We start from the raw sequence: 124,023 nt of genomic DNA, 5'->3' as shown, positions 1-124,023 counted from the left end.
TTGGGAGCTCCTTGACCGACAGGTTTTAGGTGTCATACGATTGACCCTAACAAAGAACGTGGCGCATAACGTGGCGGAGGCCAAAACCACGGAGGAGATGATGACCATTCTGTCAGACATGTACGAGAAGCCATCAGCAAACAACAAAGTACATCTCATGAAGAAGTTATTCAACTTGAAGTTNTTTTTTTTTTTTTTTTTTAATAAAAATATAATTAATTGTCAAATTAATATTTTGCATGATGATATATATTTATATACACTCAAAAGTTAGCTCTGTTGTGTAATCAACATGGTCTGGGATTACATTTGTTCAAGGTTTATGCTTTGAATTTTTTTTATTTTTTATGGCTTTTTTTTTCCTTCTCAAGTTTCTTTGTATGGTTGATTTTGGCAAGATGACAATTTCACTTTCTTGAAAGAATTTATTTATTCTGATATTTTTTTCCTGCTCTTTTGCCTCTTGCTGGCATTTTGTCCCCAAGTCTTGGATTTTCTCATTTATTTACAGTGGGAATCTTCTAAAATATTTGTTTTTTTTCTTTTATGAGATTTCCAATTATTGTTGGTTCTCTTGTTTTCTCATCTAAAGTTAATAAACATGCTTAGCATGTTAGGTAAAAGCGGGCCCCACGTATTAAATAAAAAATTCAGAATTTTGATATCCCACATCGGAAGTTTACAGAAATTGCTGGAGGGAATTAGTTATAAATAGAGCTCAATTCCTTCAGTTATTGTATCCCAAAATCAAAAGCTTTTTAGCTTTGATAAATAGAGAGTGCATAGAAAAAAAAGAGTGTATTTTTTTCTTGAGTGCGGGAATTCTCTTGTGTGAGTTGGAGAAATTATTTTCTCGGTATACTCGGGTTAGGAATGTGAGAAATATTGAGTGTATTGGTGTATACACTTGTTGTAATATTTCTTCCAGTTATAAAAGTTGCAGTGCTCCGTGGACGTAGCCTATATTGGGTGAACCACGTAAATCTTTGTGTTCTTGTTGGTTATTTTATTCCGCAAGTTTTGGGGTACATTATCATCTTGGTCGGCATCGCTTCGGTGTAATTCCCCAACAACTGGTATCAGAGCCTTGTTGTGAAAATTCTTAAGAATTCTGAGTATGCTCTGTGGTTGCAGCTTTGTCTGATCTTCCACATCAGAAAAGATTTTTTAGATTTTTTGCTAAGGCTAGAGAAGTGATGGCCGGAGATGATGGATCGGGACCAGGAATCAACAAGTTCGATGGAACAGATTTTTCGTTCTGGCGGTTACAGATAAGAGATTATCTGTACAGTAAGAAGCTCCATCAACCTCTATCAGGAAAGAAACCGGAAAAGATGGAGGATGATGATTGGGAGCTCCTTGACCGACAGGTTTTAGGTGTCATACGATTGACCCTAACTAAGAACGTGGCGCATAACGTGGCGGAGGCCAAAACCACGGAGGAGATGATGACCATTCTGTCAGACATGTACGAGAAGCCATCAGCAAACAACAAAGTACATCTCATGAAGAAGTTATTCAACTTGAAGATGGGAGAAGGTGCTTCGGTGGCAAAACACATAAATGAATTCAACACGATTGTCTCCCAGCTGACATCGGTGGACATCAAATTTGATGATGAGATTCGTGCACTTATTCTTCTGGCGTCTTTACCAGAAACTTGGGAACCGATGCGGGCAGCGGTTAGCAACTCTGTTGGAAAAGGAAAACTACAACTCAATGATGTTAGAGATCAAATCCTAGCTGAAGAAGTTCGCAGGAAAGACTCGGGTGAAGCAACATCATCGAGATCTGCTCTAAATCTTGATAACAGAGGAAGAGGCAGGAGTGGTGAAAGGAGTTCCAACCGATGGCGCGGTAGATCCAAGTCAAGAAATGGAAAAGACAAAAACATCTCTGAAAAGAATATGAAGTGCTGGAGCTGTGGTGAGACTGGTCACCTGAAAAAGAACTGCAGATCAATGAAAAATAATGCCAATGCTGTCACTGATGAAGTACATGATGCTCTGCTATTATCCATGGAAAGCCCTGTTGATTCTTGGGTTATGGACTCGGGAGCTTCGTTTCATACCACTGGTGATCGCGATGTATTTGATAATTACATCGCTGGCGATTACGGAAAAGTTTTCCTGGCTGATGGAAAACCCTTGGAAATTGTTGGTATGGGTGATGTACGGATGAAGATGTCAAATGGATCTGTCTGGAAAATCAACAAAGTCAGACATGTACCAAATTTGACACGCAATCTGATCTCGGTGGGACAGCTCGATGATGAAGGCCACAATGTGACCTTCGGTGATGGTTCCTGGAAAGTGAACAAAGGAGCCATGATTGTTGCTCGAGGAAAGAAAACTGGAACATTGTATATGACTTCCAGTTGCAGAGACACATTAGCAGCTGTGGATGCTGGAGCCAATTCAAGTCTATGGCATTATAGACTTGGACACATGAGTGAGAAGGGAATGAAGATGTTGGTGTCAAAAGGAAAGCTACCAGAATTAAAGACTGTTGAACACCAACTATGTGAAAGCTGTATCTTTGGAAAGCAGAAGAAGGTGAGCTTTTCAAAAGGCGGTAGAGAACCGAAAGCAGCAAAGTTGGAGCTGGTTCATACTGATGTATGGGGACCATCTCCTGTGACATCCCTTGGAGGCTCGAGATACTATGTCACATTCATTGACGATTCGAGTAGAAAAGTTTGGGTTTATTTTCTGAAAAATAAATCTGATGTTTACGAGACCTTTAAAAGGTGGAAAGCCATGGTGGAAAATGAGACCAACTTGAAGGTGAAGTGCTTACGGTCTGACAATGGTGGAGAATATGAAGATGATGAGTTCAAGAAATATTGTGCACAGAACGGGATCAAGATGGAGAAAACCATTCCTGGTACACCTCAACAGAATGGTGTAGCTGAAAGGATGAACAGGACCTTGAATGAACGCGCAAGGAGCATGAGATTGCATTCTGGATTGCCAAAATCATTCTGGGCTGATGCTGTTAACACTGCAGCATATCTGATCAACAGAGGACCTTCGGTACCACTGGACTACAAAATACCCGAAGAGGTTTGGAGCGGCAAAGAAGTAAACCTTTCTTTCTTGAAAGTGTTTGGATGTCTATCCTATGTTCATATTGATTCAGCAAGCAGAACAAAACTTGATCCGAAATCAAAGAAGTGCTTCTTTATTGGTTATGGAGATAATGAGTTTGGTTATCGTTTCTGGGATGACCAAAATCGGAAGATCATTCGGAGCAGGGATGTAATCTTTAATGAGAAACTTCTGTACAAGGACAAGTCAGACATTGGAGCTGGAGATGAATGTCCTGAAGTCGAGAAGACTGATGAAGTGCCATTGACAAACATTCCTGTGAATGAATCGAAAACCAGTAACCAGGAAGATGAAGAAGAAACTGCACAAGATGATGACCCACAAACTCCGGTGATTGAACTCAGGAGATCTTTGAGAACCATTAGACCACCTGATAGATACTCCCCTGCACTTCACTATATTTTGCTGACAGACAAAGGTGAACCGGAGACTTATGAAGAGGCAATGCAAAATGATGATTCAACCAAGTGGGAGTTGGCCATGGAAGATGAGATGGATTCACTGTCATCCAATCAGACGTGGGAGTTGACAGAACTTCCGCAAGGCAAAAAGGCGTTACATAACAAGTGGGTGTACCGGTTAAAAGAAGAGCATGATGGTAGCAAGCGGTACAAGGCAAGACTTGTTGTAAAAGGCTTCCAACAACGGGAAGGAATTGATTACACCGAGATTTTCTCTCCGGTGGTTAAATTAACCACTATCAGGACTGTACTTGGACTAGTGGCGAAGGAAGACTTACATTTGGAGCAGTTGGATGTAAAGACTGCGTTTCTTCACGGTGACCTAGATGAAGAAATTTATATGAAGCAGCCACAGGGCTTTGAAGTACGGGGAAAAGAGAGAATGGTGTGCAAACTTCAGAAGAGCTTGTACGGTCTCAAACAAGCTCCAAGACAGTGGTACAAGAAGTTTGATGGATTCATGAGTGAAAATGGATTCCTAAGGTGTCAAGCTGATCACTGCTGTTATGTGAAAAAGTTTGACGGTTCTTATATCATACTACTGCTATATGTAGATGATATGCTGATAGCTGGAGCTTGTCTGGAAGAAATTGATAAACTCAAGAAAGATTTATCAAAGGAATTTGCCATGAAGGATTTGGGTGCTGCAAAGCAAATCCTTGGAATGAGGATCTTTAGAGACCGGGTGAATGGATTCTTGAAGTTATCTCAAGAAGAGTACGTGAAAAAGGTGGTTAGCAGATTTAATATGGATGAAGCTAAATCTGTGAGTACTCCTTTGGCTAGTCATTTCAAACTAACCAAAGCACAATCACCATCGACGGAGCAGGAGCAGGCTTATATGAATAAGGTTCCTTATGCTTCTGCTGTCGGAAGCCTCATGTATGCAATGGTGTGCACAAGACCAGACATAGCACATGCAGTGGGAGTTGTGAGCAGGTTTATGAGTAATCCAGGAAAGCAACACTGGGAAGCAGTTAAGTGGATTCTCAGGTATTTGAAAGGTACTGCTAGTTGTTCTTTATGCTTCAGAAGATCAAAATTTGGCTTACAGGGTTTTGTCGATGCCGATATGGGTGGTGACCTGGATGGCAGGAAAAGTACTACTGGATATGTGTTCACATTAGGTGGTACAGTTGTAAGCTGGGTGTCTAAGCTGCAAAAGATTGTTGCGCTTTCGACTACTGAGGCTGAGTATGTTGCAGTTACAGAAGCTAGCAAGGAGATGATATGGTTGAAATCCTTTCTGGAGGAATTGGGTCAGAAGCTTGAAGATAGCACATTATACTGCGACAGTCAGAGTGCTATTCATTTATCAAAAAATCCTGTTTATCATGCTAGGACAAAGCATATACAGGTTAGGTACCATTTCATCAGATCAGTGCTGGAAGATGGAGTCTTGATGCTGGAGAAGATTCCTGGAAGTAAAAATCCAGCCGATATGCTCACGAAGACGGTAACCATTGACAAACTGAAGTTGTCAAGTCTTCAAGTGGGAGAAATGTTAGGTAAAAGCGGGCCCCACGTATTAAATAAAAAATTCAGAATTTTGATATCCCACATCGGAAGTTTACAGAAATTGCTGGAGGGAATTAGTTATAAATAGAGCTCAATTCCTTCAGTTATTGTATCCCAAAATCAAAAGCTTTTTAGCTTTGATAAATAGAGAGTGCATAGAAAAAAAAGAGTGTATTTTTTTCTTGAGTGCGGGAATTCTCTTGTGTGAGTTAGAGAAATTATTTTCTCGGTATACTCGGGTTGGGAGTGTGAGAAATATTGAGTGTATTGGTGTATACACTTGTTGTAATATTTCTTCCAGTTATAAAAGTTGCAGTGCTCCGTGGACGTAGCCTATATTGGGTGAACCACGTAAATCTTTGTGTTCTTGTTGGTTATTTTATTCCGCAAGTTTTGGGGTACATTATCATCTTGGTCGGCATCGCTTCGGTGTAATTCCCCAACATAGCACTGGTACGACTAGAATTTAAATTGAACAAAAAGAAAAAGCCAAGTAAATGAAGAAAGAAGCCAGCTGTAACTGGAAGTTTTAGTTGCCGTATCTAATCTAAAACAATAATCTTTCACATAGAATGTAATTTTACTTTGAGTAATAAAAATATTTTTTCACTTCTTGGATCAAGTCTTATTCCCAAAAGGTTTCGATAAATATTTACCATTTATCTCCGAGAGTAATGATAAGCCAACGAAGGTAAATATATTCTGAAGGCATTCAAATTAATCTTTTAATAATTGGATTTTATTGTCAAGAAAGTGTTGGCCTATGAAAAATGATGCTTTGTGAGAGTTTATCCTGGCTATGTCTTGTGTGCTTGTGTCAACTTTTACAAACCAACCATTCAAAGACAAAATTTGAAATTTATGACATGAAGAACCGATGCTCTATCCGCTGCGAGTTTCATTCATAACTGTGTTAATTATTTTAGAGTAGAATGATCGTTTTTATTTTGGCTAAATTTTCTTTATGTATAGAAAAGGAAAAGTTAATGAATATCCATATTTTGGTTGTTTGTTTAGGGATGTCGAGGGGGTGTGCATTTTAGTGATGTCCTCGTGTGCAGTCTCGAGACGATGACATGGAAGATACTTGAGACTTCAGGATCAGGGCCCGGGCCTAGAGACAGTCATAGGGCTGTCCTTGTTGGGAGAAAAATTATAGTATTCGGAGGTACTAACGGTTCTAAGAAAGTAAATGATCTCCACATATTGAATCTCTTGTCCAGGGTGTGGACTCATCCCGAATGCCGAGGAAATCCTCCATGTGCTCGAGAAAGCCACACTTCTAATGTTGTTGGTGATGAGAAAATGATCGTTTTTGGGGGTAGCGGGGAAGGTGAAACAAACTACTTAAGTGACTTGTATATTTTGGACTTGAAGAATATGGCATGGACTTCACCTGAAGTAAGAGGGCACATACCTGCTCCTCGGGATAGCCATAGTTCTGTAGTTGTGGGTGACAGGTTATTTGTGTGTGGCGGAGATTCTGGTGATCGATACCAATGTGATGTGTGTGTTTTAGACTTGAATAGAAGTATTTGGTCCACGGTAAGAAATTTGAGTCTGTTTTGCATCGTGGCATACGTTATTTGCATTCGAAATCTTCTTTCTAGGTATCACAGTTTTTTGAGAAACTGATTTGTTGTTTGTAACGTGTCTGATAACATAAAACGGCCTGTTGGAAATTTGTAGTTAGCATTAGGCTTGTGGCAAACATCCAATCAGCACAGAATAATCGTGAATACCAACTTGATATGTCTGTTAAGCTCAATTGATGAGGACACTATTAAATTTTTTTATGTGACATGATCAGAAGTTCTGTTAATTTTCTTGTCAGATGGACGGTCGGGGACCTTTGCCTAGTGCTCGTGCTGGCCATGCTTCCGTCAGTATAGGTACCAAGGCAAGTCTTTTTGTCTCAAAACCAAGACTTTGGTTTTCTAAGTTTTGTTAGTTTGTCGAACGACAATGCAAGTGCCCTTTGCAGATGTATGTACTAGGTGGAGTTGGGGACAAACATTACTACAGTGATATATGGGTTCTAGATGTGATCACATCTTCATGGCATCAGCTTGACACAAGCTTTCAAAAGTCTCAAGGACGATTTTCTCACACAGCGACGGTCACAAACCTCGGCATAGCTCTCTTTGGAGGGTTAGACTTTTCTAAGTTAACATGCATAAAAACTTTGTTCTCTTTGTTTTTGTCGATGACTTACATTGACACAATTTTACTTGCTTCTTCAACTTTCTAGGTGTGGAGAGGATGAACGGCCTCTTAGCGAGCTACTCATCTTGCAGATCGATTCCCTCTCGTGTTATACTTTTGGAAACATGGACAACAAAGAAACGAAAATATTTTTAAGACAAGCTCCACATGATTTGGTAAATCATGTACTGAATTGAACAATTAAGCTTTTTTTTAGATCTATGTTATGGTAGATCCCTGAAGTGATTGTTTTTTATACCTATGTTGTACTAAGCCGATACACGGTATGTACCTGAGCTAGTCTAATACAGAATTGCTTTTCCGAGGACTGACATTGATTCATAGCATCATTTGCAGCAGAAAACAACATTTGTGGGCGACAGTGAAGATTTAGAAAAGAAGGATGTCCCCGATGCCGAGCTCGTCTCTTAACAGACTTTTCGTTTTGGTTCAGGTTTGCTGCCATGATCCCTCATTGATTCCACCCACTTAAAATAATGTAATAGTTTTTCGTGTTCGAGCATCTTATAATTGAACACACCTATGAATTCATAAAATGAAAATTTTGTTGTTTGATGAAGATATGTTGCATCCTAAGCGGAGAAGAACAAGCAACTCAAAGACTGTTGATACACATCCGGAGTCCGTGGATCAATCTTTTCCACTTCCGCAGCATTCGTCCCCATCCAAATCTGATTGTGAGAAGATGATTAGGACCAAAATCCACCGCTCTTCCTCGTCTCCTAGAGTTCATCCATTGTTCAGGCAGAAAATTTCATCTCGCAATCATGCTCTTCTAAACCTGAGCAGCAACACTTTCAGGACCTGTGGGGATATTCGGTTATCCCCGGGTCATTCAAATCAAAGAAAACCAGAACTCGCGAATGTTGTTTGTAATGATCATGCATGTGAAGTACAATGCAAAGCAGTGGAATCGTCATCCAGTGAGACATCGAAAACCCGAAATATGGTAAGATATACATTTTACTATCCCCAACTTACTTTTAGTCTTCAATTCATCATCTGTAATTCTCAGATTGGAGCCGAGGTTCGAGGCCAAGTTGACGGAGCATTTGATTCTGGCTACTTAATGACTGCCATTGTCAATGGGACGGTTTATAGAGGAGTTCTGTTTCCTCCTGTAAGCTATCGATTCTGTTCATTTTTTAAGTATATCCCCCCTTAATATTTAAGTATCTAAACGGAACTTTTTTATGAAAATTTTCGTCAAGGGCCCTGATCTTGTATCAAGAGGTGCAGTTCTTGGCCGATGTCACTCATCTTTCGTGCACCATACGACCGATAATCATGGCGTTCCTGGGAAAAACCTTTCTAGTTTTTCCCTCCCGAGGCATTCCCAGCAGCATGCGAAAGCGGTTGACCCAAGGTCTGGTCCCGGCTTCGAAGGAGCCCTGTCAAGGAGATCGTCCCCCAAAAATCGAGCATCTGCATCTGCAGGACAAGGTCCTAGGATGAATAATGAACTTCAAGGTGTTGTCTTAACCCTGGGGGGTCCAGGGACTGATAATTGTAGGCTTTAAAACTAGCTATAACATGGTCTCTTTTTGTGATTTGTCCCCCCTTTGTGCCAATGGTTTCTGAAAGTTTATTATATGAAAAATGATTGTGATCGATAAATTTTAAACGTTACATTTTTTTTATTTATTGAAACTAGACTTAAGACAAAGCAAATTTTCTTTGTCACATGTTGATTTGTAATATATCTAATACTTTGAAATAATGTATTAATTTAGTTTATTGTTGATTTGATCAAAATGTACAATATTATAAAGTATATATATATATACATCCTCCAATCTATAACTGAAAATTACTAGTAATGAAATCATAATATTTCCATCTACAAGCTTTTCATAAAAAATTGTGGAAACTTGAGCAAGTACAGTTTTAAATCTTGTATTTTATTTTGTGTTATTCACAAATCACAAACGAAAATCGAATCCAAGAAAGAAATGAAATGAATGGGATAGTATCTCAGTACTAGGATTCTGTTATCATTTCTTCCATTGGAAAAGACAGCTCAACAATCCTGTTACCTCACACCTTCTAACCAATTCATTTACCATTATTTTTTTTTATCTAAAAAAGTAATATATATAAATTTATCTTTCTATATGTTAATTCAGCAAAATGCTACAATCAATAATCTATAATCTAAAAAAAAGCTTCCATATTGTATATATATTATACAAATTAATGATCTTGTGTACTCATCGTGTACTTGTAGATTCTTTTTTATAATTAATTTGTTTTGTATTCAAATAAAGATAATATCATAATGATTAAAAAAAGTGAAGATCGTATTATAATTTGAAATGATTTTACTTAAATGAAGCCATGTCATGATTGTAAAAATTAATAAAAGCACCAAATTGCAATTTAGTCCTTCTAGTTTTTTTATTTTTAAAATTCTATTATTTCACACATTGTACAACTGATTCTAAATAATTTAAAGCTATCTAATGTTTGTCAATAATGAAAGGGTAAGTTGCTCACAAGTAGAGCAAAATTGTTTTTCAGGTTCTGATTCCAGCAGCACATTAGTGAAAACTCTCAGCTATCAATGGCCCTATTGGATGCTCTGATCTTCGAATGCAAGGAATCGCATACCGAAGACTGGAGGCCATCGATCTTCCTCATGCTGTCAATAAACTTCTCAGCTCCATCTTCATCACGATTCTCCTCGAAATAATTCAGAATAAGTTTAATCGTTTCCTCTGATATAAGAAATTCCCTCTTCTTCAGTTTCGCTTTATCAACACCCGTCGCCAAATATTTCAGGGCCGAATCAACTTGACCCTTTTTTATGAATAGATTGGCAAGTAAGGTAAATGTGCTTAAATTAGGATTCATCCCTTTGTTAACCAATTTTTCATAGAGTGCCGTGGCCTCTTCAATCATGTCCCGTCTAAGGTAAAACTTTAGTAACACATTCGGTAACCGGAAATCATAAGCAGAACAACCTGTTTCCCACTCCTTAAAAAGTTTCTCGAGGGTTTCTTGATCCCCGAGTTTGGAAAGAGCTACAAGCATGAAAAGGTAGCCAGTGTTATTGGGGGTCCGATAAGTAGACTTCAAAGACTCCCATGCCCGTCTAACTCCTGATAAATCGTTCATATCAGAATACAACTTCAGACGGGTTCGTAAAGATCCAAATCCAAACTCATCCCGCCTATTCTCCATTTTCTCCATCATTTCGAGAAAATGATTGGCCTTTTCGAACAACCCACGGTTGACATATATGGTAGCTAGGTTTCCACATGTAAACAAACTACATTCCACATTATTACTTTTCATTTTCTCTAAAACTTCTTCAGCAGCATCAAAATTTTCTAGAGCAGCATAACTGTTGATCAATAAATTATAAGTATAGATGTTAAGAGCGATATGTTTCACCTCCATCTCTTGTACTAATGAGACTACCTTCTCTGGCCGGTCCATCTTATGGTAGAGCGTAAGCATATTGTTGTAATTCAGGGTGACCGCATAATTTGACTTTTTCATCATCTCAAAGGTTTCCAAAGCCTTATCAAAAGCTTTGGCATTGCAATAACTGTTAAGAATCGCTCCAAAGGTTTTATGAGTTTTTTCCGAGTCTTGGAGGCTATTGAAGTATTTTTCTGCTGAAGCTAAACCCTTTGTCTTGTAGAGGATGTCTATACATACCGCTTGATCAGAATTCTTTATTTCAAGTTTGCTTTTTTCCATCCAATCAAACAACTGACATGATAATACATATGTCAAACAGAGAAACCATCACCAGCAAGGAAATAAACCAACCAAATCAACGTTATCTTAAAAGCACAAATGTTAAGCAAAAGGAAGGAGTCTGCTCATAAAGCACAAATTCAACCCCCTCCGAGCCAGGAAAAACTGAGTTCTCAAGAAGGAATGGGATCATACGAGCTCCAAATTATCATAAGCTCGGTCAGAATGGCTTGTTATGATTTATGAGCTTGCAATCCTAGAAGCTCAGCAAATGGAACGAAATACTACAAACACTTGGTTGAGTCTACAGAAGTGAAAACCCATTTATAATCCATATTTCCAACCAGATCAACAAAAACATTGCAGTTTCAGTAAATGAAAAAAAATAAGAGAGAAAAAATACCTGGAGAGCGAGGTGATACTTGTTGCGATTTCGGTAATAACTAACGAGACTGGTCAAATCGGAGCGCGCGAGGGAATTTCCTTCACTAACCCAGCTGTCAAGAAAGTCTACAATGGCGGTTTTGGAGGATTGAGGGAGCCTCGAAACTTTGTGGAACACGAGGCTCCTCTTCTTCGCCGTTTGCACTGGCTTTGCTGTTGTGCACAACCAACGAGCAAATGCTGAAGACGATTTACGGAGGATTAAACCGCTGCCAGTCGCCATTTTCTTCCCAAGGTTTGGACTTTCAAGTGGGCGAAGGGTTGAATTTTTAATTTTTAATGCCCTTCCAATACCCGGGCTCACCAACCACGGTTCTTCTCCATTTTAAAAAAAAAAACAAAAATACACCCAATATGTTATATGTTATACGAGTCGACTTTACACATATCAAAAGTAAAAAATAATATTTTTACATGATAAGTAATATTTTTTTATGGAATACGTCTTACGAAAATTATGGAGTTTTATAAGAATTTTTGTGTAATCTAATATCTTGTTCCAAATTTGGGGTTAGCTATGAGTAGTCGGCAGAACAACGGTTCAAAAATATTTCTCCTTGTTAATGAAAGTTAAAACTTAAAACATTAATCTAAAATATATATATATATATATATTTTGTCATTAAATATACGAGTTTTTTAGGAATTATTCTTATCTAAAAAAATGTTTGTTTTTTTAATTACACTGGGAAATATACGAATTTTTTTTATATATATAATTACATGGGGAACGATAAGGAACTTCCTCAAAATCAAATGAAATCTGGAACGAACAAATGTGCCGAAGGGTTTAGGGTTTTGTAGGTATGAGGGAAAATGTAACTTTTAGCTTTATATTTATATTTCAGTATGTTTTTGTTTTCTTTGTTTTGTTGGGTGAATGTCATTTTGGAGCTGATAGTTTTTGTCATCTATTTTAACATGTTGGAAAGTAATTTTTGTTCTTATTTCAATATTGTGTCAACCATGTGTGGAAATTTTCCTTTTTTTCAATTTAAATTTCTTTACTCCAATAGATTTTCATGATTACTACCACCGACATTTATGTAATAGACTTCTTCGGAACCATTAAAGAAAACAATACAGTTAATTCTAAATAATTTGAAGCTTTCTAGTATTTCGAATAACGAAAGAGCAAGTTGCTTACAAGTAGAGCAAGTGGTTTTCCAGGTCCTGGTTCAAGTAGTACATAAGTGCATGTGTCAAATAAACTCCAAAAACTCTTAGATATCTATGGACCTAATGGACGCTCTGATCTTCGAAAGCAAGGAATCGCTTACAGAAGATTCGAGGCGATCGATCTTCCTCATACAGTCGATGAACTTCTCAGCTCTGTCTTCATCACAATTCTCCTCAAAATAATCCAGAAAAAGTTTAATTGTTTCCTCTGATATAAGAAATTCCTTCTCCTTCTGCTTCGCTTTATCCACACCTGTCTCCAAATACTTCAGAGCCAAATCTATCTGACACTTTTTTATGCATAGAGTAGCAAACAAGATCAATGTGCTTGAATAACGTTCCATCCCTTTGCTAAGCAATTTTTCGTAGAGCGTTGTGGCCTCTTCAATCACGTCCCGTCTAAGGTAAAACTTTAGCAACACATTTGGTAACCTGAAATCATAATGGGAACAACCCATTTCCCACTCCCTAAAAAGATTCTCTAGGCTTTCTTGATCCCCGAGTTTGGAAAGAGCTACAAGCATGGAAAGGTAGCTAGTATTACTTGGGCGCCCCCCATAAGTTGCCTTCAAAGACTCCCATGCCCGTTTAACTCCTGATAAATTATTCATCTCAGAATACAACTTCATACGTGTTCGTGAAGCTCCAACTCCAAACTCGTTCACCTGATTATCCATTTTCTCCATCATTTCAAGAAAATGGTTGGCCTTTTCGAACAACCCACGATTGACATATATGGTAGCTAGGTTTCCACATGTAAACAAACTTAATTCCACATTATTACTTTTCATTTTCTCTACTACTTCTTCAACTGCGTCAAAATTTTTCATAGCAGCATAACTGTTAATCAATAAATTATAAGTATAAACATCAACAGCAATATGTTTCTCTTCCATTTCTTCTACTAATGAGATGACTTTCTCTGACTGGTCCATGTTATGGTAGAGTGCAAGCATATTATTGTAATTTAGAGTGGTCGCATAATTTGACTCCTTCATCTTCTTAAAGGTCTCGGAAGCCTTGTCAATTGCTTTCTCATTGCAAAAACTACTAAGAATCGCTCCAAGGGTTTTCTCAGTTTTTTCCGAGTCTTGGAGGCTATCGAAGTATTTTTCTGCAGAAGCTAAATCTTTTGTCTTGTAGAGGAGGTCGATACGCACAGCTTGATCAGCATTGTTTCTTTCGAAATTCATTTTTTCCATCCAATCAGACAACTGACATGAGCATAATAAAGAAGAAAATGCAAGTCAGAGCACATCTAGAAATTACAAGTAAAATAGTGAAATTGACCCCACTAAGGCAATAAAATTCACTTCAAAAGGCACAAACATTAGGAACAAAGAACCTGCTGCATATCTGCATACGGATAAGCTATGGTGAGTAGTAACAGGGCTAACCGACTAAGTTGTGAACCAGGTCAGCTCGTTGATCCATCAGTGAGACTGACTTTAGAAGAACTAGAGATTGAATAGAAGCAAATAAACTCAACTCCCACCGAGTCAGCAAAAATTGAGTTCTCCAGAGTCCAGAAGGAAGGGGGTACACGCTCAAATTTATTAAAAGCTCAGTTAGTGTGGCCTGTTAGGTTTAATGAGCCTAAAATACTAGAATCTCAGCCCACAACGAAAGCAAAGTTTTTAGGAGCTATAGTGAGTTTGGAACGACACGAGCCCAACCAGTAGGAGCAAGCATAATCTTCTGAGGTAACAACATTACCCATACTTTAATGAAATCAGCTACAAACACTTGGTTCATAAATTTTTTCACAGAAGTGAAACAAAAAGCGAAATAAATAGGCTATTTTCTATCCGCGTCTTTTTTCTTCAAGAAAAATCACGACGTATGTCTTAATTCACACTCACAAACTGATACAAGAACTTGTCGACACTCACACATACATGAAGTTGGAAAACTTGAGGAATTCGACATCAACCCTTACTGATAAGCCCATATATCAGCCCCGTACATATGCAAATGCCATCGATTTTTCTAATAAGATCAACACAAAACATTGCATTCTCGTCGACTGGAAACGAGAAAAATTACCTGAAGAGCGAGGTGAAACTTTTTACGATTCCGGCAATAACCGATGAGGTTTACCAAATCGAACCGCTTGACGGGATTTCCTTCCTCCACCCATTTGTCAAGAACGTCATTCGCGCTGGTTTTGGAGAATGGAGTGAGCCTCGAAACTCTGTTGAACAGAAGGTTTTTCTTCTCCTTTACAGTCTTCGTAGTTTCCTTTACTGTACACAACCAACGCGCAGATAACAACGATTTCTGGAGGATCAAACCGCTTATTCTACGAGTCGCCATTTTCCGGACGAACAGATGCTAACACTTTCCAGCGGGCGAGGCGAAGGGTTTTGACTTTTTGACCGGCCCGAGATTGATCACCCCGCCCTCTCTTTAAATAAACCGCGGCCGGTGCCTTGTATAAATCAAAGAGCCGATATTGTTAAACCCACACTTTTTCTAAAAAATTAACATATCCAGGTTTGATTTAAATTTTATGATAATAAAAAAAATGTCATTTAATTATTAAATTTTTAAATAGTAATAATAATAATAATAATCTCAACTCCTTCAATTTTTTTGAAGACCGGTTTTGTTGGCCCCCATAGTTTTAGAGTGGGTCTCATGTGAGACCGTCTCACGGATCTTAATATGTGAGACGGGTCAACCCTACCCATATTCACAATAAAAAATAATAATCGTAGCATAAAAAGTAATACTTTTTCATGGATGACCCAAATAAAAGATCCGTATCACAAATACGACCCGTGAGACCGTCTCACACAAGTTTTTGTCATAGTTTTATATTGAGGCCGAGATTAGCAACCACGACTCTTTTAAGATATTAATGCATCAACGCACGTGTTGTTTGTTTGTATAAAAAAATTTATAATTCATTTGGTTTATATTTAAATAAAGATCAAAATATAATTATTAGAAATATCGAGGAACTACACTGTAATTTTGATATATGAATTAAAAAATTAAATAAAAAAAAGAAAGAGAGAAAAAAGCTCAAAGTATGACTTGAGAACCAACAACTTGATGTTTAAGAAAGCAAGTTCTATCCACTAAGCGATATGTGACTTACATTAAAGTTTTAACACTTTATGAATATATATAATTATTACAACAGACCATGATACTGAAAGTTAGTTACTGTATGAGTATCAAACTTAATAATATATTATAGATTAGTGTCACAAACCATATTTTAATGTTTAAAAAATAAAACTTTATTTTATAACATCTTTTGATATATATAATTTTCATATATTTCATTACATTCAATAGGTGAACGTCACTTCATTAATATATATAAATGTAAGCATGGTTGAAAGACAACATAGTATATATTGTAGACAGAGATGTCAAAATGTGTTAGATTCGTCCCGCTACATTAAACGGATGGATTGGATTGAAAATTTATCCATCCACCAAAACGATGGATCAAGAACCAAATAGATACAAACTTGGTAAAGCTCACCAAGCCGGTCTATCCTGCTATATAAAATGGATGGGTGGTCTAAATTATTTTTTACAAATTTTGAATTTCAAACTTCCATAAATATTTTTCCATCAATTATGAACTACGTAAAAAACTAAAACTAAAATATAAATTGAAGACAATTTGATTGGAAATATAATATACTCGCGTTTACAATCACACAAAGCTTTTTTTTTTTTTTAAAGACATATTTTAGGATACCATATATTAATTTATTTAATAAAAGCCATCGTTGCGCCTGCTTGAAGCAATCCATACATAGGACTTATGGATAATGGCAACTACCATTAGCTGCACATAAACACACAAGACAAGTCATTAGTGATCGATACCTAATAAAATTGAGATTTGTATCTAACTCAATCTCAAATGCTTGTTTAAGGATTATGATTATTCAAGTCCATATATATAACTATCAAGAACTTAATTCAGTCGACGTTAGATATTTAACATACCTTTTACCTCCAAGAATAAACAACTTGAGCGTGGAGTTTACAATAAATTATCAAATATCTATATGACAATCCATTTACTCGAGAGCATGTTTTAGATATTATAAAATATATGAAGATAAGTTGGTCTTAAAAAACATTCAAATAAGATCTTAAAAAATAAGTTGTGGGTACACAAATTTTTTTAAATAACTTATAAGTTTTCAAACAACTTATTTTACAGTTTATAGGTTATTTTTAAAATGTTTCACCAACCAAAATTTGAGAGCTTATAAGCTCTGTCAACACACTCGTAGTGACAAATTTGTAAAATGCGTATTATTTAATTAAGGGAAACTGCATTTTTTTTTGTTATCATTGTGCTATTTTGGTCTTGTGTCTTATAAAATTTCAGTTTTAACAATATATTTTCTTATTTTTTGCATTTTTAATCATTTTTCATCAGTAGTGACTATACACGTCAGTGGCTCATCGGCACTCTATCAATGTCACATCAGCACTCCATCAATAAAATTATTAAAACTATATTAAAAAAATGAAGATAGCAGACTTAAACGAAAATTTGACAATATAGATAACCAAAATCGTAAAGAAAAAAAACATAAAGAATCAAAAAAGTAAATTTCAACCTCTACATTTCTATTTTAAAAACTGTTTTTTGACAAAAATAATATGATATGAAATTCCATTTATAATCCATATTTATTTTTGTTTCGAAATTTAACATCAAATAATGTCTCAAATTTGTTTCATATTATGTCTTAGATTTCTTATTATATCAACAAATTGTTCTTCTTTTGATCTTTCTTTGATAATATTTTTCGAAATGTTTTCGTAACTGAACCGGTTACCAAACTGATCTACCTTAAAAACATGTCTAATCAGTCAATCCGATTTAAAAAAAATAAACTCAAGAATATTTGGATTAGAAATATAAATTATCCATATGTTTATAATAACACAAAGCTACTTATTTAATAGAAAACAGTATATTATTATTTATTACAATATAGCAGCAGTTGTGTCAACTTGAAGGGTCTTTCTGCACTTCATGGATATTGGCAAGCATCATGAGCTGCGGCACATATACAACACACAAAAAAGCAAGTTCGTTTTAGATGATCAATGAAATAAATTCAAACAGAGAAATGGGGAAGAAGAGATACATGGATCGATTGTAGTTATAGTGCCAACTTCGTTGTTGCACAAGCCGGTGCGTCGATACTCTTGGTTCAGAGCAAAGGACGCATGGCTAACCAAGTTGTTGGGTTCGAAACATGGTGCACTCGGTTGGATAGCAAGACAATCGTTAATCCCACAAGAATAGTCTATGAATCCTTGCAGCTTATCAACAGGAGCACATATTTGTGCCACACACCAATCTTTCGTCAACTGCATTTGAATTGTGTAAGGGCGATCATTTCGATTTTTAAGTTAGAATGTATAAATTTCTGGTGAAAAAAAAATATAATTTTATCGTAATTTTAGAGATATATGAAGTTGACTCACTTGGTTGGCATTTAATTTAGCGTTTTGAGGACGAGAAGATAGCGCAACTCCAACCAAACAACTAGCAAGAAACAAAACTAGCACATTCTTGGCCATGGCTACTTTAGTTTAATTTTCAAGAACAATAAGCTTATATTTTGAGAATATTTTTTCTTATTTTTAGATATAAAAAGATTGAAATTTGTGGAGTATATATATATAAAAAAAATTGGCTAGACGACATATTTAATTTCTACAATTCAACATTTTAATAAAATGTTTAGCAAAATATTTTATAGATATGATGCGAAATCATTTTGTTTTAATTTTGAAATTGCTATATATTNATTGTCATATAATTTCTTGAACAGGCTGCGAATCGATAAAAAAAAAACCGATAACTGGCTGTGAATCGAAAAACCAATTTTTTTATTTTTAAATTTTTTTTTGAAAAATTAATTTAATAAATCTTAAATATAATATTTTATTAAATATATACAATATTTTTTAAATTTGGATTTCGTTTAAAATATTATTTTAATGATAATATAATTTATTTAATTGATTGTTTTGTTTTTTTAAAAAATATATAAGTATAATTGAAATTTTCAATATATGTATATAGTTATTTATATTTTTAAATTTTCAAAAAGTATATGTGATAAAATAACCGACAAAAAACTCTTGTTCAAAGTCGTAATCGAATTATGTTATGATTTCAATTTGATATGAATTTTCAAAGTTTCAAAAGATTTTTTTTGAACTTGAATTATTGATTTTAAATGAATTCATTGATTGGAATGAAATTATCGATCGAAATGAATATGTTATTGATGTAGATAGAGTTTCGATATTGAATTCTTAAAGCTACATCGACTGGCAACGAATAATTAAGGTATGGTGCGATCAAATAACATACAACATGTATATGTGTCATATGATATATGTTTGATTGATTTGACTGAGATTATGTGTCTATATGTCATAATTGTTGTGTTGATATGGCATACATGACATTGATTATTAGATATCGTTGTATAAAATAAATATTTCGTTAACACACATCATTTTATTCATACAGCGATACATGACATGCACATTGAGCTATGATCCTTGGATACCTTGATATAATTGGATTTGATTCTGGGGTTGTGAACAAAATGTTATGTCAACTTCAAGGGTCCAACTGCACTTCATGGATATTGGCAAGCATCATGAGCTGCGGCACATATACAACACACAAAAAAGCAAGTTCGTTTTAGATGATCAATGAAATGTATTCAAACAGAGAAAAAGAGAAGAAGAGATACATGGATCGATTGTAGTTATAGTGCCAAATTCGTTGTTGCACAAGCCGGTGCGTCGATACTCTTGGTTCAGAGCAAAGGACGCATGGCTAACCAAGTTGTTGGGTTCGAAACATGGTGCACCCGGTTGGATAGCAAGACAATCGTTAACCCCACAAGAATAGTCTATGAATCCTTGCAGCTTATCAGCATGAGCACTTATTTGTGCCACATACCAATCTTTCCCCATCTGTATTTCAATTGTGTAAAGATGATGATCATTCCGATGTTTAAGTTGAATATATAAATTTCTGGTGAAAAAAATATAATTTTATCGTAATTTTAGATATATAGGAAGTTGACTCACTTGATTGGCATTGAATTTGGCGTTTTGAGGACGAGAAGATATCGCAACTCCGACCAAACAACTAGCAAGAAACAAAACTAGCACATTCTTGGCCATGGTTACTTTAGTTTAGTTTTCAAGAACGATAAGCTTATATTTTGAAAATATTTTTGCTTATTTTTAGATATAAAAAGATTGAAATTTGTGGAGTATATATATATAAAAAAAATTGGCTAGACGACATATTTAATTTCTACAATTCAACATTTTAATAAAATGTTTAGCAAAATATTTTATAGATATGATGCGAAATCATTTTGTTTTAATTTTGAAATTGCTATATATTCAAGTAGTTAATTCGACTAATTATAAGAATTTTCAATGTCAATCTTGAAATCTATGGTGGACACACGAAATTGACTTGGATTTTTATAGTTGGACTACGTGAAATATCTAATTTGTTAATTATCAGGATTATGTGAGAATTGGGAGATAGATGGTGATGCGATCCTGGTGAAATGGATGAGCCGGATCGAGTGCTCCACCGGATCTGCTATCAAGATAATGAAGGGAATAAGAGCAAGGAGATATATATCTGTAATATGGCTTCAGCTGTAACCTGCACACAATGAAATGAACTTGTGAATGGCCGTCGGAGGGGTGTCCGGCGTGGCTAGTCCGATGCTTAAGTCAGCAGGTGTAAAAAAGGAAGCTCTTTAGAGAAAATATTGCTACTGGTATGAATAGGTGTGTGCACCTGTGTTTAATGTAGAATGAACCTGATATTTATAGTATGAGATGTGATGATGACCTCGTTCTGCGTGCTACCTACTAATTATAGTAGGGCGGCTATATTCTGAAATGTCAAATCTCATACTGGTCACATCCAGTCCATCTGATTTTGTCAACCACTTGGATCGGTGTCAGAGATAGGACGGCCGCCCACACCCTACCCTATTAGTGTACTCGAGTGTGGTACTTATATCGAGGTGGCCCGGTTAGAATGCCTACCGGGGGCTTATATAAGAGCCCAGGCGTCTAGTTGCCCGGGGAGTAGAGCCCGGACTTGCACCTGCCCCGCTTCAGAAGAATCCACCCCGCAGATTCACCCTGATTTGGGAATCCATCTGATATCCCAGGTCATCCATGACCCGGGCTCTTACAGGGGTATCATCACACAACCCTTAAATAGTCGGGCTAGAGTCATACTCGCTGTCCCGATTAGTCATGCTTGGATTCCCAAAGAGATGATCAATCTGGTTTTATAAAAGCATCGGGGGCTTCATATCTCCCAGAGATGGGATGAGGAGCCGGAGTCTCGTGTCTCATGGACTTGAGATAAGATGTCGGGGCCTCGTGTCTCCCGAGCGCGAAATGGTCGAGGTATGGAGCCCCGAGCCAGGGTACGGATCCCTGGACTTATAAATAACTAAGGTGCGGAGACTTGGGCCGGAGAACATGTCCCGGGACTTGGGAATGGTCGAGGTGTGGTGCCCCGAGCCAGGGTATAGTGCCCTGGGCTTTTTAGAACCAAGGTACGAAGCCTTGGGCCTGGGAACATGTCCCGAGACTTGGGAATGGTCGAGGTGTGGTGCCCCGAGCCAGGGTATAGTGCCCTGGGCTTTTTAGAACCAAGGTACGAAGCCGTGGGCCGGGGAACATGTCCCGAGACTTGGGAATGGTCGAGGTGTTGTGCCCCGAGCCAGGGTGTAGCGCCCTGGGCTTATAAAGAACCAAGGTGCGGAGCCTTGGGCCGGGGATCATGGCCCGGGACTTGTTAATGGTCGAGGTGTGGTGCCCCGAGCCAGGGTGTAGTGCCCTGGGCTTTTTAGAACCGAGTTACGAAGCCTTGGGCCGGGGAACATGTCCCGGGAGTTGGGAATGGTCGAGGTGCGGAGCCCCGAGCCAGGGTGTAGTGTCCTGGATCTTAGACAATATGCCGGGGCCTGATACCTCCTGACTTTAAATAATGTGCCGGGGCCTTATATCTCTCGGACTTTGAAGAATGTACTAGGGCCTCATACCTCCCGGGCTTAAGACAATATGTCGGGGCCTCGTGTCTCCCGGACTTTAAATAATATGCCGGGACCTTAAATCTCCCGGTCTTTCAATATATGGTGCCGGGGCCTCAAATCTCTCGGGCTTAAGATAATGTGTCGGGGCCTCAAATCTCTCGGACTTAAAATATGGTGCCGGGGCCTCATGTCTCCCGGACTTTCAAGATTTTGCTTTTCCTGCTGTATTAGTTTTATTAAAAACCAAATAACTAACCTCGAAATACTGAATCTGAATTCATTTTTGATAGAGTGAAACTTCTCTGGTTGAGCTAAATTAGGTGACTAATATAGCTGTATACTGCTGAGTGCATAGCAAATACTCTTCCACGTCAATCCTGGATAGCCGCTGAGCTTTGAGCCCGTATAAAATCCACATATAAGATCTGAGTGCCGAGCTGGTCGGACTTATTTTTGAATGGAAACCATATCTACGTCTTGAGCTCAAATTCTCACAGACGGTGCCAATGATGCGATCCTGGTGAAATGGATGAGCGGGGTCGAGTGCTCCACCGGATCTGCTATCAAGATAATGAAGGGAATAAGAGCAAGGAGATATATATCTGTAATATGGCTTCAGCTGTAACCTGCACACAATGAAATGAACTTGTGAATGGCCGTCGGAGGGGTGTCCGGCGTGGCTAGTCCGATGCTTAAGTCAGCAGGTGTAAAAAAGGAAGCTCTTTAGAGAAAATATTGCTACTGGTATGAATAGGTGTGTGCACCTGTGTTTAATGTAGAATGAACCTGATATTTATAGTATGAGATGTCATGATGACCTCGTTCTGCGTGCTACCTACTAATTATAGTAGGGCGGCTATATTCTGAAATGTCAAATCTCATACTGGTCACATCCAGTCCATCTGATTTTGTCAACCACTTGGATCGGTGTCAGAGATAGGACGGCCGCCCACACCCTACCCTATTAGTGTACTCGAGTGTGGTACTTATATCGAGGTGGCCCGGTTAGAATGCCTACCGGGGGCTTATATAAGAGCCCAGGCGTCTAGTTGCCCGGGGAGTAGAGCCCGGACTTGCACCTGCCCCGCTTCAGAAGAATCCACCCCGCAGATTGACCCTGATTTGGGAATCCATCTGATATCCCAAGTCATCCATGACCCGGGCTCTTACAGGAGTATCATCAGATGGAATGAAATCAAAACTATTATATGCCAAGATATCAAAAATATTTAATTATGATTTTATTAGATTATTTATTTCATTACCAAAATTTGGAATTAATTGTCATATAATTTCTTGAACAGGCTGCGAATCGATAAAAAAAAAACCGATAACTGGCTGTGAATCGAAAAACCAATTTTTTTATTTTTAAATTTTTTTTTGAAAAATTAATTTAATAAATCTTAAATATAATATTTTATTACATATATACAATATTTTTTAAATTTGGATTTCGTTTAAAATATTATTTTAATGATAATATAATTTATTTAATCGATTGTTTTGTTTTTTAAAAAATATATAAGTATAATTGAAATTTTCAATATATGTATATAGTTATTTATATTTTTAAATTTTCAAAAAGTATATGTGATAGAATAACCGACAAAAAACTCCTGTTCAAAGTCGTAATCGAATTATGTTATGATTTCAATTTGATATAAATTTTCAAAATTTCAAAAGATTTTTTTTGAACTTGAATTATTGATTTTAAATGAATTCATTGATTGGAATGAAATTATCGATCGAAATGAATATGTTATTGATGTAGATAAAGTTTCGATATTGAATTCTTAAAGCTACATCGACTGACAACGAATAATTAAGGTATGGTGCGACCAAATAACATACGACATGTATATGTGTCATATGATATATGTTTGATTGATTTGACTGAGATTATGTGTCTATATGTCATAGTTGTTGTGTTGATGTGGCATACATGACATTGATGATTAGATATCGATGTATAAAATAAATATTTTGTTAACACACATCATTTTATTCATACATCGATACATGACATGCACGTTGAGCTATGATCCTTGGATACCTTGATATAATTGGATTTGATTCTGGGGTTGTGAACACACTGTTATGTTTGGCATTATGTGTCCCGTAAAAACACAGTTATTTGTGACCCCGATGATTGATTGATTGAGATTTGAGATTTGATGATACGAGTATCCCTTATACTTGATTGAGCCCAGTGTACCAGTTCGAGCATTGATTTGAAAACGATTCGATTGGTTCTGATACATGCTCAGTGGATGTCATTTGACCTGATATCTACACGACATACATGCATTGCATATCATATATCATTGTGTAGATACATGTTGTATATATTATGGTTGTTCCATACAAGCTTTTGCTCATCCTCAAGAGGGGCTGTTGTTGTCTTTGTGAGTGGACAATGGCAGGTACTCCATGTTATCAGGAGACCGGAGATGGTGCTTCTGGAGGGAGTCACAGTTGATGTTTGAGGTTTTATTGTCTATCCCAATGTATATACGTATTTATATACCGGAGCATGTCCAGAGGATATGAGTTGTTGTATGTACTTGATGTTGATTATTTGTGGGCGTATTTTATGTTGTGTTTAGACGAGACTATGTTATATATTATTTTGAGTATAAATTATAGTTGAAACGTTTTAGGCTCATTGTAAAGTAAAATTTTACCCGTTTTTTGCGGTAATTAATTAACTCTAATCAAATTGTATTGCAATCACGATTAAGAGTTAAGGACCCCATAAGATATGTTTGAGATATTATAAAATATAAATATAATATGGTCTTTAAAAAACATTCAAATAAGATCTTAAAAAATAAGTTGTGGATACACAAATTTTTTTAAATAACTTATAAGTTTTCAAACAACTTATTTTACAGTTTATAGGTTATTTTAAAAATGTTTCACCAACCAAAATTTGAGAGCTTATAAGCTCTGCCAACACACTCGTAGTGACAAATTTGTAAAATGTGTATGATTTAATTAAGGGAAAACTGCATTTTTTGTTTTGTAATTTTATCATTTTGCTATTTTGGTCTTGTGTCTTATAAAATTTCAGTTTTAATCACGTATTTTTTTTTTTTTGTAATTTTAATCATTTTTCATTAGTAGTGACAAATACACGTCAGTGGCTCATCAGCACTCCATCAATGTCACATCAGCCCCAAGTCGATAAAATGACTAAAACTATATTTAAAAAAAATGAAGATAACATACTTAAACTAAAATTTGACAACATAAATAACAAAAATTGTAAAAAGACAAACATAAAGAATCAAAAAAGTAATTTTCCACCTCTACATTTCTATTTTAAAAACTGTTTTTTTTTGACAAAAATAATATGATCTCAAATTCCCTTTATAATCCGTATTTATTTTTGTTTCGAAATTTAACATCAAATAATGTCTCAAATTTGTTTCATATTATGTCTTAGATTTCTTATTATATCAACAAATTGTTCTTCTTTTGATCTTTCTTTGATAATATTTTTCGAAATGTTTTCATAACTGAACCGGTACCAAACCGATCTACCTTAAAAACATGTCAAATCAGTCAAGCCGATTTAACCAGATGGTCGGATCAGAATAATGTCATATTATATAAAACATTAATTTAATTTAATGAAAATATATTTTAAATCTTAAAGAAAAAAATGCACATAAATAGAAGAAAAAAATATTTAGAAAGTTTTAAAACTAAATAACTATATACATATATTCAAAATATCATTTATAATTATATTTTTTAAACAAATTTTTTTTAATACAGTCTAATTTTAGTAAAATTATATTTTTTATAACAAAGTTCAAATATCAAATAATCATATATATATATATATATATATATTTTTAAAACCTTGAATTTAATATATATACATCGATTCACATGTTTTGACCGATTTTTACAGTCAAACTGTTTTTTTTTGTTTATCCAGATCGGATCCATTGTCGCTTCCTGGTCGGATCGGTTGGTCCATTTTCCATTTGAAATTCTAAACATTTGTTCGGTTTCTAATTAAGAAGAATAACCCGAATTCCTCTTGTATTATTTATAATATGCAGTATATATGTATCTGAAAAAATAAAAAATTAAAAAAACGCGAGAATATTTGGATTAGAAATATAAATTATCCATATGTTTATAATAACACAAAGCTACTTATTTAATAGAAAAATTATATTATTACAATATAGCAGCAGTTGTGTCAACTTCAAGGGTCCAACTGCATTTCATGGATATTGGCAAGCATCATGAGCTGCGGCACATATACAACACACAAAAAAGCAAGTTCGTTTTAGATGATCAATGAAATGTATTCAAACAGAGAAATAGGGAAGAAGAGATACATGGATCGATTGTAGTTATAGTGCCAACTTCGTTGTTGCACAAGCCGGTGCGTCGATACTCTTGGTTCAGAGCAAAGGACGCATGGCTAACCAAGTTGTTGGGTTCGAAACATGGTGCACCCGGTTGGATAGCAAGACAATCGTTAACCCCACAAGAATAGTCTATGAATCCTTGCAGCTTATCAGCAGGAGCACTTATTTGTGCCACACACCAATCTTTCCCCATCTGTATTTCAATTATGTAAAGATGATGATCATTCCGATGTTTAAGTTGAACGTATAAATTTCTGGTGAAAAAAATATAATTTTATCGTAATTTTAGATATATAGGAAGTTGACTCACTTGGTTGGCATTGAATTTGGCGTTTTGAGGACGAGAAGATAGCGCAACTCCGACCAAACAACTAGCAAGAAACAAAACTAGCACATTCTTGGCCATGGCTACTTTAGTTTAATTTTCAAGAACAATATGCTTATATTTTGAAAATATTTTTGCTTATTTTTAGATATAAAAAGATTGAAATTTGTGGGGTATATATATAAAAAAAATTGGCTAGACGACATATTTAATTTCTACAATTCAACATTTTAATAAAATGTTTAGCGAAATATTTTATAGATATGATGCGAAATCATTTTGTTTTAATTTTTAAATTGCTATATATTCAAGTAGTTAATTCGACTAATTATAAGAATTTTCAATGTCAATCTTGAAATCTATGGTGGAAACACAAAATTGACTTGGATTTTATAGTTGGACTACGTGAAATATCTAATTTGTTAATTATCAGGATTATGTGAGAATTGGGAGATAGATCGAATGAAATCAAAACTATTATATGCCAAGATATCAAAAATATTTAATTATGATTTTATTAGATTATTTATTTCATTACCAAAATTTGGAATTAATTGTCATATTATTTCTTGAACAGGCTGTGAATCGATAGAAAAAACCGATAACTGGCTGTGAATCGAAAAACCAATTTTTTGATTTTTAATTTTTTTATTGAAAAATTAATTTTTTAAATCTTAAATATAATATTTTATTAAATATATACAATTTTTTTTAAATTTGGATTTCGTTTAAAATATTATTTTAATGATAATACAATTTATTTAATTGATTGTTTTGTTTTTTAAAAATATATAAGTATAATTGAAATTTTCAATATATGTATATAGTTATTTAGATTTTAAATTTTGATAAATATATATTTTTATATATTTATGTACATCTTATGTTTATATTTTAAACTTAGATAATTGTATATTTTTTATTATTTAAAATATTTAAAATATATTATTTATGATATTATATTTTTCTTTTATAAAATATTGAACCGTTTTTCGAATTAATTTAGTTTGATCATCTGGTTCTATGAAAATTAATTAATTAATTTTTTGAATGATTTAATTATTTTTGAAAAGTGAGGAATTGGTGGAACGTTGGGACAATGGTGAGATTTCCAAGTTTCTCTGACAGCAAGAAAAAAGCAAGAGACTCTTTTACACACACTGCGAAGCTCTGACGACCACGTGATCTCTCCTTTTACATTATTTTACCTTTTGCCTATCCCATTTCCCTCGTTCTTGGTTCAATTTCGAGTTCCGAGTTTCATCAAGTACACTTGTTCTGTGCCTGTGATATGAAACCCAGTGTTTTCTTGAAATTCCTGTGAAACTTTAAAGAAATTATCTTGCGGGGGGGTCTCTCTCTGCTGACGCCGGTATGTGATTTGTCTAAATCTTTTTTGATTTTGAAATCTGTAGTGTATTTTTAGTTATTTCCTTTCTGGGCTTGTCCAAATTTTACGCCTTTTTTTGGGTTGTTTTCTGGTGTTCTGTTTCATTTCAAACAAAAGGCGTTGTTCCGTGTTCAATATTTAAGTTCCTAGTCTCCGTGTTTGTCACATTGTGGCGTTAAACTTGGTTTATCTGCATGTTCTTCCTCTATATGTGAAAATAGGAGGTGTATGATGGGTATCTGGTGTTCAAAGCATGTGAAATAGATCCGTACTCTTCATTCTTGGCCGTACTCTTCATTCTTGGCACCTTTTCAAAATTGCAGGAATATGGGTGTCATGTCCCGCAAGTTATTCCCGGCCTGTGAGAGCATGTGTGTGTGCTGCCCTGCTCTAAGGTCAAGGTCTCGGCAGCCTGTTAAGCGGTACAAGAAATTGCTTGCTGAGATATTTCCTAAATCACCCGTGAGTATTGTTAAACAAATCCAGATTTCAACATTTGGTGTTAATATTTGGTTTCTTTATCTGTAGATTAGTCTGTTTTTGGGATAATTTTATATCACTGTCAGTATACGTGAACAATCAATGACGTAGCAATGCATATTTTTGTTTTCCTGGTACTGTTTACTTGGTATTTTTGATTCGGACGTTTCGTCTCACTTTATCGGTTCTCACATTTGCCAAATACAATGTGATGACCTTAATTAGAAAGTGTGCCAAAGATCTTTAGTTAGTTCAATAAATTTCATTCATATAATTTAGAACACTTGTCTTTCTGGGATAAAAATGAAGCGAAACAATTCCAAAAATAAAAATTGTGCTATTCCTTAGATTCAAGTGTTAAAGGGTATGCAAACCATCAGTTGAACACGTGATTGTATGACACAGATCTAAAACAATCAAAATCGGCTACACTAGAAGATTAGAATGCATAACCGTTGCAGAAACTTATTGCCCTGTTGCATGTTTCAGCGAAAGTTTTAGTGACTTAGGGATTATATATCTCTATATTACATCAATAATTCATTTTCTTATTTTCTTTCTTTTTCATTTCTTGCTTCATGCTTGGTTCTCTTACGGAAATCTCTCTGCATTCATAAAGATTTGAAAATTTGTTTAAGAATTTCAGCTTTTCAGTTTAGGCTAGAATTATGCGGGGAAAGAGGGAAAACTCTTTAATGTTTACTTGATTGTCCCGTGTCATTGAGTTATTTCACATTCCCTCGATTTCCCATTATATTAGAACCTTGAAAAACTAACATAGCTGGACATTCATAAAAATGTGGTCTTGGGATTGATATTGCACGGTTGAATTTATCATGAAGCCTATGTAATTTTTTTGTTGTTCATTGTTGTTGACTTCAGAAAATGGGCTAGGTAAAAATAATTGCCTAAGAATTTTGGGTTTAATGTGAAATTCCTTAAAGTTAGAAGCCTTCTGCATTCCACCATGACTCTCTCATCCAATCCCTGGGATTTTAACTCAAAAAATATAGACAGCAACAAGGTGACCTTTGTAGGCTTTTCTTTATTGCAAAATCTTCGAGAATTCTGGTATGAATTGGGTAGAAATTTTGTGTGGACAATATGATTTGAAGGTTGATGTTATAAACACAAGTGCTGCTGATTTGGAAAAGTACAGAAAAATGAATTATTGTGTTTAAGATGCAAAAGTTTGGTGAGTCCAAACCATTTTTAAAAAATGATTCTTTTTGAAATGAAAAAAGCTCATATCAAGAAAGTAAATAGACACAACTTAGTTTTGCATTTTTCTTTGTGTAGGCTGGTCGTCCAAATGACCGGAAAATTGGAAAGCTATGTGAATATGCTGTCAAAAATCCATTCCGAATTCCAAAGGTGAATTATGAGCTTTCATGTTTTGGCTGATGATCCCATTTTTCTTGGGAGGAACAATCCTATTTTCTTGACAGTTCCTGTTCTTTAGATTGCCAAACATCTCGAAGAAAGGTGTTACAAAGAACTGCGAAATAGTAACCTTATATTTGTCAGTGTCGTTGCGGAAACCTACAACAAATTACTTCAAGTGTGTACCGAGCAAGTGTAATAATTCTCTCGTGCTATTATTTTTCATTGTACATTGGTTTATTTTCTCTTGTTCATGGATTCACTTCTTTATGTTTCAGAGCATATTTCGCTGTTAATTTGTTGAATGTTATAAATGAACTGCTGGATGAAGCCAAACAAGATGATGCCATAATAATTGGATGCCAAACACTGTCTACTTTTATATACCGTCAGGTGATTTATGAACTTTAATTATATATATTTTTACTCGGTTAAAAGGTGATTTTTGGCTATCATAGATCTTACAAGGCATTGATTCATTATGCCTCAATCGTATTATGGAGATTTATTTTTCATGCCTTATTCATGTATTACCACAACAGGTAGATGGAACTTACGCTCGTAATATTGAAAATTTGGTGGAAAAAGTATGCTTGTTGGCTTGTAAGAGTGATGATGTGTATCAAAAGCATAAGTTAAGGGCAGCAAGCTTGCAGTGCCTCTCTGCCATGGTAATTTGAAAGCAAGGTTTCACCATGATACTTACATCTATCATTAAGATTTCAATTTTTTTAGCTTTTGTTGGCTCTTTGCAGATAATAATTAGCTAGGTTAATATTGTGTTTCACAAGTTTTTATGATTCACCATGACTAATCATACCATAACAGTCTGCCTTGCTTCTTCTATCTGCAGGTCTGGTTTATGGCAGAGTTCTCTCAGATATTTGTTGATCTTGACAAGGTTAGTTTTCTGATATCTGTTGATCTCACCTTATTTATTGCTTTAAAGTTGGTTGTAATTACTTGTTCGGGGATACATGATTTTTAATCGTTTTCATTTCCTATAACCGACCTTTGTTTTGTCCATGAAGTCCTAAGTTTTTTCTTAATAATGATGGGACTTATACCCTCCTTTCTCGGTTCTCCCGCTTTTTTATGATTTTTTTGGTCATGATTTCTTTTTTTCTTGGCATTTCCTATTCTGCTTAAGTTAGGAAAAACATGTTCATTCATCTGTTTGTTTATAGAACATGTTAATACGTCTTAGCGTGAAAGTGTTTCAGATCTTAATATTTTTTTACATATTACGAGGATCTATTGTAGATTGTGCTTGTTGTTCTTGATAACTTTGAGATGGAACAAAATGAAGAAGATGACGAGGGAAGGAATGCGCATCATTATTGGGTGGATGAGGTGTCAAGATGTGAGGGAAGAGTTGCTCCTGGAGTTGGTGGTGACTTGAGTCCTAGTCACACGATCATAAGATCACGACCGGAGAAGAAAGATCCTTCTCTCCTAACGAGGTTTGGATCTCTCTTTTTATAAATGACAAAATTGGTTGGTATTAGTTCTCTGCTCACATGTTCTTTATTCTCGGATCTTCATTGACTTTAGAGAAGAGGCTGAGATGCCAAAAATATGGGCGCAAATATGTATTCAGAGGTTGGTTGATCTGGCGAAGGAGAGTATGACAATGCGACTAGTATTGGATCCAATGTTAATTTATTTTGACAATGGGAGGCACTGGGGTCCGAATAATGGTTTGGCACTCAATGTTCTTTCCGATATGTCTTACTTCATGGAAAGTCCAGGTGATTTTGTCTTTTCCCTCTTTTCTTCTCATTTTCACGATCCTTTCTTTTGATTGGTCTGATGGTTTTATAGTTGAAGGTTTTGCAACTCCTGTATATTTATCATTGTCTGGACTCTGGAACTTGTTGAAAATTTTGGTTTCAGTTTACAGCTTCTGGTGATGTTTATTTATTCTGATGGTTTTGGAATTGTAGAACGATCGTGCAAAATTTCTGAGTTTTCACCGAACTCATGGCGACTTTGTTTGTCTTTGTTTGGCTTTAACTTGAAAAAGTATATACTTCTGTCACCATTACTTCTGGCTTTCAGTGCAACTTGGGAAATTAATGTAATCAATTTCCAGTTCTGGTGGGGAGGTGACTTGAAAAGATATGATGTTAGACTACTTTTAATGTAACTAAGGAAAAAGATCATGATCAATACTGTCATGATTTTTTTTAATTGTGGGAAGACAACATGAAAAAAGTAATAGACTACCTCGCATAAGTAACAACATATACCATCTAAATTAATAACATGCACATGCATGTCTGTGTTTGAATGACTATTTTATAGTGGGCTGCTTAAAGCAAAGCTGCTGAATTCTGATTTAATATCATTCACAAAGTTCAGTTTCATATTTTTTTTAGAGAATCAACAATCTATTTTAGCTGGTGTGGTTCGACATTTAGACCACAAGAACATAGCACATGATCCCCCTACTAAGTGCCACGTTATCATAACTGCTACCTGTTTGGCTCGTCAAATAAGATCGGAGTTTTTGATTTCTGATACGGGGTTTGTTAGCGACCTCTGCCGACACCTGCGCAAAAGCTGTCAAGCAACAACTGAATCAGTTGGAGAGCAAGAGCTGAAATTAAATACTGCTCTTCAAACTTCCATAGAAAATTGCTTGTGGGAAATCGTGAGAGGGGTAATGACATTTAGCAGAAAATAAGAATTATTTTTTACTTTTCTGTCTCTTTGATTCGCCTGATCATTGGTGGTAATTGTTAGATCGTTGATGTGCGGCCTTTATTTGATATCATGTCAATCACACTGGAGAAGCTTCCACCAGTAAAGGCTGTTGCACATGCAGCTCTTTCATCACTGATAATCCTTGCTCATGTGATTTCCTTGGCATCTATAACTGTTCACTCACAGAAGGTTAGAAACTTCATTTAATAACCTCACAAAGATGTTTCACAGATTTGACAGTTTCAAGATAGTTATTAAATGACACCTCCATTTTACTGATTTATTTTCATGCTCCAAACTTGTCATTCGTCATAGTCCTATTTTCAGGCATTTCCTGAGGCACTTCTTGTTCAACTTTTGAAAGTCATGTCGCATTCGGACGTGGAAATACGTGTTGGAGGGCATCAAATATTTTGTATTCTTCTCACTCCGAGTTTTACCCACACAAGAAATGGTAACTTTAGTCATCCTAGGAGATGGCAGTCCAAAAATGCATCGACATTTGCCTCAATTACTAGCCTTCTGAAGAGGCTCCGTGGAGAAAACTATGGTACTAAAGTGAATCAAGGAAGTGAAAAGGATGATTCTAAGAATTTGGATGAAATCGATGAGGAGTGGAAGCATGCGTGGTCGCACAAGTATTCTTCCAATATTCATATTTTTAGCTGTCTTTTCGACCAGGCCAATAGACCAGCTAGCTTGCCTGAGACTGTAAGAATTTAATTTTTTCTGGTCAAATCATAATCTGTGAAAATTATTATGTTACACTTCACTTGCACATGAAATTTGAAGTTTTATTTTTTACATCGAAAGTTTATTTAAATCGAGACCAAAATATTCGATGGCCATTTATTTTTACCACTCTCTTTTAAGCCAATCTTTTTACCTAACTTTAAAATAATCATAGTTTTCTCGAATAAATGAAGTAACAAACTTTTTCTGTCCTGTACGTGTCAAATATTTAGCTCTGGGGAGTGTTGACCATCAGCTGCATGACAAGTTTTTGAATCAATGCAGGAACAATCTTTTTTGCAATGCAACGAGGACCAAATAGCACAATTGCTATCTGCTTTATGGATACAGCTTAATCTTCTGAATAATCTACCAGCAAATGTTGAAGCCATTGCTCATTCCTTCTATTTAATACTTGTTTCTTCGTATCTCAAGGTTAAAATTCAACTAACTACATTTCCATTTTCTGGTGCTTAGCGTTTAAATTTAAGGAACATAATGAAAGTGCTACATATGAATAAAGAAAATAAATATGCGACAACAATGTCAGATAAAAACTTCTAAGAGTTGCTTAATATCTTTTCCTTGTCTTTGATGCACATTTATTTTTTGTCTAAATCTTTATGTTTTTGTTCTAATCTAACAATTATTTCTTGGATATTTCTTTCGGAGATTTTTATAATTTTACTTCATGTGTTTGATCTGATGGCCTCTCTCTATTTTCATTTTTCAGAACTCCAATAATACGATTGTACTCCGATTCTTTCAGCTTCCCATGTCACTCAGAAAGTTGGCCTTCAACTCCAATAATGGTACGGAGCTCGCTTAAATATTGAGTTTTTTTAGTTCAAAAGAAGTAATTTATAATTAAATTATTTCTGTCAATAGGTTCTTTATCTCCTGCATACCAGCGATTGCTTCTTGTATTGTCAACTGCAATGTTGATGTTTGCTGCAAAGTTGTATCACGTTGCTGACTCCCACGATTTATTTAATATGTTGCTTGAGAATGATGTAAGTATTAATGATTTATGCTTTTGCTCCAATCTCCATGCACAAATTAATCATCTTTCCTTTTTTTATATTAAATGAAATATATACAGGTTAGCCATTTTATTTGCAAAGCTACCATCTATCTCTTGGCCATACCATAGTGAAGATTATGTTTATTTAGATTGATGTGGTGATGTACAATTCTGTCAGTAGTTTCTCTGGTATTAGTGGATACATGTAGCTATATACTTTCACTCTGTTGATCCAATTACGAATAACTTACAAGCAGATATTGCTTTGCATTACATTAACTCAAACATACTTTTTAGATAACTGATAGTTATTGATTCACCTAATTTTTTTCCCATTATTGCTCCATTTTGTCTATCTTGGAAACTTATTCTAATTTTCTACATTTTAGGTTGATCCATTTATTGGCATCAGTGATGACTGTCAAATTTATCTGAAGCCGCAAGTCGAAGTAAAAGATTATGGTTCTGCTTCAGACAATGAGGAAGCTTTATCTTTTCTCACTAAACTGCGGGACAAAGCCTACGAGTCCGACAAAATTGTTTATGGCCTGTTATTTGAAAGTTTATCCAGCATTACAAAGGTATTCTTTCAATCATGTGGAGTAAACTTTCTTATGCAAATTCCCAGCGACAGTCTGAAGTGTTTAAAATGTAGAGACTCACTTGAGTGTTTTGTGTCTATAAGTTTGGGGCCGAGGATATAGCCAAACAACTATCTGAAGAATTTGTACCTGAAGAAGCTTTTATGTTTGGCCACAATTCAATACTCGACATAGATTACACCCAAACAGCTGCACACTCCAAGGGATCACCATCCTATGACGGGGTAAACTATCTTCCAAGTTTTTGGTGGATAATAACTGCTTGGTCCATGGCTTTTCAAGTCTATGTTCCTATGACTAAGCATGAGCTTTGACTTGTATTTTCCTCTCAGGAATTTTCTGCAAATTCATTGGTCGATGATGACGCTGTTAGCATGTCATCGGTTGCTGATATATCTCGTTTTGTCCCCAAGGCACCACCATCTGCATCTCCATCGATGTCTCGTATTGTCAGCATCGGAAAGTTACTTGAATCGGTAATTACCTATTAATTCTGTGAGAATGTGATGAATGCTTGCTCGTAGAAACCCCACAAATGGACAAGGGGATGATCACTTGTTTTCTTGTTTCTCGCAAACTGAAGCTCCTCTGTTGATTTAACTCTGGAAAGATGTAAAAAAAATTTAAGATCATCTTCAAGACCTTGTTTTTTAGTTTGTCTCATTGGACACGTTGCCAGTTTTCCAAACTATTTTACTAGTTATGCGGACGATATTCAAACAATTATTTGCTAAATTTTTTGCAAAAATCATGTATTAGCAGAATGCCATTTTTCTCCAAAAAAAAAAAAAAAAAAAAAAAAAAAAGAATGCCACCCTAGGTTCATAGGTGGTACCTTGAGCAAATATTTCGATTCAATTGGGAGACTGAATCATGGGAATTGGGCTTTCGTGGTTTCAGGGAGTCTTAGAGCTCTCGAATCAATGTCGGTAAACCCACTAGTCTTATCTTCTGTTTTTGGATCAGGCTCCGTTTCATTAGTTTTTTCCTTTATATTATTTGATTTGAACCATTTAAGATGTAAGGGCTTGATCCCCTCCATCTGTTCAGATTTATGCATACGGGTCGAGACCTGCTTTAACTAGTCTGGTGGCGATTTTTCACAAAAGAATATTTATTGTAATATTTTCTTGTTTTCAGACAACTGACACCTCATTGGAACAAATGTATTTCGTCTCAATGAAAAAATTATTTGTGCTTATTGCACGAGCGTTTTGGTTTCAGGCACTCAAGGTTGCAGGTCAAGTAGCTGGAGCATCTGTCTCCACCTCGCCACTTCCATACAGCGCTATGACCAATCAATGTGAGGCCTTTGGTACTGACACACGAAAGAAGCTTTCTAATTGGTTGCTCCATGATGATCAGTATGCTAAGGCCCATGTTCCATTTTTTCCTGCAAATGGATTGTCAGCAGTTGACAAGGTGACCTTGTAATTATCGCCACTAATTTTTAATGCTGCACGTATTTGCATCGATTATCATTGGACTCGATTTGAGCTCTTTGTTGCTATTTGGTGATTCATGACGGCTTCCAGATTTACCTCTCAGAAGCATTAATCTCAGTTATGTTTTGATCAGCAATCCACATTTTCGTGCAGATATCGAGCTATGAACACGATCGAGGTGCTGCACAACCGATGAACCCATGGTTGGCTCTCAAGTTACCTCCTGCCAGCCCATTCGACAATTTCCTCAAAGCTGCTCGTGGTTAAGAACGTGGAACACACGTCCATGTGGCTAGACATTCATTAGTCCAGTGAGTGGGGAAAACTTCAATGGTGTCAACTGTCAAGTTTTTCTGCAAAGACCTACTTCTGTATTTCTAACAGTTACTTCTTCTGCCATTACTGTTTGAGATGGTGTGCTATTTTCTGTGTTCCTTCATACTTTTTGTCTGTAACCTCGGAGTATATTCGTTACATTTCCTAAAGATATAACCCAGTGGTCCGAATGGCAAGGATTTCGTTGGTACGTCTCATGTTCGAATCTTATGAATCGAGAACGAAATATACTGGCTAGGATTTCGTCAGTATAATTCTTAGTTCTTTTAAGTCTTGTGAATAGAGAATGATATATGTTTGAAGCTGAGATGTGACACAACTCTGAGTCTGGATTGAATATATTGAATTTTACTGAAATGAATTATTCATTGTTAATTGATTCAATATTTTCACAGATAAACAAGTAATAACTTTTAGCTAATTTATTTAAAAACCAATAAAATCTGAACAACTTGAAATAAAGTAACATGAATTTGAAATTGACAAAAATTTGTGTGAGACGGTCTCACGGGTCGTATTTTGTGAGACAGATCTCTTATTTGGATCATCTATGAAAAATTATTAATTTTTATGTTAAGAGTATTATTTTTTACTGTGAATATCGGTATGGTTGATCCGTCTCAAAAATAAAGATCCGTGATATCGTCTATAAAGAGACCTACTCTTTCAAATTATAATTGAATTACTTTACCAAACTAAAGTTTAAATAAAATGAAAAGTGTCATAGGGATAACTGCTCACATTATTTTTTGAAATCTCGAGTTTATTGAAATTTTTTATGAAAAACTCACACATTAATATTCGGTATTTTCAACAAGCAAAAACCCAAGGTTTTTATGCTGGAGTTAAAACCTTAAACCCCCGACTGAAGTCGTCAGTCTCCTGCGTCTTCTTCCCCAAGCTTTCTTCAATCGGTCATCAATGGCGGTTCAATTTCACTCCCTCATGTAACCCTAGCTTTCCATAGCCTTCAAATCCCGGAATTATCTCCCAAGACTCTTGCTTTTTTTTTCTTAACCATTCCCCATGCTGAAGGTCCTCGCCTCTTGCCGATTCGGGGCGTACATCGGGCGTCAGGTTCCTTTTGGAGATATCGTGCCCCCATTGCTCTGGGCGCTGAATTCTCAGAGAGGGCAAAATGGGCATTTTTATCCAAGGTTTTTCTGCTCTGATGCATCCGACCCGGTGGAGTCAGCAGTGGCAGAGACTACACGGTTGGAATCGGCAGCTGGAGAAGAGGCGGAGGGGAATTCCTCGTCAGCTATTGTGCCTACTGTGTTCAGACCCGAAGATTGTTTAACTGTTAGTTTTTTCATGATCGTGAACCGCTAAAAAAAATATTGTTTCTTTTGTTTGAAAACTATGGATTGCTGTCCATGATTTTATAATCTTTGAGGAAAGAACGTTTTGTGCTATTCATGGGTTGTGCACTCGATGTAGTAAACCAAAATCAATATTGCACTAATTTAATTAGTGATGTATGTAATTATTTGGCCAAAATTGAGTATTGGCTTCCTTTGTTCTTTGTGGTTTGACTATTGAATGAGTGGAATAAGTAACTTCCAATGCAAGTGATGCAATTTAAGAATAATATTTTTGTTCAATTGCGTGGAACCAACAAGACTGACATGTTTGTGTACTTTTCTTAGAGTTATAAGTTAGTAGAGTTGGTCTGATTGTGGTTTGACAATTTTTCATCCATGTCAATAGTTTCCATTTCCTTGTCTTATGTTGCTACCTGATTCTGACTGCACTACTCTGAAAAGAACGCCGTGGCACCTTCTTAATGCAAGCATTTTAGTTTTAAATGTTGGCTTGAATTCCCTATTTCTTCGGAAAGAGTTTCTTCTGTTAGAACATGAATTTAAGGAGAAGAGGATATTTACAGCTCTGTCTGTGTGCTCACGAGGATTCAGATCTCAATTTCTTTTAAGGAAAAAGTCGAGCTTCTAAAATTTATTCAACTCGGTCTCAGGATTCTATTGTCGAGCTCAAGCTCTAGATAACTCATTTTATTGATCTATTTAAGGAACTAATTGTGATTTGAGTTTACATAAATATTATGCTTCAAAGTACAAGAAAAATTAGTTCAGTTTTCAATTAGGAAAACGATAATATTTACGAGTAAATTTAATCGAGATTTTAATATGGTGTTTATTTAATTTAAAAAGTAACGGTTGTAATAAAAACCTCACGAGCCAGCTGACAAGCTTTTGAGCAATAATAATAATAATAAGCTCAAGCTTAGGAAAATTCGAGCTTCAGTCAAGTGGCTTACTGGCTTACAAGAAGGCTTGATTCATTTTGCTCCTCCGGTGAAGGAAGGCTATCTCCTATTTATTTGGTAATTGTTAGGGGGTCTGTTGCAACATTAGGTTCCAACCTGATGTCGATATCTTGAACGAGTTGTCACTGTGATGATTTTTCAAAGTGGAGACAGACCAATTGTCCAAAAAAACTCTATACTATTCCAATGAAATGCTGAAAAAACTTTCCTGTTTGAATATTAAGTGGCTGTGCGGAAGTTTCCCTTCATGGCTGCTTGAAGGAAATAGAACTTCTTTGCAAACATGAGTAAAAAGTTGTAGTGATGGTAATGTCTGAATTCTGAGGAAATTTAGTAAATTTTGTTGTGGTTTCTAGCACTGCATTTATCTGTAAATACATGATACCACGTGACATTAGAGGAGCTATTTCCAGGTGAAATTTTATTTAAACACCGCCGATGAGTCTATAAAACTAATGGAATCTAAGGTGTGATTGCTACTTGGTGTGAAGGCGCATTACAGCAGTACTGTTTCCTTGTTATGTCAGTGATTTATCATTCCGTTATCCCTTGGTGCTGCTTCACTTAAATGGCGTTTGTTTTGTTCGCTTTTTTATAACTTTGGGAAGGTTTATCAATCAAGGTTCCTGTTACATTAGTTAGCAATTGGAAAAGAGGTAATTGGATTGTGGAAAAACCAATGCTGTTAATTCCATTTTTCCATTCTGTGTTACTCTCAGAGTTGGTCACCGATGAAGGTTTTTGTTTCTTGCGCAGGTAATAGCATTACCACTGCCACATAGACCATTATTTCCTGGATTTTATATGCCAATTTATGTCAAGGTATGGCAGCTTGTACCTTGCTCTTTGTAATGTAACTAATAGTATCAAAATTATATTTTTCAGTCTCTTCTCTTGAGTGCAATGATATATGCCCATATTTAGGTTGAAGCTGAACTTATAAGCATACAGACATTTTTTGGAAGTTTAGCACATTCAGGTCGTGGAGTTGTTATGAGTGCTGGCTTGTGCCTATCTTCTTTCTGATTTATCATCTCTTCTTTCTTGAGCTGTAAGAGAAACTGTTTGCACTTTCAATTGGTGATTTCCCTGTGTCAGAATCTTATTTTTTGTAAAACTGTGGAAAAAGTTGAAAGTTTTTCTTTTCATTTTATTCATTTTTTCTTTTTAATTGTTAAATGAGCAACGGAGTCTGAAATTACACAAGGGTGTAATCATCATGTTCCTGTTCATCTTGATTAGGAAAGACTTCATTCCTTATTCTCCTTCACAGGATCCAAAATTGTTAGCAGCTTTAGTAGAGAGTAGAAAACGCCAAGCCCCTTATGCTGGTGCTTGCCTCCTAAAAGATGAGCCAGGAACCGAGGGTTCAGATTCAGAAAGAATATACACAATCTCAAAGGAAAAGATTTATTTGATCGCCTTCATGAAGTTGGCACATTAGCTCAGGTTATTTCTACCATCCAGTTTGCTAATTATTGAAAACCATTTATCCACTCATAAATTCTCTGGATTTGATCAAACTGATTTACGTACTAGATAACAAGCATTCAAGGGGATCAGATAGTTCTTATTGGTCACAGGCGACTTAAAATAACAGAAATGGTGAGTTGGAGTCCTTTATTCTCTGTAGATAGTTCGTTCTCTATTTCTGTCTTAATTCATCTATTTTTGTTTGGGCCTACTAAAACTATATCCATTTATTTAAAGATGGGCTTTTCTTAGTTATTGTTATATGCTTACATACACACCGGCACACAGTAGATCATCCACGTTTACATGTACAGGTACATTTGCATATCTATTGTGCAGAATCAGGACAACTGAAATAATTGTCTTCTGCAGGTCAGTGAAGATCCTCTAACAGTCAAAATCGATCATCTCAAGGTCTGCGAACTCTTTATATGCCTTATCCTGCTTTTTCTTATATAAGTTGAAACACGGTTTATTTGGGAAACTTTCTTTGCTCAAGTGTGACGTGTTTATTAGGAAAAACCATATGATAAGGATGATGACATTCTGAAGGCCACTTCATTTGAAGTCATATCTACTTTGAGAGATGTTTTGAAGACAAGTTCTCTTTGGCGTGATCACGTCCAAACTTACACCCAAGTTTGAGTTTTGTTTCATGGATTTTGCGACAGTGACGTGCACATGAGAATGTTTTCAAATGTTCTATTTGTTTGTATGTCTGTATCTAAGTGGTTGTAATTTTTTTGATAATACAAGCTCCCCGACACTATTTAGGAACCAATTCAATCTAGTTCATAAATTCTTGACAAATGGAAGTTCTGGGGCAAAATTTCTTTTGTAACTTGCATGCCTGAAACTGTATTAAGTGGTTGGTAACTACTTGTTTGCATTCTTTGCTTTACAAGGTTAAAAAAATTTGATATGCTGACCAGTTGATCTGTGGATGTGACAATGTTGCCATGATCAAGAAGAATTTTCACCAAAAGATTTGAAATAATTTCTAGACTTCGATAGAACCTTTGCTTTGTGTACTAGGGATTGTGAACACCAGCACAACCCTAGAATTTTTATTGGACGCAAATAAAATAAGTGGCATATGCCACCTTTGTTAAAGAAAAAGAAAATTCTGAAGAAAAACAAAATTTTCATTTTTTTATCGCAAGTGTGTTAATATGCTGCTGGATACTATGGGTGGAGCAATATTCATTTCAGAAAATTGCTTTTGAGTTACTGGAAGAATACTAACTGTGAAGAATACTTGATTAAGATAATCTTGACACTTGGTATTATGGATGAATCAATTGCCTCAATCTAGTACAGTGTCACATTTTCAAGTTTGAAATATTGCCAATTCTTATTTAAAAGTAGGCGATGCCTTGATTGTTTGTGTGCATCTATCTCTATACTAGCTCCTAAATTTCAACATCTGCAGCACATTGGCGAGTTTACATGTCCAAGATTGGCTGATTTTGGAGCAGCAATATCAGGTGCAAATAAGTTACAGTGCCAACAGGTGCTTGAAGAACTCGATGTAAGTAATTTATAATTCAATGTTTATGCCTACATGCTACCCTTTGGGAGAATGAACATTGAATTTCTATCTTCCTATGTATTATCTGCTGCTTTTACCAGTGCTACTTCTCATCTTAGTCTGATTTTATTGGTTCTCATTTCTCAATCCTAATAAGGTATTTATACAAGCTGCTTGGACACCATAATGTCCGATTTTCCTGACTCGTATTAATCATTTTGAAAAAAGAGGTTTTCAATCTTATTATTCTCCTTCAACGTCCTGAGCATCGGGAACTTCTATATGATTTCAAAGCTGCTGTAGGACGAAAATGGAGGAGGGTGAAAATTCAAGTCGTGTGTGCCACATTTTAGTCTCATGATAGATGTCCTACAAAGGGAAACATGCTTGGAAGAACTTCGAAGTTCAAAGCATTTTTGTTCCTCCGAGAACATGCTACTTTTAAACTGCCCTTGCGCAAGGTGCTTTGACATAAAAAAAGAAAAAAGAAAAACACGGGGATAAATGTTGATAAACGTTTACCGTTCACAGCCTCATGGCTTGTGCTCTTATTTTGGTTATTGGTTTTCGAAACTAATTGATTGACTTGATAACTTGTTAAATTTCGCACATTTCATTTTTTTGTTGCTCATTGTGCCTCCTTATGCAGGTACATAAACGATTAAAACTTACCCTGGAATTGGTGAAGAAAGAGATGGAGATTAGCAAGATCCAGGTATGAAGAAATTGATTAGATATCTCTTGTTTCTTACATTTGTCCATTCGGTAATCTACCCTTTTTTGTTGTATTAAGGAATCCATAGCTAAGGCTATTGAAGAAAAGATAAGTGGGGAGCAGCGTCGGTACTTGTTGAATGAACAGCTCAAGGCCATAAAGAAGGCATGCTTCTTAGTCTTTTGTTAAACTTGCATATTTTTCTGTGTCATATGGACACAAAAATTTGTCACCACGACAATTTTTTGAGCTGTTCTAAGTGAGATGTCTTGAGTCAGGAAAGCACTGATCATGATTTTAATGCACAGGAATTGGGATTGGAGACTGATGACAAAACTGCCCTTTCTGGTTTGCTCTCTTTTATCTAATTACTTTTCATTGTACTTATTCTTGTCAAACTCTGTAATGGTTGATATTTATGGTTCATCTTGCCAAACTTCATGGCTCGCATATAAGAAGTGGGACAGAAATATAGAATATCAGATACTTGTATTTGCTTTCATCATTTGATTTGTGTCTGTTTCTGAATTACTGTGAGCCTATTTATTGGGTTTAATGGATTTGTTCATATTGATAAAATAATTTCACAAATGTCACTTGATTGTTGCATCATGAAAGGTCAGCATCGTATTGCCATTATTTTGTATCATTCTTTGGCTTTATGAATACTTATCTGATTCAAAGTTGGCTGCAGTTGATTTTGCTTCATAGTTCATATGGCATCTCAGTCCGTTGCCCTGAGATGTGAGTTTACTGGTTTAGTACATCTTGATCTCTGAGTTCAGTTCATGTAATCTGCTCTGAGCATCAAGAGTGCCTGAAGTTTGATAATTGATATAGGAGATGCCTTTGAGTTCATATTTGCTCTAGCATCAGGCATCTACTACAAAGATTGCTCAGTTTTTATCAGCTTTCAATTGCTTGCTAGTGTTTATTTTTGACATCCTGCATTTATTGCAGCAAAGTTTAGGGAAAGGCTTGAGCCAAAGAAGGAGAAAATCCCATCTCATGTTTTTCAAGTCATAGAAGAAGAATTGACTAAATTACAACTCTTGGAAGCTAGTTCTAGTGAATTTAATGTGACACGCAATTATCTTGATTGGTTGACTGCATTGCCTTGGGGAGAATACAGGTGTGTAGTATATCATCCTAGCGCACTATTTATTACTTGGTGTTGTTTCCTTCTTACTCCATGCTATACTAGTGTTTAAGACATATATTTGCCATTGTTTACAAATTAGTGTGTCAGTATGGGGATTAAATGTTTTGAATTTTTGTGATGGATATATAGTGGAGAGAGAGCACGGTACAATACATAATTTAGATAGTTGGGCCTTTATTCATGACAGAGTGGTTAGATGTCTAAATCATATCAATCTCTTTTAGACAACTACTTTACTGCAATTCAAGCACAAATTGTGGATGAATCCCGATTTATTATTTATATTTTGAAAATTTGCAGTGATGAGAACTTTGTTGTAATGGAAGCACAAAAAATCCTGGATGAAGATCATTATGGATTGACAGATGTTAAAGAAAGAATATTGGAATTCATAGCAGTGGGAAAATTGAGAGGAACCTCGCAAGGTTGGGCAGTTCCTCAGCATTTTGTTCTCTTTCTTGATTTCTTGAATTAAGTCGACACTCCCGAAAAATGTAATTTCTGTCCGCTGATGGATTCCTCTGATGTGAAAAACCTTTTCCTTTTACAGTTATTTCACCACTGAATTTGTATATGTAGATGTGTGTGCTCGCATGTCTTGATCTGAAGAAAATGCTCAGCAGACTAGACAATTGTATTATGGTTTTTGATTGTACATATTATCTTCGTGTTTTTTCGTCAGATATCCATGCATAAAAGTCAAACCATGTGTAGTTTTGGAGGTTTGTGTTGTTGGTTTGAGTATTGGGTTTGGACCAGATGGGGAACATTAAATATGGCTTCTTTTTCTTGACCTATTTAGATTTGGAAAGAAATGCCATTTTTAGCAAACTTGTGTAGCTTTGGCGATGCATGTATTTAAACTTTCATTGATTAGAACCTTCGTTATTATTTTTCCTGTGTGGACCCATTTTCTCATTTCAAGCCTCTTTGGAATAATATTGACGCGCTTTTGTTTATTTCTTGTATGACTCATTTTCTCGTTTAAAACATCTTTTAAAAAAAATCCTATGTAGCAATCGCTGCTGTTGAGTTGTGGACTTGTGGTGCATTCATAAAGCTGCTTGTCTTATTTGTTTACAGGGAAAATCATATGCCTGTCTGGTCCTCCTGGAGTTGGGAAAACAAGCATTGGCCGTTCAATTGCTCGGGCATTAAACCGTAAATTTTACCGGTTCTCTGTTGGAGGTTTATCTGATGTTGCTGAAATCAAGGTGTGTAATGAACCTTGAAACATTTGAGAATTGAGATGGTGATAAAAATATGCTTAGTTTGAACTTTGAAGTAACAAAATAATTTGTGTTTGACTCTGGAATTTACAATAAGGGGCATCGCCGAACCTATATTGGTGCCATGCCAGGGAAGACGGTGCAATGTCTTAAGAGTGTGGGAACAGCCAATCCTCTTGTTCTGATTGATGAGATAGACAAGGTATTTATCTGCCCCTTCTATTGGGAACATAGCTTTACACTTTCTGTTCATGATTTTATCATCTGTAATTTGGTTTCTTTGAGGTAATATTCATTCTATCAATTGAATTTGCATCCTTGATGCAATTGTCTATTGGCAGTTGGGTAGAGGACATGCAGGTGATCCGGCAAGTGCAATGTTGGAACTTCTTGATCCAGAGCAGAATGCAAATTTTCTGGACCACTATCTTGATGTTCCCATTGATTTATCGAAGGTTAGTGGGTCTTGAACTAGATGAAGTGGGCGATGTGGACAATTTGTGATTTTGACATTGTTTATGTTCCCTTACGGTGGTTGGTGGACTTGGTGATAATGGACATGCATGAACATAATTTATAATTTTCAGTATTAAAGGAATATGGACCTTTGGACCAATTAAATTTCTTATGTTGGGATAAATAAGTGGGGAACTTCAAGGTTCCTCTATGGTTCTTGATTATTGTTGCTCAGTCAGCTGTTTTTTGTCTTCAAAAAGCCTTACCTATGATGCGTTTGGCGCTCAAACCCAGGAACCTAGATTGCGTTGTATGTGAACTTGACCTTGTTCTTTTTTCAATTTATGTTAATATGAATTGAAGAGGTTTCAGGATTAGTATCCCTCGGGACAGTCTGATTGCATGTCTGGGACGGCAGTGTCTAATTCTGGAAATATTTTTCTAGTTAGCCTTTCATGATTCCTGTTTGAGGACCAGTTGGCTTAAAGATATTTTGGTTTTATTTCTCCAACAAAATACTTGACTGAATTAGAACTGCCTTTTAGTCTGATTCATGTTCTAGTTAGACTCCTCACAAACTATTACTCAACTTCATGTTCTTTCTGGAGTTTCTTTATCTTTCATTAATCTCTTTTTTCCACAAATCAATACAAGTTGGAAGCAATAGTAAACATGTGTCTTTCCAAAATTTCAACGGGGAAACAGAATACTGTATATTGCGAAAAATATTACGTCCTACGGAGGATGTCTGGTTTGACTCCTCAAAATCAAGCCACGTCGATTCAACGCCCTAATTTGTGTAAACTTTTCTTAAATTATTTCACGATCTGAAATGCTAGTATGCCATTTTCAATCTTGAAACTGATACTGTTAGATCGAGTAAAAATATAAACAGTATTTCACCACCTAACATAAAAATGACTTTTTAGGTCAAACAGGGGATCATTTGTGGAAGTTAGATAAATTTTTGGGTTTTGATTCTGAAATATGGATAACTTTGTGCAATTTTTGTTTATCGAATTACATGCATAGTAATCTATAGCTCTCAATGGACATCCTCATAAGTTTGCTTTTGACTATAGAATAGCTCAAACTTAATACGGTTTATATGCTGCTGAAACTTGATATGTACACTAGTTGCACTTGCACACTTAAATTATGGAAACAGTCTCTTTGTGATTGATAAAATCAAAATGAAGATTTCTCATTGAGGCCTTTCAGGTTATTTTACTTGTGCAAGCTCTCAAGAGTTTAAATGTTGTCGTGAATAATCTCATGATGTAATTTTGAAATTTTGTTTCGGTGGATTATTTTTCTAACCTGCTTTTTACTCTCGGTGCAGGTTTTGTTTGTATGCACAGCAAATGTTGTGGAAATGATACCCAATCCCCTTTTGGATAGAATGGAAGTGATCTCCATTGCCGGTTATATCACCGATGAGAAAATGCACATTGCAAGAGATTATTTGGAGAAAGCCACTCGAGAAGCTTGTGGCATCAAGCCTGAGCAGGTATTTCCACTCCCTGTCTTTTGCCTGCTCTTCTTGCAGATGGTCAACAGGGAATGAGACTTACCATTATCCATGCATTATGCGTAAAGGATGTTATTGTTGTTACTATTCAGTTGTAAAGGTGTATGATGGAAAATCAGTTCTGGTGTTAATATAGCACACAAAGGTGAAAAGGACATTCTGGTAACTGTTTCCACATTAAATAAATTAAAAAATAGGTGATTTGGGTGTTGGGATACTGTTATTAGAGGGTAATTTAAATTGCGGCAGAATTAGTGAAAAAGAATAGTAAATATTGACTGCCGTTGGTTCTTCTGACAGTCCAAATGGTTATAGTGTGGAACTGAAACCACAAATTTTTAAACATAGGTGCCCTTTATAATTTTTTTATATGCCTTTTCTCTTTGAAAAACAAAATCAATAATTTTGGATTAAATTTCCACTTCCTTTTTGGGTAAACAAGTTTTGCTTGTAGATAATGTTTCTGCAATAAACTCGCACATCTCCATATTTGTTGGTTGCTCTCAAACCACTTGAATAGATTACTTTCTGGACTGTGATTTATGGTGATCTAGATTGGAATAATAAATGTCATGATTTATATGTACTATTTTTTTTTAAAATTTCTTTAGCAATGTTAATTACCCTTTCTTTGTCCATGTCTTAGAACCTTGACATGTTCCTGAATGAGGGTTATCTTTTCTAAAAATTATAAGTTTTTCCATCCAAAGTACGTGGCTCCCCATGACCACCTCGTCTATATTCATGGGCCCGTCCATGATTGATTTGTGTCTCATCAAATGTTCGTTGATCTGTGTTCATCAGCTTTAATTCTAATCTAGCGCTATCTTCTTTTTGACTGATATTTTGCTTAACCTCTAGGGGTTAGCTCGTTTCGATAAATGATGAATAATCATCATCTTGTGGTCCTTCTCTATTGCACAAATGTCAACATTTTTTTCCTTGTGAATCAGGTTGAGGTCACAGATTCTGCACTTCTTGCCTTAATTGAAAATTACTGCAGAGAGGCAGGAGTTCGAAATCTTCAAAAGCAAATCGAGAAGATATATAGAAAGGTTTTCCTGTAGCTTCTGATTTTATTGCAAGTTTGAAGTGTTTCATATGGTTCAATTGTGTTTAGCCCAAATTGTTTTTATGACTAGAACTATTCTTTTTTTGTTTTTTTATCATGTTGATTATTTTCTTTGTTTGCTGACAGATTGCTCTGCAACTTGTAAGGCAAGGAGAGAACATTGAATCTGTGGTTGCGCAAGTTGTCCAACCTGACGAGGAAAAGGCAGAATCTGGTACTGTGTCAAATGAAACTGTAGAAGCTGAAATTGTAACCACAGATTCCCACTCCCCAGATGATCAAAATCCAACTTCTTTTGATCGATCTCGTACTCCGGAGGTATCATAAATACTCTGTCCCTATTGTGCTCAATGATGGAAAGTTTACCTGTTTTTAACTTCTTTATGATGATGTAGATTAACTTCACGAGGCTGTGGACTCATGAACAAACTTGATATGTTGATATATGTTTTTTTAAAGTGCAGTGAATATTCACTTATAATCACTTTTTATCTGTAATCTGAAGCTTTTGTTTCCATGTGCTGACCTGCGTCGTTTCAATGTTATATCCACTTGATTGTTGCCGACGCTGACTCTTGATTATACTCTGGGAATTATCCTCCTAGGATACTTTGGAAGCAGAAAAAGTTCAAGAAAGCGAATCGAATAGAACAGTAGAAAAGGTTTCAGTTGACACATCTAACCTTGTTGACTATGTCGGAAAGCCAGTTTTCCACGCCGAGCGCATATATGATCAAACTCCAGTTGGAGTTGTTATGGGTCTCGCATGGACCTCAATGGGTGGCTCGACACTATATGTAGAGACCAGTCTGGTTGTGCAAGGCGAAGGTAAAGGGGAAATCAATCTCACCGGGCAGCTAGGAGAAGTCATGAAAGAAAGCGCTCAGATTGCGAATACTGTTGCAAGGGCCATATTGCTTGAGAAGGATCCGGAGAATCAGTTCTTTGCAAATTCGAAGGTTCATCTTCATGTTCCTGCCGGAGCTACTCCTAAGGATGGCCCTAGTGCTGGTTGCACCATGATCACGTCTTTGCTGTCTCTGTCCATGAATAAACTTGTTAAAAAGGACCTTGCTATGACTGGTGAAGTCACATTAACGAGAAAAATACTTCCTATAGGCGGGGTATGTGAATCAAGCTTTAATTTGTGACAGTTTGGCTTCTGCATATATATTACCATGACCATTTTATGTTCATTTCCTCAATTTCATGGAAGAATTTGTTCACTCGCTTTATGGAGTCGTTGGATGGAAAATTCTTATGTATTCATGATCTGACAGATTCACTAGATTATGTCATTCAGATTAAAACATATCAACGTTTCAATTAAAAAAAAAATCGGACTGCAAATCTGGCTTAATATAGATCACCTGCCTCACCACCAGCACTCCACTAGGTTGTCTGTCAATTTTCTTATTCATATCTCTTTTCTGTGTCCCTTAATCTAACTTTAGTTTCTTGCCGTAAAACCAGGTGAAGGAAAAAACGATCGCAGCAAGGCGTAGTGATGTGAAAACCATCATATTTCCTTCGGCAAACAGGAGAGATTTCGATGAACTAGCACCAAACGTGAAAGAGGGCCTTGAGGTACATTTTGTTGATGACTACAGTCAGATATATGATTTGGCTTTCGAGGAGAACCAGAAGTCACAATAATGCGTCTTGGTGGGAGGGCTTGAGTTCAAACTGTCTGACGTTGCAAATGTCATTTCCTGTATACATCATAGTTACGAACGATCCAAGGGGGTACTGCCCATTCATTTTTCTGTCTTATTAATATATAGAGCCTTGCAGCTACTAATTGTTGGAACAAAGTTTTGGTAGTGATGCTGATGTATGATTCCAGTTATTTTTTTTGTAGTGATGCTGATATATATATCATTCAAATGATTTTTTGGCTGCTCAAACTTGAGTGTAGCGATCAAAAAGTACCAAGAAGAAATGAGGCTTGTTCTGAGTTTTCTTTCTTCCGAATGAAATTATGATTTTACATATTTAGTCATTAAAGTTGCTACAATCATTAAATTGCTAGACTAAAACGAAGAAAACAGAAAATTCTCGATTTGTTTGAATCTGACTGAAATTTATGTCCTTGTGATGGTTCAGATAACCTTAATAATGTTTAATAGATTTTGTCAAGTTAACTTTGACTTTCTCTCCCAATTTTCTTGGAGTTTAATGTCTGTGGTTTCCCAACCAGAAGGACAAAATTTAACAAATTTACTCAAATATAAAAACATATTTAAATAAATTTTGTATATTCTAATTTAACAGAGCCAATAAATTTTAATAGAAATATAACTTATTGAATTTGGTTAATTTTTAAATATATATACAAACACTTGGAAGGATCCAGGAATTAGACTTGGGGTGAATTTGAACTTAATGTGACAAAATATATATTATAAAAGATAATTTTAGAGTAGCAAAAAATATTGGCTAAAGTAAGAATGTTCAGATGAATTTTCATTTATTTACAAAAAAGCCAAAATCATCTTGAAGAATCAAAGTTAACATGAAACCAACTTCTGAATTTGAATCAAATTGAGAAAAGCAAATGCAGAACGAAAATTTGAGGCTAAGAACACAATTTTTTTTTTTTTAATGAAAGTGAATAATCGATTTTATTGATAGATTACAATACTCCTTAAATTTTATAAAATCACACACATATGTATAGTATCAAAAAATTTAAAAACCTGACATCGACTTTTGATCGTGTTACATCTGCGTTCCAAAGTTAAGGATGATGTTTAAGTCCAAGACTTCTGATTGTAGTCGCCTCCTCAAAATATGAAAAAAAGAAAAATAGTACTCATGTTGTATATAGAATCATGTAGTGAAATTTGACCATTGATTGAGACTGACAACTTGCAAGAAATAAGTGGATTAAGATAGACAGACCATTTACAATAAATATGGGGCCACAAATAATATGCGTGTAAAACTATGAAGTAAATTAATCAAAACTTTGAAAAACAACTTCACTAATCCGTCTCTCTCTGCAAACACAAAAACAAAATTTGATTAATAGTTTATGTCCATAAATGAACAAAAATAAAAAAAAAACACGTTAAGAGGGGGAAAAAAGCCAATATAAAGTAAATATATAGAATATGGTATAACAACTTAAACAGAGAGGGGCTAGCTTGAAACTTAAACAGCCTGCACTTTTTTTTGTAGATTTTGATTGACATAATGGAAATTACCTTGTGTATGTATATATATGATGCATTATCCTGATTGGCGCAGTTGGAATGAAGAAATTTTCTAAATATGCCGAGCAGGTTTGAATAAATTTTATGTTCATGTTTAGAAAATTAACTATACAAGAAACGACGACAACACAGGAAATACATTAAATGCTTTGGTTGGATGTCATGAACGGATACATTCATAATTTACTGTATGTGAAAAGTAAGAAACCGAAGATTATATATAATCTCCACCACGATTCCAACTTCAATTTCTTCCTACCAGCAACGAATCGGGATGCTGCGAGATTTGTGTTCGTCTAGGAATTACTACGATGAAATCGGAGAGTAAATGGAGAATTGGAAAATGTCTAGAAAGGACAATTAGAATATTATTATAATATTTTGTGGATATATGTTTATTGGGCCGACTTTAGGACCCAGAGGCCCGAGTTGCCCAAAGACGAAAACCCCTTTCTCCCCAAATTCAGCCGCAGTCGACACGGGGAAAAGAGAACCAAGAGATCTTCGATTTCACCTCTCTAATGGCGGGAGGCAAGATCAAGAGAGAGAGGCCGTCCCAAAAGGGCGGAGCCACGGCGGCGTCGAAAGGTTTCCAGGGCGGAATCCCGTTTTACAAGTCGAAGGGACAACATATACTTAAAAACCCACTGTTGGTCGACTCAATTGTTCAAAAAGCCGGAATTAAGTCTACTGACGTCATCCTTGAGATTGGTCCTGGTACGGGTAATCTCACGAAGAAGCTTCTTGAAGCTGGGAAATCGGTCGTGGCTATAGAGCTCGATCCTCGTATGGTTCTCGAGTTGCAGCGTCGTTTTCAAGGAACTCCTTTTTCTAATCAATTGAAGGTTAATATTTTGCAGCCCTTTTGCGTTTTGAGAGAACCTTTATTTCAAGAATTTTGTGGCGTGCAAGTGTTTTTTTTTTTTTTGCTCTTGGTTTCTAGTTCTTATGTTGTTTGCCTGGAGGTTCGAGAAATTTGCTGAAGATTTCAATTGAATTAGCTGGTAAACAAATTATCGAGGTATTATTATATTAAAAGTTATTTACTTCTTCAGTTGTACTAGAATTGAACGCTTCCATGTTCATAATCCACTAATTTGACAAAGGCAGTGTTTTTACTGTGGGAAAAAATATGAGTCCAGAATTGTCTATGCAATCATCTTGGCGTTATCCTTTCTACTAGTGTTTAGCGTTGGAAATCCAATTTTCGTCGACTATTTTTTTTTTGGTGGTGGAATCCCCCATAGATGCCGTGCTTGTTCGAACTTGGAGGGCAGGTCTCAAGTGAATTGATACTATAATATCTGAATGTCACTGCATGAATTTAGAGCTTACTTTTTTGTCCGAGACTCTGATTGTACTCAATTCTTTCTTTGATTCAATGTTTTAGCCTCACTTCTTTCTCTTTTATTTGAAAAAAGATCTCTCAACCTGAAATAATAATCAAGGCAGTGGAAGTTATTCGGTCTTACCTGATTTAGTTGGCTTTTATTGTTGTTTCATCTCATTGTGTCCGGACACTTTGTGACATGTAGAGTAATTCTGAAGAAATGATCAAAACTTATTATTTCAATATTCTTCGTTCAGGTTATACAAGGAGATGTTTTAAAGTGTGATCTTCCATACTTTGACATTTGCGTGGCAAACATCCCATATCAAATTTCCTCTCCTCTTACCTTCAAGTTATTGTCTCACCGTCCATTGTTCAGGTGTGCAGTAATTATGTTCCAAAGGGAATTTGCCATGAGGCTTGTTGCTCAACCAGGTGATACCCTCTATTGTCGTCTTTCTGTGAACACTCAACTTTTGGCCCGGGTTAACCACTTGCTGAAGGTCGGAAGAAACAACTTTAGGCCACCACCCAAGGTTGACTCTTCCGTAGTTAGAATTGAACCAAGGAAACCACTTCTTTCTGTGAATTTCAAGGAGTGGGATGGTTTAGTCCGAATCTGTTTCAATCGAAAGAACAAAACTTTAGGTTCTTTGTTTAGGCAAAAGACTGTCCTTTCGATACTGGAAAAGAACTACAAGACTTTACAGGCACTGCAGCTTACACCAGAAGGATTTTCGGATGATGCAGAAATGTCCTCGTGTGTATCTGCTTTAGGAGACACTCTTGGTGATTTGAACATGGACAGCGAAGATGGAATAAATGACGATGAGATTGAGACTGAAATGGACGATGGTGATACTAAGACCTCGGGTGTTAAGGACAAAGTTTTGGGCATCTTGAAGCAAGGAGGTCTTGAAGAAAAACGATCCTCCAAGCTCTCACAAGGCGATTTCATGCATCTGCTTTCATTATTTAACCAGGCCGGTATTCATTTTTCTTAGTGTTGGTACCAGTTTTGCCCATCTCAACAAGAAGTGTTCTTTTTGTAGCTCTCTTTCTTTCGTATGATTACCGTTTTTGTTTTTCTTCAAGTCTATGAATTCATCGTAGATTTTTAAGGTCCCAATTATACGTGGAAAGTATAATCTATGTATTTTGAATTACTTGTTCTCCGTTTAGACAAGCATTTTAAAAATGTTTTACGTATTTTACAGTGGAAAAAACTTGAAGTACGCCTTTCGACAAGATTTTGTTAAACATTTTTGTAGAATAAACAATTAACAGATCAACTCTAAAAATATTTTTATATAATAGTTGTTTAAACACATTTTGTAATATTCTTAAAACGACTTTATGTAATATTTTTTTTAAAACAACACGTTTATTGGGGCCTTGAATTTTGTAAATTATATTCAAATACTACTTTTATTTCTTTTAAAATTTTATACTATTTTTGATATAATTGTTGAATAATTTAAAAATCTCATTATAATTTTTTTTTATTCAATTCATTAATGCTACCCAAAGTAAAACCGTTAGCATTACATCATCCAATATTAACCAATAGTGAATAGACAGTGTCTTAAAACGTTGAAACGAATCCCCATGTGGAGTATTTTAAAAAAAAAATTTGTGTGATACGGTTTCACACGTCGTATTTTGTGATACAGATCTCTTATTTGAGTCATTCGTGAAAGATTATTACTGTTTATTGTAAATATTGGTAGGGTTGATCAGTCTCACATATAAAGATTCGTGAGATCGTCTCACAAAAGACCTACTCATTTTCAATTATCAAATTAAATATAATTATAATACTTATCAAAGTTTTTTTTTTATATATAACTTGATAAATGTTCCACACACGTTGTTGTGTGCAAAAAAGATGAATTTCACGGCGTGTCTGACTCGATGTATTAGATGAACATTGATAATGGTTATAAATTTGATTCTCTCTCTCATTGTTTTTTTGGACGAGCATGTTGCACATGATTTGTCTAGTGTGTTTTATTTATACAACGTGGATACATGTACTATGTTAGTTTGATGTTCATCCAGTGCATACCGAAAAAAGCGACTGAGACTTCCATCGTCATATAAAAAAATGAGTTTGATAATTTGAAATATAGATGCAAATGAATCAAGCCACCCATGAGCTATTTAAAACTCGATTCGATAAAAGCTGTTTGAGCTCGTTTAATGAAGCTCGTTCAGATAAATAAACCAAGTTCAAGTTTTCAATATTCATCTTTTTAGCCCGTGAACAAGTTCTTTGATAGACTTACAAGTTACCTGTTAGATAAAAAAAATAATAGGTTTTTTTGGAAACACGATTACTATATTTTCATCGCATCCAATAAAAACGTGACACCAAATTGATTTCTACATAAGCGAACACCAAATATATACAATATTACAAAATTATTTATATATATTTTATAGCACTCTCTCTTGTGTAAAAGAAGAATATAGAAAATAAAAGTATTTTCAACAAAATAATCCAAACTCTTAACCCAAGTATTTATTTATTTCATCATCAATATCAATAGTGTTAAACGTGCATTAAATTTTAATGTGCATAAAGTAACACCACTTAAGATCATTAGCAGGTGGTCAACGATCCAGCCCTATAAATATCAAGCCGCATTTGAATCTCACTTCAGAAATCAGCTATGGCGATTTCACGAAGAATATTCCAGTTAATGAACCCTAATATTCTCTCTCTGCCAATTGCTATTTCTCTGCTCCTAGCGGTTTCTTCTGCTACAGTGTTCTTCGAAGAGCGTTTCGATGGTACCGGATTTACTTTGTCTGAATTTTGCGTCGTTATTTTAATTTTCGGTTGTTTATATGTGTCGTTCGATTGGATTTGGTTTGTGTTTTTTGCCGCGATCTTATTGCTGTGATGTCAGTTAATATCAATGAGCTAATCACTGCTATGGTTGACGTAGATCTGATATAGTTGTTCTCACTTTATGTATATTTCAGTGTGGAGTCAGATCATTTTGTCGCCTATATGTTGAATTGATTTAGAAGCATAAGCGATGAACTTTGTCCGTGGACATGAGGATCTAATGAAGTGCTAACCTCTTTACCCTCACCATTACGTCTGCATCAAAGATTCTATGTATAGTTTAGTTTGGGGCTGCCCATTTCACTGGACAGAATTTGGCTGTAGACTTAATGCATTTATTGTGATCAAATACTTTTAAAATCTGTTGAGTGGTGCCAAAATTGGAACTTACTGGAGTTTTTTAAGGGGTTTGATAATTTTCAGTTATATTGATGCTTCATGTGTAGAAGATAAAAGGTTATTCTTGTTTCTGAGTGAGGAAAGGGTGAAAGATCGATTATGTCTGGTTATGGTTTACAAATGGAAGTATTTACTTGCTTGAACTTTTTCCCTTGATTGTGTTGCATTCTCATTATTTATTTGGCTGCATTATTAAGATGGATGGGAGAGTAGATGGGTCAAATCTGACTGGAAGAAAGATGATAACATGGCTGGAGAGTGGAATTACACCTCAGGAAAATGGAATGGAGACCCCAACGACAAAGGTAATTATCTCATTGTGCAAAGTGCACATGGCAGAGCTTGGATTTGTAGATTTGTGTGAATAGCGAAACACCCAACATCTAGTGCTGCTGATGTTTTCCTTGACTTATTTCAGGTATTCAGACCAGTGAAGACTATAGATTTTATGCCATCTCAGCTGAGTACCCTGAACTCAGCAATAAAGGCAAGACCTTAGTTTTCCAGTTCTCTGTTAAGCATGAACAGAAACTTGACTGTGGTGGCGGATACATGAAATTGCTTAGCGGTGAAGTTGATCAGAAGAAATTTGGTGGTGACACTCCTTACAGGTTATGTCTCTTACTGTCCGTTTATATACCAGCGTTTTCCCTTCTTTAATTTCTGTACCAGTTCTTGCTGATTGATTGCGCTACATGGTTGATTGCAGCATCATGTTTGGACCAGACATCTGTGGCTACAGCACTAAGAAAGTCCATGCTATTCTGACTTACAATGGGGTAAACCACTTGATCAAGAAGGATGTTCCATGTGAAACTGACCAACTGACTCATGTTTATACTTTCATACTCCGCCCTGATGCTACATACAGCATCCTCATTGACAACATAGAGAAACAATCTGGTAGCTTGTATTCGGACTGGGATCTTCTCCCTCCAAAGAAGATTAAGGATCCTGAGGCCAAGAAGGTTGGTGGTTGTAGTCATACATCAAAATTATATTTGTTCTGGTACCAAAAATTTTGATATTACCATTCTTTGAATTTTGAGACAGCCTGAAGACTGGGATGACAAAGAATATATTGCTGACCCTGAAGACAAAAAGCCTGAGGTATGTTAACTTCCTGAGTTTCATATCAGTTGGTAGTAGTCCATGATGGCTTGTGGCCTAAGGGAAGCTCCTTTTGTTAAATGCCTACAACATATCTAATCCAAAGTTTATCTATACAGGGTTATGATGACATTCTGAAGGAGATCCAAGACCCTGATGCCAAAAAGGTAAATTATATTCAAATTCCAGTCCTGTTTCTGCATTCCTTGTAACTACCGAACGCTGTATACTGCTTGTTAATTGCAGCCAGAGGATTGGGATGAGGAGGAGGATGGTGAGTGGACAGCACCAACCATTCCCAATCCTGAATACAAGGGTCCATGGGAGCCAAAGGTTTATGGAATTTTTTTGGTGCAAGTTTGTTGGTATATTAAATTAAACAGACTAATCAAAGCCATCATTTTCTATTGCCAGAAAATTAAGAACCCCAACTACAGTGGGAAGTGGAAGACACCATTGATTGATAATCCAGGTTCCTTACATCTCTTGATCATTTGGTTGCCCGTTGCATGTCAAAGAATTTGTATAATCCCATTGTAACTTGGTTTCAGACTTTAAGGATGATCCAGATCTCTATGTTTTCTCGAATCTGAAGTATGTTGGGATTGAGTTGTGGCAGGTACAGGAATTTTGTTGTTTCCTTCGTGTTCACTTTCTGTATAATTACTCTGATTATATTATTACTCATGTTCATTGGGAAACTATATACTTCTGCAGGTGAAATCTGGAACCATGTTTGACAATGTCTTGGTATGTGATGATCCCGAGTATGCTAAGCAGCTAGCTGAAGATACATGGGGAAAGCAAAAGGAGGTATGTAAATTTGTCTTCCTGATATTTCTCTTCCAGTTTTTCAAAAGTACATTTTCCCCATTAAACAAGGGAAACTAATGCCTAACGATGCCGATATTCCAGGCTGAGAAGGCCGCTTTTGATGAGGTAGAAAAGAAGAGAGAAGAGCAGGTACTTTTTCGCTTATTTATTTGGAATTTATCCTGTCACGGCCCATAATGTTCCTTATTGAATCACTTTCAAATTATATCTGATTTATGATTCTCTCCACTGTTTATTTATTTTCTGTTCAATTCAGGAGTCAAAGTCGGATCCAATTGATTCTGATGTAAGCCCCGAATGCTTTCTTGTGACTATATAAATAAACTTCTCTCTCTCTCTCTCTTTTTTTTTTTTTTTTTTTTTCTCATTTAGTGTATTTATCTCAATGGTCTTCGAATAACAGGTTGAGGATGGGGATAATGATTCTGATGCAGAAGACAATGAAGCTAGTGACGATGCCAAGCCAGTTTCTAAGGAAGACGACCCTGCAGCTGATGTGGATGATGACGTTCATGTATAAACTCTAATCTTTTTCCTCCTTGTATGGAAGTCGTTTTAATACCATCTTGTTTTTCACTTCATCTCAATTTGCATGTGTATCCTCTTTGTTCATGCAGGATGAACTGTAGGATGCTCCGATACTGTCTTGTTCTCGTGAAAGTTCGCTCTCGAGACCAGAAGCTGAGCCGGTGAAGGCGCTTCACAATTTTTCTTTTTCTAAATTTACTTGTTTTAGACCTCTGTTTTTGTAGAAAAATGCTGAACAGTTTGAGGCCACATTAAAAAAAATGAGGCAGATTGCATTGATTTCTTACAACTAAGGGGAGCCATTAGAGAACTTATAGAATCATGTATTGTTCTAGATTATGAGACAGTACCCAAGTTGCCTGATTTCATCGTCATTTTGCCACCCTTTACTTGCTTATACTTCAAGTATTCGTTTTTGCTAAAATGGTGTTTTACTTCATATTCTATATAATCTTAATTATCTATTATTAAAATAATAGAAGCAATTTTTGTGTTAAGATGTAATATTATATATTTCTATTCGTACATCCTTTGATTCAATTGGCTGCCTCTTTTGGTGGTTTTAAAAATGGTGGTGTTAAGATGTAATATTATATATTTCTATTCGTACATCCTTTGATTCAATTGGCTGCCTCTTTTGGTGGTTTTAAAAATGGTGGGCAAAACTTTAATAATATAATACTTAATATATATTTTGAGATCGATTTTATCCATAACTTTCTTGCACCTTACATTGATATTTTCTTTCACAATTCTTACTTCTTTGTTTAGTCTACGTCGTGCACTCGGTATGACACTACAAATGGATTGAGAAACCACTTCTTATTTTATGTTTACTTAAAAGACCAAATCATAATTCCTGCCACTAAATAATATTTTTTTCGTCTTAATTTGTTTTTTCTACACGCATTAAAATATCATTAAAAAAAATCAAATTTTACAAACAAAATTTCCTATTTTAGTCTTATTTAATTGATTTAAAAGACGACTCCACATCCTTTCAAAACTTAATTAATAGGACTATGTAAACTATATAAATAATGAATTTAGATATGAAGCTATGCTCCTCACATAATCCAACGATTTTATACTATACTGTATAACACCGAGGTGTTGTGCTAAATATCCAATTTCATAAATAATTTTGTTTTCATATTCCATTTTATTTTATATTTTCGTGACGTAATATTAAAATTTACCAGTCGTAATTTCCATCTTAATATTAGTAGTTAAATTTATATCGATTAAATCAAAGGAAAAAAAGTTCGATATTAAATCAAACCGAACATGATATTAATAACAATCCACTCATTCTATTCTGGAGGCTCCGAATTAGGGGCGCTTGGTTTGGTTTTCGAACCGCTCATACGTCGGCCCGTTCGTTTGGTTCTTCAGATCGGAGGTCTCGATCGATCAGTTAATCGGGGAATAGATACAGAATCGATCGAAGAATTCGAAATGTTTCTGGTGGATTGGTTCTATGGAGTGCTGGCATCGCTAGGGTTGTGGCAGAAGGAGGCGAAAATCCTCTTCTTAGGTCTTGACAACGCTGGAAAAACTACTCTCCTTCATATGCTCAAAGACGAGGTTCTTTTTCCTTTGATGTTTGATTTTTGCGCACCTTTTTCGATTATATGTATTCATCAGTTGCGAATCGGATTGAGTTTTATTGATTGCGTTTGTCTTGTATGAGATAATTATTATTCGAAGAGATTGATGGATGAGGAACCGTATTGAGATCAGGGTGAGGTGGGGCAATAGTGGTGATTTGACGTACTTGCGATATTAGAAATTTTAATCGGAAGTTGAGGCCCCTGGATTGATTTTCTCTAATGATAAAAATAAATTCAATGCTTTTCGCCTTGGTTTTCGCTGTGGAAAACAATTCCGAGAACATCTTCCAATGGAGAAAGGATTATGAATTTTGGGTTCATTTGTTAAGTTGATCTGTCAATACGAAATCTGTTTTGTATATGTTGTATGATTTACCGAATATTTGCTTGTAAGTGTTGTCTAATTTGATGCTTATTTCGTGTAAAGAAAATTAAGGGAAGTTGGTTCTTGTCCCCTAATCTATTTGACAAGACCAAAAAAAAGGAATGAACATATTATTAACTGAAATTTCTCATAAACATGTTTATTTGTGCTAGCATTTCATCTGTGATTTTCTTTCCGAAAAATAAAGCTCAAGTGTTTTGTGTATTTTTTCCTCAAGGATTAGAAACATAACCTTGATGATTAACCTACTTTGAATATTTAATCCAATTCGATGCTGTGATGCTTTGTGCTTGGATTAGAAATGAATATGATATTGTCAATGTGTTGGAAATAAGCAGAGATTGGTACAACACCAGCCGACTCAGTATCCAACATCAGAGGAGCTGAGTATTGGAAAAATCAAGTTCAAGGCTTTTGATTTGGGTGGTCATCAAATAGCCCGCAGAGTTTGGAAAGATTATTATGCCAAAGTATTATTTCTTTCTCTCGTGGATTTAATTTTTGAACGACCTTTAGTTATTAGTCTGCGTTGTAGTATTGCTTGACTTTGTTGCAGTGTCCTTTGTTGGCCTTTTTAGGCTTTATTATTGATGGTATTCCAAATTTACCACTATAAGATTCTCTATTTTACTCCAAGCCTTGCGGTGAGAGATTGAACAGAGAAAAAAAATTTAGTGAAATCATTCATGTTTCCATAAATTCTTCTCGATTTTTAAGATTTTTCTTCATCGATATTAAAGGAAAAATAAAGAGCATGTGAAACCAAGTTCTGTGCTCTACTAGGACACTACTATCAACGATTCTCTACCATGGAGATTAAAGATAGGCTAAGCTACTAACCCTTTCAGAATACTCTCTACAAAGTTATTTATTTGATGATTTTGTTTATTATTGGATTCTTTGTAATTGTATTCCTCATTGGTTGCAAATATGGTTGTTCCATTTTGGCCAATCACTTTGTTGATACCATTTGGCTGTTAGCAGTTGCATAGAATGGAGCTTCTTAGTATTAAAGATTACATTAACGCAGATTTACCTGTGAATTTTTTTATGGATAATAAGATAATTTTTTTGGTGGAAAGGTGGATGCAGTTGTTTACTTAGTTGATGCTTATGACAAGGAGAGGTTTGCAGAGTCAAAGAAAGAGCTTGATGCTCTCCTATATGATGAGTCCTTGGCTAACGTCCCATTCTTGATTTTGGGCAACAAGATTGACATCCCTTATGCTGCTTCGGAAGAGGAGTTGCGGTATCACATGGGCTTGATGGGACTCACCACTGGCAAGGGCAAAGTAAACTTAACCGACTCCAATGTACGCCCTCTTGAGGTATTCATGTGCAGCATTGTCCGTAAAATGGGTTATGGAGATGGCTTCAAATGGGTGTCTCAGTACATTAAGTAATGGGTGACGAAGGTGATACATTTTCGTGTTTCATGTAGAGATAATATATTTCACTGTACTTGAGTTGATAGTGTTTGCTTTAAAACATTGTCGCATAGATTTCTGTTGTTTTCATCTTCTGTTAACATGCACCGTGCCTTGAATTTTTTAATACGTCAATTGCCATTTTTATAATTGCAAACAAACCTGAAATCAAACTGATCTCACGTGAATTTTGATACAATCACCTTCTCCCCGAAGTGATTTGTTTTTCTTTTAATTGAACATTGTTCTGATCAGTAAGTAAGATGGACTATGATCCTCAACAATGTCTCAGCACCATCAGTGACATGTTGACCTGTTGGAATGAGTGATCGCACCTCTGCAAATCCACATGCGTTCTTAAACTTACCCGAGCCACCGGTAACTGAAAGTCGTGACATGGTGCCACCAATCTTGAATACACCGAAAAAGTTGATGCTATCCCCATATTCCCCTCCTTCAAGCATAGCTGTAAAAGCCATCATCTGTATGGATCCATCTGCAGAGCTCGCGACATAAATCCCTTGTGCTTTACCCAATTGTTGGGAGCCAAACTCTGGAGCTGAGGTCAAGAAATCATCGATAACTGTGATTGTTCCAAACCCAAGTCCCAATCCGTCGGGTCCTAACTGTGCGGTGACAATGGAGTTGCCACTGTTGCCAGTATTTGGTATTCCGGCAAAAGTTGTGCCGGCTAGGCCGGTACCTAGTGGAACCCCATTAGGATTTATTGTTGGGATCGCACCATTGGCATTAGGAATGGCTACAGCCCCATCCGGTGGCAAGAAACCCAGAGGCCGGGCAAAAGGTACTTGGCCGCTGTAGATACTACCTAACAAGCCGGTGATGGGCCTGGCCGTAGGGTTGCTGCCACCTAGAATATCATGCATGTACATCTCGAACACTGGTTCACCTGTTGCTGCAGCCGGAGTATCAACTGCAGCTACAATTGTTGCAAGATTGATGGCTGCAAATAGCATTGAAAAGTATGCGATTTGCTTCAACATTTTCATTCTGTCTGTTTGGTTTTGGATGGTGCGTCAATGGTATTAGAAGTGGGTTTTATATAGAAACTTTGCTTAGGTCGTTCAAGAAAATGGAGTAGTTGTAGCCATGGTGAAGTTGTTACGAGCATTTGACCTAGTATCCGGGGCTGGGATGGAAAAGATAACGTGATGGAAAAGATAATATCAAGTTATTTTAACTCAATTTTAGAGGTTAACTAAACAAGCATAAATATTCAAACAGAAAATCCTTTATAAGACTGTTTTATGGTCTGATTCATTTTAATTATGAAGCAAAATCGTGGGAAATATTAATGTTTAACATAAATTCAAGTAGAGACATTACATTATCTTATCTTAGATGTACTTCTCAAAATTCTATTTTTTCAAAAAAAAAATTGATTTCTTGATATATTTTCATTACTCAAAATATGCATGGGATAAACAAAAATTTATTCGATTTTTTTATCTTTCAAAATATTAAAATAAGATTTTCAAATTACCCACATTTGAAATAAGAGTTTAATTGTTATATATCTAAATCAAAGAAACTGTTGCAAGAACATTAATTGTTCGTATCATTTGGATACATAATTAGGCAAATCTGCATATCCAATTCCTCTACGTGTAGATGGGAAAATCATGAACATAAAGCTCGAGAATGCCCCAGCAGCCAGAGGCAAATTCATCGCCAGTTCATCCGCGTTTGCTCCTCCGAATCCAACCAACAAACAATTCTGCACATCACTCTCACTAAATGCGAACACCAAGAACACCAATAGGGACACGAAAGCATGAACAAAATCTATCAAACTGATCTTAAACTTGGATAAATCCACTGTATTATCCTTCTTTTCTTCAGTCTCCAATACGGGCTGATCTCCTTCGTCTTCTTGATCTTTGTCGTCCCGGTTGAATACATAAAACCCTTTGAAGGTGGCGATGCCGTAGTACAACTTGCCCTGATCAGCACCGTCTATGAAACTATCTGTGAATGATGAAAGAAAGCATGCAGTTGCGCAGAAGAGGATCAAGCTGGCTGTGAGGCATTTGTTCGATGTTTCGCAAACACCCTTGTTCGAAAATGAAGGCATTAAGGTACGGAAGGCGAGGACTGTGCCAGTTGGCAGGAGGTTGGCTAGGTTAGCTGCGCTGGCTAAGGTTTTGTGTACAGGATGGGTGGAGGGAGTGGTTGAGCCGAGTCTTTTTGGCCTCGGGAGGGGCGGTGGACATGGTGGTGACCGTGTCGTCGCCGTGATTTGAGCCATGTTGATTAGTTTTTGTTGTTTGACGTTATATATGATTCACACTTGCATATATATGTACACACACACACAAACATGTGTGTATGTGTGTATCTATGGATTGACAATACAAATAGTTTTGTAAGTTTTGGTATACATAAATATATATTATACATGTGCAAGCTTACATTGCTAATTTTAAGATTTTATGAGACGTGGAAAAATGATTAAAATTATAAGCGAGATAAGATCGTTGACGAAAGTAATACAACTTATATGACCAATTTTGTCATTTTCGCTTTCAATTTAACAAAATTACGATGATTTTTGAGAAAATATAAATTAAGTCATCTCACATCAAGAATTTGGATTGATTTGTTGTGGTCGTTGGAAGAAGTTAGAAAACATTTCGTAAGGTTTATAGGTTACGTTTTAGTTTCTTCGGTTACTACTTTCAATCCCGTGGAACAATTGGTCAGTTAGTATATGTTTCTTGTTAGAAAATACAAATTGCGAAAGCATAACATAGTTTGTTAATTACTTGAATTTGGGTAAATATCTTCTTATAAAATTAGAATGAGTAAGTCTCTTGTGAGACGGTCTCACGAATTTTTATCTGTGAGACGAGTCAACCCTACAGATATTCATAATAAAAAGCAATATTCTTAGCATAAAAAATAATACTTTTTCATGGATGACCCAAACAAGATATTTGACCCACGAAATTGATCTGTGAGACCGTCTCACAAGAGTTTTTGTGAATTAGAATATATGTTGGACTTTTTCTTGGAGAAATTAAAATTATTACTCTCATAATTATCAAATCTGATTAGTTAATCCAACAAAATGAGACAAAATGTTTTTCCATAACTTTGGAAAAAAAACGGAATTGTCTCCACATTAACATGTCCAATTCGCGATGTTTGATTACCAACGTCACACTGTCATTTTCCGATATCACGTCAATAATCCGTCGAAATATGACTGAAAACAAAAAATAATAATCTAAATTACATATTTGGAGAACTAAAATCCAAAATATGATAAATTATACGAGATTCATGGGGCTGCGGGTTATCGCATTGGACCGGGTTCACCCGGTTTACATCATCAAAATTAAATGCAGGTGGTAAGTTGCCCAAATCACTTAATTACAAAAGGCCCAATTTGGGCCCAAAATTGTGAAATCTAAGTAAATGTTCCTTTCGAAGGTACCTTAATTGCATTGATCTCACCGGCCTACCATCGTTCTTAGATCTATTTTGAATTCAATATTGTATCGCTTTTTCATATAATTTTTGTCAAAAAACTGTGAGAAATATTGAATTATTGGTGAATGGCGACGAGGAATCGGACCATTTTGTATAGAAAGTACAGGGACGCATTAAAGAGTGTCAGAGTTCCGGCGGGATTGTCTCCGTCTAGTTCGGGCGGCGTAGGTCCGGTGATCGAGCTGTCAACTGCGTCTTTACTTAACCATGGTCGATCTTATGCTCCTTTAAGTACTGAAGATCCCGGAACCTCCAGGTATTATCTTAATTTTGTGATTTGACTTATGAGTTTCTACCTTTTCTGTTCACTTTTCAGTGAATTGGGATTTTTTAAGTGATTGAAATTCGATGTTTGAGAGTAAAGTCTACAAAATTTTGTGAAATGATTTGATTTCGTTGATTGAGAGGTTCTTATATATTTAATAACAACTGACGAAAATTTTAATGTGATGTGATTAATTTACCGGTTGATTTTATATGATGTACGAATAGGCATGGAATTACTCATTTTATGATTGATTCTTCGGATGCTCTTAAGTTTACTATACCTTGGTAGCTAAGGCGACTAATATGTTTGAGTCCTGCTGAAGATGAGCTTAGCATATCTCCATGAAGTAATCCTGACAGATGTGCTCGTTTAGTGGATATGCTAAGATTCTTATGCTTGGAAAAAAGTGTATTTTAGATGATCCATCTACTAGGTTTCTCTGCTTTCTAAATTGAAGGAAGAAGGTGTCGATGCTTGTTAAAGTAAATTAAGCACCTTTTTAGTTATTTATTTTTCTCTATCAATGACAACGAATTTTCTTCGGAGCCCAAACTAAGTTCCTATTTCCTGTAACGATTAAGATTCCGTTGGCAGATTCTTACATTGTTTTGCGCTACAGTAGGGGTACAGTTGCAGTAGGTCTACCACCAGCATGGGTGGATGTGTCTGAAGAAATAGCATCTAATATACAACTTGTAAGGGGAAAAATGGGTGAGTTAGCCAAGGCTCATGCCAAGGCTCTGATGCCTTCATTTGGAGATGGTAAAGAAGATCAACACCGTATTGAGGCTCTCACTCATGAGATAACTGATCTTTTAAAAAAATCAGAAAAAAGATTGCAAAAATTCTCTTCTGGTGGGCCTTCAGAGGATTCAAACATCAGGAAAAATGTCCAGGTATTGTCTGAATTGCATAGAAAAAGGGTTTTGATGTTATATGCAAAAGCCCAAATTGGTGTGCAAGATTTTGATGTTATCTATGTGCAAAGGTTTCAATTTCTAAATAAAATTATAGTGAATGGTGAGGTCTATATTGTTATTGCTTGTCTAGCACCAACTACAAGGTGATGAAACATACATTATATACTGTTAAGAAGCAGCCAGTATGATTGTTTATATGATGTACCAAATCCGAGCTGGTGCCTGATGTAATCTGACAAAACTTTTATGCTAATTCAGTAATTCTGTCAGATGTACCACATGAGCCATGATCTTTGTACTTCCAGTTGAAAAAATGAATGATGGTGAATGCAATTAAAAGAAGCACTATTGTTTTTTTTATATAAAAAAAATCTTATTTCACATTCATCGTATTACAGGAGAAACTTCTGAGTATTTCAAATATATGGTGTGGAAGGAAGCAACAAACTTTCTGTTATTATATTCTTTGCTTCCCATTTCACTGAAACACTTGGGAAATTTCACCCGTTATACAATGAATGTGGAATGAAGCAAGTAACTCTATATTGTTATATTGTCCCCATCATGTGTCCCTTTTTTGGATACCTCTCCCATGCAATGTAGGAACTTTGTTTAACTTGCTCATATATGTTTCATATGTTGTTAATTTGGCATTCTTGAGAATCATAAATGTAATATTTCTTATTGGTCATGGAAATTCTGCTTTTGCTGGGCATGTAAATGTATAGTTCACACTACATACTGGTAGAATTTCTCTATTCAATGGAAAATTATTGATAAGTTCAATCATTTCAGTTATTGTTTGGAAGGTTGTGTTTAATATAAGTTAATGTTTTGACAGCGTTCCCTTGCAACAGACCTTCAAACCCTCTCAATGGAGCTTCGTAGGAAACAGTCCACATATTTGAACCGACTTCGACAACAGAAAGAGGTATTTAAATTCATGGTAGAATAGAATTTTATGGATTCAAGACGCACGATATCTGGACGTACAATTCTGTTTCAGTGAATTAATCAACTCTCCACTATGATTGGAAGTGTTTTATTTTACTCTCACCTACTGAACTGTTCTATGCTTCCCATTGGTGATTGCACATGATGCCAATTTTTTTAACATCTTGCCATTTCATACAGGGTCCAGATGGAGTTGATTTAGAAATGAACCTGAATGGAAACCATTACAGGAGGAATGACGAGGAATTTGATGAGATAGTATGTGAATTTAGTTTGTGTTTGACGAAAACTTCTTACTATTTTCTCTTTATCATATGCATAGACGATTAGACCAGAATACATAAATAGGTAGGCTTACATGAATTGTTTACTCTCTGGCGTATATTCTGTAGGATTGGATCGGTTCCATGTATTCTATTTTCTCAATCTCCTTGGTAGTATGATTTGATGTTTTCAACAACCAAGTTATAAAACTCAAATAGACAATTTTTGGTCAACAATACATAATGAGCCATAACAAAAGACTCTAGAGGCCTGAATAGAGTGATTAAGCATTAATTGAGAGGCACCTAATCCTTGACCTAAAAAAGTTAACCACTTCTCAACCTTTTAACTGTCTACCTAAATTTTCATATTTTGATGTGTCTATGAGTTCCCACATCTTACAAAAGATAACTTAAATTCTCCCATAGTTTTTTCTCCAAAAATATGTCCTGTTCATATACTTCGACAATAGGTTCTGAGGATTAAGTGTTGTTATATCTAAGTCCCGACCTAAGACAAATTATTCTGATATTCAAACAACGCCATCTTTTACTTCCTCGGGAGATTATTCCACTGATCCATCAATTCAAATTCCATTCACAATAGATTTAGTTTTGGCATCCTAATTCATAATCAATTCCTTGTTTTGGCATTTTTCTGATAGTTTCCTAATTATTATTTGAAAGACAAATTTTACATGATTTAAATTTTGTTTCTGTGTAAATATCATTAGGGATTTAACGAGCATCAAATGGCAAAGTTAAAAAAAAGCGAGGCACTCACCGCTGAAAGGGAGAGAGAAATTCAGCAGGTGTGACACACCAGTCTAGTTTTTCCTTTTCGTTTCCTCTTTATTTTAAAAAAAAATTAAAACATGCTGATCAGATACTAATTCATTTAAATGTTATTTTTTGCTAAAAGGTGGCAGAATCAGTCAATGAACTTGCCCAAATTATGAAGGATTTGTCAGTTTTGGTGATTGATCAGGTCAGAGGCGTGGCAACTTCTATACAAATCTTCTCCTGCTAATCTTGTAATAGTCTTTTGAACTTTGATTAATTCCCTTGTAATTAATTTTTCATATCAGGGGACTATTGTTGACCGGATAGATTACAACATACAAAATGTTGCAGCATCCGTTGACGAGGGCCTGAAACAGCTCCAGAAGGTCGTCACACTTTCGAAATCCACTTCTTATTTCAAACAGATATTTGTTTACTGTTCCCTGTCGTTGATTGATAAATTTTGAAATGCAGGCCGAGAGATCCCAAAAACAAGGCGGTATGGTTATGTGCGCCTCAGTTCTCGTCATCATGTGCTTCGTCATGTTAGTTCTCTTAGTTCTGAAGACAATAATCTTTTAACCGTGAACTCGATCTCTTTCTTTTCTCCTACCACCTCTTGGTCACATTTAAGCATTGGAAACTCATAAAACAAAGTGGAAGAGTGGGAATTTCAAATTTCCTAGTCAACTCAATCTTATAGAAATTTCTAATTAATTTTATCAATACCAAATGGCGATCCATTTTTTTTACGATTGTGTATATATTGACTCAAGGGAATGACAGGCCTACCTTGGGGACTTCTGTATAGTGTGGAAAACATTGGATTAAATCTACATCCCTGGTAGATTTTTTGTTGTCTTACTTACAATTTTCTTGTTGTCAGTCAATGGGGGGAGATCAAATTTATGCTTCATCTTTGTTTCTTGATTCACGAATAACAATAATGTAGTAATGTAGTAAATGGTTCTATTTTTGAAGCATTAAATGATCATAATCAATTTTCCGCAAGGCTATGGTTTAGGAATAATGAGATCTGGTGCATGTTCTTTTTCAAATGCAATAATTGGTAAATGATGTTGAATACAATTGATTTTCAAGAAAAACTTGTCTCAACTTCTTGTCGAATTCACATTTTACATGAATAAAGCAGCGTTACAATCTCCGATGAATTAAATTATAGTTATATCTACTTGAACCACTCGACTCAAGACTCAGTTGAATATGGTACGTTTTTCAAATACATACATCACAAGAACTTACCATCTCTTCCATAAACAAGAGAGCCTATGATATCAAGCCAAGTGATTTTTGACGAATATCTCACTTATTGAATATACATATTAATACGTGTTTCTTTCTATCGATACAATATGTCGAGTTTACGCAGATGGTATATATAAAAAAAATACGTATAGTATAGTATGCATAGTGTATATATAAACAAATGATTATTTACATCAATACAGTAATTGAATTTAATTTTTTAACATTATTTAAATTTAAACTAAAGTTTGATTGATATTAATTAAAAAAACTGTATTAAAATTCGTGTTTGGGAAATGATTGGCTGAATGGGCTTTGGCAAGTTAAGTGCCATAACACCATTCAAATCCAAGATTTTCCCTCAGCTACAGATTCAAATTTGAAATCCCATTTCCGTAAATATCTGCTGATCCGTGACTCATTATTCAAACTCTCACCAGGTAAACTCCATATAAATACCCCTCGCACTCCACTCGCCACTGTGCTCCCAATTCGAATTTGATAATTCCCAAAGTTGTAGAAGTGAACTTTTGCTATACCTGAAACGATGTCGTTGAGGCCCAATTCCAGGGTTGAGGTCCGCCGCAACAGGTATAAAGTGGCGGTGGACGCGGAGGAGGGACGCCGGCGGAGAGAGGACAACATGGTGGAGATTCGCAAGAACCGCAGGGAAGAGTCTCTTCAGAAGAAGCGTAGAGAAGGAACCCAAGGCAACCAGTTGTACCCTGTTCCTGTTCAAGCCGGCACCGGCGAGAAAAAGGTGTAAAGTTGAAAATTAATTATTGCACTTGTGAAGCTCCTGTCTATTCGAATTATCTGTTATTTTTTGTTTGTTTTTATTATTTTAAGGTTGGAAGTGAAATCTGTTTACTGTTATCTTATGTTATTTGTGTTATTTCGTTTGGTTTTTAGTGGTTACTAGGGTTTTCGATGATAAATTTAACGTGCGGAACCCCTTTGGATTTTTTCTATAGTCGCTTGATCTTGTCGCGATTGTTTCTTTAGCTATCGATTGATAGTGGATAGCTGAGTTAGTCTTTCTGCTGGTTCAATTATTGGAATAATAGTTTTAGTTTTATGGTTTTGCGTGTGAAGTTTGCAGGATTGCATCAACTGTTAGGGCTTCATAATAGTGATTGGTGTTTTTTCATTAATTTTCTTTTATTTATCTTATAAACAAGTCCACTATAACTTGTCCTGTAGTAATTAATCGATTATTTCCTTCTTGGTTTGGATCTATTTATGTTGGAGAATTTGGATTTCTTGTTAAAAGGCTTTTCTCTACATGGGAATTATATAGTTTTTCAAACTAGTGTATAAAAAATATTGCTCATCACGTACCTGTTTCACAATTTTCTCATTGATTGACTTGAAATTGCAGGTTGGGTTAGAAAATCTACCATCAATGGTTGCTAGTGTTTGGACAGATGATGCCAATAGACAGCTTGAGGCCACCACGCAGTTCCGCAAATTACTTTCTATTGGTGAGAATATGCTTGTTTAATTAACTTATTTAAAAAAATTTAATTTCCCAGTTTCTAGTTACTGAACAATTCTTTTTCAATGACATTGTTTGCCAGAGCGCAGTCCTCCAATTCAGGAGGTAATTCAATCAGGAGTTGTTCCTCGCCTCGTCGAATTTCTGATGAATGAGAACTTCCCACAACTTCAGGTACACTTTAGAAATATATTTTATAAAGTATGTAATGTCTTTTATTGCTCTTTAGGCACGCTATACATTTTGATTTTAATTATTCTAAACTTAATGTAGTTTGAGGCAGCTTGGGCACTGACGAACATTGCTTCTGGGACTTCTGAGCACACTAAGGTTGTAATTGATCATGGAGCTGTCCCAATTTTTGTGAAACTTCTTAGTTCTCCAAGTGATGAAGTGCGGGAGCAGGTGTGAGCTTATGATAAGAAATTATTTAGTCCTTTTAAAGATCAACAATTCAACTGTTGTTTTTTGTGTTTGAGAATTTTACTTGTACTGATATATGTGTTCTATTCTATTGTTAAGGCTGTATGGGCTTTGGGAAATGTAGCTGGTGATTCACCAAATTGTCGAGATCTTGTACTTGGCCATGGAGCTTTGGCTCCTTTGCTGGCTCAGCTAAATGAACATGCTAAGTTATCTATGCTCAGAAATGCTACCTGGACGTTATCCAATTTTTGCAGAGGCAAGCCACAGCCTGCATTTGAACAGGTTTTGTCTCTGAGAAATAGATGTTCAGTGTTAAATGTTATGAGCGTGAAGCATTTGTTATCATTCAGGTCGAGATCAGGTTTTTTCTTCTGGGTTTTTATGAAGAATTTCATAAAATTTATAATTCAGTGTAATTTGTTTATGTCCTTGAGATTTCAATGTGTCTTCAATTTTATTTCTTCGTCAGCTATCCAATCTACCTTCCAAAGTTGAAAAATCAGAGCCTGGTTCTGTTTCGTTTTGGTGTCCTGTGAATCTGTTTTTGGGAAAAAGTGGTAGAGAATCTAATGCATGTTTAGTTTTGTTTTCTGGATTAAATTTTTACCGGTAATGTTATGTTAAGTTAGTAATACGACATTATAAGTATATGTTCTTTTAATGGAGTGTAGGATTTTTAAATTTTAAGGAATAGTATAGTGGGTTAAATTATAATATCTGTAACTATATTATATAGCATGCGCTCCTGAGATTAACTAGTCTAACTAATCATGATGAATCTTACCAAAAAGTGGCTCTAATGAATATAATTATAAATTGCCACAAAATGTTAAACAAAATCAATGTGCATAGGACCACTAGTTGTAATAATATATTTTTGTGGAGTGGTGAAAAGTAAACTGAAAAGTGTGCTTATATTTAGATATCTTAGAATTGGTGACATTGTGTTGTGAAATGAAAATGGCAACGAGGTTCTGATGTTTGATTTCGTTGTCAAGAATGGAAGATCGGGTACGGAATATGAAACCAAATATACCTTTAGTTCTTTTAATGATTTTTCTGGTAGAGTTTCTACTCCATTCACTTACTAAAGCAGTTGTGCACAGATTGTTTCTTCTACAAAATTCTTATTATAACCTGTAATTTTCAAGCTTATTATCTACGTGTGTACCATTTACATTTAATTGTGTACATTCTAATTTTTTGATGAATAAAGATAATCTTGATCGCGGACCATTTGAAGAATGTTTCATGATTTTATTGGCTTTATATACAGACAAGACCTGCACTTCCAATTCTTCGGCAGCTTGTTCACTCAATGGATGAAGAAGTTTTGACTGATGCTTGTTGGGCACTCTCATATCTCTCAGATGGAACAAATGATAAAATTCAAGCTGTGATTGACTCTGGAGTGTGTCCCCGCTTAGTCGAGTTATTGCTGTTAGTGGCTATTGTTAATTTTTATTTATTTTCATATAAAGCTTACAGTTCTGGCTTCTTTATGACGTGCTTTATGAATGAAATATTCAGACATTACAGCCACTTGTCCCCTTCCGTTCTTATCCCTGCCCTTCGAACAGTTGGAAATATTGTCACTGGAGATGATATACAAACTCAGGTACAATCGGAAGCATATGATAATTCACTTGGACTAGCACTTTTTTTATTTCCTGCTTGAGGACCTATATTTCGATTTTTAATAAAAACTAATTGGCCTGTTCTATAGAAGAATTTACAAAATACATATAAATAAACTTTATTAGGGCTCATCTACTGGCATAACTCATTAATCATCAAGCAAAGGGAAATTACTTGCGGTGATCTTATGATCTTCCTTTTCCTTCTCCCTTAATTGTGGTTTCTTATTCAATCATGAAAAGTGCTAAGTTGTCTTTGTAACTCTAGTTTCTGTTTTCTATTGGAGTTGGTCAACAATGTTGGTCTTTCCAGCCATTGTTTAAAGTTGGAGAAGCTTAATTGGCATGTAGTGAAATGGTTGTCAGATGGCTTTTGGTTCGAAGGATTGATTCTTATTTCTTTGGTGGGGGAAGGAGATAATTCTAATTTCATTTAATATTGCAAAACAGTACTCTAGTAAGGCTGTCACACACCTACCTTCAGTCTTAAAAAATAAAGATAAACTAATCAAATACACTTTATATTGTTTTTTACTCGATGAATTTGCTCATATTACATCCTCGAAGATGAGATGAAATTTATCTTCTCATGCTATTTTTTCCACTTCCCTTTCTACTGTAATTCAAGAGCTGAAAATCGTCTTGCAGTTTGAGGATTCAATTTGTGAAGTTGTACTGCTGATTGGCAGTACATAGGTAGCCAAATGTTATTATTTGATTCATTATTGAACCTGCAATTAGCGTGGTTTTCGCTTTTAAGATATGTTAAAGACTGAAGATTTCTATATCATCCTGCTAAAATGTAAAAATGTAGTGCACAATTTTTGTGGGGACCTGTGACAATATCCTGGCTGAGCAGTTTGGTAATTTTTCCAGCATATGATAAACTATGATGTGCTACCCTGTCTTGTGAACCTCTTGACTGGTAGCCACAAGAAGAGCATTAAAAAGGAAGCTTGCTGGACTATTTCAAACATCACAGCCGGGAACAGAGAGCAAATTCAGGTATAATTTGGTTTTAAAATTTTTAACTAACATTTGAAAGGTACGTCAACCAGGATTCTCCGAAGTTCCTGTAAATTTCTAGACAGATGGTTGCTTTCTACGACATGTATCTATAGTGGATGTGACATTTGTAATCTGCAGGCTGTGATCGAAGCTAACATCATCGGTCCTCTAGTGCAATTGCTTCTAAATGCAGAATTTGATGTCAAAAAAGAGGCTGCATGGGCTGTATCGAATGCAACATCTGGCGGCACTCACGAACAAATAAAGTGTGATAAACGTGTTAACGTTCCTTCCATTGTTAACGTTCCTTCCATTTTATGTTGTGTCCTATGCCTGCATTGACTTATATTTCTCATGAGCAGGTACCTAGTAAGTCAACAATGTATCAGGCCTCTGTGCGATCTGCTCGTCTGCCCCGACCCAAGAATTGTGACCGTGTGCTTAGAAGGGCTCGAAAACATATTAAAGGTTGGGGAAGCTGAGAAGAATCTGGGTCATACCGGAGAGGTCAACCTTTATGCACAAATGATCGATGATGCTGAAGGTCTGGAAAAAATTGAGAATTTGCAGAGCCACGACAACAACGAGATTTATGAGAAGGCAGTGAAGATTCTTGAGACGTATTGGTTGGAAGAAGACGACGAAACTGCAACACCAGGAGATGCATCCCAACAGAATTTCAAATTTGGAGGGGACAACATCACTGTACCCTCTGGTGGATTCAATTTCAGCTGAACGTTGGTTAAAATTGTGGGAGGTTGTCTTCATATTGACATACTGGAACTCTTCCAGTCTCAATTCAATTCGAGGAGATGGGTATGGATTTCTTCCTTGCCGTGTCTCGGTTGTGTTCATCTTTGATTTCAGATGTTTTTTTGAGCCTATTAACTCTTGATAGTGATATTACTGAGTTCGATTCGAGTCCTTACCCGAGGAAAGTTTAATCCTTTTTGCTATTATTACAATTATTATTTTATGTGGTTCCTTGATAAATCCAGTGAACATACATTTGTACCGTTTCTATATGATCCCACACATAGGACCGGATAAAAAAATGTATATGCAACTCTGTACATGTTATTGGATCTACCATGAGAACAGTACACTATGCTTTATTGTGTTCTTTAGTTTCCTTTTCTTTGTTGGCAGTTGGCACCAGGCAATGTCCATTGGTCAAGAGGCTTCAATTAAATTAATATAGAAAAAAGTTGTAGTTGGAAAACAATTTCAGAAAAATCATCAGTTTTAGCCACCTACTACCACCGAAATTTCTCTCGATTAATTTCTGATACACTTGGTTACACCTGGAAAGCATCATTGGACTGAGAAGTCATATTTTTTTATTTTTTGAAAAAGTATATTACTCGAATAAAGTGGTGTTTGTCTTCCTTAAAAAGTTATAAGATCGTTGTCATAAATTGTGATCTTTATATATATATATATGAATATGGTTCTAATTTTTTTTCTTCTAACTTTGGCATATTTAAGGAGAAAAAACATTTTCGTATATAAGCACTGTCTTAAAACGTAAACTGAATGAGATTATATTTATAATTTATATCTAAGGAAATATGATGTCAGATTCTTTTATAGTTTGAGATTCATTAATTTTACATGAGGTTCTACAGAAAATATTTCTTATTACTTTTTTTAAAAAAATATATATTTATTTATTCTTTTAGTGTGAACTGTCAATTTGTTAATTTATGAAGGTCACCTTGTATTTTTAAGATGATTTATGGTTTCTTTTTCAAAGAAAAAAAATATATTTACGTTTTGATTATTTGCATAGTCCACGCCACAATGCGAAAGCTAACTGGCGATAAATTTATTAAATAAGTAATTATTAAAATAGTAGACAGATGATGCCGTTTTTTTAATAATTATTACTTATTTCACATTTTATTATTATTAGGAAAAAATTTGTGTGAGACGATTTAACGTGTCGTATTTTGTGAAACAGATTTCTTATTTGGGTCATCCATGAAAAAATATTACTTTTTATGCTAAGAGTATTACTTTTTATTGTGAATATCAATAGGGTTGATCCGTCTCACAGATAAAGATTCGTGAGATCGTCTCACTAGAGACATGCTCTTATTATTATTATTATTATTATTATTATTATTATTATGAAGATGAAGGTCATACGCTTTCATTGTCATTATTGATTAAATTATTTTCAAATCTTAAGCTTAGCATATGCCTAAATTTGTCAGCCAATTGGAGAGAGAGATATCAATAATAAAAATTAAAAAGAGAGCGTCATAGGTATTATCTACACGCTTGTTGACAATTTTACAGCCTCATTTATTATTATTTTCATGTTTGGTTTTCTCGGAGTTATATAAATTATACTCTCGAAATATAGAACTCAACCATTTATAATATTTAAGATTTAAGATATATTATGTATATATTTCTTTTTAGATAGAATAACATAGCTGATCTAATTTATCAATTACCTATAATATCCCGTCTTCAAAATTGGTAACATAAGTAAATTTCCTTATCAACAATTTCTTAAACGAATTTATCACATAACTCTTGTTTAACATGATTTATCTAACTAACTTGATTTATATGTTATTTGTGTTAGTTCGATAACCATTGGGTTCCACGTCATAATAAAAAAACACTATAATATACTTCAAAAATTATTTTTATATACACAAAAAGGTATCATTTACCAAATATATAGATAGATAGAGAGAGAAATATATAAATATTTTTAAAAATTAATTATTAAGGTGTCTTAATCTGCCGAATTTGGCCCCTAACGCGCTTTTATCTCTCTCCTTAGATTTTCGTCTGCCAATCTATTTACAGCAAAGCAAAGCTGCTTACTTTCTCTCTCCACACTACCCTCTTTCTCTGTCTAGGGTTTCCAATTCTGAGCTCTCTCGATCTACCGCATTGGATGTGAGCATTTGCATTTTTGTTGTTTTTTTTCTTTTTCTACTATCTTCTAGGGAATACTGTTGTCCACATTTTTCTGTTTTTGTGCGGGATGGATTTGTTCAATCATGTCCAATTTGGAGACCAATAGAGGCAGCAGTGAACCACTTATTTGATTTATCGGATCTTTTTGGTTTCATTTGCGTTCTTTGTCTGCTGAAGTAATCAATGTAGGTGTGCATCGAAGAAGTAATTGCAGAATTTTGATTTATGCTACCGCCTTTTTATTGATAGGAAAAGTAGTTGATGCAGCTTCAGTGAATAAATTTAGTGCACCGTGTGTTGTCTCTTTTTAGTGTGGTCAAAATCAAGAAAATACATCACTTTCTGCATCGTGTCATTTACAAGACTGCAGGGGTTTGCTATCAAGAAATGGTTTTCAATGAGATGGGTTCTGTTAATGCATAAGATGTCAAATGAGCGTCAAGATAATTTGTTTTTGATTAATCAGTTTACAATGATGGAGTCCTTCTCCCCCTGTTATCGGGCAATTGATCGAAATTTTTAGTTAGATGTGACGTCAAGGTATTTATGGTCATTGATATTTTACACTTTTTTCCCGCTATCAGGGATAGGAAATGAATGTCTCCGGAATGCAAGTCCAAAAATTTGTAGAATGAGCGGGACAGAGGTATCTAAAATGAAGCAGATACAACAACCCATTGCACTCGGGACTTTGATTGGTCGTGAGTTGAGAAATGAGAAGGTGGAGAAGCCGACTGTGAAGTATGGACAGTCTGACCTGGCCAAGAAAGGAGAGGATTATTTTTTGATCAAGCCAGATTGCGAAAGGGTTCCGGGTGATCCATCAACGTCTTTCTCAGTTTTTGCGGTATATAGAGATCTTTTGATAAGTTGTTTGAATTTTGTTTGGATTGAATTGAATGATTGATTATGTCTACTTCATACTGTTTGCTTAGTTTGGGTTGTTAATTGTCATAGATTTTTGATGGGCATAATGGTATATCAGCTGCCATATTTACCAAAGAAAATTTACTGAACAACGTGTTGAGTGCTATTCCTCAAGAACTTGGCAGGGAAGAGTGGCTCCAAACCCTCCCCAGGGCATTAGTAGCAGGGTTTGTGAAAACTGATATAGAATTTCAGCAGAGAGGCACGTGAAAGTATTCTGTTTTGAGCAACTTTTTCCTGCTTTATGGTTAATTGATTTTATCATGGCTGTTTGATATGATGACAGGAGAGACTTCTGGGACAACCGTTACATTTGTTGTAATTGATGATTGGACTGTGACAGTAGCATCTGTTGGAGATTCTCGGTGCATATTGGACACCCAAGGAGGGGTTGTTTCTCTCCTAACAGTTGACCACCGTTTGGAAGAAAATGTTGAAGAACGGGAACGAGTAACTGCAAGCGGTGGTGAAGTAGGGAGGCTAAATGTGTTTGGAGGCAGTGAGGTATACTGATCGATATCCTTTTCTTTTAAGCTTTTATAAATCACAGTGCCAGCGTGTAGAGGTTCATATCTGAATAAAGTGCTGATATTTTGTGGTTGGATGTTTAGGTTGGTCCATTACGTTGTTGGCCTGGTGGATTGTGTCTCTCAAGGTCAATTGGTGATACAGACGTTGGGGAGTTCATTGTCCCTGTTCCTCATGTTAAGCAAGTGAAGGTATTCATGTGTTAGCCTAAAAGATTATTACGCTGCTGAAATAATGAAAATTCTTATTTTATATATTTTGAGTTTTAGCTTTCAAATGCTGGGGGTAGACTTATAATTGCATCTGATGGGATATGGGATGCATTATCATCTGATTTGGCTGCTCAGTCATGCCGAGGTTTACCTGCAGAACTTGCTGCAAAGTTAGTTGTCAAGGTAATTTTTAAAAATTTAGAACTCTGATTACTTCAATTAGGTTTTCTGTGCTATTATATTGAGAAGTGTTAATCTTAATCGCAGGAGGCCCTTAGGTCACGAGGTTTGAAGGATGATACAACCTGTTTGGTTGTTGATATTATTCCTTATGATCGACCTGTTTTACCCCCAACACCGAAAAAGAAGCAAAATTTGTTAAGCTCGCTTGTCTTTAGAAAACGGTCCCAAAGTTCGATGAAGGGAACTAGTAAGCTAGCTTCAGTTGGAGCAGTTGAGGAATTGTTTGAGGAGGGTTCTGCAATGCTTGCTGAGAGGTATCATTACTAGTTTTTTTAGGACAGTTCTCCTTCCTTCAGTCAGGATGCCGCGTTGGACAAGTTTAGGGTTTTTATGCTGCTGGAGTAACATGTAAAGATTTTTTCACAGTTCGGACTTCATCTGCATATTAATCGGTTTGAAAGATTTTATTCCTTGATAACGCTCCTTTTATGTTTTCCTTTTACACATAACAATTTGAGGGTCTAAAGTGACAGATGGATCCTTCAGTTTTAGTTATTTATGTTTGACATGTGATATTCATTTTTGTTGTTTCAGTGATTTGGTAAAAATACCCAAAAGGTTAAATGCTTATGCTCAGTTGAAGTATATCAAAATCTTTTTTTGTTCTTCTCTAAAAAAAATCTTAGTTTTGTTACTTTCTACTTCACATAATGCGACCTTATTGGGTGTCTGCAAACAAATTGTGGAAATGCTCTTGTAGTTTCTAGTCATACATAAGAGCTATTGATGGGTTGTGTTTCATCATTCTTAGTTGTTGTAGGAAAAAGAAAACCTAAAATGCTTTGGCAATCCTTTTAACACCAACTGAATTATGTGGCAGACTGGGTATGGATTTTCCTCTCGATTCAAAATCCGGGCTCTTTAGATGTGCTATTTGCCAAATGCATCAACCGCCGGGTGAGGGATTATCTGTTAACTCGGGCCCATTTTTCTCACCTGCATCAAGACCATGGGAGGGCCCCTTCCTCTGTGCAAGCTGTCGTAGAAAGAAAGACGCCATGGAAGGGAAAAAAAAAGTACACCTTCAGTGACCGCCTAATTTGGTAATGTGGTAAATATATGATATCAGTATTCTTTTGTGGCTTTTTTGATTCTTGGTTTTCCATCTGCAGTGATCAATCAGATGTTTGTAAGAAATTATTTTGTAATTTGGTAGATATCATTGTCAGAAGTCTGTCCATTTTGTCGCGGTTCCTATGTGTGACTAATGTTTTACCCGAAAGAGATGTGCCAGTAATACATATGAACTCTGATTGCTAACAGCTTGAGATTGTAAGTAAAGAAATGATGTTCACAAATTATGTTTCATCAGTTTTATTAGTGAATCTTCTTCGCCACGCCCATGTTATCCTTTAACACTTGTATGCTGCTAGCCTCACTTGCGTCTCTGACGATCCTTTTCTTGTAAATATGCGTAGAACAAGAAATCATACATCCAGAAGAGATACATCGTATTGCTCATTACTTCGTCTTTGCGATCATATTCTTACACACGTTAATTCTCTATGTTCTAAAATATGCACGTGCTCGATGACAATGAATTTTTTGAGAGTTGAAAACATAAAAATATTATATTTTTAATTTTCTTTATTAAAAAAATATGTTCTCATGTTTTGTTATATATTTTTCCATTATTATAGATATTATAAAATGGATATTTGGTGGATGTATATTGGATTTGTACAGCTTCAATTGATGAATCAAACAACAAACAAAATGGACACCATATCTTATATAGTTAATCATATATATAATCAATCAATGATCGTGTGTGTGCGTGTGTGTGTGGATCATTTTCAAGAAAATGAAAATTTAATTAAATAAAGGCTCTTGATACAAGATAGACCTCATATTTTAAACAATATTTCATTTACTTATATTTTAATAGAACTAATGATTTAGCCTCTATTAGACTTCTCTAGCAAACCAGATAAGAAAACCTCATCCTTTGATTTAGGAGCAACAGCCCACATGTGTTTCCTATACCCAAACTGCAAGAACAAGAACAAATACTCATCCAAATCTTTTCTTTTGCAGAAAAACCCATCAATCCAGAGCAATCCCCCAGGCCTTAGCACACGATCCAAATCGAACATGACAAAATCCAACGACTGCAGATCGGTCCATCCATCCAAAACTCCTTTCGTATGGATCAAATCCATCGTGTTGTCGAAGAATGGGAGACGTTGATTCAAGGTCACATACAAAGGGATCAATCCCCTAAGTGCTATCATTTCATTGAATGGAGCTCCCAAGTTCATTGCCATTGACACAATTGTAACGTCCTGTTCCCTCATTCGCGCAGCAAATGTCCCCGTGCCAATGCTAAAATCAAGCCCTATTCGTATTTCCCCCGGCTTGAGTGCCAAAACATCCTTGATAACAAAATATATGGGTTGTGCAGTGTGGTTGATCCACTTAAGTTTCTCCTTTGCCATGTCAAAACATCCGGTACACGGGGAATAATCGTGCTTCGTGTTGTTTATTGCCAAGCACTCGAAGTTTTTGCATTGATAGTTACTCCACCTCACATTTCTTACCTCAGGCATCCGCCAAAGGGATTCATTGATTGAATAAGGCTTCAAATAAAGCTTTGAAGCTTTAGCCAAGCACCGCCTCCGGGGCAACGGATCACACCCTTGAATCATAAGTGTCTGCCCCAAGTTCCAATCATCTTTGCAGTTCGAGCCAATCTCATAATCCATGTACTCTTCTAATTCCTTCTTCATAGACACACAACCGTACCCCATCGTGCTGTATATTTTCTCCGTCTCATACAAGTTAATCGTCCCTACTCGGTTTTCTTTAGGGGTTATATACTTCTTAAGCTCCTCAGAAACAAAAGTCTTGATCATAGGATCTCCCCGTAGTGTCGCATTCTTGTTCTCTTCGATTCTCGACTCCTGGATCTGCATAAGCGGGATGTAGGCACTATAGAGTGGCCTAATCACTTCTTTTTCCAAGAATTTCTTGAATCCAGATCCGGAAATGTAGTTTGCGTGAAACTTCTCTGGGTTTTTCTCCATTTGTTGGACGGTGGATTCAAGCTTGGCTTGAAGTCGTTCCATGTTGTCGAGTACTTTCTTGAGTCGAGCTGTTATCACCATGTCGTCGGACTCTTCATTAGCATGATTCAAGCCATTGGAATGCATGCAAATCTCCTCATTTTGCAACAAGAATCTGGCCAAGTAAAACATGGATAAACTTGAGATGCTTGCGATGATAAACAACCCTCCAAACGCAATATGATGCGAACCCATCTCTTTTCCTATCTTAGCCTTGGGAATTCATGATTTTCTCATCACTATTCCTCAGCTCTGATTTGAATGGTCTACAATGACATTCTTTGTGCAATTCACCCCCTTTTTTTTTTTTTAGCTAAAACAGTCGATCGAATCCGAAATCCTAGTATCGATTAATGCCAACAAGCTTGCATCTTTCAAGTGGTTCTACATACCAAGAACTCATATATGGATGGAACTTTTAAAACTCCGCGATCGTGACCAAGTAAATCGTTATAAAAACGGTACGCAGGCGCGCGCAACACTACATATTTATGTGTGAGTGAGAAAAACTTGGCGATGTATAGGATGTGGGAAGCATTCACCACGTGACGTAGTGGAACGGGTATTCCATGAGTTTGCAATGTTCGAAAATATTGCTTCACGAGATATTCCTTGGTCTCCGTTGATCTTAAAAATTAATTCCTATGTATGAAGAGGAGGTTGGATCCATTTTTGAGTAGCGAAGTCAATTACATATAATAGTTTTCATTATTTAAAAATAACTCAAGTTCTCACGAACTTTCGACCTATCATCATGGTATAAAATTTTATGTCAAATGATTCATGAATAGGCTTGAATTGGCTGACACCCCTATGCTTAAAAAGAAAACACGATATGCAAAAAAATGACAAGTTCAAAAAATATTCATAACCTAAATCACTCTTTTAAATAAAAGAACATACATCAACTTCCAAAAAAAATTTCTAGCACAAACGTTTCAAAAATTCTTCCAGAACTCTTACTTTGAAATAACAAGTTGACTCAACTAGGCCGTCAAAGAAAATTTATGAAAAAGAGATGTATGTAGCCTGCATGTAAACGCATACTTCTCGGTTTAGTATTTCACACATGTTTCACTAATTTAATCTCAGGTTTGATATGATGCCGTCACGAATTTTACGAGAGAGTAAACAGCGATTTTGGTGAGATCTAACCCAATCCAATGATTATTCTACACGGAATGGGACACTCCTAATTAACTCGTAAGATAAGATGATGAAGAATTTCAACTCATATTATTGTAAAACTTCAGTCAAATCTAAGATGATACAAGAATGTTGAATCCCGTCTTATAAACCTAACAGTTTCCGGAAGTAAATCTCTTGGTGAAGGATAGAAGACCTCTATTTACACATACGAAATGCAACTGTTGCTGTAGGTGTCATTAAAAAAAAAGAAACTACAACAAATGACTGCACTATACTCGATCAATACTTTTCGCAAGCAGATGTATATGTATTTCCTCTCAAATAATCCTCGTTTCCGTACACAAAGTTTCATGAGTAATCACTGCATTATATGGTATACATCACTAACCTATTTTACGCACCTATGCAGTTCCATCTACAACATGAATCCCGTTGATCTATGCAGAAGAAATTTAGATCAATTCCTATTTGCTCTGCAATGAAAAGGATTATTAGAAGTATATTTGAGGTTTAAGGAGAACTCGAAACGACGTGTCCCAAACCTATTGATGTGCATTGCTATTTAGGCAACACTCAAGCATCGTCGACTTTATGCTCAGATGGTGTTCCAGCAAGCCACCCCCATACACCGCTAGAGTTACGCCTTTCTTTTGCATATAAAGCAGCTTGTTCAGAAGCAGCTTTCTGTCGCTGGAGGATTTCAAGTTCCTTCTGTAAGGTTTTCATTGTTTGCAGCTTCTGGCGTAGCTCGGCAACATCTACCTGTATGTTCAAGAAAAAACTATGAACTCAAACAATCATAGATTTCATCAGAACATATCAAAAGAAGCAAGATTTACAAAGTAATTATGTGCCTAAGAAATAGGTATTAATTTATGGTACACGCACCTCAAGTTTGAAACATCTAGATTGTTCTGCAGCAAGATGACCTCTCACAGACTGGAGTTCCTGTGCCACATCAAAATAATGTTGAAAAGTCCTTATTTGTGACATATGAGGAGCCATATGAGGTGAAAATCTTATGTACGGTTCTGTGATAGCGACAGGAGCAGTGATGTTATCGGTTTGGCACTAAACCTACATGCCTATGACTTCGTTTCTCAGGAAATTTGCGCCAAGTCTGCTTACGAAGCTGATCATATTATGGCCAATTGCTTTTGGGGTTGTCTCAGGCTTTACGATTACTATATTATCTCCAAAATATCTGGAGATACATATACAAAAAGTTTACTTGTTACTAATTTAGTCTAGTTTATGTTTTTCTTTAGATCTCTAGTTTCACTCGATAGTATTATCAATCAGAGCAATGCGAAAGAAATGAATGCATTTTCATATTATTCAGTTTTTAGATACCATATTTTGAGTAAAACAAGATGCGATAGATTGTTGAAAAGTATTGCTTTACGAAAATGTCCTTCCAGATTAGTGGGACAAAACCTTTGGTTGACACCCAACTCGACAAATGCTTTTGGTAAAAAGCCAGGTGACCAGATCGTTGCTAAAACATTGGGTGCACAAACTCATCAAATCAAAAGCTCTCTTATGCCCAAACAATGGTAAACATGGAGCTAAAATTTATTAAAAAATGCTAATTTCTTATCATAAGCTAGAAAACACTCAGCGGTTTTGAATTAAAGATATCATGATAGATTTCAGCAACTCAAAAACCCTTGTATGCATGATGCATAGGGGCCTAGACAATCGAGTTTGGAGGTACAACCATTGGTTTTGTGCAATTGTATAACAACTCTTTGTGCCAATCATATGGCTGCCCCTAGAATTAACACAAAAATATATTGAAAGCAGCCATTATCTAACGAGGCAATATACAATAAGATATCTAAAGCAGCCCATTAATAAAAGAGGCAAAATTTCAAAAGTAAAGTGCACAAATCTGATGTATGACCTCAATTCCTCTAGTTTGTGCACAACATGGATTATCTTTTTCTTGGCTAAAGAAACAAGGCCAAATTTCAAAAGTAAAGTGCACAAATCCGATGAATGACCTCAATTCCTCTAGTTTGTGCACAACATGGATTAGCTTTTCTTGGCTAAAGAAACATTGTGCTATTTCCACTAGATATCACTGATAAAGCAAGAGAGTACCTTGTACAAATCCGTGTTTCGAGTTTCTGCTTCTGCCAGCTCTTTTTTCAGCTGTAGTGTCTGCAGTTTCTCCTTTGCGAGAGAAGACTCTAGTTCTTCTTTCTCTGCTTTAAGGGATGAAAGATGACTAGTGTTTCTTTCTTCAATCTTGGTAATCTGTGAACGAAAACAAACATGCTATAACTTCTTGAGAGGAGTAATACAGTAAACAGATCTCTATGACTATTGCATGAGCACCAAAAATTTCCGCAACTGCTCTCAAGAAAGTTAAAGGTAATACGCTTTGCAACAAAAAACATTGCAAGCATTAGTTTGGATATAAGTAAACGGGCATAATTAAGGAGGAAAAGAGAGGACATGGGGTATCTAAGAGACAAAAACTCATAAATTATCATGCACATCTATTAAAAAGATGATGAATTAAATATTCTACTTTCTTCAAAAATGTAATCATAATCAGAACCAATGAAATGAAATCCAATAATTTTAGCAGTGAAAAGAAAAAAAAATACTTTCTTCAGTAAATGAATTTTTTGAAGTTATAAAACCCCCAGCTCAAATTGTCGAACAACTTTCAAAAAACCTAATAGAACTGGTGTTCTCAGTTTGTTTCTTTTTTATGAGTCATTGTTTCATATACCACATGCCATTTCTACCTTGATATAAATTTCATGACTGCATAGATCGGACAATTTAGAAAGTAACACTTACACCATACAGCAAAAAAATTGTTGAACCAATTGATTTCGCAGGTGACGTCAAATAACACAGAAAGAAGGAAACTAATATCATGGTTTTCGCTCTAAATTACAAAAGGCAATAGTTCAGACATTGGATATGTATATATACATTTTTTATCATCATCAGAACCAAAAACAATTGGGAACTTTAAATACTAAAGTGCATAGCTTACATTCTATTAGGAAAATCAATATTGAGCCATAATACTCTCTAAATAAGTATCAGGACGACGAACAAGAATAAGGCAACCAGAGAATAGGTCGAGGGGAATAATTGTGCAATAATACTTACACTTGGCTCTGAATCAATATTATTCATCACAATTTCTCTGATTTTTCCTTCTTGACCTGCCTCATACTCAGACTCCACATCTCTGGTAGCATTTGTAACATTTTGAACAGCTGAGACACTATCTGGCACTAGTGTTTCCATCTTTGATGGTAAGGTTGACTTATGACTTGGTTTAAGTACATTGACCTAAAACCAAAGGCATATTAAGGATTCGAAGAAACTCAATTCCGTTTGATGCAAAAAAAGGGAAAAGGTGAAGGGTTATTCGGACCTCATTGTTGTACCTCCCATTGTATCCTCCAAATGAGACCAGGATGTCTTCATTGCTATTGGAACTCAGGACCAAACTTAAGCCCTAAAAAAATTATAAAACTAGTGTGGTCATAGTCGACTAGCAGTTGAAGTAATTATATAAATGCATAGCCATCCATTCATGATAGCAAGGTTGTATATCAATAGATAGTCAAGTGAAATTAATCGACAAACATTATAAACGATGCATTATAAACAATCAAAATCCTTCCTACAATTCATGTCACCCTTGTTATACAGAGATGCATTCGTCACAGTAAATAGAAAAGTTATTATCTATAGTAAATTGTGTTGGGTTAAGCGTACATGAGTGAGAGTAGTACTGAGATGAGTGACCTCCTGAGAAGTTCTCGTGCGTCAAACTGTTGACGTTGAGTTACTTAATCTGGTTAGCTAGGTGGACCGTAAAAAAAGTGACGCCGGATCTTAACAGGTAATAATGTCTCTGCTAGGGACAGGACCGATGGTAAAGAAAGGGTAAGACTGATCTCTAAGGAATGTGAGACAGTACCAGCAGATAGACACGCACTTCCCCAGACTCATGGGCCTAACAGCCCGACCCATTAGTACTCAAGTAGGTGCACTCTGCGCTGCCACAAGTATAATAAAATAAAGTTGCGCATTAGCTAACAACTATAACTTTTGACCTAGTGGTAAGAGTTTGATCCCAACAAATTGTTTCATTTGATATCGAATACAAGCTAAAACAAACTCATTTTGTGCATTAGTACAGAATAGACTATCATTTGAACTGAATCAGTGTCGAGAACAAAGAAAAAAATTTAGGAAGCACATATAACCACCGCGGCCTAAAAAGATATTTTTTAAGGTTTAAATTGGAAAAGTAAGGACGAGGAATGGACAAAGAATAAGCAAATTCACAAACGTTCATGAATAATATCAGGCAATAAATCATCCACTCATACATGTTTAGTCATCAGGTGAGTGAATGGCATGCTTGCAGTATTACTGACGCTTAAGTTCCGACTCTACTGAATGCATTCAAGAGGACAAAACTGAGATGATTTAACTTATCTATATCATTGTTTAGTGCCATACAACGATAATGCATTGACAAGTATGTAACAAACATGGGGCATGACATCGAAATTTCTCGGTTCCGTACAAAGGTTTTCCCATGTGAAGTACCTCGCTAGCAAGAGGAACACCTCCTTGAACAATAGTTACAACCGACCACACCAATGTAGACATGTTAAGGACAACTGTTTCACTAACTCCTGTAAATGCAATAAAGAATTGAGAAACCGAATGAGAACCTCAAAACAAGTTGAGGCCTAAGGGTATCTCACACAAGTAACATTTAGGAAAAATCAGTAACATTTAGGAAAAAACTTACTAATAATCAACTATATAGCATTCATCCAAAAATATAACCGACTCTTATTGGGAACACATGCAAAAACAAGAATTGATCCACAACATGGATACTCAAGCAGAAAGCAAATGTGTTAGATAATCAAAATCTCAAACTTACCGAATATCTTAATAACAAAAAAGTTCATCAATTCAGACCAGAAAACATGCTCATTCTGGTAACAGCCGGTGGAACCATAGATGTTAAAGGCACAAGGCAAATTAATGTGCAGATTTCCCTGGAGCTTAAACTCAAGTTTCATTCTTTATTGAAGTGACACACAGTAAATCATAATTAATGAAATGACCTTTTAGAAGTTTGATTTATGACAGTATTATGGCAAATACCATCAAATCAGTGCTCCGCAAATCAAGGAACAATAAAAAAAAAAATTTCTCTGACATCCAAATAAATATGAATGACTATTACATCAAATTTCTCATAAAATTTGCAATGCTTTAGTTTAATTCACACTTAATGTGTGCCAAGTCTTTAAAGCTCGCCAAGATGCCTGCTCAAGGCCAAGGTACACACCCTAGTGAAGGCCTGCACCTAGACATGCTCCTAGGTGCGAGGGTTGTCTTTTGAGCCTAGGTGCTAGATGAAAACTATAAACGACAGCGAAAAAGTGGGAAAATATATAGAAATCTATTGCAGTAGATATAAGACTCAATTGAAAGAACGTGTATTTTAAGAATGAAATGCAAGAGGCTAGAGATACTAGACGAGAGCGGAGATGCCACTACGCCGCTCGAGCACATCCATTCTACTGTTATTGTAGGGCCGAGCGGTTGTCGCTTTACCAAAAGTTACAGGTAGTGGTAATAGTGCAACTCAAATCTTTTAAACCTAGTAGCAACCTAAGCGTCATCGTTCGATCGTTTACCCAACAGGAACAATTATTGAACCTCAACAATCTCCCGCCCAATAATTGCACTCCTTGCAATAAAAGACAATCGAACCTATAACCTTGACTCTAATACCAATTTTAGTACCGAGTGTTTGTCGTTATATCAAAAGTTATATCTAGTGGTAATATTGCAACTCAAATCTTTTAAATCGCATAGCAGCCCAAACGTCATGATTCGATCGCTTGACCCAGCAGGGAGAATTATTGCACCTTAACAATTATTTTACTAAATGCCCAATTTTAACTTATACTCTCTGGAATTGCATCCTACCCCATTTTTAAGCAAACTTCATCATAAGGTAAAATTCAAAAGCCATGTGTTACAAAAAAGAAGGAAAAAGGGAAAAATGATGAGTTTGAACACAAGGAAAACCACTTTATAAAGATAATGTTGGTCGGTTAACCCCAGAGCACATGTTCCACTATACTGTGACAACTTTCCACGCTTATCTAGTAGTAAAAGACAAAGGGAGCCAGCTCCAAATTCTTAGAGGCATCAGACATGCTATAAGGAAACACATGGAACTCGCGGTTCTTCAAGAAATACAACACTTTCATACATGACCAACTGTAGGCAAAGAACATATAATTCATTTTAAGACTAAATCTGAAGATAAATAAACTGTCGAATTTGTTATTTCTGAAACTAAATTAGGTATATAATCTTACCACTCTTATTGTCTCCTCCACCAACAATGAACCAATTCTCTCCAACGGTCACACCTGCATGACCAGCACGAGGACTAGGTATCTCACCTTGCTGTGTTGGTCTTGACCATTCCATCTACCCCCACCAAATTCAGAAGATGATGCATATATGAATATTTCATTAAAACAAGAAATTCATTTGGACTTGAACCAAGTAAGTTACGTAATTAAATAATTTATCTCACAGTTTGAAGATCAAGGACGTGAAGATCATTAAAGCATGTAGCATGTGAGCCCCCACCAAAGATTAGAAGGTAACGATCTACATGTACGGCAGCGGCATGATCAGACCTTGGAGAAGGTGCCACTCCCCTATGAAATTGGTAGCAATTAGAAGTAAGTACATGCAAAAACTTGCTGACATACTAATTTGTTTTGAGTAAATGTTTCTAAGACTGATATAGAGATTCAGGGTAAACCGAAAAATTATCATACTTATACCACTTTAAAGCAGCACACATTCACGATATCGATAATAACAAGAGGGGAAGTAACGAATCTTTTAGAACATCAGTTTCTCAGTGTCTTAGCAAGGCAATTCAAGAATCATTCCGAAATATGTATGCAAGTCTGTATGCCAAATAATTTAATTCTCAAAATGCCAAAACAAAAGGATTTACATTGTGTCCATTTCATCCCAGGTCATGGTTTCTAAGTCCAGAATGTGCAGGTCATTTAACAGAGATCTCTTTGTATCTTGCCCACCAAATATGACTAGAGTTTTTCCCACCAGGGTCACTGATTGCCCTCCACGAGAGACCTACAGAGAATTGACAAACATGAGAACCAGCTTTAATAATAACAGCAAACTTAAGTTCTTTTATCATAAGGTATATAAAACATTCGTTTCAAAACAATGTCCTCACAAACACAAGCACAGACAGACCAGAGTTCACGATGATGAAATCGAGCCACTGGAAAAGAATGCGTATTAACCAAAACTCAAGTCTTATGTAATTTTTTACAGTTTTGCGCAACAAGATGTTGGTTGTTGAACTTGAACAAGAGCTGATATCCACAAGCAATATACACGAAAGAAGTAGGAATCATGAAAACCATATATCTAGAAACATTTTCTATTTAAACATTATCGTAGTATGACAGAAACTTACTGGAGGCTTTCCATAAGTCTTCAACATCGACCAGGTACAAGCTTGCAGATCAAACACCTTAACTGTCATCATATACCAGTAAAGAATTTCTCAGAAAAAATAAAAGAAATATGTGAACCATTGACAGACAAAGCATAAACTCAGATCAGAGTCAGAAAGGCACTTCCAAGATCCAAGACAGATTATTTGAAATACTAACCATTTGAGAAAACAAAAGTAAATAGATTCAAAGCAACAACTGTATTTAACTACAATTCACATGGTTATAAATGGTGATAACATGCATAGAAACTAAATATACACATGTGCAGTGTACACCTTGTTAGTTTCTTTTATTAAAAATGTCTCGTGATAAAACCAAAGTGTCTATTGGATTAAATAAGACAAAAAACTGAACCGAACAGATGCTTAACACATTTCTTTAACATCATAAATTAATTCGGAAGAAATTTCCAACATCTAATTTAGTGAAATTTAAAAAATTAAAATTAAAACTTACATAGAACACATAAATATGCTATATAATAATAACACAAACCTTGTATTGTTTCAGAAGGGTCCTTGGAATGTCCAGCGACTGAAAGAAGCTTATTTTCATTCCATGGTATCTACAGAGATGACGTTGCAAACATGTAACACCAGATAAGAGAATTTTTTCCTGGCAATGAACTTCATATCTGATAATTCAGCTAAAATGTCCAAACTTACCAACGCATGCCCAGCACAGGCAGTTGCTATACCATCAGTACCTGCCCGAACTTCAACTTTGGACCAGGTCCAAGTTCTCAAATTCAGAACCTAAACCCCAACAAGAAAAATAAATTAAATATCAAAGAAATCCTGGCTGAAACTAGACAGTACAGTACAATCCTTGGTTGTTGCGACAGTTAATTATACAGGAATCCAAACATGTAAGAATTATAATAGACGCCAAACACATCTTTGTGTAGCTTTATTGTACAGTTTGGTTTTGCTTGTGCACCATACTACAAATATTTCTGAATTATCTCACTTTGTGGAAAACATAGTGTCAATCTGGTTCAAATAAAGCTATTTCTTGTGAGAGCCATTCCGTAGTCTATGATACTAAAGTTACAGGAAATGTAGCAACAACAAAAATCAATATTCAAAATGCCAAAACCTGGAGATCATTGAGGTAACGACCATTGTAGTTTCCACCAAATATGTACATCTTGTCACCAATAACTGCAGCTCCATGCTGTTCATGTAATCAATATTTACAACTAAAGAAGAGCATAATCATATGTGTATAATAGGAAAATGAAAGACTTAACACCTCGTATCGAACTTTTGGTCGTGAGCCAGACACTGGAGGTACGACCCAGTTGTCATATACAGTAACTACTCCAAGGCCTTCAGATACAACGTCTTTATCCTGGGTTTCTGAATGGTTGCCATTTTCAGCGAGGATGGTCTTTGTCTCTGGAAAATTAGTTCCATTTTCAGAAACCACCGCAACTTCTGGAACATGCTGAGTATAAAAAAAATCAGAGGAAGAGGTAGCTTTAAAACAAACTCCAGGATAGTATAGAAGAGATACAGGAAAGATGTCCACTTCTCAATGAGGTGTTTCTAAATAATTAGATAAATTCCCCCCATTCACATGAGAGTAAACACACAGACAAAGTGGCAGAATTTAATATGGTTCAAGGTATCCATGCAAGTATTTGAAAACTAAAATGTAGAAATGAGTAGATAACGATACATAAGATTTTACTGCATGACAAGCCATTTCTGAATGATAATTAGACGTGCTTCCCACAATTTTTGGACGACAAAATTGATAATTACATTATCTACAGAAACTTTTGAAAATAGAAAGAAAAAAAAGGAAACTAGAATTCTTAAGAGATGGCAGAAAATTCATATCATGGCAACTCACATTCAATTCAGTATCTACAACAGGCACCGACACCGAGTTTGACACTCTCGAATACCATCCTGGATCTTCTTCCTGTTCAATATCAGATGAATACAAGATGTTACTAATAAGTTGCACTATAACACACAACAAAATATTTTGTACTAACCTCCAAGATTTTAACGAAAAGGCGCATCGCCTCTGTGGAAACCATGTTACCAAGTCCATTCCAGCTTCAAGGTATTTAAAAAAAAAACAGACATTTAATGAAGTTTGTAGCAGGACTACGAAAAAATCAAAATATACACTCACTTAAATATAATCTGACGGAAGCCACTGATCCAAAACAAAAATAGGAACAAGCTCATAAACAATGCAGGCACCAAAAGCCGTGAATATCCAAGGTTCTTTTTAAGCATGCCTGAATTATACAAATATTAAAGTCGCAAAGCAATCATTTTTAAAAAAAAACTATTTTAAAAAAAAAATAGTTTCATGTATCTACACGACTACACCAATGACATAATTTTTATTCTCACTTCATTCAGTTAGCTATAGTTAGTACATGTACAAATATGTATTCCAAAAGCACAGAGTTGTACTGATTGTTCAACGACTATGACGAATATTGGTAACTAGAAATTTTTCCCGATTAGTATGAAGTGCTTGCAATGGATCTTGATTATGCAAATGATCGATGATGAGTTCATGCTACTTCGATTAAATGTTGGTATTTCCTTCCAAGCTCGGTTCTATGCATCACTTTTCATTCTTAGCCTTGTCTATAGAGTGTACATAGAACAACAGTCCTGTTAACTCGAACATGCAAATGATCAAGCAGTTGGCCTGTCGCCAACCAAAAAATGAAAAAAGTCAAAACCATGCATAATAAGTAAATTTCATCAAGGTTAAGAACAGAAACCTTGTCCATTTGCTTTGCTCAATGGGACTCCAACCTCTAGGTTTAGGAATGTTACAAGGCCCCACAGTTGCCTGAGACCATCGAAAGACATCAGTACGCACTCAAGGCCAAAAAAAATGATTGAGAATATTAAGAAAAATAATCTACATAATTCAGCAATCATGTTATTGGCTGCTCTTTAGGAAACAAAGAACGCTAAAAGTCATTCAGTTTTACAAAAGTGTAATATCATCATGTCCTTAAGAACAATAATTTTGCATTCTGGGTAAATAAAAAAATAAACCCAAAATAAAACACGAGAAACCTCTTAAAATGCTAAAAGAAATTTTCAAGCAAAGGGAAATAATATTAAGACAACAATAATGAACGTTTAATAGAGCTTATACAATCAACCATTCAGAAAAATTAACCCAACATCAAGAAAAATTAGCAATTAAAAAATTGACAGGCAAAAAGCTTGAATGTATAGAATTCAAACATACAATCAACCCAATTCCTTACAACATCAAATTGATAGGAAGTGGAAATCAAGAAAATTTTACAACTTGGGCACTGGTCATATGTGCTAAAAGTCAGGATGAAGAGCATGCTTCAACTTTGAATTATCCGATCAAAATAAAAACTAAGAAACGTATGAATCGTAAAACGACATTTAAGCATGCTGTAATCGGTAAAAACGTGAAAATAACGTCAGCTTTTTAAATTTATTATTACTCATACATCCAACAAATTATAAAGAAACAGAGAAATTTCAAGGATCTGCAAGTAAAGCAGCTGGAATTAAGCAAACTAGGATAAAACTGATGTTCAAATTGGAATCATCGCAATTCTAAACATTCAAATCCTGACACCATAAAAGGTAAAAAATAATAATAAAATCACGAGCTGGACTGACTATATACGAGCGGATCAAACCAGAATTTAATGAATTCAAGGAGAAACAAACAACTCGTTTGAGCTGAAATGAAGGTGAAAATATAAAAAACAAAAAAAATTCGGCGGCGATGGACAAAAACCTGCTGATGGAGAGCGTATAGGAGAAGAGCCGCATCGTTTGAGAACTTGGATATGACGCCTTCACCGGCGGAATTCGGAGATTCGCCGAAGCCAACGTAGGTCGCTGCCGCATAGAATCTCTCCGGGTAAGAAAGGCCGGAATGCGTTCTCGCCATCGTTGCCGCGGCAGACATTACGCCTTTCCGGATTTGGATCCTGAATGAAACTCGGATTTGTTAGTTAATTAAAAAAAGGGTAAATTTTGATTTAACGAGATTTAAAATCGCACACAGAGCTCAAACACGTCATGATATAATCCAAAATTATTAAATTATTTAATATTGCTTATTAATATTTCCAACTATCAACTTCGAATTCCCAAGTTTCGGCCTCTAGCACATTCAAGAGAATTGTTGATGTTTGGTAAATTTATTTGGCTTTGTGGAAATATTTTAAAAAATAATGGACTTGTTTTGTGTCTATTTATTCTTTGAGAGATGCTATATGTACATCCATATTTGTACATCAATTTGTACAACACAAAAAATTCAATGAAAAATTTCAATTTGTCAAAATCTCACTACATATTGAATACAAAATCTCGCGATATAACAGTAAAATATCGCGATATAATGGTTGTAAATATCGATGTAACGATATATTAGTTATACCTATAACATTATTCTTATTCTTTTCCGTTATATATATATATATATATAAAGCTTGTCTGTCTACAGTTAAAAAATACAAGACTAACACTCAATTTTTAACAATATAAATGACAAATTTTGAAAAAGTCAAACATTTTTTAAAAAAAAATAAGCAAAAATAAAGTATCAAAATTATGGTTTTTCATTTTTTTTATGAGCATGTACTTTTATTATATTAAAAAAATTAACAAATATTTTTTTTAATGTTTTCACCCTATTATATTTTTACAAAAACTAACATGAGCTCTAGGAAATAAACAAATCAAATCCAGTCGAACAATATGAGGATCAAGCTCGACAGTTTTCAACTTTGTAAAAATTCGAGCTTGGGTCGTTTTGAAATTATTAATCTCGTGAATAACTCGAACTCGGCTCATTTTTGAACGTATTTAAGTATATAATAGAGCTCGAGTTAGAGCTAGATTTTTGCTCATTAAAGATATAATCGAACTCGATCATACAATAAAACGTATCTCTATAAACAAATGCAAAAATAAAAACAAATTTATATTCATAAATATTCAAAAAGAAAAACCTAACAACTAAAAAAAATTGATTTATATAAACGAACATGTTTGCGAACATTAAACGAGCCAAGCTCGAGCTTTAGCTCACGAGCTACATTAACAAGTTGAGCTCGAGCTTGTGAGTTTATAAACGAGCATATTCGCGAACTCAGAAGCCAAATATGTTTAGGCTTGAGTTCGAGTCGATAAAATTGTCGAACTCGAAATTGAACTCGAGTTCGACTCGATATGATTAACGAACGAACTCAAACAAGTTTTTTACCGAGCTCTGAATAGCTCATGAGCGGTTTGTTTCGCTTATATACTCACATGTTAACTTTGTAATATGGATCCGGATCCAACCCACTAAAAAAGTAATATTTTTTATGTCAGAAAAATTTTGCTTTTCTCTGTATATTTAGTCCAAGTTGATAAGTCTCGAAACCGTCTCAAAATATACCTATTCAAATATTTTTTGTTTTATATTTATACCTAATGTTTGATATTTTTTTACTAAATCTATGAATTTTTAAATTGCAACATTCACAATAGTCCCAGCATTTAAAAACTGTATTGGACAGAACTTGAGGGCAAAAACTTGTGTAAGACGGTCTCACGGGTCGTATTTTGTGATACTGATCTCTTATTTGGGTCATCCATGAAAAAATATTACTTTTTATGCTAAGAGTATTACTTTTTATTGTGAATAGCGGTAGAGTTGACATGTTTCACAGATAAAGATTCGTGATCGTCTCACAAAAGACCTACTCGAACATGAGTTGTGTAGGCAACATTCAATGATCCTGGCATTCAATGAATTCGGGGAAGTATCGACAGTTTCTGTCCAATTTTACCTATGGGCTGGGCTTAGCCCATATCTTTTTAATTTTTTTTTTAACTAAGTTGCTTTTAAATAGTCAATTCCTTTATTAGAGCTTTGTCCTTTTTAGGTTATGGGCTTACGTAAATTTTCTTTAGCCCAATTAATATTATTCAATAATTATTCTTTTTTTGGTTAATAAATATTTATTAACTTTATTCCATTGATTCATGCATGCTAAGTTCACTTGTTCAGAAGAAAGAATGCGATCCATCTGGTCGTGAAAAGGATTTGAAGAGAAGGAATTTGAAAATATATAAAAATGCCAAGCATAAAGAATCACGCATCTAAATACTTTTGTGCACACTCATTTGATCGAGTTTAAGTCATGACATAAATTTTTTTATATTAACAGTATCAAAATTAATATTAAAAATATATACAATTAGAAAATGTACAGCGAGGGCGCGCGCGTGCACACACACATATATATGGCAAAAACTTGTATGAGACGGTCTCACGGGTCGTATTTTGTGAGACAGATCTTTTATTTGGGTCATCCATGAAAAAATATTACTTTTTATGCTAAGAGTATTACTTTTTATTGTGAATATCAGTAGGAGTGATCCGTCTCACAGTTAAAGATCCGTGAGACCGTATCACAAGAGACCTAATCTAAAAATATTCATTCATATATGTATATTATATATGCATTAACTAGATTGATTACTATATTGACATAGTCTTTCCACTTTATTGCCATTTGTTTCAGCAAAATATTATTACATGAAATTAATCAAAATATGATATTCTTGTTAGATTTTTCGCAATGGCATATTCTGAGGAAAAATTCTTTACCACGCCTCAAAAGTAGGGAATCAAACAGAAGTTGGCAAATAATGATTGGATACTATTTCTCACCACCATGGGCGGGCAGGCCAGAGCTTGTATAAGCAATCATTTTATTTACACCATCACACACCGTTTAGTTTCAAGAACTTCGACCCACATTACGAGATGACGATTTCTTCTGGAGAAATTTCAGCTGACACGTTGAGCAGGTGATTAAATTCAATCCCTTCATCTGTTTTCCATGAATTGATTCCGTTTTTCGATCTGGGTTTTCTTTCTTCATCATTCTTAGATCGTGATTTGCCGTAAGAAGAAAACTTGATTTTGTTTCATTTTCACCTGAAAAATGGTTCTGGCTTGATAATTATTAGAAACGATCGTTTTCCACGAATCTGGGATTGAATTTTGCGGGGTTTTTTTTTTTTTTAATTGTTGTAGATTCTTGGTTTATGAATATGGCATTAAGTGAACACTTATGATCCGCCCTCCAGGTGTCCACCTGATTGCAACCAACCCCGCTATTGGTGTGGACCAGGAGGGAGGAGGCGGCGGGCCCTCACCTGAATTATTTTCTTTAAATTTATGCTTGAAATTTGTAACAAATCAACCTTTTTGCCCCGACTTAACATATTGCATAGCATTCTCTCGGCTCATCCCACACGCACGATCTCCAGGATCTGCTCTACAATATGTCATCTTTTTTCCTTAACTTTTCTAGATAGTTTTGAGACCTTCCTGTCAGTTTCGAAACTTTATTTCTTCTATGACTGTGAGAGTGAGTGCATGTCTCAAAGCCAGAATTGTATATTCTTTTTTCAACATAGTTAATGTATGATAATGATCTTTTTACTTGAACCAAAAGAGAGAGTAAGCTACCGAGAGGGGTGAAGCAGGCTAGTGATTCCACTATTATTCGGATTTTGATCAGCCACAGTACCACAACACCAGATATCATCTGGTGCTGTGATCTTTTACACGAGATAATCAGTTGATCATCGGATGGGCCTCATACAGTATTAGATAAATTTGAAAAATTGTCAGACGAAACGAGATGATTAGTTGATCATATCGTGTAAAAAGAACACAACACCGGGTATTGTTTTTTTAGCCACAGTGCAGATGATCCAAATCTCTATTATTCTCCAGTTAGTTAAATGCTCTATTTATTAAATGACATTGATCTTTGTGGTCTGAAATTAAAAGGGAGGGGAATATTTAATTTGGTCGTGAATTCAAATAGTTTACGGGTTATTTGGCATCTTAGAGCCGTTTGGTTGGAGAAGCTAAAAAATTTAAAACATTTTTATTTAATTCAAAAAAACACTCGAAAAATATTTATTAGAAGCTAGAATTTTTAGCTTTTGAAGTTTTGTTTCTAATTATATTCAAAAATAAAACAAAGTATTTTTCAACATTTATCTAAACGACGAAATTACTCTATTTTTTTAATAATAAAAGCATTTTAAAAAGTTGGACATAGTCAAGTTTTTTTTTCAGTTGCTTATTTTTTATAGCCTCATTTGTTCTCATTACATGAGTGAAAGAACTTACTATTCCTTTGTCTGGTAATCAGCACTTGTTCTCTATCGCAACTTGCTCCACTTGAAGCAGTGCTATTTGACATCGATGGCACATTGTGCGACTCGGATCCTCTCCACTATTATGCTTTTCGGGAAATGCTTCAAGAGGTCCAAGTTATTCTTCACTTGCATCAATCCATATCTTGCATGATGTTGTCTTCCAGTTTGTCAAGATCATGGAATGTCAAAGAAATATCTAGCTGAATTATGATCTACAATTACTAAATTTTGATAGAAACGATACTGATGCTTTCTCAACAGATTGGATTCAATGATGGTGTTCCAATAACTGAGGATTTTTTTGTCGATAATATTTCTGGGAAGCACAATGATGATATTGCTTCAGCCCTTTTTCCAAATGATTTTGAAAGGGGTTTAAAGATTGTGGATGAGAAGGAAGCAATGTTTCGAAGGTTTTCCTTCCCTAGACTTTTCTTTGCCTACTTCTCTCTTGATTGATCGAATTCGACTTTTGTCTTAGCCTGCCTTTTCATTTGGACTGGATACAGACTTGTTAAGGAGAAATTGGAACCTGTAAAAGGCCTATATCGGCTAAAGAAATGGATTGAAGATCATAACTTGAAACGAGCTGCAGTAACCAATGCTCCTAGAGCGAATGCTGAATTGATGATCTCAATTCTTGGACTAACAGATTTCTTTCACACTCTTATTCTTGGAAGTGACTGTGAACATGCAAAACCATTTCCAGACCCCTATTTAAAGGCTGTTGAAGTACTCAACGTGTCGAAAGAGCATACTTTTGTATTTGAGGTTCAAATTCATTCATACTGCACACCCATTTCTTTGTAGGGCTAAATTAGATATATAATATTTTCAAATTTTAGGTACAGTAGGAAACATTTTTTTCAATCCCGGTTATAGCTGTTAAAAAGATAAACTTGCATAGGAAAGTTTCACAGCGAAGATAGCTATAACAACCCCATCCCTCTGCCTCTGGTTGCTTGTACTTAATAGAAATTCTTGTTCAGGATTCAGTTTCAGGAATAAAAGCCGGGGTTGCAGCTGGGATGCCTACGATTGGCTTGACAACAAGAAATCCAGCACAACTACTAATGGAGGCGAAGCCTCACTTTCTAATTAAAGATTATGACGATCTAAAACTTTGGACTGCTTTGGACGAACTTGATAAAACTACATAGAGACAACTGTGTAGAATTGATATGTAGGTGCGGCACGGCTGCGATTATGAACAAGATTGATACATAAGACATGGTAGCTACTATAAAGCCTTTATGGAGTACTGTGAGTTTTGACATTCTAATTGTTAACATCATTTGGGAATGTTGACATATTTGTATTTTGAGAAACCTGTTCTATAGAAATTCTGGAACAAATCATTCTTCTACAATTTACAGAAGCCGTGAGTTTTTCCTGAAAGAAACGTATTTGCTCATGCGAGCAAAACTGGATTCCCATTACTTGATTCAGCAGAACTGATTAAAATTCAGAATTTTCGATTTACAAATTTTCCTCACTAGTTACCATAATTTCCTCATTCTATATCTTTGGATCTTTTTCTTCAGTGTTTTTGTGACTTATTGAGCTTATTTTATATTCGAAGATATTTTGACGACATTATTTTTTTAAAAAAAGAGTAAATATAGCTTATTAGAACGACAAGAAAATATAGCAAACTTGAGTTGCTACCTTGAAAATTCCCACATTTAAACCTCTTGGCAGACACATAAATATCAACAGTAAAATTTAAAGTTGTGATATTATGGTTAACAAGTTATAAATCTACAACTCCATGGGTAATAAAGCCATAACAAATTTCAAATTTTGTAACCATCCAAGAAAACCCATAATTTTGCCCTCCACAACAATGCTTCCCGAACAAACTAGATCTCAGCAGGAAAACATGCATATAAAGGCCGAGGATTAACACTAGTCGCCACAGGAACCAAGAAACTGATCAACAAGCCTCGCAACAGAGTGCGCAAGACTATCAGCAAGCTCTTGGGTCAATGCTTCTGCATACACTCTTACCACGTCTTCTGTTCCTGAAGGCCGTACAAAACATCTCCCTTTCGGATATTTGGCTGAGGAAAGAGAAATATGAAATCATATTTAACAACAGAAAACAATGAACTCCCTTTGTTAAAAATAATGATGCTGCAAGAGGATATGTATAATTTGTATGCTACAGATGTTTAGTTCACAGAGGCATCCAAAACGAGAATGAATATAACTAAGGACCGTAATGGAACATTTCCTAGAAAATTTCAATATTTTGCACGATAAAAGTTTTTGATACCATGTATTATGACGCATTGTTTTCAAAATTTATAGATGAGGCGTGATATAATGAAGACCTCAGTAGAGTTATGATGCATTATGATGCATCATTTGGCAAATATAATTCGTGAAATCAATTAAAGTGACAATGGAGAAAAGCAGATGAAATGGATATGTTAGCTCAAGAAACCATGTCACATCTAGATGAAGACCTCAGTAGAATTATTTTGACCACAATAACCAGGATTCACATGAGAAGAAACATGAAATTCAGTCAGAGCGCATTATACTGGCAGGCTACAACATGGTGATTGGAACTTCCTTATGGCTTTTAAGTACGCTAAATTTGGTTATATGATAATGATATCATCCACATCCAAATATGAAATCACATTACTCGATAAGTAATAAAAATTTAAGGGAGTAAAAGTGAGATCACCTGTTTCCACGTCGATTGCCTCCTGAATACCAGGAGGCTTAACAACTACTGTTTCTGCATTAGCGGTCACCACAGCAGTCCTATCAATAACCTTTACCTGAAGAAAAAAAGAATATAGTGAATTGTTCGATGGCAGCTTCACAAATAAGTGTTTTCACAGTCAGACACAGCAACCAATGAAGTGCAAACAACCATATGGTTTCTCAATCCAGATGTATAAATCAAGTCCACATGAAAGCAAACTCTCTGAAATCAACAGGCAAGCGATCGAGAAGAAACAAAACTGTGTGTTAGTCCATGTTGTAGAGGTCGATGGAGGAGATAACCTAATATCCGTGCTACTTAATGTAAAATAACGTATGGACTATGGCGCAATCAAACACTAATGATAGTGGGCTGAACTATGAAGCACCCACACTAATACGGGGACTTGCGGGGCATATGTATCCCAATGTTGGTTGAATTATCTCACACTTGCACATAAAGCAAATGAACTTTGTTCAATTTTTCCAAAGTAAAGTTAAGAGAAAGATCAACAAAAAGAAATTATGTGATCTGATCATAAGCCAACAATACCATTTAATTGTCTTATTTGAACATATAGATAAGAACTTATATCGGTAATCAAATAATGAAGGAAATCAATTAATCACTCAGCTTATATACAATTGCTCCAAGCTGTACTGAACTACTCAAGCTCTTATGAAAAGAATTGACCTCGACTTTTTTTCTTGAGAAATTAGGCTATTGCTTGAAAAACAGAACTTCTGGTATAGCTGGAATAATGTAGCTGAAAACGTCAATTTTAGTAGCAGAAGAATAGAAATAGAGTTGGATGCACAACCACGGCATAAGATTTGATATTTTTTGTTTATCTCCTTCCAACATTTAAGGATTAGATTCCATGAGATGAGAAACATCTAAAAAGCGAGGAATATATTGTCGAAAAGAAATAATACGAAAAAGAAACATTGTGATTGTCTTATTTTAATCCCAGGAAATCAAGATATTAAGTTTGAAAATACAAAATTAAATGAGTGAAAAAAGAGAGCCAATAATCACCAATAGAATTCACATAAACTAAAAAGAAATAAAAAGGCTTCAATATGAAACGAAACAGATACTGGGCCAACTTCAGACTCATAGTTGACTAATCAGACTCCAATGTAGGGTATCTTGTCCAGGAAATAATTCACAATTCAAAGATGAAGGCGTTTGACCATAATTGCACAAAAGAATTCCAGCAGAGGCCATATGGCCCGTACGTATCCAAAAATATTAGAGTACATTGGTCGAGACCTAAGTAAACATTCTAATTAACACAAGCCCACTTGCTACCTTCTATCGTATTAAATTTGAGCATCAAATCATCGTTCTTGATAAACTGACAAACAATAACTTCAGATTTTGTAAACACAAAAGCTCAATTGTCCGCTGCAAACTCAAAAGGGAACAACCACATATCATCCAGCCTAATGAGCAATGATTAAGAGAGAATATGATCATAACAAGTATGCAAATAGAACTGACCTTAAGTTGCCTGCTAGGTAAATCTTGATAAAGCTCATTCCATCTATAGATAGACCATCCCCAGTGCCGTAAAATTGCCTCCACTAATAGCATCCCACTTAATGCGTCTCCCACCGCCTGATTAATCAATTTACTGGTAGCCACAAGTCTCAGAGCTGCCTTTTGCTGCTCAGAACCTGGAACAAATAAGGATTTGTTTTACCATAAGCAAGATCATCACAGAAAATGTTCAGAAGTAGAACTAACCTCTTGATGTTGATAAAAGTTCATTATTTCTAATATCCAACCAGCCTAAGAAAGTTTCTGAAAACAAAATGGTTCCATGCCCATTTGCCTCAAAATAGATGCCGATATCGTACTTAGCAGCTTTTTCATGAAGGTATTTGACTCCAGTTGGAGTAAACACAACTTCCAGTCCCAACTGTTTCAAGTAATCAGTGGATGCACCATTAGCATAAGCTGTTTGTATCACACCAAGGTGTGTCTGATAAGAATTGTTTGCTTTCACATCTTCAGCTCCATTAATAATTCCTAATTGTTCTTTGATAAACAAAGCAAACAAAGTCAATATCTTGTCTCCATCGACAAGATGAATTTTGTTGCTGTTTGATAAGACATAAAAGTAGACCAGCCGATCAGCATCGCCATCCAAACTGGCACACCTGAAACACTAGACAATAAAACTTTGTAGTTTCAAACCACCACCACCACCACATAATTGAGATAGCCTTAATTATGGATTTCAAAGACTGCAAATGTGTAGCAACAAGATAAGACTGGCATAAAAAAATATTGTTGATTAGAGACATTTACTTCAGATCTCAGGAAATCAATGCAGCAAATAATTTTTCGGGCGATAATCTGAAACTTCGAAAGTAGCAAGAGCAGTAAATAGCAATATAAAAATATACTGATTTGAAGCAGCAATTTTTCCAGTTGAGCAGAAATTCACGTGCAGTCTTACAATTATCTAAGAGAAGTGATTTGTTCGCTAATCATTTTATTCTTTTCGCTAATTTCCTAGATAATTTGCACACGTACAGATATTCTTTTCATATATATCGAAGCATCCTCTTCATGCCCATTAAATGAAACATTTACATTTGAAAAACATTACAAAAAATTAACACGTAAAATAGAGTATATTATAATTTCATAAATAGAAAATATTGCTTAAACCACATGGACTGGAATATTAAAATAAAAGGCATAGAAACTACTTCAGTTTCATACTCGTCATTGTGACTTTTAGCCTTGGATATGGATATACGTCTATGTGTTGCATTTCAAAACAATAAGAACGAGTAAAAAGGATGATACCTCACCTAGCGCCAAAATCGGAAGGACCAAAACCACGCGGAACAATCTTCTCTTTCTGCACGAAATCAGCACCAACACCTTCATTAAGCACACCAACTCCAGTGTTGCGAGCTTCAATTTTCAAATCACTCAACCTTGTCTTCAACTTTTCGATCTCTTCTCCACCCACTCCATCGGCACAATCCACGATGAGTTTTTCATACATATTATTGCCACAGACTCCTGGGGGAATACAGTCCAACAACAACCTGCCAAAACACAGGAGCTCCAGATATGTACCGATTTCTTAATCATTCACAAAGTTGCATAAATCTGAAACATATAAGAATTTATGTACATCTAATATTCAAACAAACCTATAAGACACCAAGAACTGGTCATAATAACTGTTTTTCGTTGCTTCAATGCCCTTATTTTTGGACCGCACCATCCAATGTAGTTGAGGGGTTGTCAGGATTCCCATGTCATTGGCGATGGTTCCCATAATTGAAGTTGCACCCTTAAAATGTTAATAATCTCACATGCATCAATCTTATTGTACAGCTAACACCAAGATCTGATAACAAATAGATTGCGCCTCTCTATACTGATTAAAATATGAGATTTCGAAGCACTGACATCTTACAGATTCTAAATATACAAGGATAGCTTTCAGCAATTAAGCACTGAAAGCATAAAGCATTAAAGCAGGGATTAGGTGCAACTACAGGACACAAGGATAAAGACTCATGCAGATATCTCAACTTCAAGAATCTAGAGCTGACACAAGAAAGTTACTTCAATCGATATTTTTGTTTAACAAGATCACATTATTTCAGATACTCAAACGCAACTTGGAAGGTGAGAGTTTAAACATGAGTTTAGATAATTCAACAGGAGATAAATGGAAACCATACCAGCGCAGCAGCAGACACGAGTAACTTTCCACTGGGCCTAGTGTCTCTTCCCAATAATACTTCTGACGAAGGAGCTCCATCAAGCTGGATATTTTCCTTCTTCACGAAATCATCTATCAACTGTTTTGATAAGCAAAGAAACTCTTATCCAACATATCACAGGGAAGAAAGATAACAAAAGGTGAGATTTTTAAAATTATCCGACAATTATTTTGCATATTTACATCTTCGTATATCAACTTTAACCAAATTCCGTCTGTACCTTTCTATTTGCTCCAAACACGTGAAACCATAATCCAATTGATACCAACTGATACTCTCAAACAATGAAATGTAGAAACAAGAAATATCATGTACAATATCTTTTTCCAGTACCTGAATGAGGGAATGGGGATCCGAGGCATTGGCAATGGCATCCGCAAAGGGTTCCCAGCGCTGAGTGAGCATTCCACCAGAAGGGTCCGTGACTTTGACCCCATTATCCAATACCTCATTGTGGGAAGCGGTGATCATAAGACCAATCACTGATGCAGTCTGGATGGACCTGAGCGCCGCCAAAATCCCTACACGGAACACCGTCGACTCCAGCAGCGACGCATCAGTTCTGAAACCCGAGGTGCCATATGAAAACCGCAGACCTGAATGTTCGGCAGGAAAAAAATCGAATGCAGGTGAAAAAAAATCTCAAAATATATCGCAAATATTGTAGCAGTACCTTGAGGAGGGGGAAACCTAGACGCCAATTCTACAAGGATTGATCGCTGCTTCTGGTTCATTTCTCCGCCTTATTTTGAAGATCTGCCAAAAAATTTACTCTCTTTTCAGTTCTCCAGCTCCAAGCCATCGTCCATATATTTCCGAAAAGGGAAAAATGAGGAAAAAGGATTGTAGTACGGGTTTATTCAATAAAGGGAATAAAAGGTAGTGTAGAGGAATTTATTTTTTTATCTTTTACTTAAAATCTAATTTTTTTAATTAGTAGTGGGTCGAGACTTGATATTTTGGGTTGAGTCTCGACCCAATTTTTTATTATAACACAAAACAAATTTTTTTTTTACAGACTTATCCCTCCCTTCTTCGCAACCCACTTTTTTTCACCTCAACCCAAAATTTTGTTTTCCTCATCTGCTGTTGCTGCACACTCAAACCATCTTCCATCTTGCATCATTGTTCTGGTTTTTTGCTAAGAATTAACGATTAGTCTAGAAAATATTCATCTGCAAGAAATCTAACGAGAAATTTTAGGCATTATTGTTGTTGTTGTATTTGGGATAAATTATGATCGTTGGATTAAAACATTTATATGATACTTTATATTGATTTTTAGTTAATTTATGTGATATTTTATTACTACATTCGATCTAATAACGATCTCATACAAAAAATATATTTAGAGAATGATTCATCAATTGATCAATTATATAACACCATAAAAAATGAAAGCAAGTTGTGATTTGAATTGTATTAGGATTATTGTTTCTAGTCACACAAATTGTAGGGACAATAAAAAATATACGACTCATTTTAAATTTAATTAAATAAAAGGGATTATATCCCTCTCCGATTTGAGATTTCATTTATTCCCGTTATTTCTGTGTTCTTCACGACAAAATAATCAAAAATCATTTGAAAATTTGAAGATTTGTAGACAAGTTAGTATATACTCGAATGTTCTGTATTGCTATATTTGTTTCAGTTTAGTTCTGATTTTTTTTTTTGAATTTTTTNTATATAAAAAAAATTTAATTGTGTAAACATTTTAATATGAGTTATGTATTATAATTTAAGTGTGTTGGTTAAAAAAATCATAACAATATTAGACGAATGTATCTCTTATCGGGTTGAATTTATGCTCGACTAAAATTCTTAACAAATTTTTTAATTCCAATAAAATATTTAACAAATTTCATAATAATAGAACCTAAAAAACTCATAACATGTAAGACTCGACTCAAATTAAACTACTCTACCAAAAAATTGAGTATATTGTGTGGCGAGACTCAACCCAATTTTGGGTTGAGTGGGTCGCGCCACACAAATATTGGGTTGAGTGGGTCGCGCCACACAATATATGTGTGGCGCAAATTGGGTTGAGTGGGTTGCGCCACACAATATATGTGTGGCGCGACCCACTCAACCCAATTTTGGGTTGAGTGGGTTTCGCCTATATGTGTGGCGCAACCCACTCAACCCAAAATTGGGTTGAGTGGGTCGAGCCAAAGAGCTACAATCTGGGAAAAGACATAATTGGGAGGAGTCTTAATTCGAAAAGATGAGTCATCTTAATTTGAATATTTTGCTAATGAAAATAAAACTTAAATTAATATAATAAAAAAAAATTTCATGGCAAACTCAACTGAGATATCATGCTCCATCTCAAATGTGAAAATTCCAACTAAATATAAAAACATTTTTCCAAACGTAAAAACTTCATCTAAATATGAACAACTCGACCTAAACATAAAAAACTTGACAATCTTTTGAAATACTTGATCTAAATATGAAAACTCGACTCATGTTTGACCCCAATACGAAAAACTCGACCGAAATATAATATGTATGTAATTATTTTCATAAATATTCAATCGATCATAACATAATGTAATAATAAGTTATTGTGTTATACAAAAACACATGATTCGAATCTAGATTGACTCAAAATGTGACGTTTTTTTATTTTAACAAAAATGTGCACAATCTTAGTATTTAAGTTACTCTCTTTGACCAAATTAAAAAACTCAGACTCCCTTGAGTTAAAATAAATCGATGAGGACCGGCGTAAACTGTTGACGATCCTTCTCACCAGCAACCGGCACAATTATTTTCTTTGTTACAAGTGAAGGTTATTTTTCAAAAATGAACAATATAGCGGACAACTTGAGATTTTCACAGAATTAAACGCCCCAATGTCATGTTTTCTTTTGGTATTTCAAGCTCAAGTTCCGATAATGAATGACAACTGAAGTAAGGTCTCGAAGTTAAGAGTACGAAGTATATCACTCAATCCACGATGTCAAATACTCAGAGAAAAAGAAAGATGAATACGTTTGCTTCGATATTTGAAGTCAACCAAGGCCAAATTCGTTGGAGTGGAGTATAGGCGAAAGGGGTTAAGTAGGTAAGGTGTAAGTAGAATACGCTCGACATTCAACACAAAAAAGGCATGAAATTCATCTTCTCATAAGCTCATAACCCATAAAATATTGAATAACCACACAGTGCACGACACAGACTCAAACTACACAAATGTTTCTTCAACTCAATTTCCAACTGCTTAAGTTTTGAAGCCACTGCGCCGCATCAAATCACTACTGTCGAACTTCAACCTTCTTCTTCTGCCAGAGCCTATCGAGAGCGCTGTCAGCATCACCCTGTCAATCCAAATCCCAGTTAAGACAATCACATAAACACGAAAGCACAACAGATTAAAAAACTTGGTACACAACATGGAAGTAAATGTTCCAAGGCACATGCTCAGTAACAAGCTATGTCATTATAGTGAAGCACAATTTGAGATTTTCATCGATACAACTATAATATCACGCGATGACAGCTACCTTCATTTTTTATTCAAAAATCATCACGGGATAACTACCAAGAAATCAAGGCTTTCTGTGTCACGAGGAGTGGTAACAGCTTTGTGTTGTTCAGCGATTGTGACACTGTGTTGGTTATTTTGATTATATTTTCACTTGGTCAATTGAAAAAGTTTGTTGTGGATAATTCAAAGGTAAACATCAGTATGCAAAAATGAAGACTGCTAAGAACTAATAAAATAAAAAAATGAAGTGTATTTCTCACTTTTCGTAAATTACAAGGTAAATGCTGCGGCTGCCAATAGTTGCTATTCCGTAAAATATGGTTATTATTTAGGTGAAAATTCCCATGACAGTGCAATTACAAAAATAGGAACAAATAAGTGGGGATTATAGCAGTTAGCAGGCCGATAATTCACATGAGAAATTCATGAATATTCATTCACCTGGGCACGGACAAATCCACAGAGAGCAAAGGTTGAGGATTGGCCAGTGTATCGACCGGACTCGTCCAAATGCCCAACGTTGATCTGAACCGATGCATGATCCTTGGAAGTAATAAGCCTGTTTGTGGCAGAGCTGCATCACCAAAATCACAAAAACATTCCAATTTAAGCCGAGCTAGATACACAAAAAAAAGAGGCATCACAGAGTGAATTTACCACTTCCTGGGAATATAAAGATCCATGTTCTGCCCTTCCTCGTTTTGCATCTTGGCTAAATTTTCGAGCACCCAACGAATTCACAAAATGCAAAACTCCTAATACAAAGAACCCCAATTAAATTTAAATACAATACAGAAGAAAGCAAAACATCCATCAGAAAGCAAATCCTAGCAGAAATTTCTTCTATACTAGTACATCGATGGCTTCAGATCATAGCTATCCACAATTTTGATGCCAAAACAAAGTACATGAATGAAACACACACAAAAAAATAATTCATCTTTTAAGCTCACTGAATAACTCGTAAAGGTATACCCGTTCCAAATCATTGCTAAAATTCGTACCATTCACTATAATTTATCAGTTTCTTCAAATCAACAAGCACATTATGCAACCAATCATTAACTCTGACTCACTTCAAGTACAGAGAATGAAATAAAGAGAAACGAAACAATCAATAAACGTAAATTACACATATGGAGAAAAAGTTAAACACGAAGCCAACCAAATCACAAACATCAACGAGAGAAATTAAGAAATACCTGGAAAAAAATTACAAAGAAGGGCGCCGGCGAATGTAGACCTGATATATACGCCGGAAAGAAGAAGCAAACCCTAGTATTGATGGGCCAAGCTTGTTTGGATCAAGATTTTAGACAGCCCATGTAGAATGGGCCTTTTTCAGTCATTTTTGTTTTAAATGGTTATTTCTTCAGATTATGGATATAACAGGCTTGAACAATACGATGATAGAACTTGGGATACACCCGAGGGATAGGCTGCTAATCCCGTATGTAAACCTGAAATTTCCGTAAATTCTAGGTTCTGCATAGAACTGGATACCCGTCCAAAAAAGGAAGTTGAACTACTGTATCTCGATGGTGGTCTCGACAAAAAATCTACACATTTTGTTCAATAGAACCACCACAGAAAGACAGAAAAAAATAGAGTTCGCTTCGACGAAGAAGAACAAGCATGTTGATGATGACACTGCACATTGATCATCTCAAATAGTGATCCTCGAGCTGTAATAACACAATTCTCTGAAGATTTGTCGTGGAAGAGACATGTTCGATCAATATGATATTCGATAAGTTCAAAATTTATAGTTTTTTCAGATGAACTGACTTGATAAAATCGTCTCGATCAAAACACTATATAAAAGCCTGAGAAACTCTTCAAACCACCCATGATTTGTATTGCTTATGCAAGTGGTATGTGAACAATTGTCGTCCTATATTTGTACTGTGTAATATAATAGATCTGCTTTTGGCTATGTAATATTTGAAAATGCACTTTGGTACTTAATATGCTAAAATATACTCAAAACCATTTACTTGAAACCAGTTGTGGATTCTTTCTTTGCAATTGGGCACTTCCATAATTCTTTTTAGTTTAATCAATATAATGTATTTCTTTCATTTCATTTTTTTAAGGTGTCTTCCTACAATTAATGTTTGGCACTTCCATAATTCATCTTAAATTGTTGCTATTAACAACCTTTTCATAGTTCGATTCTCTATAGTAAAATACACACAAAATATATTCTCTTCACACTATTTTTTATTTATTTTACTTATATTTTCTCAAGAAAACAACAGTATTGTGGAGAAGGGTTTTATGAACACCATTTTTACAGTAACCTTGTTTTTTTTTTAAAAAAAAATATAAATAAAACAAAGAGCACCGCCAATCAAAAATATATATAACTAGTTAATTTGCATACACGATGTGTGTACAGTCTTTTTTATCATTATCGATGGACTAAAGTGAAATTTGACAAATTATGAAGAGACTAAGTTGATATTTGAAATGTAGAAATAAAAAAATAAAAATGTGTTGAAATAAAAAAATAAAAAACAAAAGTGTAATATTAGTATCATATAAGGGCATTGTTCTCCTTAGATGATTACTATCATGTCTTTTAACTTTAATAAAATAGTAATTAAAACAAACTATATGACCATGTTACCCTCACTGACATATTGGGGTTAAATTGTGAATCGAAGACTTGTCAAGGGAACAAATCGTAAATAATTCTCATGGCTCAAAGCTTCCAGTGGAAGCAGTTTCTTACCGCTTCAATACCCGTCTTTCGGCGCCAATGAGAATCGTGAAAGCCATTCAGGTTTCAGCAATCCCTCCAACTCACTGAATTCGCACAGAGAAAATGGAGGATTCAAAGGTTTTCAGTGTTCGAATAGTCTCAATAGACTACTACATGACCGCGCCAATTCCAGGAGTTGACATTTCTCAAAGCTCGTTCCATGGTAAATTCTTTTTCCCGATTGCCGGTTCTCTGTTTCTCTCTTGGGTTTTGCTTTTTTCTCTGAGTACTTACCAGTTACTCGTGGGTTTTTTTTTTAAAATGGGTATACTCAGGTGGGAAGGTGAAGGAGGTCCCGGTGATAAGGATATTCGGTCCGACCCCAGCTGGTCAGAAGACTTGCTTGCATATCCATCGAGTATGACGTTTTTTACTGATTAATTTTCTCAATGGCGTGCGTATGTAAGTTGTGTTTATGTCACTGGATGATCACCAGCTTCCGACAAACATGAAGTTCGAGCCTTTTTGGTTTTACTCAGAAAAATCAAAACATGTTAGCATCATAGAGTGATTGTTTCTACCATAGAAAGTTTGCTTGATGTTTGGCTTAAACTATCTTTGTTTTTTTTCAGGCTTTACCTTATCTTTACATTCCATGGTCAGATCTTGGCCATATACCCGATGATGAAGGTACCTTATGGTAGGAATTGCTATTATATGCTTGAAACACCATTCTAGTGTTTCACATCATTATGACGATCTGATTTAAACTGAGTTACCGTGGGGTTGAACTAGAAATGGTTTCTTCATCTGTTATTTACCCTCTTCATCCTTCAGTTAGCCCAATAGAGCTGGCATGACTTGTTAAATTGTGACACAGGTAATAATGAGGAAAGGCTTTTTGTGTTGCTCATTGGTTGAGACATGCTGAAGATAGTAATTGTTGGGAAATATATCATTCCAGTTTGGAACATATACTATATTAATCCCAACTTAGTTTGAACTAATCATGTTGGAATTCTTATTTGATTTATTTCCAACACTGTCAGTGCCACAGGTTGAGAACCCCTTTAATAATGAACAAAATTAAGAAGGAACACAAGTTCTAAAGTGAACATGAGGTTCATGGAGAAGAAATGAGGGGAAGCTAAAGAAAGGGTCTCGAGCAAACAATTGAGTTGACATGAATTGTTAAAATTTCAGTTTCATTCCTCTATCACCATATATCTCTTCAGTTTGCATGTTAATATGTCAACATAAACAAGAAAAATTTTGAACTTCTAGAATAATTACCAAATTTATGACTTGAGTAATTATTATGTGTCTCATAGCAGTTCAAAATTCTAGTCTTTGTGATTAGGTCTTGACACTCGCGAATATTTTTCACTGTGCATATCAATTTTATAGAAAGATTGGTTTTACACTAGGATTTTGAACCTGATCCGTTTTTCTTCCTTTTTTTGAAAACCAAACAGTTGGTTCATGCATACATGCTCTATACCTGGGTCTTGATAAGGCTTTAAAGGTATCTCAGATTCAAATAGATTGTCACTTATTGCATTAGTAGCAGTTTTCCATCTGATGGCAGCATTCCTTGATCATACTTTGCACGTTGACTTATCTTAGCTCAAAGGAAATACTGGCTCAAAACGTCAGCATGTGCATGGTTGCAATCTTGTTCGGGCGAGGAAGTTTTATGGTTATCATTCTACCGAGGAGCTATTTGTGAAGATTTATATGTATCCTAACATCAGATTTGTGATTTTAGGCTGGCTTAGATACTGCTTATCACTATTATTTATGGGAAAAGTGCATTTGGTTTTAAAAAATTTATGAGTTTGGTATGAGGGGGCTGGGTTTATAGCTCAACGGAGACCGAGGAATCTACAGATTGTCTCCCAATTCCAAATATGGCAATTTATCTTTCTTATCGAAATATTAATTTATCATAATTTCTGAAGTACATATTCAATATTTCGGAACAATGTCATAATATTTTTTTATCCTTAATCCCATTTCATTTTTTTCGTATTCACAGTCAAATGATTTTTCTGCTGCCGAATGACTTCCATCACTACTCCATGTCTGATATATATGTATGCCATTAGTTCTTGTATCAGTTATCAAATGTTTGGGGGGGTTAACCAATGCAAAAATGAACAGCACAATAGCAGCTTTACCCGTTACTGTGGTTGTGCTATAATGTATCGCTGTTGTTTCAATTTACTTTTCCAGATGCTCATACAACTTATGTTTAGATATATCTTGTCATTGCTCTTTTATTCTTAATGTTGACCAACTTTGTGCTGTTAATTGTCATTTCAGCATTTGCTAAGATGTAAGCGCAGCAGATTCATTCTATGGGTTACCGTATTTTTGCTTTGTTTCTCTTTGTTTTTGGTATTATTTCCAGTTATACTACTGAGAACCTTGACAAATATTTAAGCTACTACCCACAGGATGTTTCACGGGCTGCGAAGCTTCTTTTGGTAATATTTTAAGCTTCAGCATTTTGTTGTTTCTGAGAATTTATTTTCTTAAATCATCCAATTTCATGTTGCTTAGAGCAAAAATCCTCAATTTTCTTCAGTGGTTGTGTGATATAGGATTTTGAACTGCCAGTTGCCATCCATTGCTAAGCATTGCTTTCGACTTGTTTACCGCGCAACAAGTTACTCTGTTTTCTCGAAACCTAGAAGTGGCTATCTGAGAAAATATTTATTTCAGCTGTTGTGGAGCCTTACAATTTCATGATTGGAAGGTGGATTACCCTTTTTTTTAATGTGTAGGCGGGTGGAGTTATGGATAAGGTTTTACAACCTTATGAGTCACATATACCGTTTCTTCTCCAATTCTTGGTATGTATGTGTTTTTTGTTATATCCATCCCAGCATATGTATCAATTTTTCTCATGCATACCATCGTGATTCTCACTTCTTTCTGTTGTCCTCATTGCCAATTTTGACGAAACACTTCCCTTTGTTTCTCAACTTGGATGTAGTGGTTACTACTTTCCAGTTTCCTTTTATAGACATATTCTTTCAGTCTACATGTACTCAAATGTCCTTTGGGATGCAGAACTCTCTGAGAAAAATAAGCTGAAATCCAAGTTTTTAATGTTTCAGAGTCATGCTAGTATATATGAACCATGTATATTTTTTTACCTTTCTTGCTTATTGTGAAGTCTAAGCATTCATTGCTCAAGCTGCATCATGCATTTTAGAGGATTGGAGACTACTCGAATTTTAGCGGGTTTTCTTTACAAATTTTCTTATGAAACGTTTTCCGAAATTGATGAGAAGATCATAAGAATATATCTGTTTCATTGTTTTTGAAACTAGGCTCATAAAAATTGGTCTCCCCTTATCCATATTTTCAGATTGACAACAATTTATATGGAATGAGTCATTTGCATGTTTCAAAGATCAAGTTTCGCCATCCTGTCCCAGATGTTTTCTCTCAACCAAAATCTAATTGCAGTAGTGAGCTGAATGTATTGCCTGAGGACTCCACATTTTTGGCTACGAATTCCCAGGTTGTATCATGGTGTTCTTTTTTTGGAATTCTAAGATGAATTTCTTGTGCATAGGACTTATATGGAAGTGATACTATTTAAATTTCTTATTTAGGCAGATGTAGATGATGGCATGTGTTCGAATTTTCCTTTGTGGACATCTTCTACAGTTCCAGATTGTCAGATCATGAAAAATGCCAATCAGTCTGATCCTTCAGCAAATGAAGATATTCGATTCTTCAGGCGGCAGAGTACCTCTGAGCTGGAAGGAGATGCTGTAATAGATGGTTTGTTGGGTTTTACAATTTCTGATGATCGATCTTGTGATTGTTCGGTTTTGATCCACACAGTCTAACCATGCATTATTTTCAGAGATAACAAACCAGCAATTTTTATCATATGCACGTCTTTCACAAGCTCATTCTGATGCGAAAATGGTTCAGTCACTAATACCAATTTGGGAGGTTATCTTTTATTTCACTCGTTGAATGCATACCTTAAATGATTGGTCATACCCATGACTAGCTATGCCTTTCATTTGTTTTAGGAAGAATTAGAGAGGACTGGAGCACCTGAGTTCATGCCTCCTAATTCTGAGAAACCACTTCCACAAGATGTATTGAAGACTCTATCATGTGGTATCGATTTTGAAATATTTATGGAAGTGAATGGCGATGAAGGAAGAGAGCCACCTATGACTCCAACATCAATAAAATGTTCAACAGATTGCAGAAATTTGGTTGAACATGGACTCGAGAACTTTGAGGGTTGCAGCAATCTGTCTTCCAAATATTTGAAAAAAAGTGACAACGTTGGATCTTCATCTTTTCTAGATTCATCATCAGAAGCTGTTTATGAAGACAAAACTTGTGCATCCGATGCAACTGATAAACCACAGATATCTTACTCTTTGGGGCAATTGAGTGAAAAGGTAATGCTTTAAGTCTTATGGTTTCACTGCCCAAATCTACCCCTACCAAATCCCAATAGAGGTAGAGGAACATAGCTGGATAATTTGGGTTGATGTGAAAGTGAGCGAGAGATGGAGAGAGGAAAAGATTATTAGGTATGATACGCCACATTTTTGTTTGTTTTGAGAAAATATTTGGAGTTTTGATTTTGAGGAAATAAGATGTATGTATGGTATTATTATAAAGAAATAGAATTGTTGGAGTATATGTCAAATTTTGTCAGAAATTCTCTGTTTGTGATATCACATTATTGTTTGAGTTCAAATATTATAAAATAATTTAGTATTCTGGAAAGTGAAGACAAATTGGATTAACAGTAATAATTATATTATAGATGAAAAATAATTAAGGGGAGCCATAAAAATGAGGAAAAATATATTTTTCAGGAAGAGAATGTACATGAGATTTCAACACTTGTTTTTTTGGGGGGATGGGAAGACAAAATCAAATTAAGGATGCTCATATTTCCATGTGGCAAAATAAACCAGTTGTCATGTGGGTCTCTCTCATTAATTTTTGCCTATGTTTATGTGATGAAGTTGTAAAAAATCTTGTGGTTACTTTATGGCTTTTCTTTATTTATCCTACTTCCTTGGGCTGCCATAATTTAAATTGTAATTTTTGTGAACGCCACATCAGGCCTCAGATGAAGATGCCTTGAGGCTTTTAAAGTGGCTTGCATCTTCTCAAGCTGCTGAAGATATCAACTCTGATGACGAACTTGCTTGTGAGACAATATTGAGTCCCTTGATACCTGTGAAAACCATTGACAAGGTGTTAGAGAAAGCCAATGTGGAGTACGAGAGTGAATCCCAGCAAGAGTGTCAGGACATTCTTGACTCTGTTGATATGCTTGATTTTGAAGAATTGAACGGCAGGGCTTCTGACCGCATCAACAACAATCATTCTAGCGAACCATTGTCAAATAAAATTATACCTCAAGTTGATGGCTCTAGTGATGACCTCCAGTCAAATCCACTGTTCAATGAGTCACTCAAATTAGACACTGATGGACGAAATTCATCTCAAGAAGTGAAACCATGGACTGAGATAGATTCACGAAGTCCAAAGCTCGGTAAGAAAAGGCCTCGGTGGGGTTCTTTGCCTGTTTCTAGTCAAAATGCGAGTAATGTTTCATTTCCTAACACATTCAACACATTGGGCGGATGCAACAATGAGAATGTAGAAGGTGTTGGTACTGCTGGGTGTGGTAATGAAGCAGAAAGATTTCCTTTTGTAGTAAAGGTTGATGAGAAGAAGGATGCTGGTTACACGGAGCAAGCTAGCTCGATAACTGCATGCTCTACGCGTGAGTTGATGAGGAAAAAACGATCCCAACGAACTGAACTATCTGAATCGAGGAGTCCTATTCAAGATCAAGACAACTTTTGTCAGCCGATGTATAGATCCCCAGTTACTATTGAGAGGTCAAAATTTCATGGAATGAGCATACAATGCAGTGATATGGTTTCTAGTGAAGTAAAACCCATTAAACGTTCTTCTTTTGGTAATTTGCCACTTTGCTGTGGCACTAGCATAGTGCCAGGAAATACACCAAAAATTGGGAGTCAAGTTTCTGTTATTCAACTTGACTGTGACGATAACAATTGTTGTGAACATATGAAAAGCTTTCAGAATTGTGATGGGAGCCTTCATGTTAGTTCTTGTATACTTGAGCAACCTCGCTTTAAAAACAGTAATATCGATGTCCAAGATTCTAGTTGTCTGGATTTGCTTCAAACAGATGCTTTTGGTTCATGTGCAGTGGCCGTTTCAGCTGCAAGTGACTTTATATCCAAAAATGAATGCCCGACTGAAAATGATCACCTAATTGCTAATCACAAGGTACCTGAGAATCCAGTTGAGGATTTGGAAGACATGATAGGTAAAACAACATATACGCAGTGTAAAAATTCACTGTATCAAGAAAGCAAACCTGGTTTCTCCATGCCTAACTGTTCGATATCAGATAATGTAAATAAGGAAGCCGAGTCTGTAAAACTCGTTAGTATGGTTTTCTCCAAGAAACCTCCATCAATGGAGTGGACTGAAGAGCCAGGTATTGAAGCCCCAGGACCTACGGATGGGTACTGTAATGAAGTACCGATTGTTCAGGGTAGATCTATAGAGGATTGTCTTCCCTTTTTTGTAAGGAATTTCCCAGAAGAAAAAGAACTACCCCCAAGAAATTATGATTATGTTAATCACCGTGAATCAGTAATGGGTGTTCCCATTCTTTATCAAAACGATGGATCACATTTGTTCATGCTTACCTCTGCCATATCACCCCCATCTACAGAATCCGTTGATAGATGGCTGTCATCAAATGTCTCTGATATTATGGGGCAAAAGTCAGATGCACAATCAGTAATTCCCCTACTGTCTGATGGATCATCTGGTGATGTGATTAACTCACTTGGTTCTCAGGCTGATGTTAGTAATTCACCTACACAGATACCTGTTTCTTTGTCCAGGGAAAAGCCTAGTTTGGATAAAGTACATGAGCATAATCGAGAATCCTGCGGCATGGAAGTTAAAGAGACTCAGAAAAAGCCAGTGCCTGGCTCCAGGCAAGATCCCTCTCAGATATCGGGCCCTGATAGAAAAATGAAGCTAACTCCACTTAGCCAAATTGGTTTTCGTGATCCAGCAAGTGTTGGTGGAGGGCAGCAGCTAACATTGCTGAGTGTAGAAATTCAGGCTGAATCTAGAGGGGATTTGAGACCTGATCCTCGTTTTGATGCCATAAATGTCATTGCTCTTGTCTTTCAAGAGGATGACGAGTCTACTCTTGATGTTCACGTGCTTCTGCGTTGTGATCATGCATCTGTTGTTAAGGACCTGAATGCAATTTTCGGATGTCGGGTACTTGTATTTTCTGAAGAATTACAGTTGTTCAGCCATTTTTCAAAGTTAATTTATTCTGTCGATCCCGATGTTATAATGGGCTGGGATGTTCAAAGTGGTTCCCTAGGATTTTTGGCTGAAAGGGCTGGATATCTTGGCCTTGGTTTATTGAATAACATATCGCGGGCTCCATCTGAAACCAATGAAGCTTTGTCAGAGTTTGAAACTTCTGAAAATAATATAATGAAGGAGATGTTTTCTGAATCTGAAGCTGGGGAGGCTGTCAATCTTGAGAATTTGATTGAGGACGAGTGGGGCAGAACGCATGCCAGTGGTGTTCATGTAGGTGGTAGGATTGTCCTGAATATTTGGAGACTTATGAGGAATGAAGTTAAACTTAACATTTACACAGTTGAAGCTGTAGCTGAAACAGTATTGAGGCGAAAAATCCCATCTATACATTGGAAGGTACTCACCAAATGGTTTTCAAGTGGTCCTGGACGTGCTAGATATCGATCTGTTGATTATATCTTAGAGAGAGCAAAGTTGAATTTGCAGATTATGAATCAGCTTGATGTGATAAACCGGACATCAGAACTAGCTCGAGTATTTGGCATCGATTTTTTCTCTGTTCTGTCGCGAGGTTCACAGTATCGTGTTGAATCAATGTTTCTGCGACTGGCACATACCCAGAACTATCTTGCAATTTCACCTGGAAATCAACAGGTTGCCAATCAACCTGCACTGGAATGCTTACCTCTTGTTATGGAACCAGAATCTAGTTTTTATGCAGATCCAGTTATTGTTTTGGATTTTCAGTCCCTTTATCCATCCATGGTCATTGCTTATAACCTTTGCTTTTGTACTTGCCTTGGAAAGATTACACCTCCAAAGGAAAATTGCTTAGGAGTCAGTTCATATTCAGCAGATAAACACACTTTGCACAATTTGAGACTGGAGTTACTAGTTACTCCCAATGGAGTTCTCTATGTGTCTTCCAAAGTTCGGAAAGGAATTCTACCTCGCCTATTGGAGGAGATATTATCAACTAGAATTATGGTGAAACAAGCGATGAAAAAGTTGTCTCCATCCCAGAAAGTTCTTGGCCGGATATTTAATGCCCGACAGCTTGCTTTGAAGCTGATAGCAAATGTTACTTATGGCTATACTGCTGCAGGATTTAGCGGGCGCATGCCATGCGCTGAGCTTGCTGACAGTATTGTGCAGTGTGGCCGGAGAACGCTGGAGACTGCAATTTCATTTGTGAATTCAAATGAAAAATGGAAAGCTAGAGTTGTTTATGGTGACACAGATAGGTAAATCTTGTTTCAATCAACTATTGAAAAATTTTGAAAGTTATAGTTTGCAAAAACACAATTGCTCGGGAAGCACGCCACATCATAATGCATGTTATGGAATAATCTAGGCTGTGTACTACCATACATTGCTTATGGTGGAACTATCATTTTCACAAGCATCCTAATGTTGTTTTCTTTTTCCTCTCTTTTATCGTGCTTTGTATCTCATCGAACAGTAAAATGGTGGCAGGATGGATGGGAAATGTTTTTGTTAAGTAGATTGGCTTGTTTTTCAAGTTTATTATTTATAATTAGAGTGTTTGTTTTGTTTGCATGTTTATAATCTATTTTCTTGGTTTAAGTAGCAATTAATTTGTTCTATACTTTTCATTATTTTTTGTTACTTTTGTGCCGCAGCATGTTTGTACTTCTTAAAGGGAGGTCTCTCAAAGAAGCTTTTACTATTGGACGAGAAATCGCATCGGCAATAACTGAAATGAATCCAAATCCTGTCACTTTAAAAATGGAAAAGGTTTACTACCCATGCTTCCTCCTTACAAAGAAGCGATATGTTGGGTATAGCTACGAGAGTCCTGATCAGAGCAGTCCGATTTTTGATGCTAAGGGCATTGAGACTGTGAGGAGAGATACATGTGCTGCTGTTTCTAAAACTATGGAGCAGTCATTAAGGATATATTTCGAATATCAGAATATTGATGAGGTATAAGCATCAGAAGTATGCTCTCTCATCTTCCTCTAATTGCTCGTTTGAATTTCAGAAAATTAAAATGTGCTCCATTAAGATAGTAGGACTGATACAAGAGGTAGATGTACACTTGCGTACCAAATATTTCATCATATGAGCTATTGACCAGAGGAGTGGGAAGGCAACAATTCCATTTTAGGAAAGCCGTTTTAATCCTTATCCAGGACGTTAGAATTTAAATTTTGTAAAAGAGAGAACAATTTTGCTACTAAGTAACTCCGCCATATATTTTACCTGATTTATTCAAAATTTGTTTACTTAGGAACACTGCCATATAATTTTCCTGATTTTAAAGAAAAATTTATTTCCTCAAAATGGCATTTACAAATAGTTGCCTAGCCAATAATCCGTGTCCAAAATCCCGTACCGATGTTGTGATAATGGGATAAGTGGTAATTCATTTCCTCTGGAGAGGGGCTTGTCTTCTGTACTTTGGGACCAGCAGTGGTCCGTTTCCTCAAAGCACCACTTACAAGTTATGGCATGCCTTCAAACTGGTGTGATAGATATAGAGCACATTGGTATGATAGATCTGTGTGGTACTAAAATGTATGAATTTTGAATTTCCTCAAAGAACATGTTTTTATCATATAGCTCAAGTTGTAAGTCAATATAGAGCACATTGGTGATAGATCTGTGTGGTACTAAAATGTATGAATTTTGATTGATTTCCTTGTTTTTTTTCTCTGTTTTGCGTTCTCCTTTGACAGGTCCAATCATATCTACAGCGTCAGTGGACAAGGATACTATCTGGTCGAGTTTCTGTTCAGGATTTTGTGTTTGCAAAGGAAGTTCGTTTGGGTACTTACAGCATACGTGCTTCTTCACTTCCTCCAGCTGCAATCGTAGCCACTAAAGCAATGAAAGTTGACCCCCGGGCAGAGCCTCGATATGCTGAGAGAATACCTTATGTAGTAGTTCACGGTGAACCCGGGGCTCGTTTGGTGGACATGGTAGTGGATCCCCTTGAAGTTCTGGCTCTGAACTCCCCTTACAGATTAAATGACATTTATTACATAAGGAAACAGATAATCCCAGCATTACAGCGAGTTTTGGGGCTGCTCGGCGCTGATCTCAACCATTGGTTTCTTGACATGCCTCGACCATCACGTGAAGCTTTTGGAAAACGCTGTTCTCTTGGCCTGAATCCACAGAGAAAAAGAATTGATTACTACTACACATCAAGGCATTGCATTGTCTGTGGTGACCTAGTTCAGGCTTCGTCCCATCTGTGTCCCGAATGTCTTAAGAATGAAACCACTGTTGCCATAGCTTTGATTGGAAGAACTTCAAAATTAGAAAAGGATATCCAACACCTTACTGCTGTAAGTGCTACATACGTAAAAATCTGCTCATGCATAGGTTTTCTAGGGACACCCTTACCTATCACGGTTGATCTGACGAGGGAAGAGTCGTCTGCTTGAAAACTGAAAGCCGTCCTGTTTTTTTATGTTAATTGTTTTTATGTCGTGTTTTATATGTATTTTTTTCGTTGGAATGCAGATATGTCGCCATTGTGGTGGTGGGGATTGGCGTGTGGAAAGCGGAGTCAAGTGTATTTCACTTGCCTGTTCGGTTTTCTACGAGAGGAGAAAAGTCCAGAAAGAATTACATTCACTATCTGAAGTTGCTACAAGAGCTGGTTTCTATCCCAAGTGTATGGTCGAATGGTTCTAACTTCTAAGTGGTATGTACAATGTAGTTCATTGCAATAAGTAGGAGGTGATCATGCTTTCAGGAAAAAAAAATGGTTATTTATGCAAACATCAAGTATATAAATTAATGGAGAAATAAATCACAGATTATCTGATTTATTTATTATGTAATTTAAAAACTTTTAAATTAATAACAATAATTTAATCAATGATTGATTAATATCAAACATAAATCAAGAAAACTCATACGAAATTATAATAAACCAAAATTATTTCAATCGTTTTTTTTTGTATATATATGTACATGATGTTGTAAATATTCATTTGAATTTATAAGTCCAATTATGTGATTGCTATTAAACATGAACGTTGGAAGCCGAATTCGAATTGTCGAAGGATATCGAAAATCGAGATACAAGTGAATTAGAAGGCAATTTATATATTTTTGAGTCGGGAAAAAGATTTACTCTTGTCTTAGTTTCGAAAGATCTCATAAAAATGAATAATAAAATTTATTGTAATTATGTTTCAACGGTTAAGTTTTAATATTTCTCGTCAAAATCATATAACTAGATGAATAATATAATTGTTAAAATTTTATAATTACGATGTCAAACACACGTGCATGTTACAATATATTTTTTTAACCATGTAGTTATAAATATTTACAATGATATTAGTTATTTATTACATGATTTGACGAGAGTAACTAAAAATGATAATCGAAACATAGTTGTATAATTATAATTGATTCAATAAAATATACATGGCTAAAAATATCATATCGCTATGCATAGAAGATTAAAATTGATATTGTGGGGACCTGAACCTAATTCAACACTTAATTGTTATTATGATCAAATATAACAACTAAGTAATGTGGGACATAAATTTTTTTTTTTTTTAATATACAAGATATACAAGTGCGGAAACGTAAAGTAATCAATTCTAATACGCATATACATCTAATGGTACAAATCCTGTACACCATTTATTTATTTCAGCTAAAGTTTAGTTACTAGATCAAGTACTAAACCACTCTACTCTAAGTCCGGATCTCCACGCTAATCCTGAATCTCTCATCCTCTTCCTGCTCCAGGTCCTGCCCCACCTGTTGT

At 35.6% G+C, this 124,023-nt stretch overlaps 19 protein-coding genes and 1 long non-coding RNA gene across 33 annotated transcripts; 11 read left to right on the top strand and 9 right to left on the bottom strand.

Annotated features, from left to right (window-relative positions):
* The first annotated feature begins 7,476 nt into the window (after positions 1-7,476).
* LOC140963660 (uncharacterized) lies at positions 7,477-8,937 on the top strand. The gene is made up of 4 exons (XM_073423061.1): positions 7,477-7,748; positions 7,876-8,264; positions 8,331-8,435; positions 8,527-8,937. Exons 2-4 carry the CDS (start codon positions 7,878-7,880, stop codon positions 8,833-8,835), a joined length of 801 nt encoding a protein of 266 aa, XP_073279162.1. The 5' UTR covers positions 7,477-7,748; positions 7,876-7,877; the 3' UTR covers positions 8,836-8,937.
* Positions 8,938-9,717: 780 nt separating this feature from the next.
* LOC140962869 (pentatricopeptide repeat-containing protein At4g01990, mitochondrial-like) lies at positions 9,718-11,774 on the bottom strand. The gene is made up of 2 exons (XM_073421923.1): positions 11,427-11,774; positions 9,718-11,035 (listed from the first exon to the last, which is right to left on the bottom strand). The coding sequence occupies exons 1-2, from the start codon at positions 11,688-11,690 to the stop codon at positions 9,869-9,871; spliced, it is 1,431 nt and encodes a 476-aa protein (XP_073278024.1). The 5' UTR covers positions 11,691-11,774; the 3' UTR covers positions 9,718-9,868.
* A 777-nt stretch (positions 11,775-12,551) lies between these two features.
* On the bottom strand, positions 12,552-15,063 carry LOC140962868 (pentatricopeptide repeat-containing protein At4g01990, mitochondrial-like). Its single transcript, XM_073421922.1, has 2 exons — positions 14,693-15,063; positions 12,552-13,860 (listed from the first exon to the last, which is right to left on the bottom strand). Exons 1-2 carry the CDS (start codon positions 14,960-14,962, stop codon positions 12,691-12,693), a joined length of 1,440 nt encoding a protein of 479 aa, XP_073278023.1. The 5' UTR covers positions 14,963-15,063; the 3' UTR covers positions 12,552-12,690.
* A 1,301-nt stretch (positions 15,064-16,364) lies between these two features.
* On the bottom strand, positions 16,365-18,285 carry LOC140962746 (uncharacterized). Of its 2 annotated transcripts, XR_012172608.1 has the most exons (4): positions 18,131-18,285; positions 17,788-18,013; positions 17,628-17,696; positions 16,365-16,460 (listed from the first exon to the last, which is right to left on the bottom strand). It is a non-coding gene; the product is annotated as an uncharacterized lncRNA (long non-coding RNA). The 2 variants fall into 2 exon arrangements; XR_012172607.1 differs by lacking the exon at positions 16,365-16,460 and having other exon boundaries at positions 17,553-17,696.
* A 9,352-nt stretch (positions 18,286-27,637) lies between these two features.
* LOC140962866 (protein SEMI-ROLLED LEAF 2-like) lies at positions 27,638-36,766 on the top strand. 2 transcript variants are annotated; one of them, XM_073421919.1, is made up of 20 exons: positions 27,638-27,847; positions 28,189-28,327; positions 29,645-29,719; positions 29,808-29,923; positions 30,007-30,121; positions 30,271-30,399; positions 30,582-30,629; positions 30,992-31,191; positions 31,283-31,479; positions 32,110-32,393; positions 32,477-32,626; positions 32,753-33,148; positions 33,455-33,604; positions 33,903-33,981; positions 34,058-34,182; positions 34,583-34,774; positions 34,879-35,019; positions 35,128-35,271; positions 36,020-36,217; positions 36,394-36,766. In XM_073421919.1, exons 2-20 carry the CDS (start codon positions 28,193-28,195, stop codon positions 36,505-36,507), a joined length of 2,988 nt encoding a protein of 995 aa, XP_073278020.1. In that variant the 5' UTR covers positions 27,638-27,847; positions 28,189-28,192; the 3' UTR covers positions 36,508-36,766. The 2 variants fall into 2 exon arrangements, with proteins under 2 accessions (XP_073278020.1, XP_073278021.1); XM_073421920.1 differs by lacking the exon at positions 27,638-27,847 and having other exon boundaries at positions 28,157-28,327; positions 32,765-33,148.
* A 626-nt stretch (positions 36,767-37,392) lies between these two features.
* Positions 37,393-49,958, top strand: LOC140962342 (lon protease homolog 1, mitochondrial-like). The gene is given in 21 exon segments (XM_073421209.1): positions 37,393-37,878; positions 39,620-39,685; positions 40,137-40,245; positions 40,248-40,312; positions 40,403-40,468; positions 40,709-40,750; positions 40,853-40,975; positions 41,769-41,867; positions 42,517-42,582; positions 42,661-42,747; positions 42,891-42,930; positions 43,543-43,714; positions 44,045-44,169; positions 44,828-44,958; positions 45,071-45,175; positions 45,315-45,428; positions 46,772-46,939; positions 47,914-48,015; positions 48,159-48,350; positions 48,638-49,156; positions 49,506-49,958. Coding segments are annotated over 21 exon segments (2,850 nt in total). The 5' UTR covers positions 37,393-37,602; the 3' UTR covers positions 49,689-49,958.
* A 1,699-nt stretch (positions 49,959-51,657) lies between these two features.
* LOC140963474 (ribosomal RNA small subunit methyltransferase-like) lies at positions 51,658-53,697 on the top strand. Its single transcript, XM_073422816.1, has 2 exons — positions 51,658-52,095; positions 52,838-53,697. Exons 1-2 carry the CDS (start codon positions 51,772-51,774, stop codon positions 53,582-53,584), a joined length of 1,071 nt encoding a protein of 356 aa, XP_073278917.1. The 5' UTR covers positions 51,658-51,771; the 3' UTR covers positions 53,585-53,697.
* A 1,455-nt stretch (positions 53,698-55,152) lies between these two features.
* LOC140963286 (calreticulin-like) lies at positions 55,153-58,714 on the top strand. Its single transcript, XM_073422572.1, has 14 exons — positions 55,153-55,376; positions 56,034-56,141; positions 56,255-56,447; positions 56,546-56,804; positions 56,890-56,946; positions 57,066-57,113; positions 57,193-57,279; positions 57,361-57,418; positions 57,498-57,565; positions 57,664-57,759; positions 57,862-57,909; positions 58,037-58,066; positions 58,184-58,294; positions 58,398-58,714. Exons 1-14 carry the CDS (start codon positions 55,256-55,258, stop codon positions 58,407-58,409), a joined length of 1,296 nt encoding a protein of 431 aa, XP_073278673.1. The 5' UTR covers positions 55,153-55,255; the 3' UTR covers positions 58,410-58,714.
* Positions 58,715-59,595: 881 nt separating this feature from the next.
* On the top strand, positions 59,596-61,862 carry LOC140963253 (small COPII coat GTPase SAR1A-like). Its single transcript, XM_073422541.1, has 3 exons — positions 59,596-59,895; positions 60,645-60,776; positions 61,389-61,862. Exons 1-3 carry the CDS (start codon positions 59,596-59,598, stop codon positions 61,707-61,709), a joined length of 753 nt encoding a protein of 250 aa, XP_073278642.1. The 3' UTR covers positions 61,710-61,862.
* Positions 61,848-62,784, bottom strand: LOC140963252 (dirigent protein 16-like). The gene has a single exon (XM_073422540.1). The coding sequence runs from the start codon at positions 62,741-62,743 to the stop codon at positions 61,985-61,987; it is 759 nt and encodes a 252-aa protein (XP_073278641.1). The 5' UTR covers positions 62,744-62,784; the 3' UTR covers positions 61,848-61,984.
* A 479-nt stretch (positions 62,785-63,263) lies between these two features.
* LOC140962490 (protein DMP10) lies at positions 63,264-64,003 on the bottom strand. Its single transcript, XM_073421423.1, has one exon. It carries the CDS (start codon positions 64,000-64,002, stop codon positions 63,313-63,315), a length of 690 nt encoding a protein of 229 aa, XP_073277524.1. The 5' UTR covers position 64,003; the 3' UTR covers positions 63,264-63,312.
* Positions 64,004-65,175: 1,172 nt separating this feature from the next.
* On the top strand, positions 65,176-69,301 carry LOC140962267 (syntaxin-43-like). 2 transcript variants are annotated; one of them, XM_073421116.1, is made up of 8 exons: positions 65,176-65,505; positions 66,140-66,413; positions 67,279-67,368; positions 67,572-67,649; positions 68,389-68,466; positions 68,577-68,642; positions 68,743-68,823; positions 68,912-69,301. In XM_073421116.1, the coding sequence occupies exons 1-8, from the start codon at positions 65,315-65,317 to the stop codon at positions 69,017-69,019; spliced, it is 966 nt and encodes a 321-aa protein (XP_073277217.1). In that variant the 5' UTR covers positions 65,176-65,314; the 3' UTR covers positions 69,020-69,301. The 2 variants fall into 2 exon arrangements, with proteins under 2 accessions (XP_073277217.1, XP_073277216.1); XM_073421115.1 differs by having other exon boundaries at positions 65,182-65,505; positions 66,137-66,413.
* An 879-nt stretch (positions 69,302-70,180) lies between these two features.
* On the top strand, positions 70,181-75,395 carry LOC140963580 (importin subunit alpha-1-like). Its single transcript, XM_073422959.1, has 10 exons — positions 70,181-70,463; positions 71,085-71,187; positions 71,284-71,375; positions 71,475-71,606; positions 71,724-71,909; positions 72,904-73,067; positions 73,158-73,245; positions 74,141-74,269; positions 74,411-74,538; positions 74,635-75,395. The coding sequence occupies exons 1-10, from the start codon at positions 70,251-70,253 to the stop codon at positions 75,005-75,007; spliced, it is 1,608 nt and encodes a 535-aa protein (XP_073279060.1). The 5' UTR covers positions 70,181-70,250; the 3' UTR covers positions 75,008-75,395.
* A 1,661-nt stretch (positions 75,396-77,056) lies between these two features.
* On the top strand, positions 77,057-80,299 carry LOC140963582 (probable protein phosphatase 2C 5). Of its 4 annotated transcripts, none has more exons than XM_073422962.1 (8): positions 77,057-77,194; positions 77,800-78,062; positions 78,173-78,344; positions 78,429-78,646; positions 78,754-78,861; positions 78,940-79,065; positions 79,150-79,379; positions 79,946-80,299. In XM_073422962.1, exons 2-8 carry the CDS (start codon positions 77,847-77,849, stop codon positions 80,154-80,156), a joined length of 1,281 nt encoding a protein of 426 aa, XP_073279063.1. In that variant the 5' UTR covers positions 77,057-77,194; positions 77,800-77,846; the 3' UTR covers positions 80,157-80,299. The 4 variants fall into 4 exon arrangements, with proteins under 4 accessions (XP_073279063.1, XP_073279062.1, XP_073279064.1 ...); XM_073422961.1 differs by having other exon boundaries at positions 77,109-77,329; positions 77,806-78,062; XM_073422963.1 differs by lacking the exon at positions 77,057-77,194 and adding an exon at positions 77,284-77,400.
* Positions 80,300-80,977: 678 nt separating this feature from the next.
* LOC140963581 (probable methyltransferase At1g29790) lies at positions 80,978-82,857 on the bottom strand. The gene has a single exon (XM_073422960.1). The coding sequence runs from the start codon at positions 82,383-82,385 to the stop codon at positions 81,024-81,026; it is 1,362 nt and encodes a 453-aa protein (XP_073279061.1). The 5' UTR covers positions 82,386-82,857; the 3' UTR covers positions 80,978-81,023.
* Positions 82,858-83,414: 557 nt separating this feature from the next.
* Positions 83,415-94,937, bottom strand: LOC140962738 (acyl-CoA-binding domain-containing protein 4-like). Its single transcript, XM_073421702.1, has 18 exons — positions 94,715-94,937; positions 93,699-93,769; positions 92,946-93,009; positions 92,798-92,869; positions 92,192-92,386; positions 92,036-92,113; positions 91,603-91,692; positions 91,433-91,502; positions 90,895-90,956; positions 90,403-90,542; positions 89,968-90,094; positions 89,744-89,858; positions 87,939-88,027; positions 86,749-86,832; positions 86,478-86,663; positions 85,446-85,601; positions 84,228-84,287; positions 83,415-84,101 (listed from the first exon to the last, which is right to left on the bottom strand). The coding sequence occupies exons 1-18, from the start codon at positions 94,886-94,888 to the stop codon at positions 83,913-83,915; spliced, it is 2,022 nt and encodes a 673-aa protein (XP_073277803.1). The 5' UTR covers positions 94,889-94,937; the 3' UTR covers positions 83,415-83,912.
* Positions 94,938-97,542: 2,605 nt separating this feature from the next.
* Positions 97,543-100,565, top strand: LOC140963144 (haloacid dehalogenase-like hydrolase domain-containing protein Sgpp). The gene is made up of 5 exons (XM_073422397.1): positions 97,543-97,791; positions 99,156-99,270; positions 99,424-99,575; positions 99,672-99,933; positions 100,152-100,565. Exons 1-5 carry the CDS (start codon positions 97,748-97,750, stop codon positions 100,320-100,322), a joined length of 744 nt encoding a protein of 247 aa, XP_073278498.1. The 5' UTR covers positions 97,543-97,747; the 3' UTR covers positions 100,323-100,565.
* Positions 100,566-100,883: 318 nt separating this feature from the next.
* Positions 100,884-106,476, bottom strand: LOC140963164 (phosphoacetylglucosamine mutase-like). Of its 2 annotated transcripts, none has more exons than XM_073422428.1 (9): positions 106,322-106,476; positions 105,982-106,244; positions 105,607-105,726; positions 105,067-105,209; positions 104,716-104,958; positions 103,637-104,052; positions 103,391-103,566; positions 101,861-101,957; positions 100,884-101,225 (listed from the first exon to the last, which is right to left on the bottom strand). In XM_073422428.1, the coding sequence occupies exons 1-9, from the start codon at positions 106,380-106,382 to the stop codon at positions 101,071-101,073; spliced, it is 1,674 nt and encodes a 557-aa protein (XP_073278529.1). In that variant the 5' UTR covers positions 106,383-106,476; the 3' UTR covers positions 100,884-101,070. The 2 variants fall into 2 exon arrangements, with proteins under 2 accessions (XP_073278529.1, XP_073278530.1); XM_073422429.1 differs by having other exon boundaries at positions 100,884-101,186.
* Positions 106,477-108,696: 2,220 nt separating this feature from the next.
* LOC140962502 (small ribosomal subunit protein eS21y-like) lies at positions 108,697-110,306 on the bottom strand. 3 transcript variants are annotated; one of them, XM_073421446.1, is made up of 4 exons: positions 110,152-110,306; positions 109,805-109,902; positions 109,589-109,721; positions 108,697-108,977 (listed from the first exon to the last, which is right to left on the bottom strand). In XM_073421446.1, exons 2-4 carry the CDS (start codon positions 109,852-109,854, stop codon positions 108,915-108,917), a joined length of 246 nt encoding a protein of 81 aa, XP_073277547.1. In that variant the 5' UTR covers positions 109,855-109,902; positions 110,152-110,306; the 3' UTR covers positions 108,697-108,914. The 3 variants fall into 3 exon arrangements, with proteins under 3 accessions (XP_073277547.1, XP_073277549.1, XP_073277548.1); XM_073421448.1 differs by having other exon boundaries at positions 110,280-110,303; XM_073421447.1 differs by having other exon boundaries at positions 110,123-110,233.
* A 1,528-nt stretch (positions 110,307-111,834) lies between these two features.
* LOC140962312 (DNA polymerase zeta catalytic subunit) lies at positions 111,835-123,062 on the top strand. Of its 5 annotated transcripts, XM_073421173.1 has the most exons (15): positions 111,835-112,077; positions 112,190-112,272; positions 112,487-112,544; positions 113,330-113,379; positions 113,481-113,593; positions 114,301-114,343; positions 114,644-114,712; positions 115,234-115,389; positions 115,484-115,655; positions 115,741-115,832; positions 115,916-116,299; positions 116,979-120,502; positions 120,902-121,205; positions 121,961-122,575; positions 122,754-123,062. In XM_073421173.1, exons 1-15 carry the CDS (start codon positions 111,978-111,980, stop codon positions 122,925-122,927), a joined length of 5,937 nt encoding a protein of 1,978 aa, XP_073277274.1. In that variant the 5' UTR covers positions 111,835-111,977; the 3' UTR covers positions 122,928-123,062. The 5 variants fall into 5 exon arrangements, with proteins under 5 accessions (XP_073277274.1, XP_073277276.1, XP_073277277.1 ...); XM_073421175.1 differs by lacking the exon at positions 111,835-112,077 and having other exon boundaries at positions 112,189-112,272; positions 112,487-112,554; XM_073421176.1 differs by lacking the exons at positions 111,835-112,077; positions 113,330-113,379 and having other exon boundaries at positions 112,189-112,272.
* The last annotated feature ends 961 nt before the right edge of the window (positions 123,063-124,023 follow it).

Source organism: Primulina huaijiensis, chromosome 17, assembly GCF_012295235.1.
Source record: "Primulina huaijiensis isolate GDHJ02 chromosome 17, ASM1229523v2, whole genome shotgun sequence".
NCBI lineage: Eukaryota > Viridiplantae > Streptophyta > Magnoliopsida > Lamiales > Gesneriaceae > Primulina > Primulina huaijiensis.
This window is presented reverse-complemented; position numbering and strand designations above follow the sequence as displayed.

Bases quoted from the DNA above. Each gene is read 5' to 3' on its own strand.
- LOC140962502 (XM_073421446.1), bottom strand. From the start codon at position 109,854: ATGCAAAACGAGGAAGGGCAGAACATGGATCTTTATATTCCCAGGAAG. The intron at 109,722-109,804 runs GTAAATTCACTC...TTGGTGATGCAG, and splicing joins CTTTATATTCCCAGGAAGTG to CTCTGCCACAAACAGGCTTA. The intron at 108,978-109,588 runs GTGAATGAATAT...TTGGATTGACAG, and splicing joins GTGGATTTGTCCGTGCCCAG to GGTGATGCTGACAGCGCTCT.
- LOC140963164 (XM_073422428.1), bottom strand. From the start codon at position 106,382: ATGAACCAGAAGCAGCGATCAATCCTTGTAGAATTGGCGTCTAGGTTT. The intron at 103,567-103,636 runs GTTAGTTCTACT...TATTTGTTCCAG, and splicing joins ACTTTTATCAACATCAAGAG to GTTCTGAGCAGCAAAAGGCA. The intron at 101,958-103,390 runs GTCAGTTCTATT...TTTTTTCTTCAG, and splicing joins TACCTAGCAGGCAACTTAAG to GTAAAGGTTATTGATAGGAC.
- LOC140963660 (XM_073423061.1), top strand. From the start codon at position 7,878: ATGTTGCATCCTAAGCGGAGAAGAACAAGCAACTCAAAGACTGTTGAT. The intron at 8,265-8,330 runs GTAAGATATACA...TGTAATTCTCAG, and splicing joins CATCGAAAACCCGAAATATG to ATTGGAGCCGAGGTTCGAGG. The intron at 8,436-8,526 runs GTAAGCTATCGA...ATTTTCGTCAAG, and splicing joins GAGGAGTTCTGTTTCCTCCT to GGCCCTGATCTTGTATCAAG.
- LOC140963144 (XM_073422397.1), top strand. From the start codon at position 97,748: ATGACGATTTCTTCTGGAGAAATTTCAGCTGACACGTTGAGCAG. The intron at 99,271-99,423 runs GTCCAAGTTATT...CTTTCTCAACAG, and splicing joins TTCGGGAAATGCTTCAAGAG to ATTGGATTCAATGATGGTGT. The intron at 99,934-100,151 runs GTTCAAATTCAT...ATTCTTGTTCAG, and splicing joins AGCATACTTTTGTATTTGAG to GATTCAGTTTCAGGAATAAA.
- LOC140963582 (XM_073422961.1), top strand. From the start codon at position 77,299: ATGTCCAATTTGGAGACCAATAGAGGCAGCA. The intron at 77,330-77,805 runs GTGAACCACTTA...TATCAGGGATAG, and splicing joins GGAGACCAATAGAGGCAGCA to GAAATGAATGTCTCCGGAAT. The intron at 78,862-78,939 runs GTATTCATGTGT...TTTGAGTTTTAG, and splicing joins CTCATGTTAAGCAAGTGAAG to CTTTCAAATGCTGGGGGTAG.
- LOC140963580 (XM_073422959.1), top strand. From the start codon at position 70,251: ATGTCGTTGAGGCCCAATTCCAGGGTTGAGGTCCGCCGCAACAGGTAT. The intron at 71,188-71,283 runs GTGAGAATATGC...ATTGTTTGCCAG, and splicing joins CCGCAAATTACTTTCTATTG to AGCGCAGTCCTCCAATTCAG. The intron at 73,246-74,140 runs GTACAATCGGAA...TAATTTTTCCAG, and splicing joins GAGATGATATACAAACTCAG to CATATGATAAACTATGATGT.
- LOC140963286 (XM_073422572.1), top strand. From the start codon at position 55,256: ATGGCGATTTCACGAAGAATATTCCAGTTAATGAACCCTAATATTCTC. The intron at 56,805-56,889 runs GTTGGTGGTTGT...ATTTTGAGACAG, and splicing joins AGGATCCTGAGGCCAAGAAG to CCTGAAGACTGGGATGACAA. The intron at 58,067-58,183 runs GTAAGCCCCGAA...TTCGAATAACAG, and splicing joins CGGATCCAATTGATTCTGAT to GTTGAGGATGGGGATAATGA.
- LOC140963252 (XM_073422540.1), bottom strand. From the start codon at position 62,743: ATGAAAATGTTGAAGCAAATCGCATACTTTTCAATGCTATTTGCAGCC.
- LOC140962490 (XM_073421423.1), bottom strand. From the start codon at position 64,002: ATGGCTCAAATCACGGCGACGACACGGTCACCACCATGTCCACCGCCC.
- LOC140963581 (XM_073422960.1), bottom strand. From the start codon at position 82,385: ATGGGTTCGCATCATATTGCGTTTGGAGGGTTGTTTATCATCGCAAGC.
- LOC140962267 (XM_073421115.1), top strand. From the start codon at position 65,315: ATGGCGACGAGGAATCGGACCATTTTGTATAGAAAGTACAGGGACGCA. The intron at 66,414-67,278 runs GTATTGTCTGAA...ATGTTTTGACAG, and splicing joins ACATCAGGAAAAATGTCCAG to CGTTCCCTTGCAACAGACCT. The intron at 67,369-67,571 runs GTATTTAAATTC...CATTTCATACAG, and splicing joins GACTTCGACAACAGAAAGAG to GGTCCAGATGGAGTTGATTT.
- LOC140962738 (XM_073421702.1), bottom strand. From the start codon at position 94,888: ATGTCTGCCGCGGCAACGATGGCGAGAACGCATTCCGGCCTTTCTTAC. The intron at 91,693-92,035 runs GTTTTGGCATTT...GTTGGGGTTTAG, and splicing joins GTTACCTCAATGATCTCCAG to GTTCTGAATTTGAGAACTTG. The intron at 90,543-90,894 runs GTAAGTTTCTGT...AATTCTCTGTAG, and splicing joins AGACTTATGGAAAGCCTCCA to GTCTCTCGTGGAGGGCAATC.
- LOC140962869 (XM_073421923.1), bottom strand. From the start codon at position 11,690: ATGGCGACTGGCAGCGGTTTAATCCTCCGTAAATCGTCTTCAGCATTT. The intron at 11,036-11,426 runs GTATTTTTTCTC...TTATCATGTCAG, and splicing joins AGTATCACCTCGCTCTCCAG to TTGTTTGATTGGATGGAAAA.
- LOC140963474 (XM_073422816.1), top strand. From the start codon at position 51,772: ATGGCGGGAGGCAAGATCAAGAGAGAGAGGCCGTCCCAAAAGGGCGGA. The intron at 52,096-52,837 runs GTTAATATTTTG...TTCTTCGTTCAG, and splicing joins CTTTTTCTAATCAATTGAAG to GTTATACAAGGAGATGTTTT.
- LOC140962312 (XM_073421173.1), top strand. From the start codon at position 111,978: ATGGAGGATTCAAAGGTTTTCAGTGTTCGAATAGTCTCAATAGACTAC. The intron at 112,273-112,486 runs GTATGACGTTTT...GTTTTTTTTCAG, and splicing joins CTTGCTTGCATATCCATCGA to GCTTTACCTTATCTTTACAT. The intron at 114,713-115,233 runs GTATGTATGTGT...CCATATTTTCAG, and splicing joins CGTTTCTTCTCCAATTCTTG to ATTGACAACAATTTATATGG.
- LOC140962868 (XM_073421922.1), bottom strand. From the start codon at position 14,962: ATGGCGACTCGTAGAATAAGCGGTTTGATCCTCCAGAAATCGTTGTTA. The intron at 13,861-14,692 runs GTAATTTTTCTC...TGCTCATGTCAG, and splicing joins AGTTTCACCTCGCTCTTCAG to TTGTCTGATTGGATGGAAAA.
- LOC140963253 (XM_073422541.1), top strand. From the start codon at position 59,596: ATGATATTAATAACAATCCACTCATTCTATTCTGGAGGCTCCGAATTA. The intron at 59,896-60,644 runs GTTCTTTTTCCT...GGAAATAAGCAG, and splicing joins TTCATATGCTCAAAGACGAG to AGATTGGTACAACACCAGCC. The intron at 60,777-61,388 runs GTATTATTTCTT...TTTGGTGGAAAG, and splicing joins GGAAAGATTATTATGCCAAA to GTGGATGCAGTTGTTTACTT.
- LOC140962866 (XM_073421919.1), top strand. From the start codon at position 28,193: ATGGGTGTCATGTCCCGCAAGTTATTCCCGGCCTGTGAGAGCATGTGT. The intron at 30,400-30,581 runs GTAATTTGAAAG...TTCTATCTGCAG, and splicing joins TGCAGTGCCTCTCTGCCATG to GTCTGGTTTATGGCAGAGTT. The intron at 32,394-32,476 runs GTAATGACATTT...GGTAATTGTTAG, and splicing joins TGTGGGAAATCGTGAGAGGG to ATCGTTGATGTGCGGCCTTT.